The sequence below is a fragment of the Notolepis coatsorum genome (genome assembly GCF_963971535.1).
Source record: "Notolepis coatsorum genome assembly, chromosome: 6".
Lineage (NCBI taxonomy): Eukaryota > Metazoa > Chordata > Actinopteri > Aulopiformes > Paralepididae > Notolepis > Notolepis coatsorum.
In genome coordinates, this window is record NC_140170.1 from 70,694,709 (window position 1) to 70,812,619 (window position 117,911).

Here is a 117,911-nt window from a genome sequence, read left to right on the forward strand (position 1 = left end):
TTATCTCACCTCATAGTAGGACACCATGTCTCAAGCCTCATCTTATCTCACTTCATAGTAGGACAACATGTCTCAAGCCTCATCTTATCTCACCTCATAGTAGGACACCATGTCTCAAGCCTCATCTTATCTCACCTCATAGTAGGACAACATGTCTCAAGCCTCATCATATCTCACCTCATAGTAGGCCAAAAAGCCAGTCTGACGGGTGAAGGGACCGGCAGGTCCAGCTCCATTGTTGGGAGCTCCCACAGCTGTGTTAGAGGAGGAGGCCAGCTTGAAGTTGTGTCCATAGGTGGCCATACCAACCAGCAGCTTCTCAGCTGGGGCACCGTTGCTCTTCCAGTAGTTCATAGCATAGTCCTAAGGAGAGGGAACCAGGCGCTATGAGAAGAATTACAAAAAGTAAAAACAAAAACCTGTAAAAAAGTGTTTAATTTACTTTCATTCAGCCATTACTACCACAGCTATATACAATAAGAAATTAACTAAACATAATAATAATAATAATAATAATAATAATAATAATAATAATAATAATAATAATAATAATAATAATAATAATAATAATAATAATAATAATAATAATAATAATAATAATAATAATAATAATAATAATAATAATAATAATAATAATAATAATAATAATAATAATAATAATAATAATAATAATAATAATAATAATAATAATAATAATAATAATAATAATAATAATAATAATAATAATAATAATAATAATAATAATAATAATAATAATAATAATAATAATAATAATAATAATAATAATAATAATAATAATAATAATAATAATAATAATAATAATAATAATAATAATAATAATAATAATAATAATAATAATAATAATAATAATAATAATAATAATAATAATAATAATAATAATAATAATAATAATAATAATAATAATAATAATAATAATAATAATAATAATAATAATAATAATAATAATAATAATAATAATAATAATAATAATAACAATAACAATAACAACAATAATAATAATAATAATAATAATAATAATAATAATAATAATAATAATAATAATAATAATAATAATAATAATAATAATAATAATAATAATAATAATAATAATAATAATAATAATAATAATAATAATAATAATAATAATAATAATAATAATAATAATAATAATAATAATAATAATAATAATAATAATAATAATAATAATAATAATAATAATAATAATAATAATAATAATAATAATAATAATAATAATAATAATAATAATAATAATAATAATAATAATAATAATAATAATAAAAATAATAATAATAATAATAATAATAATAATATCTTAAATTTATATAGCGCCATTCAGGAGACCCAAGGCGTGTAATCTAGCTATTGATTTCCCCACAGAAAGCACAAACAGGTATAAGCCCGCCCAGTGCTTAGAAGTAGCGCTTTATTAATAATCAAGCATCAAAATATATACAACAGCTGTAGCTACAACCTGCATTGGAACCCAGGCTAAGAGCAACAGGGATGATGAGGAACTAACACCAACAATCACCGCTTGTCACCACTTGCTACAAAACAGAGAAAACACTGAATAATCTCAGTGCAGAGACATATCAACACAGTACAATGACAGCGGGACATCACATGCACAGTGCACTTTCATATTAACTTGTCATTCAGTGCTATTACAGTGATATTCATTACATCCAGTGATATGGACCTGTTCTCAAACCCCGCTCTTTTTTCTTGATCCTCCGATCACAGCGGTTGCTTGTTCCCGGAGATTGGAGGATCAAGGAAAGAGGGCAGGGTTTGAGATAGGTCAATCAAGTTGCCCTGATTAACAGCATCTGCTAAATGCCTAAAATATGATCATTGTAAATTAATCCTCCAGCTCACCATGTTGAAGTAGATGAGGTCGCCCTTGTCGGCGGGGCCTTTGTACAGAGGGCTGTTCTCTCCAACCACGCGTTCCCAGGAGCCGTGGAAGTCGTAGGTCATCACGTGGAAGTAATCCAGCAGGCTGGTGACAACAACACATAATCTTTCATTTTTATTCTTTTTTTCATGTATCTAAAAAAATATTTGCACCAAATCCATTACAAATAAAAGACCCAGTTGGTGTGAAAATATGCCGACAAACATTAAATATCTTTGGAACCGTTTGTGTTAAATTGTATCTGGATCGCGAGATTAACTTCTCTCTGTCAAAACTGAAAGTGTATTTCTACGTCACATAAAGGCTGGCTGGCAGTGTGCATAGAATAAGGCATAGATTATTGAAATTCGTTTTCCTCTAACAAACGCATCTATTTCTATATTTCCTATCATTTCTCTATCTACTCCTGGGCCCTATTCCCCGTACCTGGTTCAACTAAGTCGATCAAGAGTCCCATTATCCAGATTCAATTAACCCGATGTTTGAAGCCGGGATTTTCCTGTTCCTCGAAGGTGGATTCAGTCTCGTTAACTCGAACCAGACTTGAGACCCAGGATAAGTGCGCGCTTCAGTTGAAAAGCCAGCACGTATCGATAGCAGAGATCCTGATTTTCTAACGGCATTGATTGATTAATTGATTTTAAACTTTATTAACAGATTGCAGTACGGCTCAATAGCCTCGCCGACAAGTTAAATGCATAATCTATAGTCTAATTTTAAGTCCCTCATTACCCCAATCAATCAGATTATATTTCTTTAAACTTGCCTGCTGGCAGTAGGTTTATGGATTGAATAATCAAATGAGATCTTGCTAGCGAAAATAATTAGTTCAACTGTTATACAGAATAAGGATACGGCTCTCTTACCCATTGATTGATGTATGGTGGATCTTTTACTTTTCTGCACTGTGGTGTGACGGTTTGTGGTTTTGACTTTCACGCAGACGGCCCGGGTTCGAATCCCACTTCTCCTAGTCTTTTCCTTCTTTTTGCAATGTAGGAATAATTCAATTTGGTGCACGTTGAGAGCTATATAAAGAATGACATCCTCAATGCATGTAGATTTATAATATTTTAACTTAAAACTAGGCTACTTTTGCGTATAATCATTAATATTATATTCCAAAAAGATTATATTGGAAACGCGGGGTTTCAAACTCCGGTCGCCCGGTTGCCAGGATTGAGCACTAGCCGCTGCGCCACTGTGCCAGACAGGATATATTCATTGTTTATCCATTAATGGACGAGAGACCCGTGTTTAGAATATTTTTCTTTTGAATGAAGTTTTATCTCTTTATTCTCAAATGCATTAATGTGACGTCAACGGCTCATTCAATTTCTCAAATCCGTCAAACAGCGCATCTCATCAGACATTTTAATCCCAGTTACAATATCACACAAAAACCACAATCCACGCATAGACACTTCAATTTTATGCTTGAATGAAACACAATCCGGGCGCTCCGTTAAGCAAATCTACAGCGGAGAATATATGAAACTAATCAGAGCCAAACGGCCGATAGGTTTCATTCATTAAAGATATCCCCGCGGGATTCACATTTGCAATGCGCCGTTATTAAAATAACCACATGCAGCGTGTATCGCGACTCCGAGCGCCGTATATGATGTGCATTATTTTATTTAGGACAAAGTAAATCTATAGGCTCAATATGATTTATTATCAGCATTTAGTTCTATTATTATACATTTCAAAAGCCCCCTCTAGGAAAACGAAGCACAGAAACATAATTCAGAATGGTATAAATGGGATCTCTAGACTGTGAGAATCATTTCAGGAAGCGAGCTGTCATTTATTTGCGGGGGCGTGGCCATGGTTCATCCGGCTAACTGAAGTTAACCCTGCTCTCGACCAGGCTCAAACTTTTTGATCTGTTGTCATGGTGATTTGGACAATCGAGCGTCGGGGAATGGAAAGGTCCGGCTTAAGTCAGGCTAGACTGGAAATTATCCGGCTAACTCAGTTATCCAGGTACGGGGAACGGGGCCCTGGTTAGTTTACTGGGGGTTGGAAACTCAAGATTAGCCACCTGCAGACGGCAGGGAGAGGTGCCGGGTGTGACGTATATTTTAGTTGATGAAATATTAAACACTTTTTTATTTCAGTGTCACAGTATCACCTCAATCTCCAAAATAAGAGGGAGCCACTGCAAAGGGGCTGAATAGCCGCAGGTTTCCGACCCCTGCCCTATCCCCACTCAATTCCAACCCACACATCAGACCAAAACAAAACATTTAAACAATGTGTAATACCCAGCTGGGCTCCTTTGTCTAGAGGCTGTTGTTTGAAGGCATTACAGATTTGACCTTTAAATCTAAAGTGTGTGTCTTTGATAACCGTATGCGTGTGCTTGTGTACGTAATATTTGTATGTGTGTATGTCTGTGTGTGTGTGTTTGTATGGGCATGTGAAAACGTGGGAGTGCATGAGAGCAGGTGTGCGTGTGCACGTCTGTGTACTAACGCTCCAATCTCAGCAATCTGGTATCCAGTCTCAATGGTTCCCTTTCCAGCGGAGACGGCAGCCGTCAGCATCAGACGAGGACGGTTGGTGCTCTTGCCCTCCGCCTCAAAGGCCGTCAGCAGCTCCTACAAGAGGGATACGAGGATGAAGGAGGAGGAGGTATATTGTATTGTTGCATTATATTCAGATATATTCATGTGATAGACCTCCTAAGGGTGCTATTATAATAATAATGATAATAATAATTTAATAACAATATCATATAATATTATATGGATTAAAGCAGACAGACCTGACACAGGACAGTGTAGCGCGCCTTGTCCACAAGTGGGGAACCACGAGACCCGGGGTACTCCCAGTCAATATCCAGACCATCAAACCCGTATTGGCGCAGGAACTTGATCACACTGGTGGTGAAGGTCTGGCGGTTAGCGGCACTGGCCACCATGGCTGTGAACCTGAGGAGAGAGACAATAACAATCAGCATCTTAACTGAGGAGAGAGACAATAACAATCAGCATCTTAACAAGGGACTCAAGGTCCTGGCATCATTGATCCTATTGGATACTCACTTGGCAGTGCCAAAGTTCCATCCTCCAATAGCCAGCAGAGTCTTCAGGTTGGCGTTGCTGAAAGCAGAGGAAAGCGTACTTTGATTTAGCGCTCGCGCGTCATTTTAAAGGCATGATTTATGTACTTTTGTGTCTATGCCTCTGTGTGTATCCTGCTGGATTCACACTATCAGGCTAGTGTTTCAATGGAAGCATTAATCAATGGTCATGGTGCTATCATCACGTTCCTCAGAAGTGTCATACTGTAACTCAGTACAACAGAAAGCAGACCGTTTTTTTGTCAGTGTATATATATATATAGTATGTGCATGTACATGTATGTACTAACTCTTTCTTGAGGGCCTGGAACTCAGCATAGAGCTTCTCGTCGTTCCACTCGTAGGTCGAGATCTCGTTGTTGTTGTTCATCACGGAGAAGGCATAGATGAGGTGGTCACAGAGACATGGGTCCACGTTGGCAGGGAAGTACTTTCCTGCTCCGGGACGGTACTGTCCCCAGTTGGTGAAGTAGCAGGAGAGCACGTATGATGACCCTGTGGGAGGTGAGGTACAGGTACAGGTACAGCTACAGTTACAGGTACAGGTACAGGTACAGGTACAGGTACAGGTGAAGGTACAAGTACAGGTACAGGTACATGTAGAGGTTGAGGTACAGGTACAGGTACAGGTACAAGTACAGGTACAGGTTGGAAGATATTGTGCTATTCTGCCATCGTCGTGACATATTGTGTTTGTTAATCATTCTTTCTGTATCTGCATTTAAAGTTTCCAGGTCGTTATGTGCCGAGTGAGGTTCATGATCCTCAGACCCAGGGAACCACTTCAGAACATAGAAGATGTATATATTACATTATATATTGTATTTTACTGTATATTACCTAGCTGTTACATTACTGTATTATACTGTATCTTACCTAACTGTTACATTATATACTGTATTATACTGTATCTTACCTAGCTGTTACATTATATACTGTATTATACTGTATCTTACCTAACTGTTACATTATATACTGTATTATACTGTATCTTACATAACTGTTACATTATATACTGTATTATACTGTATCTTACCTAACTGTTACATTATATACTGTATAATACTGTATCGTACCTAACTGTTACATTATATACTGTATTATACTGTATCTTATCTAACTGTTACATTATATACTGTATTATACTGTATCTTACCTAGCTTTTACATTATATACTGTATTATACTGTATCTTACCTAGCTTTTACATTATATACTGTATTATACTGTATCTTACCTAACTGTTACATTATATACTGTATTATACTGTATCTTACCTAGCTGTTACATTATATACTGTATTATACTGTATCTTACCTAACTGTTACATTATATACTGTATTATACTGTATCTTACCTAACTGTGACATTATATACTGTATTATACTGTATCTTACCTAGCTGTTACATTATATACTGTATTATACTGTATCTTACCTAACTGTTACATTATATACTGTATTATACTGTATCTTACCTAGCTGTTACATTATATACTGTATTATACTGTATCTTACCTAGCTGTTACATTATATACTGTATTATACTGTATCTTACCTAGCTGTTACATTATATACTTTATTATACTGTATCTTACCTAACTGTTACATTATATACTGTATTATACTGTATCTTACCTAGCTGTTACATTATATACTGCATTATACTGTATCTTACCTAGCTGTTACATTATATACTGTATTATACTGTATCCCACCTAGCTGTTACATTATATACTGTATTATACTGTATCTTACCTAGCTGTTACATTATATACTGTATTATACTGTATCTTACCTAGTTGTTACATTATATACTGTATTATACTGTATCCCACCTAGCTGTTACATTATATACTGTATTATACTGTATCTTACCTAGCTGTTACATTATATACTGTATTATACTGTATCTTACCTAGCTGTTACATTATATACTGTATTATACTGTATCTTACCGAGCTGCACGTGCAGCAGGAGAGCCAGACCTGCAGAGAGGAAGGGATTGAGAAGGAAAGAGAGACAGAGACAATTAGAAGTAGAATTACATTTGTACACATACCAGGAATTTGTCCTCTGCATTCAACCCATCCTAACTGTAGGTAGATTCCCAAAAATATACAACAAACGCAGGAGAACATTCATATTGATTGCTCCTATCCTGAAACTTAAGCCCAAAAGAGGGACCAAATTCCACCTGTGCATGTCTTCTTTTATATATTTATTCTTAGCGTGTATATATATATATATATATATATATATATATATATATATATATATATATATCCTCTGTCCGTATATACCTGCATATACTAATTTTGACATATCTGTAGATATTATATCTATATCTATATCTATACAGTGTACATCACCTACTCTTACTAGTTACGCTGCTGACCAGTATGACTTACTATCTACCATACTGTCTTTATACTTGTATCACTGTACATATTAATACTCAAACTCTGTACATACATCTGATTAGCACTATTACTCAGTAGTAGCTTATACTCATTTATATATTTTATACCCAGTTTAACCACCTGTACAGTACTATTGCACTTTATTGTTACATTTGCACTCTGGTTGGATGACAAACCTCTTTTCGTGTGCTGTACTTATGCTGTATAATGACAATACATTTTAATCGAATCTAATCTAAGTATGTTTAGTTTGAATATCAAAAAAAAAACAGTACCTAGAAATACCTACATATTTAAAATGCAAAAAGAAGGATGAGAAGCAACTTCTCAACTTACCAACGAAGATGAGGAATTTACCCATGGTGCCTCTCTACAACCATCTGAAGGTCTGCGGCCCCTTATATACTCGCCTGGTCCGTCTCCATATCTGTAGGCCATGTTTGATCTGGCAGATTAAATCCATATAACTCCATATAAAGCAGTAAGCCTGACTCACTTGTTCTGACCAAGACCTGGATATTCCATTGACATTGCTGAAAGCACTGATAAACTTGAAATGCCCTTTGATAAAGATTTGCGTGTATGATTGTACATTCACATTTACAGTCAATATTCAGTCATTTAGCTGACGCTTTTATCCAAAGTGACTTACAAGTTATGTACAAGTCAGCAGGAAGGGTACAACTCTGGCAGCTAAGGCTACGTTTTTAATTTTATTTCATTTTATTTCATTTAAAAACTTTATTTAAACTTGAAAGGCAACTAAGGTTTCCCTCATGTACAGTCACATCGAGTGTACGTACAGAAATAAGCACACAAAAAAGCACATTAAATCACAGCATAAAATCATAACAATAAGATAACAAGAGGAGGCAAGAAGCAAACATAACAAATCTATTAAAACACGTAGAACTTGATTGACAAAGGTTGGAGATCAAGGTTTTAAACTCTGCAACAGAGGGGAGCATCTCAAGCTTTAAGGACAGTTGGAGTTCATTTCATGAGCTAGAGGGGCATCATAGCAAAATACAGATTTACCCTGTAAAGAACGGGTTCCATAGGTTCCAAAATTCCATTCCATTTATGATGTAGTATAAGGTAGCTTGCCAATAAGGGCATAACAATTAACAAATACCAGTGTTTGTTGCACCTCTCCATCAGAGAGGGCCAACCAACCTTCTCATAAAGGACACAGTGATGAGTCTCTCCATCAGAGAGGACCGACCAACCTTCTCATAAAGGACACAGTGATGAGTGTCGTATCTATCATTAGTGATGAATCTGAGGGCAGAGTGATGGACAGAGTCCATGGATTTAAGGGTTGAGGCCGCAGCATGTCTATAGATTACATCACCATAGTCCAGGACTGATAAGAAAACTGCTTCAACAAGTCTCTTCCTACTAATCGAGCCACACACCAAGATATTTATATTCAGTGAGTCTCTCAATGCTAGAACCACTTACGGTAGATATGTGTACACCATCATATTGATGATATGATATGATATGATAAATTTATTTATATTTGGCCCCGGGGCGCAGCCTGGGAAAAAAATAAAAACAGAAGGACATGAACAATACCAATTATAATTGCCTATAACAATAGTGGCCTTGATAATATTTCAGCAGAGCATCTGAAGTATGCGAGCCCGGTTGCTGTTCTGCTCTCTATCTGCTTTACAGGCCTCATGACACATGGGCTGCTGCCGGACTCCATGCTATCAGTCACTGTGGTGCCAGTTATCAAGGACAAGGCAGGAAAGGTGGGGAGTTTGGACAACTACCGACCCATTGCGCTGGCCAGTGTACTTTCTAAAGCCTTTTAGAGAGAATTTTATTGGATCGTTTAAGTTCTTTTTTAGTCACTTCTGACAATCAGTTTGGGTTCAAAGCCAAGCATGGCACTGACCTTTGTATCTATGCTTTGAAAGAAGTTATTAATATGTATAAGGGTAAGAATTCCTCTGTGTTAGTGGGTTTTATTGATGCCTCTAAGGCATTCAACCGAGTTAACCACCAGAAACAGTTTTTAAAGCTGAGGGAGAGGCTGGTAATATGATTAGAATCCTGGCATTCTGGTATGCGGACCAGACCATGCAGGTCAGATGGGGTGATACTGTCTCTGCTCCTGGTGGTGTTGGGCATGGCGTCCGACAGGGGGGGTTACTCTCCCCTGCACTCTTCAATTTGTATATAAATGAACTTTCTGTACAGCTTGGCAATTTCCGAACGGGTTATGTGTGTGGTAACATTATTAACAGAATTCGGCTATAGGGCGACAATAATGTGGTCAAGAGGCATGGTTTCTATCTTGAGCCTTAACTGGCGTGGTTTATTATTCACATGGCAGAGCAGTAACACTACAGGTCTTCTCTCACTGAGAGACTGGGGGAAATAGAAAGAAGTGGGAGGAGACAGCACTATTTATACTCGCCACCTGATGGTGTTCCTGAGTGTCTCCGCCTAGAGCGCCCTCTAGTGGAAACAGTTATATATGCAGTTAGACAGTTACTAGTGTAAACAGTTATATATGCAGTTAGACCAGTGCTTCTCAAACCTTTTCTGTCAGGCCCCCCTTTGGCGGACCAAAATATTTTGGGCCCCCCCCCCCCCCTCGCCCCAACAAAATAGTCATGAAATGGGCCATGTTTAAATTTATTGAAATTTATATCGTGACCTTTCAAATTGGCCCTATATTTTGTTTTCAGAGCAGTCATGGATGAAAAGCCAGCTTCACACAGATATTGTATGTGGTGCTGAATGGTATCAACACCTTAACTGCTGAATCATGAGATACTTGGTGGGCCATGAGATGAGATACTTGGTACTCAGCACCACACTCTGAAACTAGCTCTCCAGGTGGTATCAGATGAGATTTCAAAGAGTTCTTCCAAGAGTTTGGATGGAGATGTGTCAGGAAGCTTTGTCTCAATGTTGTCTGTAAAGGTTTTTTTTATCCAGAGTAACTTGGTGATCCTTTTCTGTGTTTTATTAAATAATGATTTTCAGATTTTGAGAAATGGTATTTTCATGGAGAACTCTGCAGCTGCAACAGATAGCACTTTAGTGATCATTTTCTGTAATCCAAAAAAAAAAAATTAAAAAAAATTTATAAATCTCAATATAGCTGAGCGGGAGCTTGAAGCTCGACAAATGTACCCCGCTGAGGCCCCCCACAACCATCAGACCGGGGAGGACCGAGCCCCCCGACCCACCCTAATGGAGGATACCCTCCCTATTGGAGGACGGGAGGGAGACGGATCCGACAGTGCAAAGAGGAACTCGCAACTCAACGCACAGGGTGAGCAGACCGTGGCTTGACCCCACGACTACGCACACGCACAACCCGCATGCCACCAGGGAACGAACGGAAGGAACAAACCTTGTTACCAACCCTGTGGCAAGGCCGTAGCAGCGGAGCGCGAAGGAAGACCCAGACCCAGAAGGGACTGGAGCCCCCTGGAAAAAGGGGGCCCGGAGAGGTCAACGACGCCACAGCATCAAGACCTCACCAGGCGGTCACTAGTGACACCGCCCCCCACATCGCCAGCGTATTCGGACAGGGCCCATCCAAGAGCGGGCCCTTCCCCCCACTAGCACGCCGCCTGGCACACTGACCCTGACATACTCAGGCAGTCAGCACGGCTGTAACTCGAAGTACTCAAGAGGCTACACTACAGCGGGAGCAGGCAGCGCACCGGGGAGACGACCTCCAGAAGAGGTCGATCCCTCAATCCAGGCAGCAGGCACTTGACCCGAGCCTGGAGCACTGTGGACGAGACAGGCGCCAAGGGGTCAACTGAAAACAGCACCCCGGCGGAAGGGGCGTATGCTGGCATTGTTGAGCACCATGACAAAGCCTCCACCAAAAAACCCAGACTCTCCAGAAGGGCCGAGGCAGAGAAGGCTGACACGATTGGCAGACGTCATGAACGTGCAGGGGCACACTCAACCGGGTAACCCGGGAGTTGACTCCGCTCCAACACACCAGGGAATCAACCACCCTCTTGGTACCACATGCGGTGGTTGTTCCTATAACCCCTCAAGAAAAAACTCCAAAACACACCTGCGGGTATACACTGGCTGTACAAGTGTTTCAGTTTTCAAAAAGGGGTTATCCCAGGCCTACGGGTCGACGAAAACGACTTCGGACCGGGCCCGGCGGACCGGGACGTACACAGGGATGCCAGAGGAGTACTATAAAAACCACCTCAACTGCCCCCTCTCAGCCATGCGTAAGCGGGAGAAGAGAGGGGCGAAGAGAATGGAGACCCAAGCCCCTTTATGACAGCTGTCTCCATAACGCCCAACCCCCTGAAAAAAGCACAAGTCCCTCAGGGTACCAGAACAGAAGATCTCCGTCCCCGGCGGACAACGGGTTAACTGACCTGGACCAGCGTGACCAGACTCAGTCCCGTGCCCTAATCACGCCGACATCCCCACTCCAGGAGAGGGGGTAGGTACGTGTGTCGATCTAAACATTATAGAGGGCGCCACCCAGACGGTCCCATTTGTACCTCGCTCAGTGGCCCGCCCCAAGGGCGTGAGGCCCCTCTACCTATGTTTTGATCTATTCCGTTAACATCCCCCAGATATGAACGAGAATTCGTCGAGACAAACCTAGTAAACTGGTGCTCGGAAGAGACAAACTCCATCCCAGTTGCCCTATAAAAACGCTGTTTTAATAACAAGCAACCAAAGCGCACCAGCCTCATGCGTGATTCCTATCAGAAACACCCAGAGCCAGCACTATGTACGCGTCGAGACCCAAAACACATCAATGGATAGTCTAACAAGACACCAGATACCGTTCCTCCAAGCCGCCTGGGGAACGACAAGAAGCCGCTTTTTAATTTTACCCTTTTCAGAAAAAGAAAAAATAATACGGACATGGGTCCCATGCGACGCGGCTGAGGGAAACACCACCCCGTCAACCACACTTCATAAGAGGGGATGGTGAGCGACGTACCCCTATGACGGGGGGAAACCCATGACTCAACAGACCTATAAGGCGAGGAGTCAGGGAAACCCTAAACAATACCCTGTCCACCTACTCCAAAAAGGAGAGGACAGGGAACCCCCAGAGAGACTTCCCACGCGAGCTGTATAGATTGAAAAGAAATATTGCAACATTGAGCTATGTAACACTTGGGTTAGGGCTATCCGAGGAGGAGGCTCTGAACCAATACACACTCAATAATCGAATTGAATCGAATACACAATAGAGCAGAACTCCTTTTTGAAGTTCTACTCACCTTGACAATCTGAGGAGGAGGCTCTGAAACTCTGAGGAGGCTCCCTCACTGGGAAGGAGGGTCCGAACACACAGAAGGCACTTCTCCCTGAGGAGGAGCTTCGTGAGGAGGAGCTCTGACAACTCCCTGAACAGATCCATAACATGGAACCTGAACAACTCACGGAAGTCTTACCAATAGAAACGCGCTCAGTGACTTACTCTATGGCGGGGGAATTTCCGCTGTGCACACGCCCAATCTTTCAGGCCGTGGGACCAGGAAACACCCCCCCCCCCCCCCCTACCCTGTAATGTGCCGAACAGCAACGTGACAGGAACCCTGAAGGACAGGGGGTTTTAACCCCTGACCAATCAGAAAAGGGGAGGAAAGGTTTACCAGTTCACCCCTTTATGACCCCTCACCCCTGATACGATGTAATGACAAAGTAGAGCATGACCCAGTCATAGCATGCTACATGAAGCATCTAACAGCTTCACATAGCTCATGTGCTAATCTGCTATCTGATTTTTACTAAGGAAAAAACACAGAACAGAGAGGCCCCTTTAAGAGCCCCGGTACCAGACTTACACATGTGCTTCTGTGGGCCAAAACCTAACCCAGTTGTAGATCTCAATGACACACACAACCCTTCATCACAACAAAAAATGGCAAAAGTACACTCTTACTACAGAGGAACGCAGTTTTTCATAACGATAAGTCCTTGATTACGTATTGGCCACAGGCCTTGCTAAGCACACATGATAAGTGACCAAACAACCTTTTCCCTAGGAAAATAATAGTTTCTCAAGCGGAAGCACAACCCTAGCAGCTTAAGCTGAGGGTTACATCGTATCCCCACAAACACAGTGACACAATATATTGTAAACAAACATGTCTGAGAGGAGGGGGGGAAGCCCCAGGGAAACCGGGGGGGTCACCCCTCCTACCTTACCCTTGATACGACCAGGTTGAACAGGTACCCCTGTTAATATGTGAACATGCTGTTCATTGTCATCACAGGCTGAGAAAAGGATTCATTCCTCAATCACATGTCACTAAGCATAGCTTCACAGGTTAATTAACCCACTTAGTTGTGAGTTCACCCACGTTACAAATGTTACATGAACACACATGTTCTCATCACAACTAACCAGTTCATTTTTACATTTTTAGATTTTCTATGGATTGATTGAGATTGGAGAGAGAAGCTATACCAGTGACAAGACAATTCACACACAACACGCGTCGTATCCTCAATGTATTGCAGCAACACACGTTTTGGAAACATCGTTATTACAAAACATTTAGAAGGGAAGGAAAGAAGAAGTGTTTAAAGTCCGGTCAGGACTCCTACCTCCACCCTGAGCGCAGGCCGAGAGGACTGCAACACTGGTTAACGGGACACCGAGTCGAACCCGGCATCTCCTGCGTTGGTGACGAGGGTAATGTCCGCTACGCCACCCAGCCGCCGTTCTCCATGTTGACGAAGTCCTCGCTGGCATGGCACCCGGGTGTAGGGTCGACTAACATCCTCTGTCAAAGATGACGTCGTAGTCAGAGTGTTTAAGGCATGTTACAGTCACAGTAACGTTCAACAGTGTAGCATTAAGCTAACAGCCCCCCGACTGATAGCAACAAGCTAACGTTTCCTAGCCTAGTGACACAACGGGCTAGCGCTGCAGCTAACAGCTGACTGGCTAACAACAGTAGACCACAAACTAGCACGCAAGCTAAGCAGCTATCACCTGAACTGTACACAACAACATTACAAGCCACACTTCAGACAGGCCGCCATCTGAGTCCCTCCTCATCCTAAGAGAGAAGAGAAAAAGAAATGTCAAACACAGTTTTCAACTGTGATTTACCAGACATACAGCAGAGCCGGCACAATTCCCATCCGGGCTGCAGCCAACTTGAGCATGGAACTACCGATACAGAAGATCCATGCCCACTTTTCCTCGTTAGGGTGTACTCTCACTCATGTGAAAGATGGGGCCTGCACGGGACAGAGAAGCATCCGCTTGTCCAGAGAATCCCGGGTTCAACCAGGTCTCGGTCGCGGCCCACTAGTTTGACCATCATGGGCGTCAGACCAAGATCCTCCGTCCGCCGCCTAAGAAGCCGAGCAGAGGACCCCAATCTGGGGCCGGCCTTCGTAAAATTGTCAGCTACCCCCCATAGCACTAGCAGACAACTAGTGCTCGCAAGCAAAACATTACTCACCCAGCTCGGAAGCAACCAGTTTCTCACAACAGCCGGTGCCTCCCACAGTCCAGCTGTATGACCGGAGGTTCAATACCTATCCAGCCGCAGCAAGGAGGACTGCAGGTGGGGATTATATCAGCGACGCGAGCCCCTAATACGAAAAAAGCCGGTGGAGGTCAGAATGATCATCATCTTCCAGACACTCCAGTGACGAAGACATTATCGCTGTATTTTCTCGAAATAGTGAGAGAGAAAATAAAGATATAACGTCAACGTATCTCCTTGTTCTTCTGTCCTTTCTTCAGCTAAAACTTTTCCACGCCAAGTGATTGGTATACAGGCACTATACTGTGGTGAAATTTGAGAAGGAGATGAGTGTGTGGCCCCACCCCGGCTTATGTAGGTAGCGGATGGGGGTGTGGTCAGACGGATGTTGGTATGTAAAGGTACATTGTGAAGTTTTTATTCAGTGCAAGTCACTGGAGTGAGATGTGTGCAGATGACGCTGAGCGGAAGCTAGTATGATATAGAACTGATGTTGAAAAAATTCCCCTCATCTTCAAAAACCACCTTATCTGGTATAGAGAGTACATTCCAATTACCTATTACATATTAAACAATATACTCGTAATTTTATCTCCATCACTTCTAACAGTTGTTCTGGATAAACACACTCATGTATGGTCAGAGCTAGAGCCGTATATTCGGCTTCACTAGTTGATACTGTAGTACCATTGTGGGCTGCTTCTTTGTTTTCCCACGGAACCAGTGAGCTGTCTGTATTCAAACTCACACAATATCCTGTACCTTTAAGATAACAAAAAAACATGTTTGGCTATAATCCAAATGCTCCTCTATGGGGTCAGCCAAATGCTGTGACAATCCACTCTCTACAAACCATTGGTCAGGGCGGGTACACATTGTTAAATAAATGAGGCTACCCACAGCATCTCTGTAAATGTTTCAGTTTCTGAGCATCCTACTGATAGTCTTTGATCACATGGTGTTTCCCTTGATCTACATTCTTACATGTCTAAACGTTTCAGGGTCTTTCCCACATAGTTACATCATTGAGAACATGTTAAGTCATCCACCTCTGTACTTAAAGGGGAACTCCAACATTTTGGGAAATTAGCTTATTTAACATCTTCCCTGGAGTTAGACAAGAAGATACATACCTCAATGTCAGACCTTGCAATCAAAAGTTAGGGGGCGCACTGAAATGATGGCAAGGGTTATTAGCCCCCTAACTTTTGATTGCAAAGTCTGACATTGACCCCCTTTTCAGGAGTTGACCTAGAGCCCACCAATGTCATGCATATCAAGTTTGGTCAATGTCAGACCTTGCAATACACTGTAAGGCACTGTAAGGCTACGGATCTGCCTCACTTCCAGCTATGCTAACGGAGCGTCTATTCCCAAAGCTAAATGCACGCACAGAGACAAAAAAGGTATGTATCTTCTTGTCTAACTCCAGGGAAGATGTTAAATAAGCTAATTTCCCAAAATGTTGGAGTTCCCCTTTAAACATGGAATTAAACAATCACCCACCTCTGTACTTAAACCTGGGATTAAACATAGGATCCATTTCAGTATTTAGACATGGACTCTAATCAGGTATTTAAACCTGGATTCTACTCCTCCCGTATTTAAACCTAGAGTATCCTCCTCCTGCCTTTAAGCAGTGTAGCCACCCTCCTTCATTATTTAAACATGGAGTACCCTCCTTCAGCCTTTAAGCAATTTTGCTACGAACCACACTTTGTATTTGTCGTGGCCTTCAATACCCTACTGGATTGAATACACCCATTTCCCTCCCACTGTCTGTCTGCCCTCTGGTAACTTGGTTGAATACACCCATTTCCCTCCCACTGTCTGTCGGCCCTCTTCGGGGGACAAGGTGACCTCTTTAATGGTCGGGGTTACCCCACTGACTACCCTGTAGTAGTAATCAATGGGGGTAGGTGTACTGTCCTCCTCGTCACTCCCTTTCCGGGCATAGTCTGTCAGATACTTTGGTGGTTTGTGTTCCCTTGAGGGATACCTCCCACTGCTTGGGGCACTTGACGTCACCCTCGGGTGCTCCTCGTCATCACCCTCTGGGGGTTGCTGACTGTCTGCCTGCACGACCGTACTAAGTACACATGGTTGATGTGTCTCTGTTTCTACACACCTTACTCTGGAGTCCAGCTCTGACTTCTTTCCTGTCAGTGCTGTATACGGGGTGGTGCCCGAGTGCTTATTAAAGCAACTGTTTCTGGTGTAAGCGGCTTCTTGCAACGCATAATGCCATAGGCTCTTAGGTAAGTTAATATCTGCTAGCTTACTCCTAGCCATTTTGAAAAGGTTATGCCATTCCCTCTCTGCCACTCCATTCTGGTGTGGGGGATATGGACGTGACGTCTCGTGTCTTATCTTATACCTTCTCAACAGTGATTGGAACTCTCTGTTTGTGAACTCGGTTTCGTTGTCGGACCTCAAGCATCCTACGTTACCATAAGGGGCTACGTCTGCCAGGAATCTCTCCGTGGCCTGGGGTGTGTCACTCTTTGCTTTGAGAAAGTAAACAAACACTGCCCCTGTGCACACATCTGTAAAAGACAGTACATATCCAAAGCCTCCTATAGACTCGTTGCTTACTGGGCCGGCTAGGTCCGTGTCAACTAATGCAAGTGGTACCCTTACTCTGTCTGTGGGATTTCTGTATCTCGGTTGAGTAAACTTCCCCGTTTTGCACTCTGCACAATTTTTGTCAGGTCTACGCTTTTCTCCTTCAATGTGCATGCCTTCTGACACTACTTGCAGTTTCAGTAAATCCTCGTAATTACAATGACCCATAAGCTCGTGCCATGTCTGAATATCGTGACTGGCCGTCACGCTACACATATCATTATTATCATTACACTTGTCGTTGTCATTACATTCCGTTTGCAGATAATATACTCTCTGGTACATCTTTATGTCAAACCGTGTACCGTCAGGTTCTACAAGAAAATGTTTACCTTTATCGAAGAATACCTTGGCACCGCTTGCAGTAGCAGCTATTACAGAGAATAGTCCTTGTGGGAACGATGGTACGTAGAGAGCGTTCTTTAACGTCACCGTACGCCGGCGCCCCTTACTGTCCGTAGGGTTGGGCATCGTTTGGATTTGAACGATTCCGGTTCCGATTCCGATTCTCCATATCGATTCCTGTTCTAAACGATTCTCGATTCCGATTCTTTGAGGTGCAGGTCAAAACAGGTCACAGCTTATTTCGAAGGAGATTTTTAATTTTTTTTTATTCCAAAAAGAAAATCATACTATTCACATTTTCAGTTCACTTGATACAGTTTAATTTGGTTGCTGTACTGTAACTAGGGTATTAATTAACAAAGTAAAAAAAAAAAAATCGAAATTTAGAATCGAAATTCAAATATGTTACTTCCGGTTCCAGAACCGGAAGTTAGGAACCGGTTCCTATTAGAACCGGTTTTCGGTGCCCAACCCTAACTGTCCGTGAGGCGTCTCCTCTCTCTTGCGCCAATCCGTAGGTGCGTCTCCCGTCTGCCAGCTCCATGCTGTGCCTCTCCGGGTGGAAAGTGTCGTCAAAGTTCTTGAACCGACTCCTGTCGTTGATGACATGGGACGACGCACCTGTGTCCATGATCAGTCCCCTTCTCTGGGCTCGCTGCAGCTGGGCCGGTCCGGCGGTGCACGCCGTCCGCGCCCCGAAAGCGCAGTCTTCTTGTCCCGTTATTCTCTGGCCGTCGTCTCGATCCGTCTCACGTCGACCGTCGCCACCATCGTGTCCGCTGTCGTCATCCTGTCCACAGCCGTCTTCTTGTCCGTAGCCGCCATTTTGTCCGTAGCAGCCATATTGTCCGTGGCCTCTGTCTCGTCCTTTGCCGTAGTCTCGTCCATGGCCGTCATCTTGCCCATGCGCGTATCGCGCACTCTGGTCGTGTTTTTTCATGCACGCTCTGTCTGTGTGCCCCGTGGATTTGCAGAAGCTACACCAGACAGTCTTTGTGCAGTCGCTTCTCCGATGGCCTTTCTCTCCGCATCGCCAACACGCCAGTTCCGTCGTGGTCCTGGTCCTCTCCCTTGGCGTCGCTCCGCGGCGGCTGGGTGGGTATCTTCTGAGGCCTCGAAGTTCCTTAACTTAGCCTTGAACTGTCCTAACGTCATGTCCGTTGAACCGTGTGTTACCAGGAATGTGAATGGTTTGTACAGCTCCAGTAGTCCTCTCATCATCATCGCCATCATTAGCCCATCGCTTGGTGCTTCTCCGGCACTCCTCAATGGCGTCGTGATCTGCTCCGCTCTGTTGACGTATTCGGTCACAGTCTCGGTGGGCCCCTTCCTCAGGGCCGTTAGTCAGTGGCGTAACTCTGTCCCTAGCTGTGGGGGGGACAGATTAGGGGGCGTGGTCAGTGCCAGCGGTCGCCCAGATTACAATTTAAAACACAGCACAGCACAGTGACCCGACATTAAACTGGGCGCAGCGACCCGACATTAAACTGGGCGCAGCGACCCACCCGACATTCCAGTGTGTGTGTGTGCTGTGTTCACCACGAACCCCTGCAGGTGGTGAGGCGGCTGTGCTTTTCTCCTCACCTGCGGTCGCTGCATTTCAATGCCCACCGAAGCGCACTGGTCACTGTCTCGCACACTCCCAGATTGCATTCCACGTTTTAACGTTGCGTTTCTCTTTGAGGGCATAAATCCACAGGAACACCAGGCCTTTTGCCGCCAATGACGACAGATACATATGGTAGTCAACGGTACCTCTTCAAGTTCTCGCCCGACTCCACTCTCATTGTCATTACCCTCGTCGCCGGGGGACAGATTTGGGGGCGTGGTCAGTGACGTATATTTTTTAAATAATACCAGGTGTGCAAATGCAATACCGCATTTTCCCTGGCGGTGGCGCCATTTCTCCATGTAAACAACACACTGGGCTCACAGAAACAAGCATTTCATCAAGTATTCTGTATTTTGTTGTGACAAATAATAAACAAATCTGAAAGGTTAAGGTGAAAGAACATTTATTATATGGTGCTTCAATTAGCAATTATGAACACAGCAAGTACAAGGTCAGGAAGACGTTAATGATTCAATTTTACACAGCTATCATACAAAACATCATTTCACTCTCCATCACTGTTTGGTACGGCAACACACCCAAACACACACTACACAGACTAGACAGGATCATCATTAGGGCATCCAAAATCATCAACTGCACACTCCCCACCCTGGACTCCATACACAAACATCACACCATCACACGCGCACACAAAATCATCAGTGACCCCCTGCACCCAGCTCATCACCTCTTCCAACTCCTCCCCTCTGGTAGAAGGTTTAGGTCACTAGACCCCAAGGCCATACAATTACTCAACTCCAACTCATCCTAATTTCACCCCCTGCTGTTATGTTATGTTATGCATGTTATGTTATGTTATGTTATGTTGTTGTTGATGTTATGTTGTGTTCCATCATCCATGTGGTGTATTGTCGCAGCTACCACCTGCACCGTGCTCAAATTCCACCGGCCTGGCCGTGTGGCAATAAAAGAAACTTGAACTTGAACTTGAACTTGAACTTGAATACCTAGAGTGGTCATGCCCGCATTGATTGTGCAAAATACAATAATAAAATAGGCATAGACATTTTTTTAAATAGGTAAGACACAAGATATGCATGATAAAAAAAAAGACATGCCAAGTTCCTGAGAAACACTACTATACAATATACAATTTTAGCTCTTAATGTATCTATCACCTTTATCTATCACCAATCACTTTTAATCAAATTTGATTACAGGTACAAAACGTTAATATAAATCACTCTTATGCACTGGTACATAAGTTATATAACAAACCCGTTTAATAAAACCCTAACCCTTATGGTCATGCCTGCATCGATTGTGCAATAATACTAAAATACCTGAGAGGGCACTGGTTCCTATGTAGACTACTATACAATTTTAACTCTGTCATTATTATACTTTTTTTTTTTTTTTATTATCTTTCTTCCCCTCCTTTTTCCCGATTTTTCTCCCATCCCACCCTTCCTGGTTGTTGCGTACTTTCCCCTACTGTTGGTCCGGGAGACCGGAGACTGTCACATGCTTTCCTCCGACGCATGTGCAGCCTGGGGCAGGCCGCGGCGCAGGTTCTCACCGGGGAGAGTGTAGCATGTGGGAGGCCACACTATCTCTCCTCAGATCCAACCCTCGCTGAGCAGGTGCCCCGACCGAACTGTAGGGGTCGCTGTCCACAACGCCCAGGACCCACCATTCAGCTTCCCAACCCCTGATACAGCCAATTGTATCAGCGTGAGAGGACAGCCAAGCTGATAGCAACGCCGGGAGCTGGATTCGAACAGGCGAATCCTAGTGTCTCCCGGTGTTGGTGACGAACGTAATCTCCGTGCGCCACCTGCCCCCCCCGTCATTATTATACTTAATGTGGTCACTGGTCACCAACCTTTTTAAGCCCAAGATCACTTTTATTTTTTTTGGTGAAGGCAAGATCTACCTATTGAAGCGTTGAGAGAAAAAGACAGCCAAGATTGTATTAAACTAAATGACTTTTATTTGCCTGTATTCTAATTGCAATGCTTTGGTCCAACATTAAAAACGTCAAAGAAGAGACCTGTAATATGTACTTTCTCAGTCAGTGCTAAGTGCAGTCATCTTATGCAGCATCACTTTTCACAGCAAAACAAAAGTAGAAATGTAATGTGGACTTTCTCATATTATTAACATTGACAAACATATTTACAATTAGCATTTTATAAAGTAGAACTGTAATGTGTACTTTCTCAGTCAGTGCTATGTGCAGTCATCTTATGCAGCATCACTTTTCACATCAAAACAAAAGTAGAACTGTAATGTGGACCTTCTCCTATTAACATTGACAAACATATTTACAATTAGCATTTTATAAAGTAGAACTGTAATGTGTACTTTCTCAGTCAGTGCTAAGTGCAGTCATCTTATGCAGCATCACTTTTCACATCAAAACAAAAGTAGAACTATAATGTGGACCTTCTCCTATTAACATTGACAAACATATTTATAATTAGCATTTTATAAAGTAGAACTGTAATGTGTACTTTCTCAGTCAGTGCTAAGTACAGTCATCTTATGCAGCATCACTTTTCACAGCAAAACAAAAGTAGAACTATAATGTGGACCTTCTCCTATTAACATTGCCAAACATATTTACAATTAGCAGTTTATAAAGTAGAACTGTAATATGTACTTTCTCAGTCAGTGCTAAGTGCAGTCCTCTTATGCAGCATCACTTTTCACAGCAAAACAAAAGTAGAACTATAATGTGGACCTTCTCCTATTAACATTGCCAAAAATATTTACAATTAGCATTTTATAAAGTAGAACTGTAATATGTACTTTCTCAGTCAGTGCTTAAAGTGCAGTAATCTTATGCAGCATCACTTTTCACAGCAAAACAAAAGTAGAACTAAGGGAAAGATAAAAAAAAAAAATTACATTTTTTTTTCAGGGAAAGATCTACAGGGAAAGTCTCAAAGATCGACCAGTCATCCAATGCTTCCAAAGACATGTTGTCTCCGATCATGGCCAGAGATGAATTCCTCACAGAGTGCTCTCATGTCAAAGGCATCAACCCTTTCTTGATGTATATGACAAACTGCCACACTGTTCAACCTTTTCTGCTTCATGGAGTTGCAAAGCCAGGTCTTCAACCTCCGGAGTCCGCTGAAACTCCTCTCAGCTTCAGCAGAGGATGAGGGAACAACCAGCAACAGCCTCACAAGGACCTCCACCTGATCAAAAAGACCTCTGACTTCAGGCAACATGCCTCTCAGGATGTCTGCAGCTTCTGTGCTTGATGCATAGGTGTTATTTGCTTTGAACATGGCTAGCTGAACATCCAGCATCCTCCTGTTCATCTCTGGATACTTGTCCACAATGTCATCACTTTCTCCCCTAATAAGCACACCCTCCAACTTCTGAAGCACTTCAAAGCTTCTTTGATTAAACCGCTCTCGGAATTGCAGATCTGCTGTGTCCAGTATTTTGAAGAACTCCCCTCTGAAGAAGTCCACAGAAGTTGCTGGGACATGTGCTGCAGCGTCACCAGTTAGACGTTTTGGAGTGTTGCGGATACGAGGCATTTCCATCGGATCGATGTTTAGTGAGGTGACCAGCTTTGCTGTGTTGTCAAATATCTGTGAATGAATGAAAACTTTATTTAACAGATTGCAGAATGGGTACAATACAGTACAGCTCAATACACACAATTGTTAAGGGGATGCAGACCAGAGAAAGACTTTCGTCTTGTTTACATCAGGGTCCCCCTTTTTCAATTCTTAATGACATTTATGACATAGGATAGGGACATACATATATAGTACTGTTACATTTGTGACATATACCTGTTGGAATCTTTCCTCTGTTCGTTTCTTGTGGAGAGCTGTCTTGACACACTCTACTGCAGCCTGCATCCCTGTGATTGTGGTGGTTCGCCTTTGCAAGGATTTGTTGAGGCATTCCATTTCCGCAAGAACCTCCAAAGCAAGATGGAGTCCCAGAACTGTGTTTCCTTTCTGGAATCTGTCAAGCAGACCATTTGCCTTTGTAGCTGATTCAGAGCTAGTTGAAGCCATCTCTTCCAAGCTGAGTAACACTGCCGCATACTGATTGAGGACTGTATGCACTGCTGCGACTCGCACAGTCCACCGTGTAGGACACATTGGCTTCAGTGTGGTGAAGGATCCATGTGATGATGTGGCAATGTTGCTGAAGATGTTCTTGAACTTGCCTGAAAGTCCAAACAGACGCCCCAATTCATGGACCCATTGCAGAGCATCACGGACTACAGATGAAGCTGTGCAAGTTGCCTGTGTTATCAAATTAACACAGTGAGGACCACAGTGTACGTACAGAGCCAGTGGCTGTGCTTGTGAAATATAGGCTTGTGCACCAGAATATTTTCCGGACATGTTTGCTGCTCCATCATATGTCTGTCCCCGGAGCCCATCAAGAGACAAACCGAGACGAAGCAGCACATCTTTGGCTACATTTGCTAGGTTTTGTCCAGTTGTGAGCTCAACTTCATATAAACCAACAAATTCTTCATGAGGAATAAGGTTGTGGTCAATAAACCAACAAATTCTTCATGAGGAATAAGGTTGTGGTCAACATAGCGAAGACAGATTGATTCCTGTTCAGTCCCAATGATGTCCTGTGTTCCATCAATAATGATGGAGTATTGCAACTGTGGTTGTGCTCTGATTTCAGTGGCTATATCTCTAATGATGGATTTTGCCATTATGTTCAACATTTCATTTTGGATTTTGGGGCTTGTGTAATCTTGAGCACGTGAATTAAGCCACTCGAACAACTTGGAGTCATCATCTGATCTCATCCTGAGTAACTGAGAAAGATTTCCTTGATCTGATTCATGGCCTCTGAGAGCCAGACCTTGTCTGCCCAGGAATTGCACACTGCTCATTATCTTCTTCAAGCATGACATGGCTTTTTGCTGTGATGCTGCCAACGCACTAGAAAGCTGAGAATTAATAGGACTGGGTTTCTGACAATGTGTAGTAACTGCAAGCTTATGAGACTTGCTGTTTGTATGATCTGTAAATCTCTCCACAGCCTTTTTCCAGTTTCTGAATCCAGCAGAAACAAATGCTGGATCACTGTTTTTCGCCAGGGTAGACTTCTCACGTTGAAATGCGTTTGCACAATAAAAGCACAGGACTCCACTGTGTGTATGACTGTAGTGAATCCAAGAAAATACTTTAAACCATTTCTCTTGGAAACGTAGCGTTTTGTTTGCCAGTTTTTGACCTGGTATTTCTTTTGGATTGGGCTGATATGGCTCAGTTATCTGCTGTATATCCACCTGCAGAATAAACAAAAAAAAAGGAGAGAGACACCATTAGAACACATTAGGTTTAGGTTTACTTTATTTGATCAAGGGGGACAGCGTAGGCTATCAGGCTAACAGGCTTGTTATTATAGCAGAAGAATGTATTATCTGCATTTTTGTCAGTACAAGATTAATCAGTCAGTGAATAACATTGAATTAAAACAATAAAATGTCTTGCTGATGGACTTTGTAAACAGGCATTTAGGAATGGAATGCAACCCATCACACAGACAGCAGGTCAGTGTGTGAGACTCAGACAGCAGGTCAGTGTGTGTGAGACTCAGAGAGCAGGTCAGTGTGTGAGACTCAGAGAGCAGGTCAGTGTGAGTCTGGTCAGTGTGTGAGACTCAGAGAGCAGGTCAGTGTGTGCGACTCAGACAGCAGGTCAGTGTGTGAGACTCAGAGAGCAGGTCAGTGTGTGAGACTCAGACAGCAGGTCAGTGTGTGAGACTCAGAGAGCAGGTCAGTGTGTGAGACTCAGAGAGCAGGTCAGTGTGTGAGACTCAGACAGCAGGTCAGTGTGTGAGACTCAGACAGCAGGTCAGTGTGTGAGACTCAGAGAGCAGGTCAGTGTGTGAGACTCAGAGAGCAGGTCAGTGTGTGAGACTCAGAGAGCAGGTCAGTGTGTGAGACTCAGACAGCAGGTCAGTGTGTGAGACTCAGACAGAAGGTCAGTGTGTGTGTGAGACTCAGAGAGCAGGTCAGTGTGTGAGACTCAGACAGCAGGTCAGTGTGTGAGACTCAGACAGCAGGTCAGTGTGTGTGAGACTCAGAGAGCAGGTCAGTGTGTGAGACTCAGACAGCAGGTCAGTGTGTGTGAGACTCAGACAGCAGGTCAGTGTGTGTGACTCAGACAGCAGGTCAGTGTGTGTGACTCAGACAGCAGGTCAGTGTGTGAGACTCAGACAGCAGGTCAGTGTGTGTGTGTGTGTGTGTGTGAGACTCAGACAGCAGGTCATTGTGTGAGACTCACAGACAGCGGGGCAGTGGAGCGTCGGCTGTCCACGATGGGGGGTGTCGGGGTGTAGTGGGGCGCGCCATGTCTGCTCTGCAGGGCGGGGATGGGTGGAGAGGGCTCCCTGTGCACCTGGGGACCTACAACAGTCTGCTGGGTGGCAGCATGTGTAACGGGGAAGCCCGTGGGTATGTCCACAGTCACGGAAACAGGTGTGTTGACGAGTGACTGTGGCAGTGCGGGCTGGTAAGTTAAACTCACTTCCTCATAACAGGGTTAACAGACGCATAGGTACGGTAGTTAGGAGTGAATTCACTTCTTAGTGCAGCGGCCTGTGTCGTCGCCCGCGGATGCGGGAGCCCCCTGTTCGACTCCCCCTCGGGACATTCTCATTTAACATCAAACACAACGCAGACCCAGTATGATCCGTCACAGTGGTGCCCAGTGACCCGGATGTCCTGAGGGGCGTGAGTTTAGGGAGGTGAGTGTAACGGGGAAGCCCGTGGGTATGTCCACAGTCACGGAAACAGGTGTGTTGACGAGTGACTGTGGCAGTGCGGGCTGGTAAGTTAAACTCACTTCCTCATAACAGGGTTAACAGACGCATAGGTACGGTAGTTAGGAGTGAATTCACTTCTTAGTGCAGCTGCCTGTGTCGTCGCCCGTGGACGTGGGAGCCCCCTGTTCGACTCCCCCTCGGGACATTCTCATTTAACATCAAACACAACGCAGACCCAGTATGATCCGTCACACATGCACATTGCACAGGGTTTAGGGATGGGCACTTAAAAAAGAAAATCACAGACTTGAGTAACTACATTCATTTTATGATTAAATAGAGTCCCTGAACGGAAACTAATCTCTTCTATGGATGTCTCAACACAGCCTCTAAAACAGTGGTCCCCAAACTACGGCCTGCCTCCACATTTGGCCCGGCCCCCTAGAGCCCCGGAGCTTTAAAAAAATAAAAATAAAATATTATGTGTGTGATTGACTGTGACATATTTGGTCACAGTCAAATATGTATTTTGTTAAGACATTATTGTTATGTTACTTACATAATTTCTGTCATTCAGTGGTGGCGATAGTGTGCGCTGCTGTGCATCTACCTCTACGGGCACTGTTTGTGTGCTTTTAGCAGGTGTATTTGCCAACACCTGCAGAATAAACAAAAAAAAGAGAGAGAGACACCATTAGAACACATTAGGTTTAGGTTTACTTTATTTATTTGATCAAGGGGGACCAGCGTACATTAATAAAACATTAATGCACCAGTGTTCCATTCCCATTATTGATTGATTGATTGGAAATTGTATTAACAGATTGCAGAATGGGTACAATACAGTACGGCTCAATACACACAATTGTTAAGGGGATGCAGACCAGAGAAAGACTTTCGTCTTGTTTACATCAGGGTCCCCCATTTTCAATTCATCATTATTAGTCAGGATGATTGCAATGAGTTTGTACATGTTATTTGTATAATAACATGATTATGTCTTGCTGATGGACCACGATTATTTTCAAGAGAAACAAACAGGCAAAATAAATAGCCTAGCTAGCTTAGTCAATCTGGACAAATACATTAGGCCTATACAGCGCACTATCTGTACGGCGCCGTGTTGGTCGATTTGGAAGAGTTGAAAATCTGCTAAAATGCTGTTACTTGCCGTTGCCTTCCTGTTTCGTGGTGGAGTCGTCACTGCTGCTGGTTTAGCTCTAGGCGCCGGCGACAGTTTAGCAAAACTTAGTTTGCTTTGCTGTAGCTTTCTCCTCTTTGGCGACGGTGCCATCCTCGTTGTTGTTGCATGCAGCCACTCCAGCCAGGTTGCATGCAGCCAGGTAGGACGCGTGTATAGGCAGCGTGGTGTATGTGATGACGACGCGTCATCATGACGTATTGAACACACACCTCGGCTCGGCTGACGACCATCACCCGACACCCGAGCAGCCAATATGCAAAGACGAGTACTGTGTAGTAGCGAGTCACAGTGCTGGCCGCGCAGTTGCCGCGGTTTGGGGGGAAAAACATCTGAAATCATGCGGGGGACATTTTCCGGGGACCCCCCCCCGTAAGTTACGCCCCTGCCGTTAGTGCTATATAGAGGGCCACGACTCTGGGTCTTCCTCGCCCGATGTAATGCTCTCTCAACACCTCCAGGCTTTCTCGGCCTCTGTCTTTAGTGTCGCGGAATATCAGCCCCAGGCTGGTGTCGTCGAGCAGCGGCGCTAACTCACAGTACTCGTCTGTGTTACGCTGGTCGTCCGCCGTCAGTTCTCCCATGGGGGCTGCCAGGATCGTCTCCTTCAGCCCCGCACCGTGCATGCAGCATAGCATGCGCTCTTCCCAGAGCTCATAGTCCTCTGCTTTTCCATTGAATGATGGCCATTTGCCCCTTCCCTTGTTTTCCATCCTCTTCGTTGGTGGCAGGCTTAGCTCTAGCTCTTGTTGGCCAAGCGTCTAGCCACGCGGTGCTCCTGGCGCTAACCTAGCCTATACTTTAGCTAAGCTTGCTACAGTACCCTTATTATTTCACCCCGGCGTTATCTGGGCCCATAACCTGTTAACAGAATTCGGCTATAGGGCGACAATAATGTGGTCAAGAGGCATGGTTTCTATATTGAGCCTTAACAACAAAATTACAAACATCTCAAAACAAACTGGTCAGACTACTGCTTGACCTTACTCCTAGAACCCACCTCACCCCTGCCCACTTTGACAACCTAGGATGGCTTAGAGTAGACGACAGAGTACAGCAACTTGCAATGGGCCTGGTTTACAAGATACACTACATGCTGCTCATCTGCTACTCCTCTCCTGCTCCTCTCCTGCTCCTCTCCTGCCTTTCCTGCTGTGATTTTGTGACTCCTATTGTTCTGGACCGGGCCAGATTTCACACCTCCACTGCCTCCCACAGGCTGGGGAGATTTTCATCTTAAATTTGTATTTGTCCCAAACGCCCCAGCTCCATCCGATTCCTTCGCTTTTTTCACTGTTTACTTATCATGCATTGCAACACTAATATATGGGCAGTACCCCAAGTCAGACTGCCCATATAAAGATTATCTGGGGAACCACTTAAGTTAAGTACCCTGCCTTTGTTCACGTTGGGACCCAGCCACCAGCCCCCGAAAATTAACACCTGAGTGCTAGTTCTATAGTGGCAGAGGAGCAGCAGACCAGCAGCAGAAGAGGTTTGATTTTTCAGTGCTGCATCTGTACCCATGTACTGTACATGTCAAAATACTTCCCAAAGGTCAGTGAATACCACGATCAGAACACCAGAGGGAGCTCCACAAATCATGTTAAACCCAGATTCGGCTCAAACAAGGGACTAAACACGTTTCGCAATTATGCCACATCAATGTGGAACGCCCTACCCAAAGCTGTAAAGGAATGTGAATCACTACCCACTTTCAAAACCACTCTCAAAGAACACCTACGGGAGACTGCAATTCGAAACTGGCCCCTGTAAATGTCCTAACCCAACCCCCTCCAATGTACAGTAAATTACCTAACCCAAGAATACACGAGACCCTCCTCTTGGAACCAAGTATGGTTTCGTCAATATTCCAATGTACAGTTTTGCTTGTACAGTTGTACATTTTCCCCCACCCACCCCTCCTACCCAAATCCCCCCCCCCCCCCCCCCCCCCACCACCCCCCCACCCCCCACCCCAACCACCCAACCACCTCCAATGTACAGTTTCTACGTCAAATGTATATACTCTCTTTTCTAGACTCTTTTTGTACCACAAACAGTACTGTATTTGTAGATCTGGTATGTCATAAATGTATAGATGTAGCAGTACTGTCTATCATATGTCGTGTATGTCATATGTTATGATGAATTGAACATGGGGGACCCTGATGTAAACAAGACGAAAGTCTTTCTCTGGTCTGCATCGCCTTAACAATTGTGTGTATTGAGCCATACTGTATTGTACCCATTCTGCAATCTGTTAATAAAGTTTTCAATCAATCAATCAATCAATCAATCAATCAATCAGTGACATCAAGTTCCAGTCCTGTATCTGGAAGTATTGGTACAGTTCCCTGTTGTATTTTTATTAGTGTGATGTAATAATCAAAATTATTAAAAAGGCTAGCTCAGTGAGCCTTCCCCACGATTCCTTGGAGATCACTATAGCCAAGTGAACAAGGACTAACCCGAACTCTATTCTTTCTTTTGAAGGCCATCCTCTGTATAATGTATTTGATGCTCTGCAAAGCTTGTTTAGTTAGCTTTTGATGCCTCGATGCTCTATTGAGCGATTGAGAAGATCCTTTGTTCCTGCTTCTGTTAAATTATTTAACGAACACCGCTAGCTCTGTATTGTGAGGCTCTCTTCTCTTTTCTTTCTACTGTGTTATGTAACTTGTAATGTATGTTACTGTTTATTGTTTGTGTATTTGTCCTTGCTCTGGTGGCAAACCATGTTTCCCCTCATGGATTGAGTTTAGGGAGGTGAGTGTAACGGGGAAGCCCGTGGGTATGTCCACAGTCACGGAAACAGGTGTGTTGACGAGTGACTGTGGCAGTGCGGGCTGGTAAGTTAAACTCACTTCCTCATAACAGGGTTAACAGACGCATAGGTACGGTAGTTAGGAGTGAATTCACTTCTTAGTGCAGCTGCCTGTGTCGTCGCCCGTGGACGTGGGAGCCCCCTGTTCGACTCCCCCTCGGGACATTCTCATTTAACATCAAACACAACGCAGACCCAGATGCTGCTCATCTGCTACTCCTCTCCTGCTCCTCTCCTGCTCCTCTCCTGCCTTTCCTGCTGTGATTTTGTGACTCCTATTGTTCTGGACCGGGCCAGATTTCACACCTCCACTGCCTCCCACAGGCTGGGGAGATTTTCATCTTAAATTTGTATTTGTCCCAAACGCCCCAGCTCCATCCGATTCCTTCGCTTTTTTCACTGTTTACTTATCATGCATTGCAACACTAATATATGGGCAGTACCCCAAGTCAGACTGCCCATATAAAGATTATCTGGGGAACCACTTAAGTTAAGTACCCTGCCTTTGTTCACGTTGGGACCCAGCCACCAGCCCCCGAAAATTAACACCTGAGTGCTAGTTCTATAGTGGCAGAGGAGCAGCAGACCAGCAGCAGAAGAGGTTTGATTTTTCAGTGCTGCATCTGTACCCATGTACTGTACATGTCAAAATACTTCCCAAAGGTCAGTGAATACCACGATCAGAACACCAGAGGGAGCTCCACAAATCATGTTAAACCCAGATTCGGCTCAAACAAGGGACTAAACACGTTTCGCAATTATGCCACATCAATGTGGAACGCCCTACCCAAAGCTGTAAAGGAATGTGAATCACTACCCACTTTCAAAACCACTCTCAAAGAACACCTACGGGAGACTGCAATTCGAAACTGGCCCCTGTAAATGTCCTAACCCAACCCCCTCCAATGTACAGTAAATTACCTAACCCAAGAATACACGAGACCCTCCTCTTGGAACCAAGTATGGTTTCGTCAATATTCCAATGTACAGTTTTGCTTGTACAGTTGTACAGTTTCCCCCACCCACCCCTCCTACCCAAATCCCCCCCACCCCCCCCCCCCCCCCCCCACCACCCCCCCACCCCCCACCCCAACCACCCAACCACCTCCAATGTACAGTTTCTACGTCAAATGTATATACTCTCTTTTCTAGACTCTTTTTGTACCACAAACAGTACTGTATTTGTAGATCTGGTATGTCATAAATGTATAGATGTAGCAGTACTGTCTATCATATGTCGTGTATGTCATATGTTATGATGAATTGAACATGGGGGACCCTGATGTAAACAAGACGAAAGTCTTTCTCTGGTCTGCATCGCCTTAACAATTGTGTGTATTGAGCCATACTGTATTGTACCCATTCTGCAATCTGTTAATAAAGTTTTCAATCAATCAATCAATCAATCAATCAATCAATCAATCAATCAGTGACATCAAGTTCCAGTCCTGTATCTGGAAGTATTGGTACAGTTCCCTGTTGTATTTTTATTAGTGTGATGTAATAATCAAAATTATTAAAAAGGCTAGCTCAGTGAGCCTTCCCCACGATTCCTTGGAGATCACTATAGCCAAGTGAACAAGGACTAACCCGAACTCTATTCTTTCTTTTGAAGGCCATCCTCTGTATAATGTATTTGATGCTCTGCAAAGCTTGTTTAGTTAGCTTTTGATGCCTCGATGCTCTATTGAGCGATTGAGAAGATCCTTTGTTCCTGCTTCTGTTAAATTATTTAACGAACACCGCTAGCTCTGTATTGTGAGGCTCTCTTCTCTTTTCTTTCTACTGTGTTATGTAACTTGTAATGTATGTTACTGTTTATTGTTTGTGTATTTGTCATTGCTCTGGTGGCAAACCATGTTTCCCCTCATGGATTAAGAATAAACCATACCATACCAATATTATCTGTCAGGAAGACGTCAGTGTGTAAAGTCGTGGTTATGCCCAATCTGAATTTTTACTAACTAAAGGTGTGCCACAGGGTTAAATTCTAGGTTGTACCCTCTTCACTATTTATATTACCATATTGTACAATATAATACAACCCCTCTTTTTCAAGACTCATTATTGGAAAAATACTTTTTTGAAGACCAAATCTTGTTTTTATGAAGGACATAAATGTATTTGAAAGTAATGATAATAAAACAATGTAAGTATAGAGGCCCAATGTGCATGCGAGGGGAGACTGTCAGGAGAGGCAAGTCATTTTATACTTATCTATTTTTATCTAGCACAATCTCTGGAGTAAAACAGAAAGAAGCATTTTATATAAAAGTATTTTTGTATGACAACTAATAAAGAAACTTGAACTTGAAACTTGGGAACCCGACGGCACACAGGGGTCAGGGTGAGACCTCCTCACAGGGTGAGACCTCCTCACAGGGGCCAGGGTGAGACCTCCTCACAGGGACCAGGGTGAGACCTCCTCCTCACAGGGGCCAGGGTGAGACCTCCTCACAGGGACCAGGGTGAGACCTCCTCACAGGGACCAGGGTGAGACCTCCTCACAGGGTGAGACCTCCTCACAGGGGCCAGGATGAGACCTCCTCACAGGGTGAGACCTCCTCACAGGGGCCAGGATGAGACCTCCTCACAGGGTGAGACCTCCTCACTGGGTGAGACCTCCTCACAGGGTGAGACCTACTCACTGGGTGAGACCTCCTCACAGGGTGAGACCTCCTCACAGGGGCCAGGGTGAGACCTCCTCACAGGGGCCAGGGTGAGACCTCCTCACAGGGGCCAGGATGAGACCTCCTCACAGGGTGAGACCTCCTCACAGGGGCCAGGATGAGACCTCCTCACAGGGTGAGACCTCCTCACTGGTTGGGTTTTGGTTCGGCAGGTGGGCTCTCCCGGTCTTCCACTCCGTCTATCGCTCTGTTGACCCTCGGAGCGCATGGAGGCTGTGGAGGGAAAGCTGTAGGGTAAATGGTAAATGGTGCATTTATATAGCAGCTTTTATCCAAAGCGCTTTACAATTTCTGTTCCTCACTTTCACCCATTCAATCACACATTCACACACCGACGGCGGAGGCAACCATGCAAGGTGCCAATAATTTTGCTATGATGGGCTCCTAGCTCAGTCCTTAAGTTAAAGCTTGAGATTCTCCCCTCTGTTGCAGAGTTTAAAACCTTGATCTCCAAACTTTGTCAATCAAGTTGTATGTGTTTTAATAGATTTGTTATCCTTGCTCTTTGCCTCGTCTTGTTGTCTTATTGTTATGATTTTATATGCTGTGTGATTAAATGTTTTGCCTATTTCTGTACGTACACTCGATGTGACTGTACATGAGGGGAAACCTCAGTTGCCTTTCAAGTTTAATGAAATTAAATTAAATGAAAAATGTACCCATAGCTGCCAGAGTTGTAACCGTCCTCCTGCCCCGTTGTACAGAACTTGTAAGTTACTTTGATTGTATGTTCACATTTACCTGTATTTATTTACCCAACTCTTTTATCCAAAGTGAATGAATGAATGAATGAATGAATGAATGAATGAATGAATGAATAAATGAATGAATGAATGAATGAATGAATGAATGAATGAATGAATGAATGAATGAATGAATGAATGAATGAATGAATGAATGAATGAATGAATGAAAACTTTATATAACAGATTGCAGAATGGGTACAATACAGTACGGCTCAATACATACAATTGTTAAGGGGATGCAGACCAGAGAAAGACGTTTGTCTTGTTTACATCAAGTAATTTACAAGTTCTGTACAACGGGTCAGGAGGAAGGGTACAATTCTGGCAGCTATGGGTACATTTTTCATTTAATTTCATTTCATTAAACGACACACTTTATCAAAGGGTATTTCAAGTTTATCAGCACTTTCAACAACGTCAATGGAATACAAGTGAGTCAGGGTTACTGCTGAGTTATATGGATTTAATCTGCCAGATCAAACATGGCCTACAGATATGGAGACGGACCAGGCGAGTATATAAGGGGCCGCAGACCTTCAGATGGTTGTAGAGAGGCACCATGGGTAAATTCCTCATCTTCGTTGGTAAGTTGAGAAGTTGCTTCTCATCCTTCTTTTTGCATTTTAAATATGTAGGTATTGTTAGGTATTGTATTTTCTTTTTTAGATATTCAAACTAAACATAGTTAGATTAGATTCGATTAAAATGTATTGTCATTATACAGCATAAGTACAGTACAATGAAAAGAGGCTTGGCATCCAACCAGAGTGCAAATGTAACAATAAAGTGTAATAGTACAGGTGGTTAAACTGGGTATAAAATATATAAATGAGTATAGGCTACTACTGAGTAATAGTGCTAATCAGATGTACAGTTTGAGTATTAATATGTACAGTGATACAAGTATAAAGACAGTATGGTAGCTAGTAAGTCATACTGGTCAGCAGCGTAATTAGTAAGAGTAGGTGATGTACAGATATAATATCTACAGATATGTAAAAATTATTATATGCAGGTATATACGGACAGATGTGGATATATATATGTATACAGTATAAATATATATTCACGCTGAGAATAAATATATAAAAGAAGACATGCACAGGTGGAATTTGGTCGCTCTTTTGGGTTTAAATGCGAGGATAGGAGCAATCAAAATGAATGCGTTTGTTGTATATTTTTGGGAATCTACCTATACAGTTAGGATGGGTTGAATGCAAAGGACAAATTCCTGGTATGTGTACAAATGTAATTCTACTTCTAATTGTCTCTGTCTCTCTTTCCTTCTCAATCCCTTCCTCTCTGCAGGTCTGGCTCTCCTGCTGCACGTGCAGCTCGGTAAGATACAGTATAATATAGCATATAATGTAACAGCTAGGTAAGATACAGTATAATACAGTATATAATGTAACAGCTAGGTAAGATACAGTATATAATGTAAAAGCTAGGTAAGATACAGTATAATACAGTATATAATGTAACAGTTAGGTAAGATACAGTATAATACAGTATATAATGTAACAGTTAGGTAAGATACAGTATATAATGTAAAAGCTAGGTAAGATACAGTATAATACAGTATATAATGTAACAGCTAGGTAAGATACAGAATAATACAGTATATAATGTAACAGTTAGGTAAGATACAGTATAATACAGTATATAATGTAACAGCTAGGTAAGATACAGTATAATACAGTATATAATGTAACAGATACAGTATATAATGTAACAGCTAGGTAAGATACAGTATAATACAGTATATAATGTAACAGTTAGGTAAGATACATTATATAATACAACAGCTAGGTAAGATACAGTATAGAATGTAACAGCTAGGTAAGATACAGTATAATACAGTATATAATGTAACAGTTAGGTAAGATACAGTATAATACAGTATATAATGTAACAGCTAGGTAAGATACAGTAAAATACAATATATAATGATACATATTCTATGTTCTGAAGTGGTTCCCTGGGTCTGAGGATCATGAAACTCACTCGGCACATAACGACCTGGAAACTTTAAATGCAGACAGAAAGAATTATTAACAAACACAATGTCACGACAACGGCAGAATAGCACAATATCCTCCAACCTGTACCTGTACCTCAACCTCTACATGTACCTGTACCTGTACCTGTACCTGTACTTGTACCTTCACCTGTACCTGTACCTGTACCTGTACCTCACCTCCCACAGGGTCATCATACGTGCTCTCCTGCTACTTCACCAACTGGGGACAGTACCGTCCCGGAGCAGGAAAGTACTTCCCCGCCAACGTGGACCCATGTCTCTGTGACCACCTCATCTATGCCTTCTCCGTGATGAACAACAACAACGAGATCTCGACCTACGAGTGGAACGACGAGAAGCTCTATGCTGAGTTCCAGGCCCTCAAGAAAGAGTTAGTACATACATGGACATGCACATACTGTATATATATATATATATTAGTGCTGTCAAACGATTAAAATATTTAACTCGATTAATCGCATGATTGTCCATAGTTAACTCGCGATTAATCGCAAATTAATCGCATTTAAAAAAAAAAAAAATTTTACCTTAAACAGATCTTTTTCAAGTTCCAAGTTTTAATGCTCTTATCAACATGCGAGTCAACAAATGCTTGCTTTGTGCAGCCATTTAACACAAAAGGATGACCCTCATGCATTGCAAATTTGCATCAAATTCAAAACAGAGTGATGATAACTTAAAAGAAAATAATAATTTAAAACAATGAATAAAGTGTGCATGAAATAATAGGGGAAAGAAAACGTTAGGAACTTGTTACATTCACACACACAAGGGCTGATTAATCACACACCCCCCTCTCTCCCTCACACACACACTCTTCCAGCTCTTTTTCTCTTTTGCCCCTTCCTCATCTCTCTCACCCCCCTCTCTCTCTATATCTCACACACACACACACACACACACACACACACACACACACACACACACACACACACACACACACACACACACACACACACACACACACACACACACACACACACACACACACACTTCAGAAACAAACATAGTATCAATGAGAGCATCAATAATACACCTGAGTGAAGTCTAGTAAAAAAAATTAATTTTTAATAGAATCGGGAGTTAACGCGATATTAACGCGATATATTTGACAGCCTTAATATATATATATATATATATATATATATATATATATATATATATATATATATATATATATACTGACAAAATAACGCAAACTAACTGCTTTCTGTTGTACCGAGTTTAACACTTTTCAGGAATGTGATAGTGTGAATCCAGCAGGATACACTCAGAGGCAGAGACACAAAAGTACATGAATGCCTGTAAAATGAGGAGAGGGAGCTAAATCAAAGTACACTTTCCTCTGCTTTCAGCAACGCCAACCTGAAGACTCTGCTGGCTATTGGAGGATGGAACTTCGGCACTGCCAAGTGAGTATCCAATAGGATCAATGATGCCAGGACCTTGAGTCCCTTGTTAAGATGCCGATTGTTATTGTCTCTCTCCTCAGTTAAGATGCTGATTGTTATTGTCTCTCTCCTCAGGTTCACAGCCATGGTGGCCAGTGCCGCTAACCGCCAGACCTTCACCACCAGTGTGATCAAGTTCCTGCGCCAATACGGGTTTGATGGTCTGGATATTGACTGGGAGTACCCCGGGTCTCGTGGTTCCCCACTTGTGGACAAGGCGCGCTACACTGTCCTGTGTCAGGTCTGTCTGCTTTAATCCATATGATATGATATGATATGATATTGTTATAATTATTATTATTATAATTATAATAATAATAATTATTATTATTATTATTATTATTATTATTATTATTATTATTATTATTATTATTATTATTATTATTATTATTATTATTATTATTATTATTATTATTATTATTATTATTATAATAGCACCCTTAGGAGGTCTATCACATGAATATATTGAATATAATGCAACCATACAATATACCTCCTCCTCCTCCTCCTTGCCTCCTCCTGTCCCTCTTGTAGGAGCTGCTGACGGCCTTTGAGGCGGAGGGCAAGAGCACCAACCGTCCTCGTCTGATGCTGACGGCTGCCGTCTCCGCTGGAAAGGGAACCATTGAGACTGGATACCAGATTGCTGAGATCGGAGCGTTAGTACACAGACGTGCACACGCGCACCTGCTCTCATGCACTCCCACGTTTTCACATGCCCATACAAACACACACACACAGACATACACACATACAAATAATACGTACACAAGCACACGCATACGGTTATCAAAGACATACACTTTAGATTTAAAGGTAAAATCTGTAATGCCATCAAACAGCAGCCTCTAGACAAAGGAGCCCAGCTGGGTATTACACATTGTTTAAATGTTTTGTTTTGGTCTGATGTGTGGGTTGGAATTGAGTGGGGATAGGGCAGGGGTCGGAAACCTGCGGCTCTTCAGCCCCTTTGCAGTGGCTCCCATAGCTTTGAAAAATTATAATAATATGGTAATAAATAACGGTTATTTAAAATGTATTTTCAAAAGGAACACCTCTTATTTTAGAGATCGAGGTTATATTGTGACACTGAAATAAAAAAGTGTTTAATATTTCATCAACTAAAATATACGTCACACCCCGGGCCGGCACCTCTCCCTGCCGTCTGGAGTTTCCGTCCCTGCTTACTGGAGTTTCCGACCCCCAGTAAGATAACCAGGAGTAGATAGAGAAATTATAGGAAATATAGAAATAGATGCGTTTGTTAGAGAAAACTAATTTCAATAATCTATGCCTTACACTGCCAGCCAGCCTTTATGCGACGGAGAGATACACTTTAAATTTTGACAAAGAGAAGATAATCTCCCGATCCAGATACAATTGAACACAAACGGTTCCAAAGATATTTAATGTTTGTCTGCATATTTTCACACCAACTGGGTCCTATTTGGAATGGATTTGGTGGCAATTATTTTTTAGATAAATGAAAAAAAGAATAAAAATGAAAAATAACAATAGGTACATACTAGAAATAAGCTTTTAAATAAATTCCAATCCCTGTCTATATATAGTTTAACGACTGTATAAAACGTTATACACTGTGTTATCTTCATTTTAAGGGTAAATAGGTTTTACCGCTCCAGATTCAAATAAAATCAAATTTATTTGTAAGGCCCGACAACACACGTTAATGTCCCCATGGGCCGGACACGTCTTCTTTAAACAAGTCAAGAAGAAACATAACAATAAGTCAAGAACAAAACAAGAACACCATAAGGTGTTAAGTGAATTTTATTTCGTGGCAGAGGGCAAAATGGCTTTTGATAGTAAAGGTTGCCGACCCCTGGGATAGGGGGAGAGGTTGCTACTGCTGGCCACACCTCAGGCTCTGCCAAGGGAGGTCTGGAGAAACACAAACTATAATAATTTACTAAACTCCAATCCACACATCAAACCAAAACTAAAGAAAATGTCAACAAAGTGCAGTACCAAAGCTGGGCTCTTTTGTCTAGAGGTCACTGTTTGACGGCATTACAGATTCTACCTTTAAGCAGAGGAACACAACCCTCATTGACAGTTATCCCCATGTGTTGTTGTCACCAGCCTGCTGGATTACTTCCACGTGATGACCTACGACTTCCACGGCTCTTGGGAACGCGTGGTTGGAGAGAACAGCCCTCTGTACAAAGGCCCCGCCGACAAGGGAGACCTCATCTATTTCAACATGGTGAGCTGGAGGATTCATTTACTATGATAATATTTTAGGCATTTAGCAGATGCTGTTAATCAGGGCAACTTGATTGACCTATCTCAAACCCTGCCCTCTTTCCTTGATCCTCCAATCTCCGGGAACAAGCAACCGCTGTGATCGGAGGATCAAGAAAAGAGAGCGGGGTTTGAGAACAGGTCCATATCACTGGATGTAATGAATATCACTGTAATAGCACTGAATGACAAGTTAATATGAAAGTGCACTGTGTATGTGATGTTCCGCTGTCATTGTACTGTGTTGATATGTCTCTGCACTGAGATTAGTCAGTGTTTTCTCTGTTTTGTAGCAGTGGTGACAAGCGGTGATTGTTGGTGTTTGTTCCTCATCATCCCTGTTGCTCTTAGCCTTGGTTCCAATGCAGGTTGTAGCTACAGCTGTTGTATATATTTTGATGCTTGATTATTAATAAAGCGCTACTTCTAAGCACTGGGCTTATGTCTGTTTGTGCTTTCTGTGGGGAAATCAATAGCTAGATTACACATAATGTTTAGTTAATTACCTATTGTATATAGCTGTGGTAGTAATGGCTGAATGAAAGTAAATTAAACGCTTTTTTACAGGTTTTTGTTTTTACTTTTTGTGATAATTCTTCTCATAGCAGCCCCTGTTTCCCTCTCCTTAGGACTATGCTATGAACTACTGGAAGAGCAACGGTGCCCCAGCTGAGAAGCTGCTGGTTGGTATGGCCACCTATGGACACAACTTCAAGCTGGCCTCCTCCTCTAACACAGCTGTGGGAGCTCCCAACAATGGAGCTGGACCTGCCGGTCCCTTCACCCGTCAGACTGGCTTTTTGGCCTACTATGAGGTGAGATAAGATGAGGCTTGAGACATGTTGTCCTACTATGAGGTGAGATAAGATGAGGCTTGAGACATGTTGTCCTACTATGAGGTGAGATAAGATGAGGCTTGAGACATGTTGTCCTACTATGAGGTGAGATAAGATGAGGCTTGAGACATGTTGTCCTACTATGAGGTGAGATTAGATGAGGCTTGAGACATGTTGTCCTACTATGAGGTGAGATAAGATGAGGCTTGAGACATGTTGTCCTACTATGAGGTGAGATAAGATGAGGCTTGAGACATGTTGTCCTACTATGAGGTGAGATAGGATGAGACAGGTCAATTGACTATAAAACAAAAATAAATGTGTCCATCCAATGATCTTAAGGTGGTGGAACGAGCATGAGTGCGCAACAGGGAACTATAGAGTCTGTACACTGAGAGGAATGTACATACCACACCACAGAATAGTGACATTTCAAACACACCACGCTTCTTCAGACTCCTAGTGGGAATTGAACCTCTATCCTTGGTAGTGTTAGTGCCATGCTCTGCCCATTGAGCCATTCTCACGTTTCTTTACTGTTAATATGTGTATTTGTTTGATGTGCGTGTGTGTGTGTGTGTGTGTGTGTGTGTGTGTGTGTGTGTATGTGTGTGTGTGTGTGTGTGTGTGTGTGTGTGTGTGTGTGTGTGTGTGTGTGTGTGTGTGTGTGTGTGTGTGTGTGTGTGTGTGTGTGTGTGTGTGTGTGTGTGTGCGTGTGTGCGTGCGTGTGTGTGTGTGTGTGTGCGTGCGTGTGTGCGTGCGTGTGTGTGTGTGTGTGAGTGAGAAAGAGACCTAAATCTCTACCCTCCTCCCCTCAGATCTGCACCTTCCTGAAGACAGCCACTGAGGCCTGGGACGCCCCTCAGCAGGTGCCCTATGCCTTCACCAGTGAGGTCTGGGTCGGATATGACAACATCAAGAGTTTCAACATCAAGGTCTGTTTATATGCGATTGTTCAGATGTGTTGCAACTTGCATGTATCACTAATCTTGTGTTCGGTCGCTGTGCTTTATGACCAGTTTACACCACGAGATGTCAGTCTCAGTTTAACCACTGTGTCTGACTATATAGGCTCAGTTTAACCACTCTGTGTCTCTCTACAGTCTCAGTTTAACCACTCTGTGTCTCTCTGCAGTCTCAGTTTAACCACTGTGTGTCTCTACAGTCTCAGTTTAACCACTCTGTGTCTCTCTACAGTCTCAGTTTAACCACTGTGTGTCTCTACAGTCCCAGTTTATCCACTCTGTGTCTCTACAGTCCCAGTTTAACCCCTGTGTGTCTCTACAGTCCCAGTTTAACCCCTGTGTGTCTCTACAGTCCCAGTTTATCCACTGTGTGTCTCTACAGACCCAGTTTAACCCCTGTGTGTCTCTACAGTCCCAGTTTATCCACTGTGTGTCTCTACAGTCCCAGTTTAACCACTCTGTGTCTCTCTACAGATTGACTGGCTGAAGAAGAGTGGTTTTGGAGGAGCCATGGTCTGGAGTCTGGACATGGATGACTTCAGCGGCACCTTCTGTGGCCAGGGGAAATATCCTCTGATCAACACCATCAAGACCGGCCTGGGAATTGGCGGCGGTAAGACAAACACATACTACACACACACTCACACACACACACACATAAGAGACACACACAGCCCTTCAGACACATTTCGCTCTCTTGATATCTCTTCTCTTTTCTTCCGTCTCACCTAGACTGCACAGCACGACCCCTGCCACCTGTTGTCATCCCCACCCAGCCAGGTGGTGGTGGTGGTGGTGGTGGAAGTGGTGGAACTGGCTTCTGCGCTGGCAAGTCTGACGGACTCTACCCTGACCTCACCAACAAGAACCACTTCTACCAGTGCTCCCGGGGACAGACCTACGACCAGCACTGTGCTGCCGGCCTGGTCTTCGACGTCAGCTGCAAGTGCTGCAACTGGGCTTAAAAAGGACTTGGTTCCAGTTCTATAGAATGATTCCCCTTGCCTTCTTCAGTTAGGAGCTGGTCTGGGATCTGTGTAATGTGGGCACCATATATCCATATATTATTTCTCTGTCTAGTTGCCATTGTGTGTTTGTATGAGTTTGTTTGGGTAATGTTACTTGCATGTGACAATGACTAACATTGTTCCAGTATGTACATAATTCGATTATTATGTAAATTTGTTTTATGTATACAGATCATATCAACATCTGTAATATTGGTTATTGGTAATGGCCAACATTTTCACATCGGTGCATCCCTAAAGACCATGATGGTATGACCCATGTAATTAGAGTTCCATAGAAAGTATCATCACAGATCTTTTCCAAATAAATACATGATTTAAAGGAGTCTCCTGCGTATTTTATTGATCAGCTATATTTACAGTCAGTGTCAATAATGTCACCGTAGATTAAGAAGTACCAAGAAGTTCTTTATTGTAGCAGAACAGAGATGTGGTTAACAACACCAATCATTATCATCATCATCATCATTAATGACATCATCATCCTCATTATAATCATCACCCCATAAGTTAATGCATGTATGACCGTAACAGTAGTAAACATTGCCAGTGTACACAAATAAGACACAACTGATAAAAAGAAAACTGAATATAGTCAAAACATAAAATCTCAGAGGTGCAGTAGAACAAAGCTTACAGAATATAATATACATGTGGGCGGCTGGGTGGCACAGCGGACTAAGCACTCATCACCAACACTGGTATCGAATCCGGCTGTCAGCGTTGCCTCCGGCTTGGCCGGCCGTCATACTGGCTCAATTGGCAGAGTCAGCGGGAGGGAAGCCGGTGGGGTGGTATTCTGGTCGTTGTAAACAGCGACTCCTACAGGTTGGTCAGGGCGCCTGCACAGCGAGGGAGGGAGATGGTGAAGGTAGTGTGACCTCCCACACGTTACACCTCACCAATGAGAGTCCGTGCTGGCAGGTGAAAAGATGCTGCTGCCTGTCTCCTATGTCTCGGAGGAAGCATCTGATAGACTTCAGGGCTCCCTAGACCGACCAGTGGGGGGCACATGCGAGCAACAACCAGGAAGGGGAGGCGGGAATTGGCATAACGACTAAATTGGGATGGGAGAAAAACACAGAAAAACAGGAGGAGAAAAAAAAGGTGGATATAAAAAAAGAATATAATATACATGTCTTGTAGCATCACCAGTAATACACTGTATCATATAGAACACAGTGGTGAGTATTGTAGCATCACCAGTAATACACTGTATCATATAGAACACAGTGGTGAGTATTGTAGCATCACCAGTAATAAACCTTATCATAAAGAACACAGTGGTGAGTGTTGTAACATCACCAGTAATAAACCTTAGCATAAAGAACACAGTGGTGAGTGTTGTAGCATCACCAGTAATAAACCTTAGCATAAAGAACACAGTGGTGAGTGTTGTAGCATCACCAATAATAAACCTTAGCATAAAGAACACAGTGGTGAGTGTTGTGGCATCACCAGTAATAAACCTCAGGGCTGAGTGGTAAACAGAGTCTAAAGGCCTGAGTGTGGAGGCTGCAGCATGTATGTATGTTACATCCCCATAGTCCAAAACTGCCATGAAGGTTGATTCAACAATCCTTGTCCTACATGTCAATGGGAAACAGGATTTGTTTCTGTACACAAATACAAATCTTTTGACGCAATTTGCCTGCAAGATTCCCGATGTAAATTAATTAAATGTGAATTCGTCATCAATCCAGATTCCAAGATAGTTATATTTTGTGACCATTTCAATGTTTGAACCATTTGGGCGGCTAGGTGGCGCAGTGGGCAATGCGCTCGCCACCAACGCAGGATATGCTGGGTTCGAGCCCAGCTCTCTGCGTTGCTACCAGCTTGGCTGGTCGTTCATACTAATACAATTGGCAGTATTAGGGGGTGGGAAGCTGGTGGGTGGGGATCGGACGTTGTGGACAGCGACTCCTACAGGTCGGTTGGTGCGCCTGCGCAGTAGAATCAGGAAGCGACGAGGGCGGCGTGTCCCTCCCATGCAGACCCTCGCCGCTGAGAGATCGCGCTGTGCAGGTGAAAAGATGCGACGGCTGCCTCCTCGAGTACCGGAGGGGACACGTGATGCAAGGCTTCGTCCACATTGCAGCCGGCTTGTGGGAGGCATGGCCAAACAGCGTTCGAGACAGGGGAGGGTAGAATTGGACAATACGAAATTGGGGATGGGAGAAAAATTGAAAAAATGGGGAGAAAAAGTAGATCAAAAAAATATATATATTTGAACCATTTATAGTAGAGATATGCAAATTGCTATAGTCTATGTTTCGGAATTTCGAGAAAACCATGAATTTAGTTTGATTTGCATTTAGAACAAATTTGAGACCAATAAGGGCTTTTTGGAGGGAGTTACGTAAATGAAAGCTGCAGGTTCTCCATCGCCAGGTGAATACAGTCCACTACAAATTACACAATTGTGTTGTCCACATATAAATGGACATGACAACCTTTCAGTGATGAAACTATATCATTTATGTAAATAGTTGTCATGGTTCTACCATGCCAGTACTCCTGCCTCTCTCTGTTCTCTTCCCCACTCTACCGCTCTAATTATCTTATATTAGTTACAGCTGGTGTGTCACGAGGAAGCTGATCTGCGGTCTGGAGGCAGAGTGCATCATGGTATATAAACCCGCCTCAGACGTGGAGCAGCTGTCAGATCGTAAACTCTCGTACCACGTTAGTCACGTTACTATGTTCTTGTCCTCTACTCTGTTGCTTAAGTTGTTCACCTGGATCTCTTGTTCATCGACCTTGTCCTAATCTCTATTCTCATCCTCTCTCCTAGCCTGTACGGTGAAGACCTGGAGACTCTGGCCTGCTGGCTAAGACCGGAGACACTGGCCTGGTTCACAAAGTACTGCTCAGACCTACGCCCAGCTGACGACAACTGCTCCTGCTCTCACCCCGTCTGTCTGACTTCCATGCTCCTGTATATATCCTGGACATTACGAGAACCTCATCTGTGTATCGACCCATGCCTGGACTTAGACCACTCTATTAAATATAGCCATAATGGGTTTTGCTCAGTTATGCCTACCATGTCTCCTTGCCTGCACATTGGGTTCCAACCACAACAGTGACAATAGTAAAGAGGACAGGACTTCAAATTTAACCTTGTGGTACACCCTTTGTTATGTGTAAAAACTCTTATCACAACTTATGTGATTTGGTATTTCCGGACATCACACACTGACGTCTTTCAAACAAATAATCCTGGAACCAGTCGTTCTACCTATAAGCTAAAAGAAAACATTTAAAAACACACAGCATACAAAATCAAAAACAATGGGACAACAATACGAGGCAAAGAGCAAAGATAACCTTAAAAATGAACAAATACCAGTGTTTGTTGCACCTCTCCATCAGAGAGGCCCAACCAACCTTCTCATAAAGGACACAGTGATGAGTCTCTCCATCAGAGAGGACCAACCAACCTTCTCATAAAGGACACAGTGATGAGTGTCGTATCTATCATTAATGGTGAATCTGAGGGCAGAGTGATGGACAGAGTCCAGGGATTTAAGGGTTGAGGCCGCAGCATATAGATTACATCACCATAGTCCAAGACTGATAAGAAAACTGCTTCAACAAATCTCTTCCAACAAATCGAAGGAAAGCTGGTTCTGTTTATGTACATGAAGACAAATTGGAGGCAAGGTTGTCCACATGGAATTTAAACGTAAATGTATCATCGAGCCACACACCAAGATATTTATATTCAGTGAGTCTCTCAATACTAGAACCACTTACAGTATGTAGATATTCAATATTTCTGGCTCTAGAAAACAGCATGAATTTAGTTTTACTATCATTAAGAACCAATTTAAGTTTAATAAGAGCTTCTTGGAGGTAATAAAGGAAGGTTGTAAGTTCTCAATAGCCAATTGTACAGAGTCAGCAATACAATACACAACAGTATCATCTGCATACAGATGGGCTTGACAATCATTCAGCAAATACCCTGATACAACCTGGGGGTCCTTTTTGACTCTGAGCTGAAACTCGACAAACAAGTGCGAGCAGTGGCTCAGTCCTGCTTCTTCCAGCTGCGCACCATTGCAAAAATAAAAACATTCCTCTCCCCCAGCGACCTTCAGAAGGTCATCCTCACTCTCATATTCTCAAGACTGGACTATTGCAACGCCCTCTATTCTGGTGTGATAGACAAATACATCAACCGCCTTCAACTTGTCCAGAACGCAGCCGCCAGGCTCATGTCGGGCACCAAGATGAGGGACCACATCTCCCCAGTCCTTGCATCCCTACACTGGCTCCCGGTAAAACAAAGAATTAATTTCAAGATCCTCATATTCACATACAAAGCCCTAAACGGTCTCACCCCAGTTTACATAAAGGAACACCTGGTCCAATCAGCCAGCTCCAGATCCCTCAGATCAAACAGTCAATATATGCCAATCCCACACTCAAGACTGGTGACGAAGGGAAACTGGGCATTCACAGTCGGAACGCCAAAACTCTGGAACAAGCTCCCACTAAACATAAAATCAGCACTCTACAGACTTTTAAGGCCATGCTCAAAACCCACCTTTTCGCCATAAAAAAACCCATGAGCTAGTTTTGTGTTGTAGTATAACTGGTGTATTATGTCCGTTCGTTCTCTGTCTGCTTGGTTGGCCTGCATGTATTTTTTCTGTTTTCGTATTCAATCATCTTCATTAAGTGAAAAAGTCCAGACTGGGCTTTCTTCCAGTCCAGCTTACTGTCCAGGTGGACACTGTGATACTTATAAGACTGGACTATTTCTACCTCTGAGTCCTGCCCCTTAATGATGACAGGAGAGACATTCACTTTCTTCCTACTGAAGTTAATAACTAGCTCTTTGGTCTCTGTAAAAAATTTGCATGACACCAATGAACAAATTAGTCAATCTCCTTTTTATAGGCCCGGACATTACCTTTGTTGATGAGACCGATAAGAGCAGTATCATCTGAGAATATCTGCATATTGCGGATGTGTCTGCAGTCCGCAGTATAAAGAATAAAGAAAAAAGGAGCTAACTGTTCCCTGAGGGGCTCCCGTTTTTGTCCAGATAACATCTGATACTATATCATCCAGCTTAACAAACTGAGGTTGAGGAACAAGATATTTCATGCACCAGATGATGGTTGAGTTATGCAGTTTAAACTGAATCATTTTGCTTGCTAGGATATGTGGCTGGATAGTGTTGAAGGCGCTATAAAAATTAAAGAACATTTCCCTAACAGAGCTGGCAGACGTTTCAAGGTGGCTATACATTTTATGCAACATAAAAATCAGTGCATCGTCGACTCCTACACTCTTCCTGTATGCAAATTGCAAGGGGTCCAAATAAGGATAATCCTGGAACCAATCACAGGCATTTCTACAGTAATATAAATAGTGAAGAGGAGAGGACCTAGAAATTAACCCTGTGGCACACCTTTAGTTATTGATAAAAATTCTGATTGGGCATAACCCAAATTTACACACTGACGTCTCCCTGACAGATAATCTTGGAACCAATCACATGCATTTCTATCCAAACTAATAGTAGCTCATCTTTTTAAGAGTAAATGCTGATCGACTGTATCAAAAGGTTTTGACAGAGCAATAAAGTGGCAGCACAGTGTTTCTTCTTGTCTAAAGCTGATATTATGTCATTAGTAACTAAAGAGATGGCTAATAATGTGCTATGGTTGGCTCTGAACCCAGATTGGTGTGGACCTAGTACAGAGTGATTATTCACTAACGACTTTCGCAAAGCATAGAGACCGGTTTATTTTGGTGACATTTTAAAAGGGAGAGGTGATAAGACATGTTCCAGAGCACTTACCCACAATAGAGTCAACACTACTATCAACCAGGACAAAACAGGACAGCCAAAACCCGCCCAATCTTTCGACGTCGCCTAAAAACACATTTCTTCAATTAATCCAAAAAACGACTAACCTTTTTTTATTAACTTTTACTAGTATGTACTTTGCTACTAAGTGATCTACTGTGCCTATATTACTACCTACTATGCTAATATGTCTACTATGCACTCAAGAGTGTAGCACAATTGACAAACAATATCACTTGTAAATGCAATGTCTAATTTAATATGGTAATGATATCGCTGCTGGCGGGACAAAACCTCATAACTCCAAAAACCCAATTTTTCACCAGATGAAAAAAACTAACACAGATTTGAGGGCGAATAGTTACGAGGTTTAGACAGATGATTGGTTTAATGCTTTCCCATTGTGTAGACTTTGTAAAACCACACACACATGGAGGATGATCTACTGAGTTGATACAAAAATAATAATAATAATAATAATAATAATAATAATAATAATAATAATAATAATAATAATAATAATAATAATAATAATAATAATAATAATAATAATAATAATAATAATAATAATAATAATAATAATAATAATAATAATAATAATAATAATAATAATAATAATAATAATAATAATAATAATAATAATAATAATAATAATAATAATAATAATAATAATAATAATAATAATAATAATAATAATAATAATAATAATAATAATAATAATAATAATAATAATAATAATAATAATAATAATAATAATAATAATAATAATAATAATAATAATAATAATAATAATGGAGTTAAGAGGTTTTGTCCCGCCAGCAGCGATATTGTCTTCGCTGAATGATTGTCAAGCCCATCTTATGCAGATGATACTGTAGTGTATTGTATTGCTGACTCTGTACAATTGGCCATTGATATCTTACAACTATCCTTTATTACCCCCCAGGAAGCTCTTATTAAACATAAATTGGTTGTTAATGCTAGTAAAACTAAATTCATGCTGTTTTCTAGAGCCAGAAATATTGAATATGATAGTGTACACATATCTACCGTAAGTGGTTCTAGCATTGAGAGACTCACTGAATATAAATATCTTGGTGTGTGCCTCGAATTTACGTTTAAAATTCCATGTGGACAACCTTGCCTCTAAATTGTGACAGACCAGTAGCAAGAGAGTTGTTGAAGCTGTTTTCTTATCAGTCTTGGACTATGGTGATGTTTATGTTTACCGGTATGTTTATTAAAGGATCCCCATTAGAGACATATGAAAGAGCCTCTATTCTTCTGCATGGGGTCCTGGACAAAATAAATACAATACAAATGTACAACTAAAAATACAAATGAAAATAAAACAAAACACATCAATTAAAAATGAATACAAATATACAGATTCACATTATAAAATCTAACCCTTAACCCTTAAATCCGGGACTCTGTCTATCACCCTGCCTCAGATTCATCACTAATGATACGACACTCATCGCTGTGATGTCTCTGACATTGAGGCGCAACAAACACTGGTATTTGTAAATATTTATGGTTATCCTTGCTCTTTGCCTCGTCTTGTTGTCTCGTTGTTTTTGATTTTATATACTGTGTGTTTTTACATGCGTTTTTTTGCTTATAGGTACTGGTAGAAAGATTATTATTTTGAAAGACGTCAGTGTGTGAAGTCCGAAAATACCAAATCAGAGTTTTTACATAACAAATAGTGTACCACAAGGTTAAATCTTAGGTCCTGTCCTCTTTACTATTTACATAAATTATATAGTTTCATCACTGAAAGGTTATCAGGCCCATTTATATCCGGACAACACAATTGTGTAATTTGTAGTGGACTGTATTCACCTGGCGATGGAGAACCTGCAGCTTTCGTTTACCTAACTCCGTCCAAAAAGCCCTTATTGATTTCAAATTAGTTCTAAATGCAAATAAAACAAAATTCATGTTTTTCTCGAAATTCCAAAACATAGCTACTATAAATGGTTCACATATCGAAATGGTCACAGAATATAAATATCTTGGAATCTGGATTGATGACAAATTTAAACACCACATCGGGAATCCTGCAGGCAAATTGCGTCAAAAGATTGTCTTTTTGTACAGAAACAGTTTCCCATTGACAGGGAGGATTGTTTAATCAACCTTCATGGCAGTTTTGGACTATGGGGATGTAACATACAGACATGCTGCAGCCTCCACACTCGTCTTTAGACTCTGTTTACCACTCTGCCCTGACCTAGAACTAAGCATTCTTGTTTCTTTTGGACGTTTTAGATTTGTAATCAACATGTACTTGTTAATTGCATGCAACTGCGAATTGCTCTTGCTTATGAACTGTGTTGTTATTATTATTATTATTATTATTATTATTATTATTATTATTATTATTATTATTATTATTATTATTATTATTATTATTATTATTATTGTTATTTTTCTGACTATGTATTGATGATCTATAGTTTTAAATGGATTGTGTGTCCTGTTACATGCAATGCTCTGTATTGAAAATGAGGGTATCCCTCAATGACTCCTGAGTTTAAATAAAGTATGAATAAATAAAAAAGATTAAGTACACTCGACGTGACTGTAAATGAGGGACACCTCAGTTGTCTTTCATGTTTAAATAATAATTTAATTTAATTTATTCTTAGCTGCACAGAGTTCTACCCTTCCTGCTGACTTGTCGTACAGAACTCTGAATCACTTTGAATAAAAGCGTCAGCTAAATTATTAAATGTAAATCATACATAGAATCTTTATCAAAGGGTATTTCAAGTTTATCAGTGCTTTCAACAATGTCAGTGGAATATCCAGGTCTTGGTCAGAACAAGTGAGTCAGGCTTACTGCTTTATATGGAGTTATATGGCAGAGTTTAATCTGCCAGATCAAACATGGCCTACAGATATGGAGACGAACCAGGCGAGTATATAAGGGGCCGCAGACCTTCAGATGGTTGTAGAGAGGCACCATGGGTAAACTCCTCATCTTCGTTGGTAAGTTGAGAAGTTGCTTCTCATCCTTTCTTTTGCAGATTAAATATGTTGGTATTTTTAGTATTCAAACTGAATATACTTGTGATCAACATGATGTTGTATAACAGTGCATCAGAATGATCTCTTAATGCCCATTTCTTACCTTAAATACATGCATGCTAGGTAGGTACATACTCCTGCCATTGACCTTGAGCAAGGCACTGGCATTAGACCTGGACGTGGTCCCTGGGCACCAGACTGTGGCTGCCCTGCTCCTAAATAGTTAGGATGGGATTAATGCAGAGGATGCATTCCTAATATGCGTACAAATGTAATGCTACTTCTAATTCTTTCTGTCTCTATTTCCTTCTCAATCCCTTCCTCTCTGCAGGCCTGGCTCTCCTGCTGCAGTTAGGTAAGATACAGTATAATACAGTATATAATGCAGTTAGGTAAGATACAGTATAATATAGTATATAATGCAGTTAGGTAAGATACAGTAATACAGTATATAATGCAGTTAGGTAAGATACAGTATAATACAGTATATAATGTAACAGCTAGGTAAGATACAGTATAATACAGTAATGTAACAGCTAGGTAAGATGCAGTATAATACAGTATATAATGTAACAACTAGGTAAGATACAGTATAATACAGTATATAATGTAACAGCTAGGTAAGAGACAGTATAATACACTATATAATGTAACAGTTAGGTAAGATACAGTATAATACAGTAATGTAACAGCTAGGTAAGATGCAGTATAATACAGTATATAATGTAACAACTAGGTAAGATACAGTATAATACAGTATATAATGTAACAGCTAGGTAAGATACAGTATAATACAGTATATAATGTAACAGTTAGGTAAGATACAGTATAATACAGTATATAATGTAACAGTTAGGTAAGATACAGTATAATACAGTATATAATGTAACAGCTAGGTAAGATACAGTATAATACAGTATATAATGTAACAGTTATAGGTAAGATACAGTATAATACAGTATATAATGTAACAGTTAGGTAAGATACAGTATAATAATGTAAGTTAGGTAAGATACAGTATAATACAGTATATAATGTAACAGTTAGGTAAGATACAGTATAATAATGTAAGTTAGGTAAGATACAGTATAATACAGTATATAATGTAACAGCTGGGTAAGATACAGTATAATACAGTATATAATGTAACAACTAGGTAAGATACAGTATAATACAGTATATAATGTAACAGTTAGGTAAGATACAGTATAATACAGTATATAATGTAACAACTAGGTAAGATACAGTATAATAATGTAAGTTAGGTAAGATACAGTATAATACAGTATATAATGTAACAGCTAGGTAAGATACAGTATAATACAGTATATAATGTAACAACTAGGTAAGATACAGTATAATAATGTAAGTTAGGTAAGATACAGTATAATACAGTATATAATGCAGCTAGGTAAGATACAGTATAATAATGTAAGTTAGGTAAGATACAGTATAATACAGTATATAATGTAACAGTTAGGTAAGATACAGTATAATACAGTATATAATGTAACAGTTAGGTAAGATACAGTATAATACAGTATATAATGTAATATATACATCTTCTATGTTCTGAAGTGGTTCCCTGGGTCTGAGGATCATGAAACTCACTCGGCACATAACGACCTGGAAACTTTAAATGCAGATGCAGAAAGAATTATTAAAACAAACACTAGAATTGAAGTTACAAGGTTTTTCGTCCCAATATGTCACGATGACGACAGAATAGCACAATATCCTCCAACCTCTACCTGTACTTGTACCTTCACCTGTACCTGTACCTGTACCTGTACCTGTACCTGTACCTGTACCTGTACCTGTACCTGTACCTGTACCTGTACCTCACCCCCCACAGCTTCATCATACAAGCTCTCCTGCTACTTCACCAACTGGGGACAGTACCGTCCCGGAGCAGGAAAGTACTTCCCCACCAACGTGGACCCGTGTCTCTGTGACCACCTCATCTATGCCTTCGCCGGGATGGACAACAACATGATCAAGACCTACGAGTGGAACGACGAGAAGCTCTATACCCAGTTCCAGGCCCTCAAGAATGAGTTAGTACATACATGGACATGCACATGTACATACTGTATACATATATATATATATATATATACATACATACACACACACACACACACACACACACACACACACACACACACACACACACACACACACACACACACACACACACACACACACACACACAATGTTCACGTAACCAGGCGTAGTAATTGAGTATTTTTTACTCAAGGACGAGTTTTGATTTATTTAAAGGGACAAAAACAACACTGATTTATTTTGCACATAATCTCACACATATCCCAAGGCTCTAAACTGTTTTGTACACATTCCTTTAGTTTGACAGTTAAAGAGAGCTAATGAGTTTAAATGTCTCCTCCCATGATGTCATCAGAGGAATCCTTGCGTTGTGTTAATTACCGCTCAGTGAAATGATGTCGATGAGAAAATAGAGATAAGGATTGCAATATGGATTCATTTCATTGAGCTGTAATTAACACACCACAATGATTCAGTGTCCTCTGGTAGCTTTCTTGTACTACTGACAAAAAAATATGCAAATGATCTCTGCTTTCTGTTGTACCAAGTTATTTACCTAGTTACCGAGACCCTTTTGAGGAACGTGATGATAGCACCATGACCATTGATTAATGCTTCCATTGAAACACTAGCCTGATAGTGTGAATCCAGCAGGATACACACAGAGGCAGAGACACAAAAGTACATAAATCATGCCTGTAAAATGAGGCGAGAGCACTAAATCAAAGTACACTTTCCTCTGCTTTCAGCAACGCTGACCTGAAGACTCTGCTGGCTATTGGAGGATGGAACTTCGGCACTGCCAAGTGAGTATCCAATAGGATCAATGATGCCAGGACCTTGAGTCCCTTGTTAAGATGCCGATTGTTATTATCTCTCTCCTCAGTTAAGATGCTGATTGTTATTGTCTCTCTCCTCAGGTTCACAGCCATGGTGGCCAGTGCCGCTAACCGCCAGACCTTCATCAAAAGTGTGATCAAGTTCCTGCGCATGTATGAGTTTGATGGTCTGGATCTTGACTGGGAGTACCCCGGGTCTCGTGGTTCCCCATCTGTGGACAAGGCGCGCTACACTGTCCTGTGTCAGGTCTGTCTGCTTTAATCCATATGATATATTGTTATTATTATTATCATTATTATAATAATAGCACCTTTATATATCTGAATATAATGCAACAATACAATATACATCCTCCTCCTCCTCCTCATTGCCTCCTCCTGTCCCTCTTGTAGGAGCTGCTGACGGCCTTTGAGGCGGAGGGCAAGAGCACCAACCGTCCTCGTCTGATGCTGACGGCTGCCGTCTCCGCTGGAAAGGGAACCATTGAGACTGGATACCAGATTGCTGAGATCGGAGCGTTAGTACACAGACGTGCACACGCGCACCTGCTCTCATGCACTCCCATGTTTTCACATGCCCCTTTGCAGTGGCTCCCTGTAGCTTTGAAAAATTATAATAATATGGTAATAAATAACGGTTATTTTTAATTGATTTTCAAAAGGAACACCTCTTATTTGGAGATCGAGGTGATACTGTGACACTGAAAAAAAAAAGTGTTTAATATTTCATCAACTAGGGCGGCTAGGTGGCGCAGTGGGCAAGGCGCTCGCCAACAATGCAGGAGATGCTGGGTTCGAGCCCAGCTCTCGGCGTTGCTACCAGCTTGGCTGGTCGTTCATACTAATACATTTGGCAGTATTAGGGGGTGGGAAGCTGGTGGGTGGGGATCGGACGTTGTGGACAGCGACTCCTACAGGTCGGTTGGTGCGCCTGCGCAGTAGAATCAGGAAGCGACGGGGGCGGCGTGTCCCTCCCACGCAGACCCTCGCTGCTGAGAGATTGCGCTGAGGTGAAAAGATGCGACGGCTGCCTCCTCGTGTACCAGAGGGGACACGTGATGAAAGGCTTCGTCCACATTGCAGCCGGCTTGTGGGAGGCATGGCCTAACAATGTTCGAGACAGGGGAGGGTAGAATTGGACAATAAGAAATTGGGGAAGGGAGAAAAATAGAAAATGGGGGAGAAAAAGTAGATAAAAAAAAAAAATCATCAACTAAAATATATACGTCACACCCCGGTGCCTCTCCCTGCCATCTGCAGATGGCTAATCTTGCATTTCCGACCCCTAGTAAGATAACCAGGAGTAGATAGAGAAATTATAGGAAATATAGAAATAGATGCGTTCGTTAGAGAACACTAATTTCAATAATCTATGCCTTCTATGCGCACTGCCAGCCAGCTACACTTAACATTTTGACAGAGAGAAGATAATCTCCCGATTCTGATACAATTCAACAAATATTGAATGTTTGTCGGCATATTTTCACACCAACTGGGTCCGTTGTCTCTTATTCTGAATGGATTTGGTGCCAAAAACTGGTGTTTTTTCACACAGTGTGGGAGATAATACAGCCGGACTATCTAACAATAATTAACATATTTACAAGTCGGATTAAGTTTTGTAAATAAGGAGACAGATATAGAAGATTTCAAAACACTCAAAATTGCCAATATCTCAATTTCAACCTATTTCTGAATTACGCAATATTTTCGATAAATGAAAAAAAGAATACAAATAAAAAAGAACAATAGGTACATACTAGAATTAAGCTTTTAAATAAATTCCAATCCCTCTCTATATATAATATAACTACAGTATATATAAAACGTTATACACTGTGTTATCTTCATTTTTAAGGGTAAATAGGTTGTGCGGCTCCAGATGAATTTTATTTCGTGGCAGAGGGCAAAATGGCTTTTGATAGTAAAGGTTGCCGACCCCTGGGATAAGGGGAGAGGTTGCTACTGCTGGCCACACCTCAGGCTCTGCCAAGGGAGGTCTGGAGAAACACAAACTATAATAATTTACTAAACTCCAATCAACACATCAAACCAAAACAAAAGAAAATGTCAACAAAGTGCAGTACCAAAGCTGGGCTCTTTTGCCTAGAGGTCACTGTTTGATTCTATACCTTTACACAACCCTCATTGACAGTTATCCCCATGTGTTGTTGTCACCAGCCTGCTGGATTACTTCCATGTGATGACCTACGACTTCCATGGCTCCTGGGAACGTGTGGTTGGAGAGAACAGCCCTCTGTACAAAGGCCCCGCCGACAAGGGAGAACTTATCTACTTCAACATGGTGAGCTGGAGGATTCATTTACAATGATCATATTTTAGGCATTTAGCAGATGCTGTTATCCAGAGCAACTATATTGACCTATCTCAAACCCTGCCCTCTTTCCTTGATCCTCCAATCTCCGGGAAGCAACCGTTGTTATAGGATGATCAAGACAAGAGAGCGGGGTTTGAGAACAGGTCCATATCATTGGATGTAATGAATAGCACTGTAATAGCACTGCTTTTTTACAGGGTTTTTGACTTTTTGTTTGTGATGATTCTTCTCATAGCGCCTGGTTCCCTCTCCTTAGGACTATGCTATGAACTACTGGAAGAGCAACGGTGCCCCAGTTGAGAAGCTGCTGGTTGGTATGGCCACCTATGGACACAACTTCAAGCTGGCCTCCTCCTCTAACACAGCTGTGGGAGCTCCCAACACTGGACCTGGACCTGCCGGTCCCTTCACCCGTCAGACTGGCTTTTTGGCCTACTATGAGGTGAGATAAGATGAGTCTTGAGACATGTTGTCCTACTATGAGGTGAGATAAGATGAGTCTTGAGACATGTTGTCCTACTATGAGGTGAGATAAGATGAGTCTTGAGACATGTTGTCCTACTATGAGGTGAGATAAGATGAGGCTTGAGACATGTTGTCCTACTATGAGGTGAGATAAGATGAGGCTTGAGACATGTTGTCCTACTATGAGGTGAGATAAGATGAGGCTTGAGACATGTTGTCCTACTATCCAATCCAATCCAATCCACTTTATTTATATAGCACATTTAAAACAACAAAGTTGACCAAAGTGCTGTACAAGTCCACAAACATAGGATAAAACATAAAACATAAAAATGTAATAAAAACACATAATAAAACAGTACAATGTGTCACATAAAAAGGCCAATCTCTCGAAAACGGTTTAAAAAACAAAAGCCAGAGCAAATAAGTGTGTTTTGAGGCGTGATTTAAACACCTGCCGAGTGGGGGCCTGCCTAACATGCAGGGGCAGCTCATTCCAGAGCTTTGGGGCTGCCACTGCAAAAGCACGGTCCCCCCTAAGCTTCAGCCTGGAGTTTGGAACGGCCAAGAGGAGCTGGTCAGAGGACCTGAGGGACCTTAGAGGAACATAGGGTTCCAGCAGGTCTGAGAGGTAACCCGGTGCCAAGCCGTTCAAACATTTAAAAACAAACAGTAAAACCTTAAAATCAATCCTAAAACGCACAGGAAGCCAGTGGAGGGCAGCCAGCACAGGGGAAATGTGCTCCCTCTTTCGCGTTCCCGTCAGCAGACGGGCAGCGGCGTTTTGCACCAACTGCAAACGAGAGAGGGAGGCCTGACTGACGCCCACGTACAGGGCATTACAGTAATCAAGGCGAGAGGTCATAAAAGCATGGATAACCGTTTCAAAAACGGAACGGGATAAAAAAGGTTTGACCTTAGACAGCCTCCTAAGCTGGAAAAAGCTCCTTCCCACCACAGTATTGATCTGCTTGTCAAGCTTTAGGTCACAATCGAATTTCACCCCTAGGTTGGTGACTGTTGGCTTCACAAAAAGCCCAAGAGGGCCCAAATCACCAGGAGGAGGCACATGACCATTGCTGGGACCAAACACCATGACCTCTGTTTTACTGTCATTGAGACAAAGACAGTTTGATGCCAGCCATGCCTTAACATCATCAAGGCATGCTAATAGTGGTTTTACCGGGTTGGTAGTGTTTCTTTTTAATGGCATGTAAATCTGGCTGTCATCTGCGTAGCAGTGAAAGGAGACGCCATGCTTTCGGAGTATAGGCCCTAAGGGGAGCAGGTACAACACAAATAAAATTGGCCCGAGAATTGAGCCTTGGGGAACCCCGCAGGGGAGAGGTGCTGTGGAGGATACAGCGTCGCCCAGGCTAACACAAAAACTTCTCTCAGACAAATATGATCTAAAAAACTCCAGGGCTTGGCCTTTAATGCCAACCCAGTGCTCCAAACGGGAGAGCAGAATATTGTGATCCACTGTGTCGAAGGCAGCAGTGAGATCTAAAAGTACGAGAATAAGGGAGTCACCAGAGTCAGTGGCGAGAAGGATATCATTAAAAACTCTTAAAAGTGCAGTCTCTGTACTGTGCAGTGCTCTAAAACCAGATTGGAAGACCTCCAGAATGCCATGTGTGTCAAGGAAAGACATTAATTGGACAAGTACAATTTTTTCCAGAATTTTGGATAAAAACGGGAGCTTGGAGATAGGCCTAAAATTAGAGAGGACAGAGACGTCCAGGCTAGGCTTTTTAATAAGCGGTTGCACCACAGCATGTTTAAAATTTACAGGTATATACTATGAGGTGAGATAAGATAAGGCTTTAGACATGTTGTCCTACTGGGGGCGGCTAGGTGGTGTAGTGGGCAAGGCACTCGCCACCAGTGTGGAGACGCTAGGATTCGCGTGTTCGAATCCAGCTCTCCACATTGTTTTCAGTTTAGCTGGTCGTCCGCAGTAATACACATTGGCCGTATTACGGGGAGGGAAAACTGAAGGGTGGGGATCGAACGTTGTGAACAAGCGACTCCTACAAGTCGGTTGGTGCGCCTGCGCAGTAGAATCAGGAAGTGTCGGGGGCAGCGTGAGCCTCCCACACGTTACTCCTCGACACTGAGAGATCGAGCTGCGCAGGTGAAAAGATGCGACTGCTGTTACCTCAAGTACCGGAGGGGACTTGTGCTATGTATGACTTAGTCCACATTGCAGCCGGCTTGTGGGAGGCAAGAAACAGCGTTCGTGACAGGGGAGGGTTGAATTGGATGATACGAAATTGGGATGGGAGAAAAATATAGAAAAATGGGAGAAAAAGTGGATAAAAAAAAAAGACATGTTGTCCTACTATGAGGTGAGATAAGATGAGACAGGTCAATTGACTACAAAACAAAATAAAAACACATCCAATGATCTTTAAGGTGGTGGAACGAGCGTGAGTGTGCGAACTATAGAGTGTGTGTATGATAAATGGGAAAAGAGACCTAAATCTCTACCCCCTGCCCTCAGATCTGCACCTTCCTGAAGACAGCCACTGAGGCCTGGGACGCCCCTCAGCAGGTGCCCTATGCCTTCACCAGTGAGGTCTGGGTCGGATATGACAACATCAAGAGTTTCAACATCAAGGTATGTTTATATGCGATTGTTCAGATGTTGCACATCGCTGTGCTTTATGACCAGTTGAACCACTGTGTGTCTCTCCACAGTCCCAGTTTAACCACTGTCTCTCTACAGTCTCAGTTTAACCACTCTGTGTCTCTCTACAGTCCCAGTTTATCCACTCTGTGTCTCTACAGTCCCAGTTTAACCCCTGTGTCTCTGTGTCTCTCTACAGGCTGACTGGCTGAAGAAGAGTGGTTTTGGAGGAGCCATGATCTGGAGTCTGGACATGGATGACTTCAGCGGCACCTTCTGTGGCCAGGGGAAATATCCTCTGATCAGCGCCCTGAGAACTGCCCTGGGAACTAGCAGTGGTAAGACACACACACACAGACAGACACATACAGACACACACACACACACACACACTTCCCCCAGGCCATCAGAGCCTTGAACACTGAACTCTCCACACACAAGCACACATGAGCACACACACAACACACACACTGTACACGCTCACACACTAGCAGCCACTTTAACATGAGCACACACACACTCATGCTGCACACGCTCACACTATGGACACTTTACAGAAGGAAAGATCACTTTAAGAATAGTATAGCTTGAGATCGTAAATAGCTCTGTAAATAGCTCATGTACAGATACCGATATGCCTACTTTGTTTACTTGTTTATTGCACTATGTTGCACTATTGGTTGGACTCTTATATTATTACTTGTATTTGCACATTGTTGCGGGCGAGACCCCCCGCATTTCACTGTATACCTGTATGCCGTGACAAATAAAAACTCTTGTATCTTGTACACAGCCCTGCACACACAGTTTGCTCTCTTGATATCTCTTCTTCTTTTCCTCTGTCCCACCTAGACTGCAAACCTCGCCCTGACCCCCTGCCAGCCGTCACCCCCACCGCACACCCAATAACCCACCCAGGCGGCGGTGGTGGAAGTGGAGGAGATGGTGGATCCGGTGGAGATGGTGGATCTGGTGGAACTGGCTTCTGCGCTGGCAAGTCCGACGGACTGTACCCTGACCTCAAAAACAAGAACCACTTCTACCAGTGCTCACAGGGAAATACCTACGACCAGCACTGTGCTGCCAGCTTGGTCTTCGACGTCAGCTGCAAGTGCTGCAACTGGGCTTAAAAAGCACTTTGCTCCAGTTCCATACAATGGTTCCCCCAGCCTTCTTCAGTTAGGAGCTGGTCTGGGATCTGCCTAAGAGGGCATTAGGGATGCACCATATATCGCTATATTATTTCTTTGTCTTGCTGCCATTGTGTGTGTTTGTGAGTATTGAGAGTTTGTTTGGGTAATGTTACTTGCATGTGACAATGACTCAGCATAGGATTGTTTTAGTAATTTGATTATCATAGACATTTGTTTTATGTTTTCAGATCATATCAACATCTGTAATATTGGTTAATATCGGTGCATCCCTAAAGACCATGATGGTATGACCCATGTAATTAGAGTTCCATAGAAAGTAACATCACAGATATTTTCCAAATAAATCCATGATTTAAACGAGTCTCCTGTGTCTTCTATTGATCAGCTCTATTTACAGTTGGTGTCAATAATGTCACCGTAGACCAAAGAGGTACCAAGAAGTTATTTATTGTAGCCGAATTTTGAGATGATCAGAGATGTGGTCGACACCAATCATTATCATCAATGACATCATCATCATCCTCATCGTAATCATCACCCCATAAGTTAATGCATGTATGAACGTAACAGTAGTAAACTAATCTAGTGGACACATCAACACCAGGAATATAACAGACACATCAACACCAGGAATGTAACAGACACATCAACGCCAGGAATATAACAGACACATAAACGGCAGGAATATAACAGAAAAATCATACGGCATACAGCGATCTCTATAGGCAAAAGAGCCCCTTCTGGTGTTGCACTGTGTTTACAGCATGTGAGGGCAACAAGGCTGCTGATTTGGCAGCCAAAGAGGCCCTGAGGAGGGAGGAGGTGGATGTGGGCATAGCCTTGGGGATCTCAGAATACTGCAGTAAAATAAAGGAGGAGATGGGAGGTGGCAGAAGGAATGGGAGGGAGAAAAAAGAGGAAGGTTTTATTACAACATACAAAATAATGTTAGGGGAGGGAACGTCACTCTGGGGAACGACAGAAGGGAACTGGACCGGTGATAATGACAAGGTTGAGGTTTGGACACTGACTGTGGACTAGCAGGGGGACTGGCTGGCATTGGGAAGCATGACAATGGACTGTGTGAATGTGGGGCAGAAGAAACGGTGCAACATGTGATTATGGAATGTGCCAAATACACAACGAAGAGGAGTGTGCTGTTCACTGCAGTACTGGATGCAGGGCTGCCCCATCTCACTGAGGAATATACTAAAACCTGACGAACAGCAAACTAAAGTGCAGTGTTGAAAGCTGTCACAGAGTTTCTTGTGGACACAGGCCTGTACTATATACCTGTATGTCATGTATGTCCGTCCCTATGTCATAAATGTCATGATGTCATGTATGTTGTGTAACTTGTGTATGTCATAAATGTCACTTTGAAATTAAAATGGGGGACCCTGATGTAAACAAGACAAACGTCTTTCTCTGGTCTGCATCACCTTAACAATTGTGTGTATTGAGCCGTACTGTATTGTACCCCTTCTGCAATCTGTTAAATAAAGTTTTCATTCATTCATTCATTCATTCATTCATTCATTCATTCATTCATTCATTCATTCATTCATTCATTCATTCATTCATTCATTCAACATAAGGTGGTAAGGCCACAGTAGTGTGCAGTACCTAACACAAACAGTGTGAGGCAGCAATACGCCGACGAGTAGACTGCCGGAAAGCCAAAAGAAGAAGAAGACGAAGAAGAAGAATAAGAGAGGGAACTTCCGGGAAGTCTTTTCTCTGAGGCGACGAGAAGAACAGGACACACGCAGCCGATATTTTACAATAATGGTAAGATTTTGTTATTTATTTGGTGCCAATTGTCAAAATAAAAGTCAGATTAGTTACACAATGGAACGATACTTAGACATTTAGCTTCAGATAAGCACAGAAATGGTATATTTTCTTTGTACAGCTGTTGGATTGGAAGGCATCCTGGGCCTGGGCTCAGCCTCAGCCCGACCAGAGAGATGACAACCTGTTAGCGTGGCGACACAGGAGTGTGACATAAATAACTGTCATTTTCAATCTAGGATTCCTTTTAACTGTCTTTATCAAAAAAGACATTTAGTTGGCCTTTGCCCTGCGCACTCAGACACGTGGGTCTTGTGGGACAACGTGGTTAGCTTGCTGTTAGCTTAGCTGTGAGCCCAGGAGACTGTTAACGTTATATTTTCACTAACAACGTGTTTTAAATATAAATATGGCACAAATAGCACCAATGAATATTTGCTCTAGGTCAACTCCTGAAAAGGGGGTCAATGTCAGACTTTGCAATCAAAAGTTATGGGGCTAATAACCCTTGCCATAATTTCAGTGCGCCCCTAACTTTTGATTGCAAGGTCTGACATTGACCCCCTTTTCAGGAGTTGACCTAGAGCCCACCAAGGTCATGCATATCAAGTTTGGTCAATGTCAGACCTTGCAATACACTGTAAGGCACTGTAAGGCTACTGTCCTGCCTCACTTCCAGTGATGAAGCTAATCTATGCTAACGGAGCATCTATTCCCAAAGCTAAAATGCACGCACAGAGACAAAAAACATATGCATCTTCTTGTCTAACTCCAGGGAAGATGTTAAATAAGCTAATTTCCCAAAATAGTGGAGTTATCCTTTAAACGTTGCACATGATGTGGAATTATTACCTCGAGGTGGAGGTCGCAGCTGAATTGTTGCCAGTTGCCACGTGGATTGATTGAAAAGTTTATTAACAGATTGCAGAATGGGTACAGTACAGCTCAATACATACAATTGTTAAGGGGATGCAGACCAGAGAAAGACTTTCGTCTTGTTTACATCAGGGTCCCCCATTTTCAATTCATCATAACATATATGACAATGACATACAGATAGACAGTACTGCTACATTTATGACATCAGATTTGCAAATACAGTACTGTTTGTGATACAAAAAGTGTCCAAAAAAAGAGTTTATATACATTTGATGTAGAAACTGTACATTGGAGGAGGTTGGGTGGGTGGGGGCTGTACATTGGAGGTGGGGGGGGGAGTTGGGTAGGGGGGGGACACTGTACACTCTACATTGGAATGCTGACAAAGCCATACTTGGACATTTACTGTACAACTGGGTTAGGACATTTGGAGGGGCCAGTTTCGACCAACAGTGCAGCAGGATTGATTGATTGAAAACGTTATTTAACGGATTGCAGAATGGGTACAGTACAGCTCAAAACAAACGACTGCTAAGAGGATGAAGACCAGAAAAATACTTTTGTCTTGTTTACATCAGGGTCCTCTATTTTCAATTCATCAAGACATTTATGACATACAAGAAGACATACAAATATATGGTTCTGTATGTAAGAAAGAGAACATCATAAAAAAATATATATCCGAAGGGGAAGAAACTGTACATTAGAGGGGGTGGGGGGATTTTTCCTAAATTTGCTTAGCAAAATTGCTAAATTAAACACCAGATGTTTTATTTACACCATGGTGTATTTTTCATTTGTTTTCAACATGGATGACCTTGTGTTTCTCCTCCTAGGTGCTGTTGCACGTCTTGTTCGAACATGCGGCAGGCTATGCTCTGTTCGCCATCAAAGAGGTGGAGGAGATCGGCATGCTGCTGCCTCAGGTGAGTCAATATGCTACACATTTTACACATGGACATTCATGCAGTCTCTGTATTATATTAGATTAAAATGTGGGGCGCCCCGCGAACCACATAACACGCTGAGTCGCGGCACGGCCGACCCGGGTTAGATTCCCAGACCAGTCGTTATTTGCCGAATGTCTTCCCCAATCTGTCTCCCTTTCCTTCTCTCTCTCTACTGGACTGCCCAGTGGGGGGGAAAAAAAACGATAAACGCTAAAAAAAAATCTTAAAAAATAAATGTAACTAAAATGCGACTAATAACATTCATTAGATTAATGTATCGTCATTATTCAGCACAAGTACAGTACAACGAAAAGAAGTTTGGCATCCAAACCAGATTGCAAATGTAACAGTGCAATAGTAATAACCAGTGCACAGGTGATTAAAGGGGGTATAAAATATATACATTTGTAGCCCCTTTTTTTCCCCACCCTGGACTAATGCCATGTCCTCGGTGCTAACACAGGGGGGCAGAGCCAGCTCTCTCATAAACCTGTAGTAAAGGCAATACCACCTCACTGCGGATCCTGTCGGGAGAAACAAGCCACGCTGTCTTCCTGGGAATAATAACTAGTGTTTGTTATTTGATCACATCCCTGTTTTACGTTTGAGGACAAACCATGCACTACTGAGTAATGGTGCTTATCGGATGCACATGCAGAGTTGGTAGTATTAATTCATTAATATGTTGTACAGTGATGCAGGTATAAAGGCGGTATGGTAGTAATACTGGCCAGCAGTGTAACTATATACATATACAGACCGATTTGTATATATATTTCAACAAATTGTTCTAGTGGGCTCTTTGAAAGGACCACTGCACTCGGTACAAATGAATACCTCATGTGGCAGAAGAGCGGTACTGTGCAGAACCTTCTCTAACCAAGCGACCTGTTCTATTTCCTCTGCAGGTGGAGGAGTGTGTGCTGAGTATTGCCAAGTTTAACAGCATGGTCAGCCTGGCCGCCTTCTTCCCATTCAAGTTGACACAGGCTGCCCTGGAAAACATCAACTCCATTTCCGAAGGTGTTTCTTTTTGTCTGTTCGATATTTTGTTTAGTTTAACCCAGGTGTAATGATGTTAAAGTTAAATCTGTCAATCCTCTGAATCTGTGTTGAGAGCATACCGTAACTCCTGAACACCTGGGTACAAGCTGAATACTTCTGTTACCAGAAGTCACGTTAACTAATCACAATATAGGGTGGCTACGTGGCGTAGTGGGCAAGGCGCTCGCCACGAATACTGGAGACGCTGGGCTCGCCTGTTCGAGCCCAGCTAAACTGCTTTCAGTTTAGCTGGTCGTCCGTACTAATACACATTGGCCGTATTAGGGGGTGGGAAACTGATGGGTGGGGATCGGGCGTTGTGGACAGCGACTCCTACAGGTCGGTTGGTGCGCCTGCGCAGTAGAATCAGGAAGTGTCGGGGGCAGCGTGAGCCTCCCACGCGTTACTCCTCGCCACAGAGATCGAGCTGCGCAGGTGAAAAGATGCGACTGCTGTTACCTCAAGTACCGGAGGGGACTTGTGCTATGTATGACTTAGTCCACATTGCAGCCGGCTTGTGGGAGGCAAGAAACGGCGTTCGTGACAGGGGAGGGTTGAATTGGATGATACGAAATTGGGATGGGAGAAAATATAGAAAAATGGGAGAAAAAGTGGATAAAAAAAAAACTAATAGACTGTGCCATTTACCCACTGGCTTAACCTCTTCCACCCGTGCAGTCCGGTACCGGACCACAAATGACATCATGTCATAAATTATTCTCTAGTCTAGACTGTCCGTAGAGTAGACTCACTATCATGAAGGGTACATTATAAGCTAACAATAAATAAGCGAACGAATAAACGCAATATGAATATTATATTTAATATCTGGTAATGGATCTCTTACGCAATGGACCTTTTATTTTTGTGCCAGATATGCTTTAATCGCAAAGGAAACAACATTTTAACATGAATTGCATTCCACCAGGTTTTATCTTGCTGGTTGAAGGAGATGCTGGATATCTTGACGGGTAAGAATAATTGACTGATTCTGGTGCACATCTAATTCAAAGTCGATGATTATTCAAGAGTAGTGGACAGATGTGATTTCTGAGAACTTATACACTGAGACGTTAATTGTATCTGCTTTATTTACACGTTAAAAAAAACTGCTATAAGACTTGCTCTTGTCTCAACAGGTATCTAGCAGAATATGAAGAACTTGGACAGATGCGGTACGATGGCAATTAGTCACAAGTTTAGCTTGGCTTAACTCTTAAAAAAAAAAAAAAAAAAACTACATGATATCTATTATGATGACTTTATTTGCTACTCTTGACAATCAGGATGACGAACACGCAACCACCAATTGCATTATCTGAAACACTGATATCATCTCAACTTGAATCCTTGCGTTGTCTTGACATTTTCTTTTTCCTTGCAGTTGCAAAGTCTTCTGCTAACCTATTAAGTGATGTCCAGGCAAACTCTTACAGCCTCCCCAGGGCCAACTGTACCATGACAGGTAATATACCAGACTGTTTTATTGGCACTACAAAGACTTCTGTCAATGATGATTGTTAAAAAAAACAATGGGAATCTCTCTGAACAAGAATGAAAGAGGCTTGTTTTCCTGATGCAGTATACTTTGAACTGCTACACATTCTTCATTGTTGATGTAAACTAATGTTATGATTGATTTACAGATGGCCTCTTCTGATCAGTTTACTCGGGTGAGTTACAACCTTGTGCTTCATGGGTCTCCCTCACTGTTCCCTGGCTGTATATTAGGGCTGGGCGATATGACGATATTATATAAATATCGGGTACAGTTCATTAACGATACACTTTTTAAATGTATCGTGGATATCGTGATGTTTTGCCCTCGCGTTAGAGGCCGCCGCGGCTGAGATGAGACTAACAAGCGCAGTGCTAAATGCTTTCCTCTACCTCTCGCCTCTCCCTCTTGCAGAAAAAAAAAGTCAGTCACACACACACTTGCCCAAATTACGTCATCTACACGCACATACACGCACGCAAGCGCACACACCTAGCCAGAGACAGAGAGGCGGTGGCTCGGTGCTAGGGATGCCCCCTGAAACCCAGGAGTAAGCTCCGACGTTAACGGTACTGCTATCGGTAAATTAGTCTATGAGCGGATTAGCTACGGAGCTAACAGAGTGTACCATCCATCTGCGACGCAACAGTGGCTGCAACAGTGGACACGGAGTAATGTTAACGTTATGTCGAGTTCATACTACACTACACGTATGAACTCGACATAACGTTAACGTTACTCCGTTTCCACGAAGTGTTTAATTAGCAGCAATCTGTTGTTGAAAATGTAACGTTAACCGGAAAACCGGAAATGGAATGCGAGGACAGGAAGCCGTCATGAAGTCGGCTTCTGGACCTTGTAGTCATATATATTGTAGTCTTTTAGTCTTATTAACTAAAAGATTTTAACAAAATAAAAAGCAGCAGCACTATTGGATAACTGAGTCATGTTTGCTATGTATTTCTTTCTTTAGGGGAGTAGGACATTTGTTTCACAGTTTTAGCATGATGTTTTATAGATGGCTAGGTTAAACACAGGTTTTTGTTTTTAAGAGGGGGGGTTTGATTTGATTTGATTGAAGTTTATTTCAAGTATGCAACACAACCAACAAACATCAAGTACAGATATAGCCTTAAGCCATTCAAATAATAAATGTATACATACATGTAAATAAATAAATAGTTACAATATGTAATCTAATCATCTAAATCTAATCTAATATATAATCTAAAAAAATGAAAGGCTAAAATGCTAAATATATAATCTAAGAATCCAATAATCTAAATCTAATATATAATATAAAAATGCTAAATGCATGAGTCTTTTGTCTTTAATGTTCGCTTGCAAACTCAAATACTGTCTTGGTAAGCCTCATAATGAATTGTTTGGGGAAAAAAGGAAAAACATCGTGATGTGTATCGTGTATCGCCGAAAGGTCAGAAAATATCGTGATATCATATTTAGGCCATATCGCCCAGCCCTACTGTATATGTAACGACACCATCTATGTATTGCATACATATCATAACTCTAATGCGCCCAGCCTGGATGCACTTCTTCTCAAACCCACTCTTCCCCCAAAACATTCAGTTTGTTTACCAGTGTTGTGTTTTCCTGAGCACACTTTATGTCAAAGTGCGCGTGGCTCAAGTTGATGATCATTATTGGACTACTTGACTATTTTGGTGGAAAGGTGACGTTGCGCTGTCCATGGTGAGTTCTTGGAGATTACTGGAATAGATTAAGTGCCTCCAGGTGGGTCTCACATTTTTGAATGAACCAGTTCCTGACTCTGTATACAGTCCCTGTAGTACAGAGCAGGGTTCACACCACAGCCAGCCACATTATTTCACTACAATGACTGTTATGATCCAGATGTATGGCCACATTTCTCCCTTCTGTGATGACACGATGACGAGTCGGAACGGGTCACAAGTCTGTCTGTGGGGCTTCTGGGTCAGGACCATGTTCTTTGGTTTTGGTTCAGTTCCTCAGAGCAGCGTGTCCTTTCAGTTGAAGACATGGAGGCATTTGTCTGAGAAGGTCTTAAGCCCGGAGTCTGTCTACAGTTGAGTGTTGTGGTTTATTATCCTGAATAATAAGAGATATTAAAAAAATGCATACAGAATTATAAAGCTTGAAACCCCATAGAAGCTTTTGGGAAGTGTCGTTCGGAAAGATTCATTTCCAACACTTATCAAAAGCTACGGTGTCCTCTACAAAATGGCAGCAAAAAACTACAATTCCTGACGTTCAAATTTTCCAAAATAGTCTCTTGCAAAGTAAACGAGACCAAAACAAAAATGATCTAATAACACTTTAACCTATTGGTAAACTAACATAGTGATGATAATATACATTATAAATGCTGTGACATTGTTATGATGTTTATACTTGAATACGTTTGAAAAATAAAACGATACTTTGTATGACGTTAAGTATTTATTTTATTTGCATCTATCTTACAGATTCGACTGCATCTCTGCAGAAATGCGCCTATGGCCACCACCAGGACAGGTAATGAACCAAAATGTTGTGTTGGCACTACATGGGACTTTTACTGTATAAGGATGAGGAGATGATAGTTTTCCTGATGCAGTACATTTTAAATGGCTACACATTCTAAATTTGATGTTAACTAATGTATGCTTATACATTTTACAGGTTGCCTATGTTCCTCGATAGTTGACTGGTGAGTTACAACCTTGTGTTATGTTGGTCTCCAAGTCATCTGACCCGTTCCTCATAGTGGATAACTGAGTTGGCTGAATAAGATACATTTTGACAGGCATGTGATTTTCTGTTCCCATGCTCAAATGATGAATTAAGTGTTGGTAGGGACATCTGATTAAAGTTGAGGAAACGCCAACCTTTCTGACTGTATGAGAGCATGGCAGCAATGGACATGTTATCTAAAATTTGACATCCGACACATCTACTTGATGTGAACTAATGTATTATTTATTTTACAGGTTGCCCATGTTCCTCAGATCAGTTGACTCTGGTGAGTTACAACCTTGTGTTATGTGGTTCTCCTAGCCATCGGGACCCGCTCCTCATACGTGGATAACAGAGTTGGCTGGATAATATGAGTTTGCCAGCCATGGGATTTTCTGTTCCTTGGAGCAAGCTTAGATTTTAGCCTGACCTGTTGCCAAGCTTAGATTTTAGCCTGACCTGTTACCAGAGCAATGATTCCCTCACCTAACCTGCAAAAAAGCAGCTATATTCACTGGATTATTCTATCCTAATTTTATTATACATTTTCATGGGGCCATCTGAAAATGTCTCAAGCTTGTTCTCAATTTAGATGCTTAGGCAGTTTTATATTTCACCATATGGATTATTTTTGTAATTTACTAAACGAGTCTGTTGTCTAAAGTTTCCTGGCTTTCTCCAGAATGCCCCATCTTGGTTTGTCCAAGATGTCCACATTATTGGAAACCTGCTTGTGTAGGCAACCTGTGTTTGAGTAACTGAGTTGGCCAGATGCAAATTTGCAAGATGATCAACACTGCATAAATCATATTATCCATCTGTTAAGCGTATGAGGAACCCATTTAGTCTGGATTGTTGGCAAATACTATGAGTTTGCCTTCAATTGCTACATTTTCCCACATTTCTGTCTTGATACAATGATGAACTTATAGTTCAACAGATTAACCATGAAGAACTACTAGCATTGTCTTTCGCTCCTATCTGATGTATCGGCCTTGGTGACCTGCCAACAACACTTTGTGTGAGAAGCAGAAGTTAACTCATTTTAAATGTCTTCTCCTCCAGGAACATGACTGGGCAGGAGAGTGCAGGGAAGGATGTGAGTTAAATTGATGAATGATATGATTTATTTTATAACTATACAATGATGAACTTATAGTTCAACAGATTAACCATGAAGAACTACTAGCATTGTCTTTCGCTCCTATCTGATGTATCGACCTCGGATGAGTCTGGACCTTGTGTGTAAAACAAGGGAAATTAAACTTTTTTTTCACTTATTTTTCAATGTTGGTAGTTTCTCAATAAAAGTTATGATGACCAGTAGTAACTTCCCAAATCCAATAACATGCTTGATGCAATGGTGGCCTTGTAGTTCATCAATTAACAATTAAGCTACTAGCTGTATTTATTTTTGTACCTCAATTTGTTAAAGAAAATCTCTCTTCTCTCTAGAAACCTAGAAATGTCTGAATCCAATGTATTTTGGTTTTGGAGGTACCTCAATTGGAGCTGATTTCAGTAAGCATGTTATGACCGGTTACATGGTGTTTTTCTTTTTTACAATCTGATATGATGCTTTTGAATCAGGTCGCTGATCCTTTTGAGGAAAATATCACTTTCTGATCTAGATTGTAATCTAACCCCTAATGCTACACAAAGGATTAGATTAAATACTAATGCGCTTGTGTTGTTTCACAGGTGAGATGGAATTCTCAAAGGATGCCTGCACAAGATGGAAGTGAGTAGAAGTAAGGCAGATCTGTCGGGGCCTCTGGGTAGAATTTCAGGCCATGTACACACGTCGTACAAATGCATTGTTCTAGTTGAAGTTCACTCATATTTTGCTGTTGGCAACAGTTATCTCTGGCTTCCAGCAAGATGAATGAATTGCACATGTGTCTGTACAGTGTAATCTCGGGTCTGAAACAACCACCCATGTACAAGTGTCACTGGTCCATTCTCCATCCAGCCTGGCCTCTTAGATTCCACATGCAGCACTGTGCCCACATTTTCAATGCGTATGCCAGAGAAATGGGTGAATATAAAGCTCTTCTTAAAAGTTTTATAGTAATTGTATTAATGACTACTTAAAAACTCACAACCAGAAGAGGCCAGGCAAATGGCACACGAGTGAGATGTGACATGGTGTGGCCTGTGTGATGATAAAGTAACGTCTGACATCAACCGTGGAGTCAGTAATTAGCTCTAGCTGATCTGGGCAGTGCTGCTCTTGCATCCAAATGCTTAGTTTGCATGGTTGATCCTAATGTTGGTCCGTCTCCCCAGGTACTGTGACAATCCAGCCGGCACTTCTTTAAGGTGAGACTAGTACACTTGAAATGGGGATGCACAATACCTGAAACTATCGGTATCTTGACTTTTTGTAAATATGCCACGAATGTTTATTGGTGCATCCCTATTAGGAGGTACTTCCTGTATGGATGAATGATGTTTTACAAATGTCTGACCTGAACATTTAATGTGGACATAATTATTTACCGACTATCCTTGTTTGCATAATAATATGATTTAATGACTCTGGAGTAACTTATTAAAACGCACTGCTTTTGATCTTCAGGTGTTTGCTGGATTTTGATCGACCATGGTAAGTGTTTCAGTAAAATGCACTGAGGCAAGTCCAGAAACTTTGTAGAAATAAACCTTGGCTTGGCCAACATGATACTTTATCTTGGTACATCAATCTTTGGCTTATCTAATGTTACCGGATGAAATTAAGTTGGTAATCTACTTTACACCCAAGGGAGTGCAGGCTCTAGTGAAGTTGATTGGATGAGTGGTTAAACGCTGCAGGCGGCAATACCGGGGGCCAAGCAATTGTCATGTTCCTAGCAGTAGTTAATCTAAATTGAGTTTCTGGACATGGCCTTTAATCAATAAAACCTGTGATGAATGATTTTGCCAGATGAATTCCTTTGATTATAACATTACCGTTCCATTTCATACTGAGGTTGGTAAAAGTCAATACAATCATGATGTGTGTTGAGTTCCAAAAATAATGCCCCCCCCCCCCCCTTGCAACTAGATTGGATGACTGTGCCTGGATGCAGTTATGGCTGTCGGGACAATGGGCAAGCACCACCATGAAGATCATTGAGTGAGTGTCATTCATGCTAGTCCACAAACCTCCATTTGCAGAAATTAACATTGGCTTGGCCAACACTGGAAATGGCCCATTTTATAAACTTACAACAAACAACTGCTAAGAGGATGCAGACCAGAAAAATACTTTAGTTTTATGATGTACCTGGCGATCATTCTTTTACCTACAACTAAGGACGACACTCGGGGCCCATGGGGTCAATCGTTGCTGCGGGCAGATTTTAGGTTTGGCGAGTGAGACTGAGGTCTGTCCGCCATGTGGCGGGCAACCAAATAGTCATGTGAAAACCGACCGAAAAACATGATCCAATCTTAGCGGAGTTCTCACTCGCTGACTCCTGAAGCACACAGACCTGCAGCGCACTGCGCCTCCTCCTGCCTCTCCCAAACCCGTGTAAACACAGAGGCTATTGCCTCGGGCAGTCTGCTGACTGCTCTAGTCTAGTGGGACCTCCGTCAGATATTCGTTTTACCCAGGTGTAATGATGTTAAAGTTAAATCTGTCAATCCTCTGAATCTCTGTGTTGAGAGCATACCGTAACTCCTGAACACCTGGGTACAAGCTGAATACCTCTGTTACCAGAAGTCACGTTAACGAATTACAATATAGACCGTGCCGTTTACCCACTGGCTTAAGGTGGTGAGGGTTTAACTTGTAGGGGATATGTATAGATATAGTATCTACAGATGTATAAAAAGCATTATATGAAAGTATATACAGACCGATTTGGATATATATTTCAACAAATTGTTCTAGTAGGCTCTTTGAAAGGACCACTGCACTCGGGACAAATGAATACCTCATGTGGCAGAAGAGCAATACTGTGCAGAACCTTCTCTAACCCAGCGACCTGTTCTATTTCCTGTGCAGGTGGAGCAGAGTGTGCTGAGTATTGCCAAGTTTAACAGCATGGTCAGCCTGGCCGCCTTCTTCCCATTCAAGTCAGCACAGGCTGCCCTGGAAAACATCAACGCCATTTCCGAAGGTGTGTTTCTTTTTGTCTGTTGGATATTTTGTTTAGTTTTACCCAGGTGTAATGATGTTAAAGTTAAATCTGTCAATCCTCTGAATCTCTGTGTTGAGAGCATACCGTAACTCCTGAACACCTGGGTACAAGCTGAATACTTCTGTTACCAGAAGTCACGTTAACGAATTACAATATAGACCGTGCCGTTTACCCACTGGCTTAAGGTGGTGGAATGAGCGTGAGTGCGCAACAGGGTGTAACTAGTAGGGGATATGTATAGATATAGTATCTACAGGGGCGGCTACGTGGCGTAGTGGGCAAGGCGATCGCCACGAATGCAGAGACGCTGGGATCGCCTGTTCGATCCCAGCGCTCCACATTGCTTTCAGTTTAGCTGGTCGTTCATACTAATACACATTGGCCGTATTAGGGGGTGGGAAACTGATGGGTGGGGATCGGGCGTTGTGGACAGCGACTCCTACAGGTCGGTTGGTGCACCTGCGCAGTATCAGGAAGTGTCGGGGGCAGCGTGAGCCTCCCACGCGTTACTCCTCGCCACAGAGATCGAGCTGCGCAGGTGAAAAGATGCGACTGCTGTTACCTAAAGTACCGGAGGGGACTTGTGCTATGTATGACTTAGTCCACATTGCAGCCGGCTTGTGGGAGGCAAGAAACGGCGTTCGTGACAGGGGAGGGTTGAATTGGATGATACAAAAATTGGGATGGGAGAAAATATAGAAAATGGGAGAAAAGGTGGATTAAAAAAAAAGATATATTATCTACAGATGTATAAAAAGGATTATATGCAAGTATATACCGACCGATTTGGATATATATATTTTCAACAAATTGATCTAGTAGGCTCTTTGAAAGGACCACTGCACTCTCGACAAATGAATACCTCATGTGGCAGAAGAGCAATACTGTGCAGAACCTTCTCTAACCCAGCGACGTGTTCTATTTCCTCTGCAGGTGGAGGAGAGTGTGCGGAGTATTGCCAAGTTTAACAGCATGGTCAGCCTGGCCGCCTTCTTCCCATCAAGTTGGCACAGGCTGCCCTGGAAAACATCAACTCTATTTCCGAAGGTGCGTTTCTATTTGTCTGTTGGATATTTTGTTTAGTTTTACCCAGGTGTAATGATGTTAAAGTTAAATCTGTCAATCCTCTGAATCTCTGTGTTGAGAGCATACCGTAACTCCTGAACACCTGGGTACAAGCTGAATACCTCTGTTACCAGAAGTCACGTTAACGAATTACAATATAGACTGTGCCGTTTACCCACTGGCTTAAGGTGGTGGAACGAGCCTGAGTGCGCAACAGGGTTTAACTTGTAGGGGATATGTATAGATATAGTATCTACAGGGGCGGCTACGTGGCGTAGTGGGCAAGGCGCTCGCCACGAATGCAGAGACATCCCAGCGCTCCACATTGCTTTCAGTTTAGCTGGTCGTTCATACTAATACACATTGGCCGTATTAGGGGGTGGGAAACTGATGGGTGGGGATCGGGCGTTGTGGACAGCGACTCTTACTGCGCAGGTGCACCAACCGACCTGTGTCGGGGGCAGCGTGAGCCTCCCACGCGTTACTCCTCGCCACAGAGATCGAGCTGCGCAGGTGAAAAGATGCGACTGCTGTTACCTCAAGTACCGGAGGGGACTTGTGCTATGTATGACTTAGTCCACATTGCAGCCGGCTTGTGGGAGGCAAGAAACAGCGTTCGTGACAGGGGAGGGTTGAATTGGATGATACAAAAATTGGGATGGGAGAAAATATAGAAAATGGGAGAAAGTGGATTAAAAAAAAAGATATATTATCTACAGATGTATAAAAAGGATTATATGCAAGTATATACCGACCGATTTGGATATATATTTCAACAAATTGATCTAGTAGGCTCTTTGAAAGGACCACTGCACTCGGGACAAATGAATACCTCATGTGGCAGAAGAGCGGTACTGTGCAGAACCTTCTCTAACGCAGAGACCTGTTCTATTTCCTGTGCAGGTGGAGGAGAGTGTGCTGAGTATTGCCAAGTTTACCAGCATGGTCAGCCTGGCCGCTTTCTTCCCATTCAAGTCGGCACAGGCTGCCCTGGAAAACATCAACGCCATTTCCGAAGGTGTGTTTCTTGTCTGGATATTTTGTTTAGTTTTACCCAGGTGTAATGATGTTAAAGTTAAATCTGTCAATCCTCTGAATCTCTGTGTTGAGAGCATACCGTAACTCCTGAACACCTGGGTACAAGCTGAATACCTCCGTTACCAGAAGTCACGTTAACGAATCACAATATAGACCGTGCCGTTTACCCACTGGCTTAAGGTGGTGGAACGAGCGTGAGTGCGCAACAGGGTGTAAATAGTAGGGCATGCGTAGGCAACCCTAGGCATGCGTGTGAATTATAGTGAAATATTTTGCACTGTTTTTATACGCATTTATCTTGTTGAAATCCTCCCACAGGTTCTTTTTACTACCACATATTTAATTGAGACCCTTTATTTGTTTATTATTTCAATTTAGCTTGAAATACATTGCTACATCATTCAGTAACATTTGCAGAGCCTTATAACAAAAACATTATTACGGTCACCATTGTGACCAGTGGGATTAATCGACACATTTTATTATTTATTTTTCTATTTCATTGAACATTGCACATGTTCAATGAATTTTTTTTACTCAAAATGTGAGTATTACCAAGTCAACTTGTGTTTTTTTTTTTATATCTTTTCCCCCTCCCTTTTTCCTCCGATTTTCTCCCATCCCAATGTTAGTTGTTATGCCAATTCCCAATCCCCTTCCTGGTCGCTGCGCACCTACCCCCCTACAGTCGGTCTGGGAGAGTGGAGGCTATCGCGTGCTTCCTCCGACACACGTCTAGCCAATCAACCGCTTCTTTTCACCTGGCAGCGTGGACTCTCACAGAGGGTGTAACGTGTGGAAGGATCACACTACCCCCCCCTTAGATCCTATCCGCCGAACTGTAGGAGTCGCTGTTTACAACGACCCGGACCCACCCCGCCAGCTTTCCCACCCTCTAATACTGCCAATTGTATTAGTGTGAACGGCCAGCCAAGCTGGTGACAACGCCGGGAGCTGGATTCGAACAGGCGAATCCAGCATCTCTGGCGTTGGTGACGAACGCAGTCTCCGCTACGCCACCTGACCGCCCGTCAACTTGTGTTCTTAAAACAATGACCATAAACATAGTTTTATTAGGTTGAAATAACGTGGTTGTGTACTTATTTTTCTGTTAACTTATGGATTGAAAACCTTAATGCACAGTAACTGAACTCAATATTTTTAAGTTCTGGTAACTCATTATGATTTTTTTTTTTACAGTGTAGTCTTGCGATCAATCAAAACTTATTTACACGATATACCTCGCATTCACCCTCCATTCACATCCTGGTGTTCTCATTACGCCTGTAGGTGGAGCTATGACAGCACACGTACAGCACACGTACAGTGATGTGTCCAAAAATGAATGGGCAAATGTGAGTGAAATGGTCTCACTGTATGCAGCGGTTTGTCTGCGTTGCATTCCCCCCCCCCACTCAGATTTAGGGTTGATACAACCATCATAATAATATTGTTAATAATAACGATAACAATAATGATGTAATAATGTAAAAATGATCATTAACACTTTGGTTGCCAGGCTTATATTCTTAATATACCATCCTCCGCCAGCTCTATTTGTCTATGGAGAAGTTCCCCTTCTTGCAGGGCTATAACTTTTTTAATTGTATTGCTAAATTGACATTACTATGGCCCATTCAACATCAAGTATCTATTGTTCAGGGTGTAGCAACGTTATACTTTTTCATTGGTCTAAAGTATACGTGTTTTTATCGTTTTCTGCAGCTTTCTCCAGAACGTGATTTATAGCCCCAAATGCATTATATTGATGATCAAATACAGTTTGATAGGAATCTGCACGGGATTAAACATTTACATTTAGTCATTTAGCTGACGCTTTTATCCAAAGCGACTTACAAGTTCTGTACGACAAGCCATCAGGAAGGGCACAACTCTATCAGCTGAGCAACAATGTTCATCAAAGTGTTGAGTGCTACAGTGTAGGTTAGTTTATTAGGACAAGTGCATGACAGTACGGTTAGTTAGGGTTAGATTTTTTTTTTTTTATAGTTTTTTTTTATTCAGATAATGGTTGAAGAAGTGCGTCTTTAGTCGACGGCGAAAGATTGGATGTGATTCGGCTGTCCTAACTGGGGTGGGTAGTTCATTCCACCATTGTGGGGCAAGGACTGAGAATAGGCGACTTCTCTTTGATGACCCTCCCGGAGCTTGGATAGGAGTAGGTCTGAGGCGGCCAGAAGATGCAGAGCGTAGGGGTCTTGAGGGTGTGTAGTTAGAGACCATTGACCGGAGGTAGGCGGGAGCGGTTCCCTTTGCCGCACGGTATGCTAGGTCGAGGGCCTTGAAGCGGATTCGTGCAGCAATGGGGAGCCAGTGCAGGTCCCTAAGAAGTGGGGTGACATGGGCCGACTTCGGTAGGTTTGAGATCAGGCGGGCCGCTGCGTTCTGAATGAGTTGAAGAGGCTTAGTGGCAGTGGCCGGGAGGCCAGCGAGCAGTGCATTGCAGTAGTCGAGGCGGGAGATGACTGTTGATTGGACGAGGAGTTGGGTGGCTTCTTTTGTCAGGAAGGGGCGGATCCTTCTGACGTTGCTCAGGAGGAATCGGCAGGTTCTGGTCGTCGCTGCGATGTGAGCAGAGAAGTTCAACTGGTCGTCGAGGACAACACCAAGGTTCTTGGCGGTCGGGGACGCAGTCACAGCTGCATTCTCGACTGTGATTGAAAGGTCGGTTAGGGGGGAGGATTTGGCCGGCAGGTGGAGCAATTCTGTTTTGCTTAGGTTCAGTTTGAGGTGGTTGGACGTCATCCAGGCGGAGATGTCGGACAGACAGGCCGAGATCCGCTCAGAGACGTGGATATCTGAGGGAGGGAAGGAGAGGAAGAGTTGAGTATCGTCGGCATAACAATGGTAGGAGAAGCCATGAGATGTGATAATGTTACCCAGTGACTTAGTGTAGAGGGAGAAGAGAAGGGGTCCTAAAACCGAGCCCTGGGGGACACCCGTCCGCAGGGGGCGGGTGGCCGACAGGGTCCCTCTCCATGACACTTGGTAGGAGCGGTCATTGAGGTATGATGACAGCCATGTCAGCGCAGAGCCAGCCACTCCCATTCCTGCGAGGGCCGCAAGGAGGATCTGGTGGTTGACTGTGTCGAAGGCTGCAGATAGATCTAGGAGAATCAGCAAAAGCGAAAGGCCTCTCCTCTGTCCTAAGTGAAGTGCCTCTGTGACCGCAATGAGGGCTGTCTCTGTGGAGTGACCAGTCCTGAAGCCTGACTGATTAGGGTCTAGGAGGTCATTCTGTAAGAGATAAGCAGTAAGTTGGTTGGATACAGCACGTTCAAGTGTTTTAGGAAGGAGAGAAGAGAGACAGGACGGTAGTTGCCTATGATGGTAGGGTTCAGGGTTGGTTTTTTTATGAGCAGCGTGACTCTGGCTTGTTTTAGGGAGGTGGGGACCACCCCCGAGTTGAGTGAGGAGTTGATGGTTGCAGTTAGGAATGGGAGGATGTCTGGTGCTATGGTCTGGAGGAGTGGGGAGGGTAGCTGGTCCAGCTGGCAAGTAGTCGGACGGTTCGACGTTACCAGTGTCAGGGTCTCTGCTTCTGTAATGGGAGAGAAAGATGACAGAGTGAAGGATGAGGTTCTCGATTCAGCATTTGGAATGGGTGGGGGTTGGGAGAAGGAGCTGCGGATGTTCTCCACTTTTTCCTCAAAGAAGATCGCAAAGTCTTCGGCAGAGAAAGATGGGGGTGGGGGGGGAGTGAGGAGGGAGGACATGGTAGCATGCAGTTTGCGAAGATTCTTGGCAGAGGCCTCGATCCTATGGTGGAAGAAAGAAGCTTTGGCATTAGTGATGGTTTTGGAGAATGTTAACAAGAGGTTGTGATATGTGTCGATGTCAGCAGTGAGGCGTGACTTTCTATACTTCCTTTCAGCTGCTCTCAGGACCTGTCTTTGTTCTCTCACTGGATCTGTCAGCCATGGACTGGGTGGGGAACGGCGGGCAGGTTTCTCAACGAGGGGACAGAGCTTGTTGAAGGAGGTTGCAAGGGCTGAAAGGAGGGTGGAGGTTGCCATCTCTGTGGAGAGAGCAGAGAAGGTGTCACTCAAAGGTAGAGCGGATAGTATGTCAGAGGAGAGGGTGGAGGGGGATATGGAGGGCAGGTTGCGTCTGAGTGAGACTGTTTGAGTTGGGGTGAAGACCTTTCGGTTAAGCATGAGAGTTAGTGAGAAGGATATGAAGGAATGGTCAGATACATGTAGGGGAGTTACCGTGGTGTTAATGATGCTGGAGTTACGGGAAAATATGAGATCCAAGGAGTTGCCTGCTTTGTGGGTGGGAGGCATGGCAGTGGGAGTCAGGTCAAACGATTGTAGGAGGGAGACTACTATGACTGACTGAGATGAGTCAGGCAGGTTGAAGTCGCCCAATAGAAGGAGAGGGGTACCATCTTCCGGTAAGGAGCTAAGAAGCATGTCCAGCTCATCTGTGAAGTGATCGAGTGTACCTGGAGGGCGCTAGAGTGTAACAATGGTGAGTTTGAAAGGATTAGAGACGGATACTGCATGATATTCGAGAGAGGAGAGTGACAGTTCTGGGAGTGGTGTTACGTTTGTAGCCCATGAAGGAGATGTCATGAGGCCAGTGCCTCCACCCCGTCTGGAAGGTCGAGGTGTGTGAGTGAAGTTATAGTTTGTAGATAATGCTGCAGGTGTTGATGAGTTATTGGGGGTTATCCAGGTCTCAGTTAGAGCCAGGAGCTGCAGATTTAGACTATGGGCGTAGGCAGTAATGAAGTCGGCTTTCTTGACTGCTGATTGACAATTCCATAAGCCTCCCCGTACTGTGACAGGTGTATTAGTGAGGGTAGGAGAGATTAGCCGGGTTGCTAGCAAACTGCCGTGGGTGGGTTAAATCTGTTCTAGAGGAGCAGATTGTGGATATAGGTATGAGACACATTTCAAATGGACGTGCTTCTAGAAGTTACCACTGATCATCTGATGTTGACCGGATGGGGGGGGGGGGGGGTCGTTTATAATTCCGTGGCCAACGTTAGATGATTCATCTAGTGTGGGTGATATGATCATTAGAGCAGTTGGTATCGAACACGTTAAAAAATAACGCTGAATCTTACCGTAGCTTCCTCATAGCGTTGGGCGATGAGCGTGGAGCAGAAATATTCCTATTATGGGATGTAGAAATATGCGATCCATTTCCAGGTTGTATAATAGTATATACATCAATCATGTTGTTTATCGAGTTATTGGTAACGGATTGCTATCCGTTGTGTCTAGCTCGAGTCCTGAGACTATTAGCGAGTTGTTATTATGCCCCGTGATTTCAAACCACCAAAACAACTGAATGTCTCGAGTTGATGTCATAATCAGTCCACGCACATTCTTCTACGCAGTAATCACGGCCCAGTGCATAGATTATTATATTCCACCAGGGGGCAACCTACCGCCACTGGATCATATGCATGTTGTTTGGTCCAAGCTTGGAAAATCGATATATCGAAACTTTGCGACCACGTTTCATGTTTATTTCGAGGAAATAATTTATCGCGATGATTATCGTTTTATCGCCCAGCCCTACGTCAGCCTGTAATATGAAAATGTAATTGTGCGGTCGGACCCCGATACGGGTTGTCCTTTAACTCCTTTAAATATAATTATTACATGGCGTTTTCACATTCGCCGAAATGCTTGCTTCAGAGGTCCGTTATTACTCGATAACTGACCTCTGCCGAACAATAATGACCGCTGTGCGCAGCTGTTCGCAATCAAGCCCACTGACGCACTGCATCAGTGCAGCCAATCGGACACACCTGCTGACGCGGAGTGTGACGATAACAGCGGAGCCAGAACAGAACTGCGGCTGCATTTGATCTCGTCTTGTCGATGTAAAATTAATTAGGTATATTGTTAGTAAGTTAGCGAGGCGCCTCTGTATTTTAAACTCCGTGTCGGTCAATTATTTTGCGACAATGACCTTGTAGCTATACATTATCCCTCACATATACAGTGGCGGTTAAAATAAGTGACTTTGCCTGAAAAAAAAGTCAGGAGATGTTTTGAGATGACTCACCCTGCGGGAATCTACTTTACCATAAATCATAGGCTGATATAATACGCTACATTCTCTTTAAACATATAAATGTTACAGGACAAAAGTAATAGATTTAACCACTTTTATTCTTTTAAACTTGGTCTGACCGACCTTCAGCATAGACCATGAACAGGCAGTAGATCCAGTTGTAGAAACGCATGTCAGAAAACACGAGTCTTGCGCCTCGCGCGTCAAATCTCCTTGTTTACAGACGTCGCATCCACCACCTGCTTATGTACCTGCTTGCACTTAAGGCGAGACACTGCAGGTGAATAGGCAAATATACTTTTTTTGTTTTTGAGATTTTGTTATATTTTGCTTCCTAAACATGTCTTCTATGAAACTAATAACAATAAAACGTCAATAACACACATTTAGTTGTTTATTTTACTTCATTTTGCCTTATTGCATCCATAAATGTGCACATATTTAATGGGGAAGTGCCTCATTTGCATATATAAACATACATTTCAGAAAACTTGCAATATATTTTTTCTTAGTTTATATGTACATAACAAACTGGGAAAGTTTCATAGTGATATCTATTTAAATATCTTTTGTACTACACTGTACTACACTGTTTGTAGTCTGTGTGTAGTTCTGTTCAGTTCAATAACATCATTATTATTATTATTATTCAGTTATCAGGCATGTGTTTAGGTTGTCTATTACTAATGGTTTGATTAGATATTGTGTTTGTAAATATCCGTTTAAAAAAAAAAGTATGGCATTTTACAATACAGAACATTGAAGGCGTTTTCCCAAAAATGAGTTTTAAGAGTTTTTCCTCATACTCTGAGCCAGAAATCTCCACTTCAGTAGCACTCGCATACACCAAACCTTCCAGTTCTATTCATATCTATGTTCTGAAGGTATTTACAGAAGGGTTTGTTGATATCGCATTCATACCCTGATTTATATCACATTCTATCCCTAAAAACATGGCGAAATATGGAATTTTACCATAAAAATGGACTGAATGGAGTATTTTCTGATTTATGGAGTGATAAAAAAGAGTTATCCAAAATCCCCTCTGTAATAACCTTTGGCTCTAATATGTCAACAAAATGAAACTATAATTTTGAAAATGGCTTTATCCAATGTTCAGATTTCTGTCCTGGAATTATATGCAAATTAGTGCATATTTAAGTAGATAATGCCTCATTTGCATATTTAAACATACAATTTCAGAACTTGTAATACAAAAAAGTCTTGTCTTAATATAAGTAATCGACTGGGGAATTTTCATTGTGATATCTATTAGTTAATTTCTTTACCCTATTCACCTGTAGTGTCTCCCCTTAACGTTACGCACGCCTGCTATACCGGTTAGCTAACGTTGGCATAATAACGTTAATGGAAGGAGTAAGCCGGCCACTAAAAAAAAAAACACTGCGGTGTTCTCAGACAAAGGATAAGGGGCACCACCTAATAAAAAAAAATTCTATGAAGTTTTAAGAGACTGGCTAGGGCCTATGCTACTGGGGGCTGTCTGTAGTGGTGAGTTGTTAACTTGTTTTGAACTGTACATGGGGGGGGGGGGGGGGGGGGGGGGGGGGGGCGATATGGCCTCTAAATGATATCGCAATATTTTTTGGCCATATCGCGATACACGATATATATTTTGACATTTCCTCTAAAGCACTTAAAAATGCTTGATTTAACCCTTTGATGCATACAGTCACGCCAATATGATTATAATAAGTCCCTGCAACATATGTTTGCATTATTAAACCATGAAGATGCTTTAAAAAATAATTTAATGAAAATGTACTAAGAGTAGTCTACTGACACTAATACAAATTTAGTGTATTTATTTACATCTAAGACAATTTATATAAAAACTCTTGGGTGCCTAAGACTTTTACACAGTACTGTGTTTTCTATCCACTTTAGCCAAACACACACACATATATATATATATATTATATACACTACTGTGAGAAAATAATAATCACACACAAAGGTATAATGGCTTATAGCAGACTTAATGATTTTAGAATATTTCAGATAATGAAATTAAATGTTTATCATCAACTATCCAGTTAGTATTTATACTGTCTGTAACGTTTGGCTACTGAATGTAGAGGGAGAGAGAGGGGGCGAGAATGAACAAGAGAGCCAGCCCCCCCCCCCCCCCCCCCTCGGGTTTTGATAGTCTAAGCTGCCGTAGGTGATGACGTCACACTCTAATGTAAACAGGAAGCGATGGAGACACAAAGAGATGGAAATTGGATGATATACAGAAACGAATAACCAATAAATATGAAGTTATGTTTAAACTTCTGTTGTCAAGCGTAGTCAATATAACCCACCCCCTTTCCTCACGAATGGAACTAGTCTTGTGGAGTCCGCTTTGACCGTTTTCCAGGGCTAGCAGCTATCGCTAGTTAGCTTAGCATAATCCTAATGGATACCTTGGTTAGCAGCTACCGTTAGCTCATTGCTCGTGTCAATTAAATTGCATGTTATTAAAGGTCCGCGCTGGTCTGTCTAATGAAATTACAACCGCAACATTATATCGCACTGTACAGCCCTGACTACACTAACGTTAGCCTATAGCTCCGCCGTCCCTGTTACACTCGGGACCAATACACTAACGTTAGCCTATAGCTCCGCCGTCCCTTCTCGAGGAAAGCACTGCGAGTGTCTCTCGGCCGCGGGCGGCGCCATATAAACTAATACTCTATGTTCGCGATATAGTACAGTACTACATCTCGGGTAGAACAATCCGCGATACATCAAGTATACTCGATATATCGCCCACCCCTAGGGGGGGGTGTAACTGTACATTGGATTATCAACTAAACCGAAACAAGTAGGCTCCCTTAACACTTTAAGTGCCGAAAACGTGTTTAGGCGTCTTTCCTAGCCATGCTAAAGTTGCCGACGACGCCCTAACTCGTCTTTAACACTTTGGTTGCCTAAGGTTAAATTAATGATATACCATAGATTGCCAGTGCTATTTGTCTATGGAGAAAGTCCCCTTCTTTGCAGGGCTATAACTTTTTAAATTCTATTGCTACATTGCCATTATTAGGGCCCATTCAAAGTCCTATATGTATTGTTCATTGTGTAGCAACGTTAAACTTTTTCATTCACATATTCATAGTAAAGTATGGTCTAATGTATAAGTATGTTTTCATCTCTTTCTGCAGCTTTCTCCAGAACGTGATATATAGCCCCAAATGCATAATATTGATGATGAAATACAGTTTGATGGCAATCAGCGCGATATAAAAAATTCCAACTAGACGTACTTCTAGAAGTTACTACACGTCATCTGATGTTGACCGGATGGGCGAGGGGGCGTTTATAATTCCGTGGGCAGCGTTATACCAATCATCTAATGTGGGTCAAATGTTGATAATATCAGTTATTATCGAAGACGGTAACGTTACACGCTGAAACTCACCCCAGTCTCTGCGCGCCGTTGGGCGATCATCGTCGAGTAGAAATTTTATCATTATGGGATATATTATTACCCGGTCCATCTCCAGCTTGTATAATGGTATATACGTCCAAATCATGTTGTTTATCGAGTTATTGGCAATCGATCGCTATGTAGTGTGACGAGCTAGAGTGCCGGAACCTATCTCGAGTGGCCGGAAGCAATACGGACATCTAGCACAACCTCTACTGCGCTTCCTGTTAAGCGGTTGCGCGATCGGCCACCAGATGGCGCTCCTGAACCGCCAGAGAGCTCAGTGGGTCCTGCTGGTGTATCTCAGGCCAGCGGAGGGACATTATGAATCCGATCGCAGATTTTTGAAATATTGATATAAAGACGACGTACAGCGTCCCCCGGCAACTTTAGCATGGCCAGCAAAGACGTCTAAAGACGGCTCCCGGCAGTCAAAGTGTTAATATCAATATTTCAAAAATCTGTGACCGAAATCATATTTTTCCTCCGCAGCCCTGAGACACAGTACTGGCCTCCTCTCAACCCTCTAGCGGTTCAAGAGCGCCATCTGGTGGCCGATCGGCAGAAGCAACAAACAGGAAGTCATGTGGATGAAGTGCTGATCACCCATATTACTTCCGGCCACTCTCTATAGCTCCCGCGACTCTATCTTGAAACACTCGATAAACGATCGCTCGCCCTAACTCAATAAACAACGTTATTTGGACGTATATACTAGTATACAACCTGGAAATGGACCGGGTATTTCGACATCCCATAATGGAAAACTGTCTACCCCACGCTGATCGCCCAACGGCCCGCGGAGACGGGCGAGTTTTAGCGTGTAATATTACCGTGTTCGACACTAACTGCTATGATGAACATTTGACCCACATTAGATGAATGGTATAACGCTGCCCACGGAATTATAAACGCCCCCCCGCCCATCCGGTCATCATCAGATGATACGTAGAAACTTCTAGAAGTACGTCCAATTGAAATTTTTTATCTCGCACAGATTCCTACCAAACTGTATTTCATCATCAATATAATGCATTTGGGGCTATAAATCACGTTCTGGAGAAAGCTGCAGAAAGAGATGAAAACATACTTATACTTTAGATCATATTTTAGTATGAATATGTGAATGAAAAAGTTTAACGTTGCTACACCATGAACAATACATATAGGACCTTGAATGGGCCCTAATAATGGCAATCTAGCAATAGAATTTAAAAAGTTATAGCCCTGCAAAGAAGGGGAACTTCTCCATGTTAAATAGAGCTGGCAACGGATGGTATATCATGAATTTAGCCTTAGGCAATCAAAGTGTTAAGACGCTAACGCTATTAAAAAAAAAAATACAGTGGAGGTTAAAATAAGAATATGACTTGGCCTGGAAAAAAAGCAGTCAGGAGATGTATTTTTGCTTTAATTCCTGTAATGGTTAACACATGTCTTAGTCAAAAGCATGGCTGGCTCTGTAGATTAGACTATCATACCTAATGAAGGGTACATTATAAGCTAACGATAGATAAGTGAACTACTAATAAACACAATGTGAATATTATATTTAATATCTGGTAATGGATCTCTTACACAATGGACCCTTTCTTTTTATGCCAGATATGCTATAATCGCAAATGAAACAACATTTTAACATGAATTGCATTCCACCAGGTTTTATCTTGCTGGTTGAAGGAGATGCTGGATATCTTGACGGGTAAGAATAATTGACTGATTCTGGTGCACATCTAATTCAAAGTCGATGATTATTCAAGAGTAGTGGACAGATGTGATTTCTGAGAACTTATACACTGAGACGTTAATTGTATCTGCTTTATTTACACGTTAAAAAAAAACTGCTATAAGACTTGCTCTTGTCTCAACAGGTATCTAGCAGAATATGAAGGAGTATGAAGAACTTGGACAGATGAGGTACGATGGCAATCAGTCACAAGTTTAGCTTGGCTTAACTCTTAAATTAAAAAAAACTACACGATATCTATTATGATGACCTCATTTGCTACTCTTGACAATCAGGATGACGAACCCGCAACCACCAATTGCATTATCTGAAATACGGATATCGTCTCAACTTGAATCCTTGCGTTGTCTTGACATGAATGACTAGTGGCTAATTTTCTTTTTCCTTGCAGTTGCAAAGTCTTCTGCTAACCTATTAAGTGATGTCCAGGCAAACTCTTACAGCCTCCCCAGGGCCAACTGTACCATGACAGGTAATATACCAGACTGTTTTATTGGCACTACAAAGACTTCTACTGTCAATGATGATTGTTAAAAAAAACAATGGGAATCTCTCTGAATAAGAATGAAAGAGGCTTGTTTTCCTGATGCAGTATACTTTGAACTGCTACACAGTCTTCATTGTTGATGTAAACTAATGTTATGATTGATTTACAGATGGCCTCTTCTGATCAGTTTACTCGGGTGAGTTACAACCTTGTGCTTCATGGGTCTCCCTCACTGTTCCCTGGCTGTATATGTAACGACACCATCTATGTATTGCATACATATCATAACTCTAATGCGCCCAGCCTGGATGCACTTCTTCTCAAACCCACTCTTCCCCCAAAACATTCAGTTTGTTTACCAGTGTTGTGTTTTCCTGAGCACACTTTATGTCAAAGTGCGCGTGGCTCAAGTTGATGATCATTATTGGACTACTTGACTATTTTGGGGGAAAGGTGACGTTGCGCTGTCCGTTGTGAGTTCTTGGAGACTACTGGAATAGATTAAGTGCCTCCAGGTGGGTCTCACATTTTTGAATGAACCAGTTCCTGACTCTGTATACAGTCCCTGTAGTACAGAGCAGGGTTCACACCACAGCCAGCCACATTATTTCACTACAATGACTGTTATGATCCAGATGTATGGCCACATTTCTCCCTTCTGTGATGACACGATGACGAGTCGGAACGGGTCACAAGTCTGTCTGTGGGGCTTCTGGGTCAGGACCATGTTCTTTGGTTTTGGTTCAGTTCCTCAGAGCAGCGTGTCCTTTCAGTTGAAGACATGGAGGCATTTGTCTGAGAAGGTCTTAAGCCCGGAGCCCTATTTTCTGAAAATCCGCCTAAAATACATAAGTAAATGGAATATTGCTCCACTTCTACAAGGTCCATTTGCATCTAGGGACATCTATGGACCTCAGTGAATGTATTCCCAGTGTCAGAAATATTGTGGTTATTACTAGGCTTGCTTAAATTGTGATGAAACAAAGGATAATATGAATTATGATTTGTCTTTGTATCTTTAATAATAATAACTTTATTTGTATAGCACTTTTCATACAGAGGTTGCAGTTCAAAGTGCTTCACAACAGTAAAAAATACAGGCATAAGCGAGCATAAAAAGAACAGGTAGAATCACAGTGTTTCACATTAGGATCTAGCATCCCAATAGGCTCTCCGCTTATAGTTTTCAGTAACACAAATGGTAAAAATAGTAAAATAAAAATAAAATAGAATAAAATAAAAATTATAAAATAGAACGGACATAAAAAATACAGGCATGAGCGAGCATAGCAAGATATGGCAAGTGACAACAATGCATAAAGTTTACAGACAATCCATGCTGATCTGCCATAAGCATAAGATTACAGTCTGTTCTAACAAACCAAACTGCTACAGCCAGGACACAGTTTATCTTTGATGGTGAATAACACCATGCTAATAATGACCAGGCATGAAAAACTGCCACTGATCTCGTTCAGTACCTTCTTGAGATAATGTGTACAAAAAAATCTAAGGAAATGAATAAAGGGGGTGGTGCAGTGGGCAAGGCGCTCACCACGAATACTGGAGGCTGGGCTCAAACAGATAATCTCCCTGTTCGAGCCCAGCGCTCCACATTGCTTTCAGTTTAGCTGGTCGTCCGCACTAATACACATTGGCAGTATTAGGGGGAGGGAAAACTGATGGGTGGGGATCGGGCGTTGTGGACAGCGACTCCTACAGGTCGGTTGGTGCGCCTGCGCACTAGAATCAGGAAGCGACGGGGGCGGGGCCCCTCCAAAGCCCAGACCCCGACGCTGAAAGATCGGGCCGCGCGGGTGGAAATATGCGACTGCTGTTACCTCGAGTATCGGATGGGACTCGTGCTATGTATGACTTAGTCCACATTGCAGCCGGCTTGTGGGAGGCATGAAACTGCGTTCAGGGGAGGGTTGAATTGGACGATACGAAAATTGGGATGGGAGAAAAATAGAAAATGGGAGAAAAAGTGGATAAAAAAAAGGGAAATGAATAAAGGGAAGATGATTAAACGGAAGGTTTTGTAGATTCAGTACTGAATTCTCTAATCCGGACCAATGCAATTTGAAATATTATAGAATAGCAGTCTTATAAATTACCTTATAGCCAATTCACACTTATGGATTGTGCCAAATCTTATATTTCAAATGGCAGAGTTCAATTTGTATTTAGTATCACCAGGCGTGCATAAGAACGGATAATGAAATCGACTGTGTATACAGTAGCTTTTTTTTTATCAGGGTGCAACCGTTTTGAAACTAATTTCAAATCCAATTGTTGCTACATGCTAAAAATAGGGAAGAGAAACTAACCGCTTCAATATGTCTACAGTTAAGTGTTGTGGTTTAGTATCCTGAATAATAAGATATATTAAAAAAAAATCATACAGAAGTATGAAGCTTGAAACCCCATAGAGGCTTTTGGGAAGTGTCGTTTGGAAAAATTCCAACACTTATCAAAAGCTACCGGTGTCCTCTACAAAACTACAATTCTACTACTATACTACAACTACAACGTTCACATTTTCCAAAATAGTCTCTTGCAAAGTAAACCAGACCAAAAATGATCTAATACTTTAACCTATTGGTAAACGAACGTAGTGATGATTATATACATTATAAATGCTGTGACATGGTTATGATGTTTATACTTTAATACGTTTGAAAAATAAAACTATACTTTTGTATGACGTGATGTCATTTTGGGTCCTGTCGGGTGGAAGAGGTTAAGTATTTATTTTATTTGCATCTACCTTACAGATTCGAATGAATCTCTGCAGAAATGCGCCTATGGCCACCACCAGGACAGTTAATGAACCAAAATGTTGTGTTGGCACTACATGGGACTTCTACTGTCAATGATGACTTGTTAAAAACAATGGGAATCTCTCTGAATAAGGATGAGGAAATTCAAGTTTTCCTGATGCAGTACATTTTAAATGGCTACACATTCTAAATTTGATGTTAACTAATGTATGCTTATACATTTTACAGGTTGCCTATGTTCCTCGATTAGTTGACTGGTGAGTTACAACCTTGTGTTTAGGGATGCCCCGATCGATCGGCCACCGATCGTTATCGGCCGATAATCAGTATAAATATGCGATCGGTGATAATGCTTTATTTTCGCCGATCGTCAAAACCGATCTCACTCGCTGTCGCTGAGTTCTGTCTCAGACACCGGGTGGTGCGGCGTCTGCTCATCCCTCCAGCCCCTCCCGCACGCATGTAAACATGGGTCTAGTCTAGTGGGACGGGACACGGGAGGACGGCGTCTCCCTGAGCTAACGTTAGCTTAGCTACCGTTACAAAATGACCCAGTCAACTGTTCACTTTTAGTTTAATACATGATGAGGCATTGTCTAACCGAACGGTATCTAGCCGGCCAGCTACCGATAGCTCCTGACATCAACAAACGCTCCAGCAAGTCTAGTAGAGACGTGTATGATACCTCAGCTAGCTCACGTTAGCGCAAGTTAGTTCACTGTTCAAAACAAAATGTCCCATTGAACTAAATAATTCACTGAGGCGTTGTATTAATGTTATATATCCGGCTAGCAGTAGCTACAGATAGCTCCTGATATCAATGTCTTATAACACTGATTCGATGCGTATTCGAGCTGAGGGCTTGCTAAGCACAGTAACGTTATACCAATAGGGTCCAGCTGCAGCGCAGGAGAATCCTGGCTGTAGCTCGAGGCTACTCGAGTATAGGTCCAGCTGCAGCTCCGGAGAATCCTGGCCGTAGCTGGAGGCTACTAGAGTACACACAGACAGTGGAGCTTGTTGCGTAATGGCGATGTCTCGCAGATAATACAAGTACAAGTCTAATTATATAATATATATATTTTATAAAAAAATTACCGGTATATAAAATAAAGTTTAATTTTTTTTAATCAAAAATGATCGGTATCGGCCGATATGGCGCACGACGATCGGGTATCGGTGGCAAAAAACGTGATCGGGCCATCCCTACTTGTGTTATGTGGGTCTCCTAGTCATCTGTGACCCGTTCCTCATAGTGGATAACTGAGTTGGCTGAATAAGATACATTTTGACAGGCATGTGATTTTCTGTTCCCATGCTCAAATGATGAATTAAGTGTTGGTAGGGACATCTGATTAAAGTTTAGGAAACGCCAACCTTTCTGACTGTATGGGAGCATGGCAGCAATGGACATGTTATCTCAAATTTGACATCCGACACATCTACTTGATGTGAACTAATGTATTATTTATTTTACAGGTTGCCCATGTTCCTCAGATCAGTTGACTCTGGTGAGTTACAACCTTGTGTTATGTGGTTCTCCTAGCCATCGGGACCCGCTCCTCATACGTGGATAACAGAGTTGGCTGGATAATATGAGTTTGCCAGCCATGGGATTTTCTGTTCCTTGGAGCAAGCTTAGATTTTAGCCTGACCTGTTACCAGAGCAACGATTCCCTCACCTAACCTGCAAAAAAGCAGCTATATTCACTGGATTATTCTATCCTAATTTTATTATACATTTTCATGAGGCCATCTGAAAATGTCTCCCAAGCTTGTTCTCAATTTAGATACTTAGGCAGTTTTATATTTCACCATATGGATTATTTTTGTAATTTACTAAACGAGTCAAGTCGAAAGTTTCCTGGCTTTCTCCATAATGCCCCATCTTGGTTTGTCCAAACAAACCGCTTGTGTAGGCAACCTGTGTGGCCAGATGCAAATTTGCAAGATGATCAACACTGCATAAATCATATTATCCATCTGTTAAAGGATAACTCCACTATTTTGGGAAATTGGACACAATAAAAAGTTAGGGGGCTAATAACCCTTGCCATAATTTCAGTGCGCCCCTAACTTTTGATTGCAAGGTCTGACATTGACCCCCTTTTCAGGAGTTGACCTAGAGCCCACCAAGGTCATGCATATCAAGTTTGGTCAATGTCAGACCTTGCAATACACTGTAAGGCACTGTAAGGCTACTGTCCTGCCTCACTTACAGTGATGAAGCTAAGCTATGCTAACGGAGCGTCTATTCCCAAAGCTAAAATGCACGCACAGAGACAAAAAAGGTATGCATCTTCTTGTCTAACTCCAGGGAAGATGTTAAATAAGCGAATTTCCAAAAATAGTAGAGTTATCCTTTAAGCGTAGGAACCCATTTAGTCTGGATTGTTGGCAAATACAGTCTGGATTGTTGGCAAATACTATGCGTTTGCCTTCAAATGCTACATTTTCCCACATTTCTGTCTTGATACAATGATGAAATTATAGTTCAACAGATTAACCATGAAGAACTACTAGCATTGTCTTTCGCTCCTATCTGATGTATCGACCTCAGATGAGTCTGGACCTTGTGTGTAAAACAAAGGAAATTAAACTTTTTTTCTCATTCCTAGAAATGCTTGAAATGGCTTCATCTTACCAGAAAGGTAAGCCTTCATCGTGTTTTGTTTGTAGGGTTTGGGAAGATGCATTTAGCCATACAAGCCACCATACACATACAGGGTAATTCCCATTGATTGTGTTGATGGGTGCATTTATGGGGTAAAGTCTGCCACAAGTCTCACGGAAATCATGGCAGTAGTTCATCAATTAACAATTAAGCTACTAGCTGTATTTTTGTACCTCAATTTGTTAAAGAAAATCTCTCTTCTTCTCTAGAAACCTAGAAATGTCTGAATCCAGTGTATTTTGGTTTTGGAGGTACCTCAATTGGAGCTGATTTTGGTAAGCATGTTATGACCCGTTACATGGTGTTTTTCTTTTTTACAATTTGATATGATTCTTTTGAATCAGGTCGCTGATCCTTTTGAGGAAAATATCACTTTCTGATCTAGATTGTAATCTAACCCCTAATGCTACACAAAGGATTAGATTAAATACTATTGCGCTTGTGTTGTTTCACAGGTGAGATGGAATTCTCAAAGGATGCCTGCACAAGATGGAAGTGAGTAGAAGTAAGGCAGATCTGTCGGGGCCTCTCTGGGTAGAATTTCAGGCCATGTACACACGTCGTACAAATGCATTGTTCTAGTTGAAGTTCACTCATATTTTGCTGTTGGCAACAGTTATCTCTGGCTTCCAGCAAGATGAATGAATTGCACATGTGTCTGTACAGTGTAATCTCGGGTCTGAAACAACCACCCATGTACAAGTGTCACTGGTCCATTCTCCATCCTATTGCCTGGCCTCGTGGATTCCACATGCAGCACTGTGCCCACATTCTCAATGTGTATGCCAGAGAAATGGATGAATATAAAGCTCTTGTTCTTAAAAGTTTTATAGTAATTGTATTAATGACTACTTAAAAACTCACAACCAGAAGAGGCCAGGCAAATGGCACACGAGTGAGATGTGACATGGTGTGGCCTGTGTGATGATAAAAAGTAACGTCTGACATCAACCGTGGAGTCAGTAATTAGCTCTAGCTGATCTGGGCAGTGCTGCTCTTGCATCCAAATGCTTAGTTTGCATGGTTGATCCTAATGTTGGTCCGTCTCCCCAGGTACTGTGACAATCCAGCCAGCACTTCCTATTTGCTTTAAGGTGAGACTAGTACACTTCAAATGGGGATGCACAATACCTGAAACTATCGGTATCTTGACTTTTTGTAAATATGCCACAAATGTTTATTGGTGCATCCCTATTAGGAGGTACTTCCTGTATGGATGAATGATGTTTTACAAATGTCTGACCTGAACATTTAATGTGGACATAATTATTTACTGACTATCCTTGTTTGCATAATAATATGATTTAATGACTCAGGAGTAATTTATTAAAACACACTGCTTTTGATCTTCAGGTGTTTGCTGGATTTTGATCGACCATGGTAAGTGTTTCAGTAAAATGCACTGAGGCAAGTCCAGAAACTTTGTAGAAATAAACCTTGGCTTGGCCAACATGATACTTTATCTTGGTACGTCAATCTTTGGCTTATCTAATGTTACCGGATGAAATTAAGTTGGTAATCTACTTTACACCCAAGGGAGTGCAGGCTCTAGTGAAGTTGATTGGATGAGTGGTTAAACGCTGCAGGCAGCAATACCGGGGGCCAAGCAATTGTCATGTTCCTAGCAGTAGTTAATCTAAATTGAGTTTCTGGACATGGTCTTTAATAAATAAAACCTGTGATTAATGATTTTGCCAGATGAATTCCTTTGATTATAACATTACCGTTCCATTTCATACTGAGGTTGGTAAAAGTCAATACAATCATGATGTGTGTTGAGTTCCAAAAATAATGCCTCCCCCCCCCCCCCCCCCCCCCCCCTTGCAACTAGATTGGATGACTGTGCCTGGATGCAGTTATGGCAGTTGGGACAATGGGCAAGCACCACCATGAAGATGTAAATCCAATGCTCCAGTGAGTGTCATTCATGCTAGTCCACAATCCTCCATTTGCAGAAATTAACATTGGCTTGGCCAACACTTAGTTTCTGGAAATGGCCCATTTTATAAACTTACAACCTGTGATGAATGATTTTGCCAGATGAATTCCTTTGATTATAACATTACCGTTCCATTTCTTACTGAGGTTGGGACAAGTCGATAATGGATTCTCAAAAAATCCCTTTGTCATTAAACTAGATTTCTTTTTTTCAGATCGGAGGCCTGCTCTTCATGTTGGCCTGGAAGCTGTGCGTATGAAGTATGGACAAGAAGCTTTTGCAACAGATGAAATGCATTTCAGTTTAACTTTACAAATTGCAGAATGGGTACAGTACAGCTCAATACAAACAACTGCTAAGAGGATGCAGACCAGAAAAATACTTTAGTTTTATGATGTACCTGGCGATCATTCTTTTACCTACAACTAAGGACGACACTCGGGGCCCATGGGGTCAATCGTTGCACCTGTAACGGAGGTACTGTGAGTATCCAGTCACGATGGACTTCCAAGTGTTGTGAAGTGACTGTGGACATTAGTGGTACAGCAAGTTAAACTCACTCCCCCTTAACCCATTGAAACCGGGAAACACATTTGTGTGTTAAATATACATTATACAGGCTATATAATGCATTATTAGCAGGTGTTTCAATTTTAAATGGGTTAAAAGGCATCCAGACACATTACCAAGAAGTGAATTCACCTCTTGGTATAGTGGTCTGCGATGTCGTCGGGGTTCGAGACTCACTCGGGGCAATCCCTTAACACAACACAGCGATGGCAATAAGAGACCGGTCACAGTGGTGCCTATATGCCCTGGGTGGAGTGAGTTTAGGGGTGTGAGTGTAACTGAGGTACCGCGAGTATCCACAGTCAAGATCGACTTCAAGTGTTGTGAAGTGACTGTGGACGTTAGCGGTACGGCAAGTTAAACTCACTCACTCAGAGATGGCCATACGAGACGGGCTACACACCCCCACCCTTTTGTCTGGCTTATCGGTGACCGGACAACCACAAGGGTTTGTCTCAGACCTTTATACACATTTAATTTGTTTGTGACGGGTTTGGGGTGCGCCCGGATGATGGTCGCTCCTCTCCTGTTATGCATCGCAAGTTTGTGGAGAACCTGGTGCTAAATCACTTGTAAGATACCTGATTCTGGGTCAGGGTTTCGTCTGTAGCTTACTCGCTGCAATCTGTTAAATCAGCCCTCGATCCCAAGCTTGACTTGTCTGTTGCCTCCCTCCACCTTCGCGCCCCACTCCTCCCAATTATACAATGGCATGCAAATTTCTCGACTCTGATTGGCTGAAACAGTCGAGTTACACGTGGGTATTTGTTATAACCAGTTACACGTGGGTATTTGTTATAACCAACGCTCTTGGTCCCAGGACCCGCCCACAACCGAATTGCTATCAATCCGCCGTGCGAGTTTTTAGAAGTGAAAGCAAGATGGCGGACAGTAAACGTTACGAAAGGATATGTTGATGGGGTCATAAAGACTAAATGAAAAACGATTCTGTCACTGCGAATGTGTTAGTTTCTTAAACAATGTTGGATTATGTAATTGGTGGGTCATGAGTCATTGTTGAACAAAATATGCGAATTGATTTAATTGCACATTTGATTACTGTCCGCCTTGTTTCCAACTGGTTAAGCTTGGCGACTCTTTCGAAGTTTGTTAAGCTTAGAGTTTGTCTTTAGAGCAGGGCGATAGACCACCAGCCCTGATTCCAAACTCTTAAGCTTACCCAACTTCGAAAGAGCGACTTCGAAAGAGTCCAAGATTGACCAGTTGGAAATCAAGGCGGACGTAATAAAATTAGCATTCAATCAATTCAATAATCCACGCTCACTTAAAACCGTGCACCGCCCAGCTGCTTCTATAGAAAGTAGGTTTACATTTTTTTTTTTTTTTTTTTTTTTTTGTAATAAAAAATTCCCTATAGGGCAAAGACTTTTTTTACCTACTTTCTATAGAAGCATCTAAAGTGGTCTGCACACGGCGGGCGACAAACGTCGCCTGGCGATGCGATCGCCTGTTGCTCAACGACAATCGCTTGTCCCCCCACACCAGAGGCGACCGTCGCTCTGTCTAGCTGGGGGTGTGGTTACTTGTTTCCCCCCGGGAGATATAGGAGGACGGACCGCCGGGACCGGACGTCATGTTGTTGTGAAGTGAGCATATTAGCAGCTCTTCACTAGCACTAGCAGGTAGCTGTGTTGCGCGTTACGAGGTAATATTAACCTGTAAAACCCATATTGAGCTGGAATTAAACCACCATATACGAATACAACCTCTCCTCATTCTTCCTGACATTACTGATCGCTACAATACGTTCACTAGGCACCGATTGGACAAGTATTATTATGCAGCTGAGAGAGAGTTTTTTCACTGAAGACGCTGTTCTGTTCTCAACCATCATTTCTTTGGACAATAAACTGTATAAACCACATCAGCTGCAGCCTGGACATTAAACTCTGTCAACATCCACAACTTATTTTGTTACCCGAGTACAAAAACATCTAGTAGGTGCATCGTGGCGCATTGTCAGTTAGTTAATGACAAGCGGCCACTAAACCTTAAGTTCTCCAACTATTGTTCCTGTTAATAATAATTAACATAAGTAGCATGGTAATAATATGTAGGTTATTGATCAATGAATGTATTGATACATTAATGGTGTACAAATGATACACCAGTAGAAGTCATGTTATTTCCTCATTGTCCTTTCAGTGTCGCCTCAAAAAATAGGATCAAGGCGATTTTTAGCCAGGCGACAGAAATAGCTGCGCGACCGTCGCTTCAAAATCTCCTGCCGTGTGGGTTCTCCCATTCATAACAATGGAGGCAATACAATTCTGTCGGTCGCCTCGCTAAAAAAATCGGTCGCCTGGCTAAAATCGCTCGCCGTGTGGGGACCCCTTAAGAATGAAGTTCTATAGAAAGTAGGTTAAAAAAAAAGTTGGATGTGTTAGTTGAGTGGCTTATAGAAATTGGATCACACCTATGGGGGTCTAACGACCCTCTGCGATCTAATGCATAATAGTACGCTATTAATGCCTCTTTTTTTAGATTAAGATTAACGTTTAGTAAAATCTAGAAATCACTCGGGTGTATTGTTGATACTGTTTGTTATTGTTTTGTCATTATTGTTACTGTTGTGTTAGTGTTTAATAAAAAATATTTATAAAAAAATAAAGCCTTTCGTCTTGTTTACATAAGCCATTTGTATGTGCCATAAACATGACACCCAGAGTTGTCTTTATTCATAATTATATATAATATCAGGGATGTAATTTTCCGGTTTTTCTGACCTAAAATCATGATAAAAAAATATTCATTTATTTATATATATAAATTAAAAAAATATATATTGAGCTTTATGTATGTTTTGATTATTTTTTCACCTGGTCTAAGCGAAACGCGAAAGCAACATTTATCAGACTGGCTATTCTTGCATAACAGATTTTCATTGGCTATCGATAATGTTAGCAGTTATGTTGAGTGGCGCGAGATGCAGTAAAGACGTCGACACACTAGGAAACACACTTAACACTGGATTGCTTTTGTAAAACTGACCAACCAGGGAAGGTTACTTGCAAGCAGTGCAGTAATCTGCCACTCAACACTACTCAAGGGAGAGCAAGCATTGTCCAGTTAATGTGAAGCTCTGTAGAAACATCAAACTCAAGCATGAGGTACAGAAGTCGATTGATTGATTGAAAAGTTTATTAACAGATTGCAGAATGGGTACAGTACAGCTCAATACATACAATTGTTAAGGGGATGCAGACCAGAGAAAGACTTTCGTCTTGTTTACATCAGGGTCCCCCATTTTCAATTCATCATAACATATATGACATACAGATAGACAGTACTGTTACATTTAGACATTTATGACATATCAGATTTGCAAATACATTACTGTTTGTGATACAAAAGTGTCCAGAAAAAGAGTATATACATTTGGTGTAGAAACTACATTGGAGGTTGGGTGGGTGGGTTGGGTGAGGGCTGTACATTGGAGGTGGGGGGGTTGGGTAGGGGACACACACACATTTTACATTGGAATACTGACAAAGCCTTACTTGGTCATTTACTGTACATCTAGGTTAGGACATTTGTAGGGGCCAGTTTCGAATTGCAGTCTCACGTAGGTCAACCTAGACATAACCAAGAAGCTGAGATGGAGAAATGTAACCACCTTCATTCTCAATCGACCTGAGCAAAAGAGTCCATTAGTCCAACTGCAGCCCTTTGCAGTAGGCAAGACTTCCAGAGGAGGCGTTTACAGATGTTGCACAATCTGGTTGCAAAGAAGAAAAGATAAGGTCTTAACGTTAGTGTTTGAGCCAGGATGACTTGGGAGCGGTCAAGATGACCCCCTTTAATTTTTTAGGGGGACACTGAGATATTTTTCATTTTCTTTGTCCCTTTCCTCTCCCACCTTCCTCTTCCCTGTGAACAGCTCAATCTATACAAATAAAATGTGTTCATTCAAATGGAGTGTTTATAAAAAAAAAATTATAGTTTCAAACATTTTCAGTTTTTTTCTTAAGGCTCAATCACATCCCTGTAGGGCTATCTGCATCTGTAGGGAGATGGGTGAATGATTTGTTCTTCATTCTCTTCCACCTTGTGGCAAGGGCCTCTGCCATGGTGCTACTCTTCTTGTCGCCCAGGCATTAAAGCGTTCCGTCTATTTGATTATATGTATATAATATTTTAATATTAAAAAAATAATTACTTTTATTTTTAATTTTTTATATATAAAGTTTGCCAATAGGGATGTTTCAGTAGTATTGGCACTGGTAGTAGTCGTAATAGTAATCCAGTCTATTTTTTTTTCTTCAAAAAAATAAACTAGTTCAACACAGGCAACCACTTTTGCTTAATTTCTTTGATGGCTCAAATGTATGCTCTAGTCCAGGGGTAGGCAACCCTAGGCACGCGTGCCTGCATAGGCACGCGGGGGCATTTGCATAGGCACAGGGGGCAGCACTAAAAAAAAAAAAAAAAAATTATTTAATTTTTTTTTTTTAATTTTTTTTTTTGCTTTGAAATATTATAGTGAACTATTTTGCACTGTTGTCGCATTTATCTTGTTGAAATCCTCCCACAGGTTCTTTTTACTTCCACATATTTAATTGAGACCCTTTATTTGTTTATTATTTCAATTTAGCTGGAAATACATTGCTACATCATTCAGTAACATTTGCAGAGCCTTATAACAAAAACATTATTACGGTCACCATTGTGACCAGTGGGATTAATCAACAAATTGTATTATTTATTTTTCAATTTCATTGAACATTGCACATGTTAAAAGCCATTTTATTACTCAAAATGTGAGTATTACCAAGTCAACTTGTGTTCTTAAAACAATGACAATAAACATAGTTTTATTAGGTTGAAATAATGTGGTTGTGTACTTATTTTTCTGTTAACTTATTATGGATTGAAAACTGAAAACCTTAATGCACAGTAACTGAACTCAATATTTTTAAGTTCTGGTAACTAATAATTTTTTTTTTACAGTGTAGTCTTGCGATCAATCAAAACTTATTTACACGATATACCTCACATTCACCCTCCATTCACATCCTGGTGTTCTCCTGGTGTTCTCCATTAGGCCTGTAGGTGGAGCTATGACAGCACACGTACAGTACACACACCGATGGTGTGTGATGTGTCCAAAAATGAATGGGCAAATGTGAGTGAAATGGTCGCACTGTATGCAGCTGTTTGTCTGCATTGCATTCCCCCCCCCCCCCCAACTCAGATTTAGGGTTGATGCAACCATCATAATAATATTGTTAATAATAACAATAATGATGTAATAATGTAAAAAAATTCATTAAAAAGACCTGATTATGAGAAAAAAAAATTACGATGCATGGAATATTGTTGAGGCACACTAGTTACAACTATATTTCAAACAGGCACTCCATGTCAAAAAGGTTGCTGACCCCTGCTCTAGTGTCTAGTCGATTTTGTGTTTTGAGCACAAAGATCATCATAGATCTAGCCTCTTAATTGTGCTCTCAAAGTGCACAAGATTGATGCATTTAACTTTAAAACGTAAAAAAAAATCCGAGGGGCAGAGGTTCACCCACCACCACAGTCTCACTAAGAATAGACTTGGCCTGAAAAAAGTTCAGTCAGGAGATATCTTTTTGCTTTAATCCCTGTGTCGCCATAGATAACATGTCGTGTGAACTCGAACAGCTCCTCTACCACCTCCTCCTCAAGGTCACGGCCACCGCGAGAGCAGCCGTCATGCCACAGGGCTCTTCGCCACCTTGTCACACACCGACAACTTACCCTGCCATAGAAGCCTGAGTTGGCATCACAGCCTGTAATACAGTGTAGCTGCACAATACAGTGCCATCTCCTCAGTAACCAGGCCACAGCAGAAGACCGTCTCTTGCTTTCTCTTGATACAGAGCATACCGGGCAGCTGTTGCGAGATGACCGCTTGCGAGAGGACCGCTGCCATGACATAGGCATCGGTGTCGGGCTGCATCAATGACAACCGGGCCACTGTAGCCTGACTTGCATAGAACTGTGTAAGCAGAGAAGAAGATGGTGTTGTCAGCTTCAGACTGGTCAAAACTGTAGTTCTGCATTGGTTGACAAGTTGGTGCAGTGGGAGCCAACAGAGTGGACAATCTCTGTATCTACATCCTGTGCAACAAGGTCGCTCAGATAGCTGCATATTACTTTTTGGAGCCACTCTGTTGACAGAATCTGGCTATGGGGCGACAATAACGTGGTCAAGAGGCATGGTTTCTATCTTTAGCCTTTAAGCGGCGTGGTTTATTCATTCACATATGAGCAGCAGCACATAAGTTCTCCTCTCACTGAGAGGCTGGTGGAGAAAGAGGTAGAGGGGGAGGAGACATCTCTATTTATACTCGCCACCTGGTGGCATCTTGAGTGTCTCCGCCTAGACCGCCCTCTAGTGGAAACAGTTATATATGCAGTTAGACAGTTACTAACAATCCTACATAGAACCTCTAACTTCAACACTCCCACTTAGGGTTGTATTAGCATACTGGATAACTTCTCCGAAAAACATTTTACAAAGGAAATAATACAATCCAAAACATCAAAAGAGTATGGCAGTCAATATTTACAAGTTAAACATGACCTCTGCAAATCTCTTCAATTTCAATTTGGAACAGGTTTCCTCATAGTGTCTGCTACCATGTCGTCCGTTTGGACAATAAATCAGATGACAGATCTGATGAGATGATATTTTATATCGACATGTTTACATCTATGTCGGCACACTGGGTTCCTAGCAATCACAATGGTTCCCACTCCATTCTGATTGACAAGCTAAAAGCAATTGGTTTTGATAGTCTATCAGTGAGCTGGATGCAATCCTACCTTGAGGGGAGGGAACAGATGGTGGAGGTAAACGGTACCCTATCCCCCCCCCCTCACAGTGAGCTGTGGTGTTCCACAAGGAAGCATACTAGGACTACTGTTATGCTTCCTACTGTTCCTAATTTATGCAAATGACATGTCGTCAGCTTGTGACTGCAACTTGTTCCTGTTTGCGGACGACTCAGCCCTGCTGGTCTCTGACAAGAACAAGTTACAGGTTGAAAAAAACCTCAGCTCGGAACTAGGCAGAATCTGCATATGGCTCGCTGATAACAAACTATCATTACACATGGGCAAAACAGAGTCCATTCTCTTCGGTTCAAATAACAAACTCAGCAAGACCGACGGCTTCTCAGTTACAGTGGGTGACAATATTGTCACAAGGAAAGATGAAATTACCTACCTGGGTTCCATCCTAGAGGCTAATCTCTCCTGTGACAAAATGGCATCCAATGTAATAAAAAAAGTCAACCAACGAACTCGATTCTTGTACCGGATCTCCTCTCTGGTAAACAAGAACACCCTGAAGACTCTGGCAGGAGCACTCATTCAGGGGTACTACGACTATGCTTGCACCTCATGGTACCAAAGCACCTCAAAGGCGCTAAAAACAAAATTACAAACATCTCAAAACAAACTGGTCAGACTACTGCTTGACCTTACTCCTAGAACCCACCTCACCCCTGCCCACTTTGACAACCTAGGATGGCTTAGAGTAGACGACAGAGTACAACAACTTGCAATGGGCCTGGTCTACAAGATACACTACACGACCAAGGTACCCATGTACATGTCAAAATACTTCCCAAAGGTCAGTGAATACCACGATCACAACACCAGAGGGAGCTCCACAAATCATGTTAAACCCAGATTCGGCTCAAATAAGGGACTAAACACGTTTCGCAATTATGCCACATCAATGTGGAACGCCCTACCCAAAGCTGTAAAGGAATGTGGATCACTACCCACTTTCAAAACCTCTCTCAAGGGACACCTACGGGAGACTGCAATTCAACACTGGCCCCTGTAAATATCCTAACCCAACCCCCTCCAATGTACAGTCATTTACCTAGTATGGTTTTGTCAATAGTTCAATGTACAATTTTGTTTGTTTGTACAGTGTCTCCTCCCCCCCCCCCTCAATGTACAGTATTACTTGTTTATACAGTGTGCCCCCCGGCCCCCCCCCCCCCCCAACCACCTCCAATGTAAATTACCCAGTATGGTTGTCAATATCCCAATGTACCCAACCCCCCCCACACAACCTCCTCCAATGTACAGTTTCTACATCAAATGTATATACTCCCTTTTCTTGACTCCTTCTGTATCACAAACAGTACTGTATTTGCAAATCTGGTATGTCATAAATGTATAGATGTAGCAGTACTGACTATCTGTATGTCATGTATGTCATATATGTCCTGATGAATTGAAAATGGGGGACCCTGATGTAAACAAGACGAAAGTCTTTCTCTGGTCTGCATCCCCTTAACAATTGTGTGTATTGAGCTGTACTGTATTGTACCCATTCTACAATCTGTTAATAAAGTTTTCAATCAATCAATCAATCAATCCCTGGTTGCCCTCATAAACAACAGTCTTCATATATAGGTGTCCATCACTTCGAGCAGTTGTTCTAGATAAACACATTTTCATATATACAACATAGGTGTCCATCACTTCGAGTAGTTCTAGATAAACACATTCCTGCATTGTCATAGCTAGAAACATACAGTACACTCGGCTTCACAGGTTGATAGTATCACTGTGGGCTTTAAGTCCTAAACCCTTGCTGCCCTTTCTGAAACACAGCTGTTTGTCTGCTGCACCTCTGGGAAAACGAAAAACATGTTTTTAACGTAGTTCAATGCTTCTCTGTGGGGTCAGCAAAATACTGTGACAATTTTTTACTCACTACAAAACATAGGTCAGGGCGAGTACAGGTTGTCTAACAAATGAGGCTACCCACAGCTTTTCTATACATCTCTTACATCAGTCAAAACATCTCGGGATCTTTTCCACATAATTAAATCATTTAGAACATGGTAAGTCATCCACCTCTGTATTTAAACATGGGATCAATTTCTGTATTTAAACATGGAATTAAACATAGGATCCATTTCAGTATTTAAACATGGATACTACTCCGGTATTTAAACCTGGATTCTACTCCCGTATTTAAACCTGGAGTATCCTCCTGCATTTAAGCAGTGTAGCCACCCTCCTTCAGTATTTAAACTGAGTACCCTCCTTCAGCATTTAAGCAATTAGCTACGAACCATACTTTGTATTTGTCGTGGCCTTCAATACCCTCCTGGTTTGAATCCACCCATTTCCCTCCCACTGTCTGTCTGCCCTCTGGTAACTTGGTTGAATACACCCATTTCCCTCCCACTGTCTGTCTGCCTTGGTAACTTGGTTAGAGTAAAGGTGTGGTTGTCCTCTAGGGACCTCATCTCCTCATCCCTTGCTCTCCCATTTACTTGATTCGGGGGACACTATGGCCTCCTTAAACCCTTAGGAGTCAACAGGGCTTATTGCACCCGTGGGCGGAGAACAAAAGGATTTAAATCTCTCACAAATGCTCAGGAAGTCCCGTTTTTCAAAAATCTGTAAAAATAGAACAAAGACAATTTCGAGTGCATATAGTGTAATCTATATGTATCCTTACTTGCTAAACGTAATACGACTTGTAAATATGTTTACTTCTTGCTAAATTGTATAGTTCTAAATGATCCCTGTATTCCCCGAAACTACAACGCGTCACGTACATGCACGCGCGCACACACAAACAGCGCATAGGTGTTAATCACTGAGTGATCTAATATGCATATTCTTCAGTGCGAGAGGGGGGGGGGGGGGTTGTGTTTCTCACTGTCTGTCGTTGATAATATAATCTGAAGAGGTCCTGCATTATTATTATTATCATTCTCGAGAATACACGGGACCCGACGGAACGTTAATTTATGTATTAAAAGTAGTCTAACATGCTTTTCATCCTCGCCCGTGTATATACCCACGTTGCGCTAAAACAACATAACTACTGTATGGCAGAGACAGAGTGCGTGTGTATACGAGTTATGAGTTATCTCGCAGTTCATTCAAGCGCGCATCACGGTGATGACAGATTCTGGGCCCCATGAAAGAATCAATTTGTGGGCCCGCAATCTATTAAAAAATGTGGGGCCCCCAATCTATAAAAAAATTTGGGGCATTTGCTGGGCCCTTGGAATCATCCTAAAGTCAGGGGTACCCCACTGACTACCCTGTAGCAGTAATCAACGGTGGTAAGTGTACTGTCATCCTCGTCACTCCCTTTCCGGGCATAGTCTGTCAGATACTTTGGGGGTTTGTGTTCCCTTGAAATCTTAAATTCAAATAGATTTAAATTCGTAAATCTTTCGGTTTCAGAACGGTGTACAGGTGGAAAAGGAAGCACAAAATAGACACATTGATTTAAATACCACAACAAGCTAAAAGAAAAGGTCTTCCTAGTAAAAATCAGGAAGGTCTTAGTAGTTGAGTTGTCTTTTAATACTGATGGTGTTTTGTTACGGACTGTGTCCTTATGTATATATATATGGGAGTAATGTATGTAATCTGTTGTGTATATAGGCATGTTTTGTTTGTTGTTGTCTTGTCTCCCTCTTGTGTCTACATATCCCCAGGTTCCCAGTGGCAGCAGCAGCTGGTCAATCACCCACTCACCCCGGTGCAGCGGCAGCTGAGACTCGTTCAGCAATCAACATCCACTCCCTTCATAATACCCCTTGTGTTTCAGTGTTAGTTAGCTCCCTGGTTCGTTTGGTCTGTGTTGGTGGTAACTATGGCTCTAGTGTGTTGGTGCTTTTGTAGGTAGAGCTCTCTGGTTCATTGATGTGGTAAAGTAGAGCTCTTGGTGTCTTTGTACACACTCTTTGTTACACACTCTCTTTTGTGGCTTTTGGTAATAGAGCTGAGGCTCTTAGGGTACATTTGTGTCAGAGCTGGTAAAAGCTTAATTGGAGCTAATTCTGTGTGAGAGCTAATCAAAGCTCTGTGTGAGCTCATTGTGTGTGAGAGCTGGTCAAAGCTCTAGTTATTTGGGCCATTGGTCTATATAGCATTGTATCTTTTGTGTTGTTGTACATTTCTGTACTAACCCTTTGTATATTTGTTTGTCACCCAGCCTATGGTGATTGTGTTGTTTCTAACCTTTTGTTTCGCACACAGGGACATTGAGGGCAGAAAGATACCCTGGGGTCTACATCTGCATCACGTAGGAGAACTACTGTTAAAGACACCAGCTTAGAGTGAGCACCACCTCCTGTACTTTGGGGCGTCCGCGCCTGTAAAGGGGGGGGGGCTTTTGTTTCATTTTGATATTATTTGGTGCTCACTGGTAGGTCCTCTTTGCTCTCTGTGTTGCTGATCTCATTTGTGTACAATAAATATTGTTATTTTACAATCTGTCTATGGTGTTTTGTGTCACTGCATCCTCACCTATCCTGTCTGTGGCCTAGTGTTGCGTCTCCCCACGGGGGCACGTAACATGTTTATAAGTGGGAAATGCGGGAAGAATGTTAAGGGAGGGGGGAGTGAAAGAAATGTACATAGAAATAGTTGTGAGTTGTGTACATAGAAGTGTTTTTTTATTTTTAAGTTGCATACAAGTAAAAAGTGTTTTTAATTTTGTATTTTATACAGGTAGTGGTAACAGTGTGATTAATTTAGAGTTTTACTGATTGTTTGTGAGAATTGTATTCTCAAAGGGTCGATTGTCGTAAATCTAACTAAATTTATTAATTCCACTAAGAAAATAACCTATCTCTCTCTCACTGTACAAAAGGCATTAACTGTTTAAATTGGTTACCATATAAAAAGCTTAGTATCAAACAGGAGCTTTAGTGATATTGGTTAATATTACACACTGAATTTAATCAATAAAAGTTCCAGGTTAAAAGTTATTCAAATAAACCAATCCACAAACAAAGAACTGTTTAAAACTAGGAATAGTATGGGTTACATTAAAACTGCAATAAGCCAAATGTATAATATCCTTTAAACTGTTTTCAGCTCAAAATCAACAGTAGAAAAATTAAGAAAAGAGTCTATACATTGGTGTTTAAGAGTTAGAGACTAATCTCCTAATTTCAATTTGAAAGAATTAATCCAACAGGGTTTAATTGAAAGAACTAAAAAGGGCAGGGTTATCTGACTTGCCACATAGTTGTGTTGGAGATCCAGGTATAGGCGTTTTACCAGATGGTCAAGTCAGTCCTATGGGGGGAGGCTGGGAACACCAGAGGGGGTCACAAAAATAGCATTTTATTGTGAGTGAACTCAACCGGATCCTGCCAGTTGCACCAATTTAGATACAGTAGAATGTTTATTTCTATAGAAAATCCACCAGTGATCAAAGGGGAAAACGCTCTAAGGTAGTAATTATCTTGAGACAAGACAGAACAAAAGTCTATGGAGATGTTCACCTTCTTTGCAGGGCTATAACTTTTTAAATTGTATTGCTAAATTGAGATTACTATGGCCCATTCAACATCGATTATCTATCGTTCAGGATGTAGGAATGTTTTACTTTTTCATTCACACATTCATACGAAAATACTGTCTAGAGTATAAATATGTTTTTATCGTTTTCTGCAGTAATTCCTAGAACGTGAGATATAGGCACAAATGCATATAGATTATCAAATGCCGTTTGATACCGATCGACGCTATATTAAAAATTTCAACTGTACATGGTCCTAAACGTTATGACTGATCATGCGCGGGTGAACGGAGGGGGGGGGGTCGTTTATAATTACGTGAACGTCATTAAATTATTTATGTAGTATGGGTGATATATAGATCAGAGCAGTTTGTATGGTTAATAATAAAGAAAAACGCTGAAACTCACGGCAGCTTCCTCGTAGCGTTGGGCGATGAGAGTGGAGCAAACAGATCCCAGTTATGTGATGTGGATCGAGGCGATCCAGTTCCGGTTTGTATAATACTAATATACGCCCAAATCATGTGGATTATTGAGTTATGGCAACGATCCATATCCACGGTGTGTGTCTTGAGTCCCGTGACGATAAACGAGTGGCCGGACGGAATTAGGGGACGGACCGAGCAACAAAGGGGATATCCGGTTTGGCAACTCGCCGATCAGCCACAGGCAGGTGGCAGTATTGAAGCGTTGCAGAGTTGTGCTGAGTCCCACAGCATCAGACAATCCTCTGTGATTGAAATATGAATACCATGGCGAAAATATGAAATATGATCAGAATAACGTCGTACGCCGTGATCTGGCAGAATTCGCATGAACTTGAAACCCGCCTTAAGCCGTTTCCGGCGGGGAATGTGTTAAGTGGCTGAGAGCTGTCCTAGAGTTCACAGAGACGTGTTAAGACCACCTGTGGCTGTCTTCAGCAGCTGCCCCAACAAGACTCTCTGAGGAGATTAGCACCCTCCCAGGAAGATTCAATAATCTAAACTAGGAAAGTCTAATAAAGCGTAAATTATGGGGAAAGTGCACCCGATAACAATGGCATAATTTAGCAAGCTACTAGACAAACATAGGAGTCCCAACCGGTGGATTTCTAGGATACTGGAAACATAATTTAGAGAAAAACACCATAGATAAACTATTTGAAATGAATATGTTACATTAAGAACTGTGTGATAATTATCTGCTAATACTAGGTGGTGTCCTAAGAGAAAGTCCAGTTTGAAATAATGGTTGCAAAATGTCAAATTGGGTTATCTCAGCTATAGTTTCACTATAAATATTAATAGACAGACTAGGTTGTGTATCTTTACAAGATACAAAATAATATCTAAATCTTATGTTAAAATAACTTAGTATGATGGTTTAAAATAGATTAAAACGAATCTCTCATAATATGTGCTAAATCAAATACAGACTACCCCTTTAAAACGTCAAAATGGCCGTCGAGAACTGTGATTGGGGAAAACTGAGATCGACGTCACTTCTGTGCGTCGGTTAGGGGTGTGTTCTTGGGTGTGTTATAAGCGTCTCTACATTTCGTAGCCTCATTTCAGCAGACCCCTCTCTGATTGGTTGAGCGAAGCCCCTCTCTGATTGGTTGAGCGTCATGGTACAGTTAGCGTAAGTGGGGAGTGTAAACAAGTTGAACGCGTCGCGTGAAATAACGTTATGTGAATAAACCTATAACTGTTATGGTTTGACACCGACCCCAAACGCAACGACACAAGAGAGTAGGATTCAGAGTTGCCAAAAACAGGGGCTTGTTTATTGAGACTAACTAAACAGCACAGAATAGGAAGAGTCTAAACAAGACTGGACTTCAAGCAAGGATGAATAGTTCTGCTGCTCTGCAGCTTCTCCCGAGGTGGTAGTAGGGGGTAGCAGATGCTGACGTCAGAGCCGCTCTGCAGACTTCTCTCGGCAGAATCTCCGAGGTGATGCGGGACCGAGAGAGAGAGAGAGGGAGCGAGTCAACACAGGGTGCAGGTAGAACGAGCAGGAGAACAGGAGAGGTGACTTGTACCCAAAAACAAAAGTTATCCAAGTGAACTAATCTTCGTGTAAACACACACAGTGAGCAATGTTCCAAAACACAATCCCAAGTGAAAAATATCTTCGGTGCAAAAAATAGACACTGAGAGCGAAGTCCAAAATACAATCCAATGTGATAATATCTTCGGTGCAAAAATAGACACAGAGAGCGAAGTCCAAAATACAATCCAATGTGATAATATCTTCGGTGTGAAAAACACACAGTGGGAGATGTTAGGTCAAAATATTATCCCAGTGAAACAATCAAAAAGGCAACCGCTGGGTGAGTGACTGTCTGATAAAAAGGTGGTAATCTTCAGTGTTATAAAAACACACGAAAACGGAATTTGATCAAAGACAGTCATTAAAACTCACCCAGGCGTTGTGCGTAAAGAGCGCTGGAACAGCAGCGGAGCGAGCGCGTCGCCACGGGAAAAAGGTGTCCAAGAGGAAGGCTTCTTGGATATCCTGGAGGTAAAGCACAGGGAACAACAGCAGCAGCAGGAACGGCGAATGCAAACAGAAAATATCAAAACGATCCAACAAAACTTGAGTGGGGAAACAGGGTATAAATAATACAGGATTGATTGATTGACAAGCAGTGACAGCTGGGGGATGTGATTGAAAAGCGTGTGGACGGGAGAGAACCAATCAACGACGTCTCTGGGAAGAAGCGTGTGAATGGGGGAATGAAATGATTAACAGAAACAAATGGAAAACAGAGCGAGGTGGTGTAAAGGAACAGAGCGAGTAGGTGAGCAAGGACAGAAACCTCACAGTACCCCCTCCTCCACGGGAGCCACCCGGCGACCAGGCCGACCCGGCTCGTCAGGATGGGCACGATGGAAGTCAGTGATCAAGCTGGGATCCACGATGAGCTGCCGGGAGACCCAGCTACGCTCCTCAGGACCGTAACCCTCCCAGTCTACCAGGTATTGGAACCCCCGGCCCCGCCGACGAACGCCCATCAACCGGCGGACCTGCCACTGGGGGTGACCATCCACCAACACGGGAGGCGGAGGATCAGGAGCTGGAGGCATAAGGGGACTGAGGGAGACGGGCTTAACCCGGGAGACATGGAACACGGGGTGGATGTGCATGGACGCAGGAAGTTTCAGGCGCAGGGCCGCCGGACTGAGTACCTTCAGGACCTCGAAAGGTCCGACGAAACGGGGGTTGAGTTTCTTGGCCGAGGACCGTAGCGGCAGGTCCTTTGCGGAGAGCCACACCCTCTGCCCAGGGCGGTAAGTCGGCGCAGGAACCCGGCGCCGGTCGGCACCACGACAGGCGCGCTCAGATGTCCGGAGCAGCGCGGTCCTGGTGATCTCCCAAACTCGTCGGCAGCGGTCGAGGTGGACCTGCACGGAGGGAACTGCCACTTCCGCCTCCTGTGCGGGGAAAAGAGGGGGTTGGTAGCCCAGGGAAACCTCAAAGGGTGAGAGGCCGGTGGCGGAACTGACCATTGAATTGATGGAGTATTCAACCCAGGGAAGGAAACGGCTCCAGGATGCCGGTCTCTCGGCTGCCACACACCAAAGAGCAGACTCCACGCTCTGGTTCATCCTCTCCGTCTGCCCGTTAGTCTGGGGATGATAACCAGAGGAAAGACTGACCGTTGCCCCCAATCCCTTGCAAAAGGCCCGCCATACCTGGGAGGTGAACTGGGGCCCCCGGTCAAAGACGATGTCCTGGGGAAACCCATGAAGGCGGAACACGTGGTGAGTCAGGAGGTCCGCCGTCTCGGCCGCCGAGGGAAGCTTGGAAAGGGCCACGAGGTGAACCCCCTTGCTGAATCGATCCACCACGGTCAGAAGGCAGGTGTTCCCCTGGGAGGAGGGCAGACCTGTGACGAAGTCCAGCGCCACATGTGACCACGGACGGCTCGGAACGGGAAGTGGCTGCAAGAGCCCGGAGGGTGCCTGGTGAGAGGCCTTGCTGCGGGCACAGACCGCGCAGGCCAATACGAACTCCTTGACGTCGTTCCGCATGGTGGGCCACCAGAAACGACGAGCCAGGAAGGAGAACGTGCGATGGACGCCAGGGTGGCAGGCGAACCGGCTGGTATGGCCCCAAAGCAGTACCCGGGACCGGGCAGAGTCGGGGACGAAGAGACGATGCATAGGGACGTTGCTAGGAGCACGCTGGAAGCGTAGGGCACGCCTAACCACACCCTCGATGCCCAAGGTGATGGCTCCAACCACTCGGGCCTCCGGGAGGATGGGAGTAGGGTCCTCAGAGGGTGGAGCCCCCTTGGAGTGTAACCGGGACAGGGAGTCGGCCTTCGTGTTGCGGGAACCGGGGCGGAAGGTCAGCGAGAAGTCGAACCGACTGAGGAAACTGGCCCATCTCGCCTGCCGACCGTTGAGGCGCCTGGAAGCGCGGATGAACGTCAGGTTCTTGTGGTCCGTCCAGATGGTAAAAGGCTCCTCGGCACCCTCTAGCCAATGACGCCACTCCTCCAACGCAGCCACGACCGCCAGCAGCTCCCGATTGCCGGTGTCGTAGTTCCTCTCGGCAGGGAGGAAGCGACGCAAGTAGAAGGCGCAAGGATGCACCTTCTGGTCCGAAAGAGAACGTTGGGATAGGACAGCGCCCAGGCCAGTATCCGAGGCGTCCACCTCCACAATGAACTGTCTCTTGGGGTCAGGGTGGAGCAGGATAGGGGCGGAAGTGAACCTCTTCTTGAGGGAGCGGAACCCAGCGCATGCCGCTGGGGACCAGTCGAACGGCAGAGCGGGGGAGGTCAGCTTGGTAAGTGGCTCCGCCACTTGACTGTAGTTCCGGATGAACCTTCGGTAGAAGTTGGCGAACCCGAGGAAACTCTGTAACTCCTTCCGAGTGGTGGGTTCAGGCCAATCCTCCACAGCTTGGATCTTGCGAGGATCCGCTCGGGTCAAGCCCTTCTCAATGATGAAGCCCAGGTAGTCGATGGAGTCGGAGTGGAAACGGCACTTCTCCGCCTTGACGAAGAGCCGATTGTGGAGGAGGCGCTCCAGCACACGGCGGACATGCTGGATGTGTTCCTCGAGGGTCCTGGAGAAGATGAGAATGTCGTCCAGGTACACCACCACGAACACCTCCAGCATGTCACGAAGGACGTCGTTCATGAGTGCCTGGAATACCGCCGGGGCGTTGGTGAGGCCGAACGGCATCACTAGGTACTCGTAGTGGCCCCTGGGGGTCTTGAAGGCGGTCTTCCATTCATCGCCCTCACGGATACGGACAAGATGGTAGGCACTCCGGAGGTCCAGCTTGGTGAAGAACGAGGCCTGGGTCAGTGGCTCGAAGGTGGAGCTCATGAGAGGTAGGGGGTACTTGTTCTTGATGGTGATCTCGTTGAGCTGACGATAGTCGATGCAGGGTCGCAGGTCCCCATCCTTCTTACCAACAAAGAAGAAACCGGCCGCCACCGGGGAGGAGGAAGGCCGAATGAGTCCTGCTTCCAATGACTCAGAGATGTAGAGATCCATCACCTTCTTCTCCGGAACGGTCAGACTGTAGAGGCGGCTGCCGGGAAGGGGAGCCCCTTGGCGGAGGTCGATGGCGCAGTCATAGGGGCGGTGAGGTGGAAGGGCCTGAGCCCTGGATTTACTGAAAACCTCCAAGAGGTCGTGGTACTCGGGAGGTATGGACGAGAGGTCCGGAGGCAACTCACCAGCGGGCCTCCGGGGCGGGGGACAGGACGCCGCCTGCAGACACAGGGCGTGACAGGAGGAGCTCCAGCCCTTGATGGTACCGGAGGACCAGGCGATGTGGGGCTCGTGCAGCGCGAGCCAGGGCCTACCCAGGACCACCGGGACAAGGGGGGATTGGGTGATGAGGAACGGGATTCTCTCGACGTGGTTCCCAGCGATGGTCAGCACGACTGGGCCGGTGCGTTGAGAGATGTCGGCCAGGCGGTGTTGGTCCAACGAGAAGATCTCCAAGGGCCTCACCAGGTCCTCAAGTGGAATGTTGGCTCGGGTAGCGAACTCGAAGTCGAGGACATTCTCGTCAGCCCCAGAGTCGATGAGGGCCTCCACCGTGGCACGTTGGTCCCCCCAGGCCAGGGTGACGCTCATCAGATGGTCAGGTGGTGCGCGGCGCTGGGAATGGGAAAAACGGCTCACCAGGATCTCCCGGGGTCTCGGCGAGCCTGATCTTTTGGCCGGGTGGGGCAGTCGGCGATTCGGTGTCCCGCACCTCCGCAGTAGAGGCAGAGACCGGACATGAGCCTTGCCTCACGCTCCGCCTGGCTCAGATGAGAGCGTCCCAGCTGCATGGGTTCCTCCTCGCGAACCGAACGGGGAGGCCTGCTACCACCAGTAGTGTTGAGGACAGGGCGTCCAGGAGTGACGTCATGCGTCCGGGGAATCCGGGGTACCTCAGGAGGTAACAGTCGGGTCCTCTTGCGCCTTCTCTCCAGGAGGCGTCCGTCGATGCGGATGACGAGGCTAAACAGGTCCTCGAGGGAGTCGGGCAACTCCCGGGTAGCGAGCTGGTCACTGAGCCCCCTCAAGAAGGTTAGGCGAAGTGCAGGGTCGTTCCATCCACTCTCCACCGCCGCCAGTCGAAACTCCAGGACATAGTCCGTCACCCTGCCGCTCCCCTGTCGGAAAGTCCCCAACCGGGCTCCAGGGTCCAGACCTCGGGCTGGATGGTGGAACACTCTGCGGAGCTCCGCCACGAAGTCTGGATAGGAGAAAACAAAATCTGCATCCATTGCCCAGGAGGAAGTGACCCACTGGGCAGCATGGCCTGAAAGCAAGTTCGTCATATAAGCCACTTGGGACCCTCGAGCAGTAAAACAGCTTGGTTGATGACGGAAAACCAACTCACATTGCATGATGAATGTGGCACACTCCTCGGGATTGCCGTTGAACAGCCGTGGGACGGAGAGACGGGGTTCCCGAGGTGCGGGATCTGCTGGGGCTGCGGTGAACGCTCCTGAAGGATGTGAAGGAAGTAAAGCATTAACGGTGTCGCTCAGCGAGTGAAGCTGAGCGAGAATACCGGATTGTTGTCCCGCCAGAGCGGCCATTGACCCTTGAATAGGCAGGACCTGTTCCCTGAGATCCTGCACCGCAGCCGCAGCCCTCTCTAGTTGGTGACTGTGATCCCTGGTCAACTCGACTTGACTAGCAAGTGCGGTTCTGACCCTCTCTGTGTCGGCTGGGGTCGTCATTTTGGTTGGATCGTAATGTTATGGTTTGACACCGACCCCAAACGCAACGACACAAGAGAGTAGGATTCAGAGTTGCCAAAAACAGGGGCTTGTTTATTGAGACTAACTAAACAGCACAGAATAGGAAGAGTCTAAACAAGACTGGACTTCAAGCAAGGATGAATAGTTCTGCTGCTCTGCAGCTTCTCCCGAGGTGGTAGTAGGGGGTAGCAGATGCTGACGTCAGAGCCGCTCTGCAGACTTCTCTCGGCAGAATCTCCGAGGTGATGCGGGACCGAGAGAGAGAGAGGGAGCGAGTCAACACAGGGTGCAGGTAGAACGAGCAGGAGAACAGGAGAGGTGACTTGTACCCAAAAACAAAAGTTATCCAAGTGAACTAATCTTCGTGTAAACACACACAGTGAGCAATGTTCCAAAACACAATCCCAAGTGAAAAATATCTTCGGTGCAAAAAATAGACACTGAGAGCGAAGTCCAAAATACAATCCAATGTGATAATATCTTCGGTGCAAAAATAGACACAGAGAGCGAAGTCCAAAATACAATCCAATGTGATAATATCTTCGGTGTGAAAAACACACAGTGGGAGATGTTAGGTCAAAATATTATCCCAGTGAAACAATCAAAAAGGCAACCGCTGGGTGAGTGACTGTCTGATAAAAAGGTGGTAATCTTCAGTGTTATAAAAACACACGAAAACGGAATTTGATCAAAGACAGTCATTAAAACTCACCCAGGCGTTGTGCGTAAAGAGCGCTGGAACAGCAGCGGAGCGAGCGCGTCGCCACGGGAAAAAGGTGTCCAAGAGGAAGGCTTCTTGGATATCCTGGAGGTAAAGCACAGGGAACAACAGCAGCAGCAGGAACGGCGAATGCAAACAGAAAATATCAAAACGATCCAACAAAACTTGAGTGGGGAAACGGGGTATAAATAATACGGGATTGATTGATTGACAAGCAGTGACAGCTGGGGGATGTGATTGAAAAGCGTGTGGACGGGAGAGAACCAATCTACGACGTCTCTGGGAAGAAGCGTGTGAATGGGGGAATGAAATGATTAACAGAAACAAATGGAAAACAGAGCGAGGTGGTTTAAAGGAACAGAGCGAGTAGGTGAGCAAGGACAGAAACCTCACAATAACGTTACAATGTACAGTTTCTGATTAACCCAGTTAATGCTTTAGACAGTTACAATGTAACATTTAGATTAACACAGTTAATGCCCAACTAGACAGTTACAATATAACATTTAGATTAACACAGTTAATGCCTAACTAGACCGTTACAATATAACATTTAGATTAATTAACCCAGTTAATGTCTTAAGAGAGAGAGGCTGGTGGTCAAGTCAAGTCAAGAGTTTTATTTGTCACAAGTTGTTTATTTGCATACAAGTTGACAATGAAATGCGGGTGGTCTTGCCCGCAACGATGTGCATAATACAATAGTAATAACATATAATAGAATCCAATAGAACGACATTGTGCAATAAAACAAGTAAACAGAGTAGGGCATATCGGTATATGTACATACGTTATTTAGGTCCTGTCAATAGAACGACATTGTGCAATAAAACAAGTAAACAAAGTAGGGCATGCATATCGGTATATGTACATAAGTTATTTAGGTCCTGTCAATAGAACGACATGGAGTCCACAGTGCGCACAAGGGTGATCTTCATTCCAGCCGGGCAACCTGTGTTTTTAGACACCTTGCCAGGTGTTGGTGTGGTTGGTGTGCACCTGGTGTTGTGCTGGCACCTGTAGTCTCTCTGTATAAAAATTATAAGATATTTATTTTACCAGAAAGATCCTCCCAAGATGTTGCTTTGTCATGAACCCATGAACCCAAGTAATGACATCCACTGTAGTTATGCAAATGTGGTTGAAATGATAAATAAGAGTCAAATGATCCAGAGCCATCATATATTTGGAGACAAATATTATAGTATCAGCCATAAATGACCTTTCAGCTGAACGTACTGAAAGTGGAAAATCACTTCTCAGGGAATGTTGACCATACCAACTCTAAAAGAACAACATACTCTGAAGATGATCTTCTTGGGTCTTGTATGGGCCACTCTCCAGGTGACCTGCATCGACCTTGCCCACACCAGGATCTCCTCCTCAGACTGGTGAGTCATTCGCACAGTGGCCTCAAAAGAGGTATGGTCAACGCAGGATGGGTTCACCGCACGTCTGTACGTGCAGACATGATATGCGTAACCCTTCGGTAAAAAGTCCTTCAACACACAAGCAACAAGATGTAATTTTTTTGAAAGCCAGTAAATCAAGTTCAAGTTCAAGTTTCTTTAATAGTTGTCATACAGAAGTACAGAATACTTTTATACAAAATGCTTCTTACTGTTACGCTCCAGAGACTGTGCAAGACAAGATAAGTATGAAATAAAATAACATAGTATAGCATGTACTACTGCTGACTACTGACAAAAAAAAGCATAGACACTTAGAAGAAGCAATGTAGTCCCCCCCACCCACCCAACCTCCTCCAATGTACAGTTTCTACGTCAAATGTATAGCCTCTCTTTTCTGGACTCTTTTTGTATCACAAACAGTACTGTATTTGTAAATCTGGTATGTCATAAATGTCTAGATGTAGCAGTACTGTCTATCTGTCTACCTGTATGTCATATGTTATCATGAATTGAAAATGGGGGACCCTGATGTAAACAAGACGATGAATTGAAAATGTCTAGGCCTACCACAAGTTCAAAATCTGGTATGTCATAAATGTCTAGATGTAGCAGTACTGTCTATCTGTCTACCTATATGTCATATTACTCATATATGTTATCATGAATTGAAAATGGGGGACCCTGATGTAAACAAGACGATGAATTGAAAATGTCTAGGCCTACCACAAGTTCAGGGTACGCATCCAGATTAGATTCACA

At 42.8% G+C, this 117,911-nt stretch overlaps 4 protein-coding genes across 4 annotated transcripts in view; 3 read left to right on the forward strand and 1 right to left on the reverse strand.

Annotated features, from left to right (window-relative positions):
- The window catches only part of LOC311230025 (acidic mammalian chitinase-like), a gene marked incomplete at both ends in the record, with an annotated part of 9,779 nt that extends 1,967 nt beyond the window's left edge, over positions 1 to 7,812 (reverse strand). The window contains 8 exons of the mRNA XM_084316165.1: positions 178 to 363; positions 1,900 to 2,023; positions 4,421 to 4,545; positions 4,713 to 4,878; positions 4,993 to 5,049; positions 5,321 to 5,525; positions 6,987 to 7,016; positions 7,788 to 7,812. Coding sequence (XP_084172291.1) covers positions 178 to 363; positions 1,900 to 2,023; positions 4,421 to 4,545; positions 4,713 to 4,878; positions 4,993 to 5,049; positions 5,321 to 5,525; positions 6,987 to 7,016; positions 7,788 to 7,812 — 918 coding nt within the window. The remainder of the gene's footprint in view (positions 1 to 177; positions 364 to 1,899; positions 2,024 to 4,420; positions 4,546 to 4,712; positions 4,879 to 4,992; positions 5,050 to 5,320; positions 5,526 to 6,986; positions 7,017 to 7,787) is intronic.
- Positions 7,813 to 34,284: 26,472 nt separating this feature from the next.
- On the forward strand, positions 34,285 to 42,248 carry LOC311230507 (acidic mammalian chitinase-like; the record flags this gene model as incomplete). Its single annotated transcript, XM_084316800.1, has 11 exons — positions 34,285 to 34,309; positions 35,034 to 35,063; positions 35,932 to 36,136; positions 37,122 to 37,178; positions 37,293 to 37,458; positions 37,752 to 37,876; positions 39,321 to 39,444; positions 40,112 to 40,297; positions 41,137 to 41,253; positions 41,758 to 41,896; positions 42,016 to 42,248. The coding sequence occupies 11 exons, from the start codon at positions 34,285 to 34,287 to the stop codon at positions 42,246 to 42,248; spliced, it is 1,407 nt and encodes a 468-aa protein (XP_084172926.1).
- A 2,691-nt stretch (positions 42,249 to 44,939) lies between these two features.
- LOC311229543 (acidic mammalian chitinase-like) lies at positions 44,940 to 60,654 on the forward strand (the record flags this gene model as incomplete). Its single annotated transcript, XM_084315618.1, has 12 exons — positions 44,940 to 44,992; positions 45,109 to 45,233; positions 51,515 to 51,538; positions 53,039 to 53,240; positions 54,000 to 54,056; positions 54,171 to 54,336; positions 54,483 to 54,607; positions 56,271 to 56,394; positions 56,684 to 56,869; positions 59,399 to 59,515; positions 59,724 to 59,862; positions 60,377 to 60,654. The coding sequence occupies 12 exons, from the start codon at positions 44,940 to 44,942 to the stop codon at positions 60,652 to 60,654; spliced, it is 1,596 nt and encodes a 531-aa protein (XP_084171744.1).
- Positions 60,655 to 62,398: 1,744 nt separating this feature from the next.
- On the forward strand, positions 62,399 to 98,101 carry LOC311230405 (nucleolar protein 56-like). Its single transcript, XM_084316674.1, has 30 exons — positions 62,399 to 62,469; positions 64,188 to 64,277; positions 65,210 to 65,324; positions 66,274 to 66,316; positions 66,485 to 66,520; positions 66,730 to 66,810; positions 66,992 to 67,018; positions 69,312 to 69,360; positions 69,508 to 69,535; positions 69,816 to 69,847; positions 70,627 to 70,660; positions 71,263 to 71,302; positions 71,851 to 71,883; positions 72,143 to 72,169; positions 72,608 to 72,679; positions 74,625 to 74,738; positions 75,660 to 75,774; positions 86,947 to 86,989; positions 87,159 to 87,204; positions 87,426 to 87,506; positions 87,691 to 87,717; positions 90,533 to 90,561; positions 91,784 to 91,815; positions 92,923 to 92,955; positions 93,188 to 93,253; positions 93,434 to 93,473; positions 94,032 to 94,072; positions 94,332 to 94,358; positions 94,810 to 94,892; positions 95,132 to 98,101. Exons 1-6 carry the CDS (start codon positions 62,467 to 62,469, stop codon positions 66,746 to 66,748), a joined length of 306 nt encoding a protein of 101 aa, XP_084172800.1. The 5' UTR covers positions 62,399 to 62,466; the 3' UTR covers positions 66,749 to 66,810; positions 66,992 to 67,018; positions 69,312 to 69,360; positions 69,508 to 69,535; positions 69,816 to 69,847; positions 70,627 to 70,660; positions 71,263 to 71,302; positions 71,851 to 71,883; positions 72,143 to 72,169; positions 72,608 to 72,679; positions 74,625 to 74,738; positions 75,660 to 75,774; positions 86,947 to 86,989; positions 87,159 to 87,204; positions 87,426 to 87,506; positions 87,691 to 87,717; positions 90,533 to 90,561; positions 91,784 to 91,815; positions 92,923 to 92,955; positions 93,188 to 93,253; positions 93,434 to 93,473; positions 94,032 to 94,072; positions 94,332 to 94,358; positions 94,810 to 94,892; positions 95,132 to 98,101.
- Positions 98,102 to 117,911: the final 19,810 nt, after the last annotated feature.

Coding starts and splice junctions, on each gene's coding strand:
- LOC311230405 (XM_084316674.1), top strand. Junction 64,278..65,209: donor TCGGCATGCTGCTGCCTCAG/GTGAGTCAATAT, acceptor TTTCCTCTGCAG/GTGGAGGAGTGTGTGCTGAG. Junction 66,317..66,484: donor GATGCTGGATATCTTGACGG/GTAAGAATAATT, acceptor TTGTCTCAACAG/GTATCTAGCAGAATATGAAG.